Consider the following 121,979-nt stretch of genomic DNA (forward strand, 5'->3'; position numbering starts at 1 on the left):
TGTTTTAGCATGCCATATGCTACTTTTTTGTTTGTTTTTTGAGATAGGGTTTCCCTGTTGTAGCCTTGGCTGTCCTGGAACTCTTTCTAGGACTAGCCTCAGACTCAGAGATCCATCTGCCTCTGCCTTCCCAGTGCTGGGAGTAAAGGTATGCACTACTGCCTGGCCATATGCTACCTTTCTGACTTGGCCCTTATTAACTAGCTTCCAGTTTACTTTTCTACTGTCTAATTTACTCTGGGGATTACTGCTATCTCAGAACTCATGCTAAAACTCATGTTTTTCTTGTCTGTTTTAGGAATACTTCTATTCACTGATTGATAACTGTGTTTTGAGATTCAACTCAAGGTTAGCAATGATAATTCAAAAGTTAATACTTCCTTTAAGAAATCTTTCCTAGCGGGCGGTGGTGGCTCACGCCTGTAATCCCAGCACTCTGGGAGGCAGAGGCAGGCGGATTTCTTAGGATTTCTTAGTTCGAGGCCAGCCTGGTCTACAGAGTGAGTTCCAGGACAGTCAGGGCTATACAGAGAAACCCTGTCTCCAAAAAACCAAATCCAAAAAAAAACTAAAAAAAAAAAAAAAAAAAAAAAAAAAAAAAGAAATCTTTCCTAGTTGCGTTATGGTGGCCCATATCTCTAATCTCAACATTGGAAACACTGAGACAGAAGGATCATAAATTTTGGTACAGTGTAGGCTACAGAGGGAGACCCTGTTCCAAAAAGCAAGACCAAACAGAACAACAAATAGAAATTTTTCCTTACTCAAAATCTTTGCTTGGCTGTTTGTGGTGGTGCATGCCATTAATCCCAGCAGTTCGAAGGCAGAGTCCTCCTATGAGTTCAAGGCCACTATGTAGGGCTACATAGTGAGACCCTGTCTTAGAAAAATAGAAGATTGTTACTGTCTAAGCCTTTAGTTTTTATGATAAACATTGTAACTACCATGTCCTCTCTCTTTATTATTCTATATTACTCACTAAAGATGGATAACTTGGTTGATATTAAATCACTATTTATTGTATATGAATGGATATTTACATACAGAATGTGTTTGGTGATCAGAGGAATTGGTTTCCTTTTTTTACCATGTGGCTTATGTAGATTCACTAAATCAGTCTTTAATACACTCAGTGAACTGTTGATAGCATTGAGATGTGGAATCCAGGTTAAGAATTAAAATTTTGATTCTAGTAGTTAGAACTTTGTTTTGAAATTCCCACTTTTTAGAAAGACACAGTTTTCAATGTATGTTCTTGTTTTATTATTTATATATTTCAAAAGTTAGCTATTGGGTGAAGTTTTTTTTTTTTTTTGTTTGTTTTTTTGGATTTGTTTTTTTTGTTTTTTTTTTTTCCCGAGATAGGGTTTCTCTGTGTAGCCCTGGCTATCCTGGAACTCACTCTGTAGACCAGGCTGTCCTGGAACTCCGAAATCCGCCTGCCTCTGCCTCCCAAGTCCTCGGATTAAAGGCGTGCGCCACCACCGCCCACCTCTCTCATGCCTTCTTATAGTTTAGAATTGTAATACTTTTTCAAAAAATGGTGTGGTGCACGGATGTGTGTGGAGGTCAGAAGACAACTTTCGGGGGGGGGGGGGTGGTTCTGTCTTTCCACTATGAGATCTGGGGATTGAATTCTGGTGATCAGGCTTGTGAGCTTATCTATTGAACCATCTCATATGCCCAAGAATTGTTACAATCTCAATCTCTCTCTCTCTCTCTCTCTCTCTCTCTCTCTCTCTCTCTCTCTCTTTAAATTGAGAGAAGGTCTCAAGTATATCTTGTTGGCCTGCAACTCTGGAAAGGCTGGCAATGAACTCACAGGGATTCATCTCCCTCTGCCTCCTGACTCCTGAGTGCTAGGGTTATATGTGTGTATCCATATATCCAACATGAATTATTTAATTCCTTACCCTGTTCTCAATGCTCTTTTATTTCTTCATAAATTCTCTTGTGTTCCAACAGTATGTATTGCTTTAAACCAATGGTTTTTAACCTGTGGTCTTGACCCTTTACTAGGGGCTACCTAAGACCTTCGAAAACACAGTAGCAAAATTACAGTTATAAGGTAGCAATGGAAATAATTTAATGATTGGGAGTCACCACAACATGAGGAATATATTAAAGTTCCTAATGCTGGAATTAGAAAGCATTAGGAAGGTTGAGAACCACTGCTTTAAGGCTAACCACATCACGAAGGCCAGGTGGGAAATAATTCTGTGTGTTTACCTTAGTTTACAGAGATTGTTGGAGGATGATGTAGAATTCTTGAATATTTATTAACTAAGTTTATGACATTAGTTGGTTGGTCACTTCTCAAGTCAGTCTCCACTGCTCTTCCTTCCTCTTCCCTTCCTTTTCCTTTTGTCCTGCCTTCCCTCCCCTCTTATCCTGCAGCACTGGGAATTAGGCAGATGCTGTACCACTGAGCTGTACTTTGAACACACTTGTATTTAGATAATGGGAACTGAGTTAGTTCTAGTAAAGTTTGTTTTGGAACCATTGCATGTATATTACTCATTGGCAATGAAATAACAAAGGACATATTTTGACTTTGGTGGGTAGGGGCAAAATTGAGACAGGGTCTCTCTGTGTTGTCTTGGCTGGCTTAGAACTCACAAAAGGAGTCGGGTAGTGGTGGTGCACACCTTTAATCCCAGCACTTGGGAGGCAGAGGCAGGCAGATTGCTGAGTTCTTCCAGCCTGGAAGGCCAGCCTGGTCTACAGAGTGACTTCCAGGACAGCCAGGACTATACAGAGAAACCCTGTGTGTGTGTGTGGGGGGGGGGGCATGAGAGAAGTAAAAGGTTGTTTCCCAAGCAAGAGGTACTCAAGTATACAAAACCTGTCTTGAAAAAAAACCACATCCCCCCCCCCCCCCAAAAAAAAAAAAAAAAAACTCACAGAAGTAGCTTACCTCTGCCTCCCAGGTGGTAGGACCTGGCATATTTTTCACCTTACAAAGGTGTGTCCTAATGAATTTCTAAATTTGAGGTCTATAAATTTGAAAAGTATGTAAGTGAAAAATAATTATGTTTTTGTTTATAGTTACAGTAAAATGGGGAAAGGAGAAATTTGAAGGTGTAGAATTGAATACTGATGAACCTCCAATGGTGTTCAAGGCCCAGCTTTTTGCATTGACTGGAGTGCAGCCAGCCAGACAAAAAGTTATGGTGAAAGGAGGAACCCTGAAGGTAAAACTGATGTAAAATGTCATAAATGTTGCTTAACAGAATGAATGTTAGAGACTGTGGTTATTGGAGGGATGGTCTCATGATGTAGCCCTGACTGGTCTGAATCTTCTTGGTAGATCAGGCTGGCTCTCAAATCTGCCTGCTTCTGCCTCCCATTTAAACTGTTATAGTGATGCTGTGTAGGTGAGGAGCATCATGTCTGTTTCAAAATACAGCATTACAAAGTGTCATTAAAATTTTATTCAGTAGATGCCTCCAGTGGTCATGACTATAGCATGTTATAGTCTGTAACATCATCTGTAATGCTTGAATTTTTTGATATGAAGATGTTAATTTTATTTTTGTTTGGGCTAGTATAAAGTGGATTGGTATATCTTTAGTAATTTTATATACAGGGATAGAAAAGTTTATCTGTTATAAGTATACAACCAGGGGTTAGAGAGATGGTTCAGTAGTTAGCACTTGTTTCACTTAACAGAGGATTCAGGTTGGAGTCCCAGCACCTGCCTGAAGACCCACTACTGTCTATAATTTAAGCCCCTTCCGGTTTCCCAGGGCATGCAAAACACCCACACACATGAACTATAGGATAATAAAAATTCAACAGTAGGAATAATTTTTTTTTTAACGCCATAGAATGTACTTTTGTGGATAAGTATTTGAATGTTGAAATTTAGGTTAACATCTTCATCAAAAGCTCTGGTTCTAGTTATCCAAGTCCCTGAAGGCCAAAGGTTCATAATGGGACCTATTTTATACATTATTTTTACCTTTTCTCACAGTCTATATTTTAAAGAAGAGTTTTTTTCTTATAATAGTAATTGCTGTTAGGGGCTGGAGAGATGCTCAGTGGTTAAGAACACTGACTGTTTTTCCAGATGTCCTGGGTTCAATTTTCAGCACCCACCTGGCAGCTTACCTAACCCTGATCTGTAATTCCAGGGAATCCTCACATAGGCATATATCTGAAGGCAAAACCACTACTGCACATAAAATTTTTAAAAATAGAAAGAAAAAATAGAGAGTAATTGCTTATCTAATTCTTATCTACAGCTGGAAGGAAAAATGTTTATTTAAAAGGAGAAAACCCATTTTCTCCTTTGGAATGATCATACAAACTCTATAGTAAGAGTTCAAGCTTAGTAGTCCTTGATGGAGGGCCATAAGAACTAAGAGGGTTTTTTTTTTGCTTTTGTTTTTGTATTGTTCATAATACCATATAAGGATAGCTGAAAAATATTTTTTGTCCTGCTTGATGTGACATTCTGAAGAACAGTAGTTAACTTTAAGGATAAAGACTGCCTGCCCTAATGGTTGGGTATAGATACAGATGTTAATGAAAACTTGTTTCCTTTTCAAATTCTATGAACCTTTGGCCTTCAGGGACTTGGATAACTAGTTTGTGCTGGGCTGTGTTCTAATGGGATACTTTGGAATAATGTAGAAAATACTAACCAAACAAAACTGACTAATAATAATTAACATTTACTGCATATATCTTCTATACCAGATTTTATGATTTTTCATTAAATTTGAATTGTATATTTATATTTTAAAACTAAGGGAACAGCGCATCAAAGAGGTATAAGTTAAAGGGCATAAAAATGAGATGTTCAAGTCAAGCAGGTTTGGACTGAATTTCTAGTTTTGGGGCAGGCATGTAAATTTTATTTTGAGATAGCTTCAAATTTAAAATTGTGTAGAGATGGTTAAACATTTTTGTTTGTCTTTGAAATAGGATGATGACTGGGGAAACATCAAAATGAAAAATGTAAGTATTAAGAACACTCATTACAGTGAAGTGAGCCAGTTATCTTACCAAAATAAATCTCAAGGTCCCTTATAAAATGTGTATTTCCAGTTCAGCAACAGTTATTTATAATTTTTCTTCTTCCTCCTCCTCTTCTTCCTCCTCCTCCTCTTCTTCCTCTTCCTCCTTCCTCCTCCTCCTCCTCTTCTTCCCCGCTTCTCCCTCCTCCTCTCCTTCCTTCTCCTTCTCTTATTCCCCCTCCTCCTCCTTCTTCCTCCTTCTCCCTCCTTCTCCTCCTTCTCCTCCTTCTCCTCCTTCTCCTTCCTCCTCCTCTTCCTTTTTCCTCCTTCTCTTCCTCCTTCCTCCTCTTCCTCCTCTTCTAACTGATTATTTTAGTCTTTCTTGAAAATAAATTGCAGGTCTATGAGCTCTTGTCTCATTGATCTAGCTGATTAGTTATATTGGTATGTGGTCTTGATAACAAAGACAAATATGTATGAAACAATGTACTGTGAGTTATCTATATTTTCTCTTTTCAAAAATATTTTTGTATTCAATTATGATTTTAGAAGAAGTCAGTTTCCACATGTTAAATTTGTTTGAAAATACATAGGTGTTTAGACCAATTTGGAGAGGATGAACCTACTTTGAGTACTATATCTTCTACATCTTAGAGTATGGTATGCTTCCTGTTTTGTTTAGATCTTTAATTTGGTACAACAGAGTTGTGTTTCAGTATAGAGACCTTGCCTGGCTTTTATTAGAGTCTCAGAATTTAGTGTTCTGTTGCAGCAGGAGCAATATTTTTAAAAATTATTTCTCAATGTTTATGGCTAGGATATAAAAATATAATTGATTTTTTTTCTATTTTTATTCTTATTTTGTGATTGTAATTCACTTATTCCAGTAACGTTTTTGGAGATTGTCTTTGCATATACAGGAGGAATAGTATCTTCAAATAATAAGTTTGTTCCTCCCCTTTTAGTTACTGTGACTTTTATTGAGATATAATTGCTAAAACACATAACTTCTGTTTTGTTTTTTTCCTTGAATTCTTGATAGAATTTCTAGTATACTACTGAATAGAAAATAGAAAGAATGGAGATTTTATCTCGTATCACTACAGTTAAAATTATCAACGACTATTAAGTGTTGTTAAGTCCTTTTTCTGTTTCTTGTTAAAATGATCATCTGATTTATTTTTTTCAGTTTCATTGTTACCTATCACCCATCCTCTGTCCTTGGTACTGGGGATGGAACTTCGGGTCTAGTGCATGCTAGGCAAGCTCTTTAACACTGAGGAGGTGCACGCCAAGTGTGCTCTCATTGATTCTCAACCCCTACCACCTGATATTTCTGTATGTTGCCTAGGCTAGTTTTGAACTCCTGGGATCAGGCAGTCTTGCTTCAGCTTCAAAAAATGAAAAGTGTGTATCTGGTGGGTATGGTATACATTGCTTTAATCCCAGCACTCTGGAGGCAGAAATAGGTTGATCTCTGGGAGGTCCAGGTCAGCCAGGGCTATATAATAAGATTCCATGTCAAAGAAAAAAAATGCAAGGGGATCTTGTATCTGGGCTTTATCCATTGATATTTATCATATTGAGATGTTAAAACTGAGTTATTTAAAAGTATTATTCATTCATGTAAAAGTAATTACAAAGTGAGTTGGCAATTGACTTTGTGGGTAAGGGTGCTTGCAGCTAAGCCTGGGGGACCTGAGTTCAGTCCCTGGAACCCATATGGTAGAAGGAGAAAACTGACCTCGGCAAATTGTCCTCTGGCCATTAGTGTTGTGTACACACACACACACACACACACTTAAAAATCATAAATAAATAAAAAATTTGGAAAAGTACCTAGCCCAATTTCTTACTCAACATTTTCAAGACTGATTACCTTGAGAACTAGCATCACTCAGTGGAATGTAACAGTTTATGGCCTTTTCATTATAATACAGAGTATCAGGTGTATTCAGAGATGAGATTTATTTGTGATAGTATTTGTGAGTTTATGATTCTGAAAGAATCTTAGGGTTCATAGAATCATAAGGTTCATAGACAGTATCAAGAGTACTGTGACTGTTTAAGAAACATTTCACTCCTTAATCACTGGGTTCTATTTTTTTTATTTTTTAAAAATTTTAAAAAAGATTTATTTACTTAATGTATATGAGTACACTGTCGCTGTTTTCAGACACACCAAAAGAGTGCATCGGATCTCATTACAGATGGTTGTAAACCACCATGTGGTTGCTGGGAATTGAACTTAGGACTTCTGGAAGAGCACTCAGTGCTCTTAACCATTGAGCTATCTCTCCAGCCCGGGTTCTAATTAGGATGTTTGCATGTATGATCGTGAGACTTATTAGCCTTCATTCCTATATTGATTTAGTTACTTATATTGCGACTCTGGTTGGCCTTGAACTCTGTAGTGGAGGATGGATGACCTTGAACTGATTTTGCCTTTGCCTTCTGGTGCTGGGATTAGAGGCCTGTGCCACCACACCTGGTTAGTCTATATTTTTATTACATTTTAAATTTTATTGTCAGAATTATGCTGACAATAGAATGCTCGTTAAGAGAATTGGAGAAGTATTTCTTCTTTCTTGATGAGTTAAAGATTAGATGTTCTTTATATATATGAAATAATTTATGTTAAAGAGTAGATGTTCTTTACATATATGAACTAATTTACCAGTGAGTTCTTTTGGACCGAGATTTTCCTTCTGTGTGATTATTTTTAATTTCCTTAAGAGATTTGTAACTTTTTTTCTTACATTAGTTTTCAGTGAGGATATTTTTAAGGGAGGGAGAGAGAACATTGAGCATCAGTCCTTGTCTTCCACTGTGTTTGAAATAGAGTTCTCTTTGCTGCTGTGTAAGCCAGGAGAGTTGGCCCCTGCTCTTCTGGGGATTTTCCTGTATGTGGTTCCTTTCTTGCCTAGGAGCACTGGCATTAGAGATGTATGCTAGCATGTCATGTTTTATGAGTTGTGTCTATTGGAACTCATATCCTTGCTTGCATGGCAAGTACTATTGAGTTAATGTTTCCCCAGTCCTATAGGATGACTTGTAAAGATGTCTTATGCCCATGGATTTGCAGATCCTTCTATCTCTCAAGTTCTAGGATAGGTGTGTGGAGGAGGGGGGAGTGGTTTTGTTGTTTAATCCTGACCACAGTTTCCCCTCTACTCCTTTCAGCTCTTTCCCCCGCCTCCCCTCTTCCCCAGATCCACTCCTTCTCTGTTTCCCTTCAGAAAAGAGCAGACCTTAGGAATATCAACCAAAACAGCATAACACTAACCACATACTAGGCTAGGTGAGGTAACCTAGTAAGAGGAAAAGGGTCCCAAGAGCAGGCAAAAGAATCTGAGACACCCCCACTCCCACTGTTGGGAGTCCCACAAGAACACCAAGCTACACAGCCATAATATATGTGCAAAGGACTTATCTCAGACCCATTCAAACTTCTTGATAGTCGCCTCAGTCTCTGTAGCCCCTGTAAGCCCAATAAGCCCTGCTTAGTTGATTCTGTGGGCTATATTCTTGTGGTGTCCCTGACTCCTCTGGCTCTTATAATCCTTTCTCCACCTTTTTTTACGGGGTATTCTGAGTTTTGCCTAATGTTTGACTGTGGGTCTTTGTATGTATCTGTGCAACTCTGCATCAGTTGCTGGAGGAAGCCTCTCTGATGACAGTTGGTCTAGGCACCATATATATAGCAGAATATATCATTAGTAATCATTTCACTGACCTTTACTTTTTCTTTTTTTTCTTTTTCTTTTTTCCTTTTTCTTTCTTTCTTTCTTTTTTTTTTTTTTTTTTTTTGGTCATTTGAGTTTGGTTCTATCCTAGGTTTCTGGGCAATTCAGCCTCTGGTTTTGGCCATCCAAGCATGTCAGGTGTGGGTTCCCTGTCATGGAGTTTGGGCCTTAAGTTGAATCAGTCATTGGTTTGTTGTTGTTTGAGGCAGGATCTCACTATATTACCATAGATGTCCTGGAACTTGCTATGGTCAGATTGGACTAGAACTCAGTGTTGTGACCTCTCAGGTGCTGGGATTAAGGTATGGTGCCCAGCTTAGAGATACTACTTACCTTTCTAAAGAAACACAGTCACTTCCTTCAACTACTATGAGGGCTAGGTTGCCAAGCATCTGTTTTGTGTAGATTTTCCCTTTTTTCAGCTAGTAGAGTCATGCTGTAGTATGAGTGCTTTTGAGATTTCCTTTATTGAGCATAACATTGTCAGCTTTTAAGTATTTTCATGAATTTATTTCTTTTGTAACAGGGAATGACTGTACTAATGATGGGGTCAGCAGATGCTCTTCCAGAAGAACCCTCTGCTAAAACTGTCTTCGTAGAAGACATGACAGAAGAACAGTTAGCAACTGCTGTAAGATGTACCAGATTTTATGTTGGGTCACTACTTTTTGAAGGACAGTTATTAAGATGTCTTCCAGAAAGTAGTATCTAAAGGTTCTAATTATTAACATTGATGTAGCAATGTTAGTAATATAAAAAGTAGAATTTTAATATTTTTGAAACTAGCTTAAATTTGTCCTATAGTCAGGTCATCAAAACTCAGGAGGATATTGTATACTTTTATTGTTGCTTTTCTTAATCTAGAAGTAATTTTAGTGATTTTAATTTACATTTAGCATTATGTAGGAAATTTCTAATTCAGGGCTTATGCTTTTATACTTCAAAGCTATGAGATATTAAAAAACTTTATTTGGGCTGGAGCGATGACTCAGTGGTTGAGAGCATTGACTGCTCTACCAGAGGTCCTGAGTTTAATTCCCAGCAACTACCTGGTGGCTCACAACCGTCTGTAATGGGATCCGATGACCTCTTCTGGTGTCTGAAGACAGCTACAGTGTACTCATATACATAAAATAAATAAATCTTAAAACACAACCCCCCCGAAACAAATTATTTTACAGATGAAAGTGTTATAAAATAGACACATAAATATACAGATATAAATTGATATATAGTAAGTATATATAGGGAATATTCAATTGAGATATTTACTACTTATAAGAAAAGATTAAAGGGAAGTTTAAATGATAGGATATTTAAATTCTTAAAAACTTCCATGTTAAATACAGTTTATTGTCATTTTTTTTTAAATGGTTCTGAGGATCAAAATAAGGGCATGCTAAAGCAAGTGCTTTCCCACCAAGTTTGCCTTGCCTCTATTCCAAAGTAAATGTAAAATCAATATACAAAATGGCCAAGACATGTCAAATTAAAGCAAATAAACATCTATTATATACATTTTTTTTGGAAGTGAGGGGGGGGGAATCTTTTGAGACTGAGACTCACTGTGTTACCTAGACAATATTGAATTGGTGATACTCCTTTCTTCTGACTATTGAGATTGCAGGCATGCACTACCAAGCCCAGCTCATTTGTATGTTTGTTTTTGTGTTCTTGTTTTTAAGTCTTTCTACCTGTTTTGTTATCTGTTTCTTTGCCAGGTGAATTGATAGGCTTATCCTCTTATTTTCTAGACAATAATTACGACAGAATTCTTGCCAACATGATGCAAGTAAAATTTTTCTGTTGGGGGAAATGAGACTGTGTTTTAGTGTGAAGCTAGAGTATTAGTTAATAGAGCTAAATGATTCCTGACTCAGAGGGTGAACTTAATTAAAGCTTGTGATATCATTTTATAAATGTGTTTATCTTACTCCATCCCCTTTTATCAGATGGAATTGCCATGTGGATTGACAAACCTTGGTAACACTTGTTACATGAATGCTACAGTTCAATGTATTCGCTCTGTGCCTGAACTCAAAGATGCCCTTAAAAGGTAAGACTGAAAAGATTTTGTTTAAAGCTAGGCAGTAGCGGCTGCACACCTTTAATTCCAGGCAGAGTCAGGTGAATCTCTGTGAGTTTGAGGCCAGCAACCAAACAACCCCCCACCCCCAAACAAAACAAAAAAACTGGGCAAAGGTGGTTCACTCTTGGATGAATGGTATGGCTGTCCTTCATGGAAACTTCTTTGAGACACTCATTTCTATACCAGGCCACTCTTAATGCACTCATAGTTTTTATTCACAGAATTGTACAACTGTTACCACACTAAGTTTTGAAACTCTCCTCTCTTCTAAGAAAGGAAATGTGACCAGGCATGGTAGTGCATAACTTAGTGTTTCTGATCTACCTGATCTACATGTGATGTCAAAAGAAAGGGTGTGCTCACTGTAATCACTTTTATTTTTTCCACCTATCTTCAGCAGTTCATTTACTTTCTGTTTTAAACATTTGCCCATTTGTGGTCTTCCAGTTGGTTTTATTCTTTCTCCATAATAGTTTCAAAGGTTTATTCATGAAGAACATGTATTACTCTGTTACTATTTCTAGGTATACACATTTAAAATTTTACTTAATCATTCTGTTGATAGGCATTTGGATTGTGTTCACTCTTTGTCATGAATAGTGCTGGTATGGACATTGTGTTAATTTCCTAATGCTGTGATAAAATACCATGACTAAGTTAGCAGCTTAAAAAAAGAAAGGATTTATGTAGGAGAAGAAAGCATTGGAAGAACCAGATTTGTTGAACACTAGGGCCTATTTTCTTCAAAGGAAGAAAATCACTGATGCCTGGTTACTAGGAAGACTGGAGTGGATGTTGTCTAATCTTGTGATCTTTTTGCTGTTCTATGGAGCCAGCCTTCTTGAATTGATCCCATATCCTGAGCATTGTTTAGTCCTTATCCTGAGCTTAGTTTCTCAGTGCTTTGTATCCTCCGTCAATAGTCTCTGTCCTTATGTTTATTACAAATCCTTCTTATGTCCTTCCCCTAAGTACTATTTATTAGTCAATACAACTCATTCTTTTTTTTTTATAAATCTTTTTTTTTTTAAGATTTATTTATTTATTATATGTGAGTACACTGTAACTGTCTTCAGACACCAGAAGAAAGCATCAGATGTCTTTTCTCTTTTTGGATGGTTGCGAGCCACCATGTGGGTGCTAGGATTTGAACTCATGACCTTTTGGAAGAACAGTCAGTGCTCTTACCCACTGAGCCATCTCTCCAGCCCCAATACAACTCATTCTTATTGTAAAGGTCACAGGTATTTTGCTACTTTGCTAGGGGAGTTTTGATAAAGCAATGCCTAAAGCTTTGTTGTGATAATTGCACGTGGAAAACTTTTTCCAAAGTTTTACTGTGCTTAAATATGGAAGAAAAATAAACCCTAAGGTCACACTCTAGAAGTTTTGGCCCAGCACTTGCTAAAGTGGTGCTGACCACGTCACCTTATTCTTCATCTTGCTTACCTGCTGGCTATGAGGCATGCAGGGTACCAACAGGTATATTTTGGCTTACATACAGTTCCAGACTCATAATGTTTTTAATCATGGGAAAGGTATGGCAGTAAAGAGGCATGGCTGCAGGAACAGGAAGCAGAGATAGAAAACAGGAAGTGGTACAACTCTTAAAGTCACTCCAAATGACATACTTACTCCAGCAAGTTCTATAATTTCCCCTAAATAGCCCCATGAACTGGGGACTGTTTCCAAATGCATGCCTGTGTTCAAACACATTTCTAAGTCAAACTACTGCATGCATTAACGTACAAAAGTTGAGACAGTTTGCTTTTATTTCTCTTGTTTATGTACAGAGGAGTGGATTGCTTAGTCATTGGATAACTAAGATTTTGAGAAACTCATAAAATTTCTTCTAAAGAGGCTGCAGTATTTTACATTTTACTGGTAGTGGAAGAGGGTTCTAATTTCTCCATCTTTGTTCAGTACTTGTTACAGTTTGACTTAGATTGCAGCCATCCTCTGCAGGTGTGAAGTGGTGTGACTGATTGATACTTGCTTATGTTTCTAATGTCTGATGATGATGAGCATCTTTTCAGTTGCCTATTGGACATTTGTACATGTTTAGAAAATGTCTTTAAATCCTTGGTCTGTTTTTGAATTATTTGCCCCTTTAAAGAAATTCAGTTATGGTTTTAAAAATATTCTAAATTGACGTATCGACTAATTTGCAAGTACTTTCCCTATATTCTGAGTTGTTTACTTTTGTGACTAGTATGTATACAGCACATTAAAAGTTATTTTTAATGTAGGAGCTGGGAGATGGCCCAGTGGGTGAATATGGTTGACCTGAGTATGGTCCCTGGAACCTATGTAATTTGCAAGATATAGTGGCATGCAGCACTTTCTGTGGCTAAATGGGAAGCAGAAAGACAGGCAAATCACTAACTTGGAAGCTTATAAGCTAGCTAGCTATATTATGCTCTAAGACCGGCCTCAACAAAGTGGAGAGGATGAACTCCTGAAAGTCCTTTAATCCTTACATGTGCACTGCAACACATAAGCACACATGGAGTAAATTTAAAAAAATTTTTTTAATGTAGTTTAATTTTCTTATTTTATTTCATACTTTTTGGTGTCATGTTAGAAATTAACTCTGTAATATAACATCACACACTATGCTTTTTGTTTGAGACAGGGTCTCTGGCTTTCCTGGAACTCACTATGTAGACCTGGCTGGTGTTGAATTTATAGAAATCTATCTACCCCAACCTCTACTGGGATTAAAGATGTGATCTACAATGCTTGGCCACATTTCCTTTATAGGGAAGAGGAATTTTTCTTGATGCATGTGACCCATTAGTTAGTTTGTAGGTATAGTAGGATGTCTATATCTTATTCCATCTTTTTTTCATATAGATAATGTAGTTCTTCCAGCAGTACTTGCCAGTGTTTGCAGTTAATTGTAGTTCTTCATTCAGTTGTCTTAGGAGCTTTGTTAACAGTAATTTATATCTGGACTTTTAATTTTCTTCTCTTAACCTGTACATTTAACTATGCTAGTTGAATGGTAGTTTTAAAGAATGGAAACTTTGTTTTTATATACCATCATACAAGTGAATAAAAGTCATATGCTTTGAGAACCTATGAATTAGTCTGTAAATCTCTTCTCAATGAGTGTTAAGTTAAAAATCAGGGCTTAGATGGCTAAATAATTAAGAGCACATAACTGCTCTTATAGAAGATCTGAATTTATTTCCAAGCACCCTCATGGCAACTCATAGCATGGCAACATGTCTCTCTGTAACTAGTTCCAGAGGATCTGACATTCTTCTGCTTTCTATAGGCACCAGACACATATGCATGTGGTGTACATACATATATGGAGACAAAATACTTAATGCACAACAAATTAATGAATCCTTAAAAAATGCCATAGGGGACCCACCGGTACCAGTTGATAAAGATGCTTGCTGCATGCCTTAAGTTCAGTATCAGGTTCCTATGGTGGGACGGGAGAGAACTGATTCGTGATAGTTGTCCTTAGTTGTGGCACTTGCACATGCTAATAATAATAATGATGATAATAATAATGATGATAATAATAATGATGATGATAATAATAATAATTTATAATTTATATAATGGCAATTGGGAGCCTTTATTGAAAGATTTTAAGGAGAATACATACATTAAAATTGCTCAGTTTTTTTTTTTTGTTTGTTTGTTTGTTTGTTTTGTTTTTCGAGACAGGGTTTCTCTGTGTAGTCCTGGCTGTCCTGGAACTCACTCTGTAGACCAGGCTGGCCTCAAACTCAGAAATATTTCTGTCTCTGCCTCCCAAGTGCTAGGATTAAAGGCTTGTGCCACCATTGCCTGGCAGAATTACTCAGTTCTTGATACATGTGGTTATTTTATTCTTTTTTTGTTTGTTTGTTTTGTTTTGTTTTTTTGTTTTTTTGGATTTGGTTTTTCCGAGACAGAGTTTCTCTGTGTAGCCCTGGCTGTCCTGGAACTCACTCTGTAGACCATGCTGCCCTCGAACTCAGAAATCCACCTGCCTCTACCTCCCAGAGTGCTGGGATTACAGGCATGCGCCACCACCGCCCGGCTGGTTATTTTATTCTTTAGTGCTTTTTCTTTTCTTTAGAAAGATTTATGTATGAATGTTCTATTTGCCTGTACACCTGCACACCAGAAGAGAGCATTAGATCTACCATAGATATTTGTGAGCCACCATGTAGTTGCTGGGGATTGAACTTAGGCCTTCTGGAAGTATAGACAATGCTCTTAACTATTCAGTCAGCTCTCTAGCCCTCTTTAGTACTTTTTTATTGTTATTCTTGTTTAATAACATGGCCTGATACAAAGAATAGTAAGCTTTCTGTAATTCTTTAAAACATGGGTTTATTGGTGCAAATATTCTAGGTCAAAATTAAGTTTCTTCAGTGGTTAATAGTTACTTCTCTAAGGTTTCTTATGATTTTCTGGCCTGAGAGTAGTTGGTATTCTTTTCTGTTAGTAGTTTTTATATTTTCCATTAGTTTTCTAAAAAAATTTTCTTAGAATCTAAGCTTATTTTTTGAATCTATGGTGATCAATTAGGCACTTTTAGTTTGACTAAATTAGAACTTTTCAGATACAGTTTTTAAAGTAGTGTTTTATGTGTATTGAGTGTTTTGCCTTGTGAGTATATTTGCATCACAGGTGTTCCTGATTTCCTAGGAGGCCAGTAAAAGGCATAGCATATCCCTGGGATTCCAGGGACTGGAACTGGAATTAGAGATGGTTTTGAGCTATCATGTGGGTGCTGGAAATTTAACCTGGGTCCTTTGCAAGAGGACCTCTAAACTGCTGAGCCAGCTCTCCAGCCCAAAATGTTTAGATCAGCTTTTCAAATTTTCTGTGTTTTTATCTGGATTTTACTTCAAAAAAAATTAGGTGTTATTGTTTGGGACAGACTTCATTGTACCACAATCTGGTTAGTCTGTCACTAACTGGTTCAGTACTTATTCATTATTACCTTTTCAAATAGTGCTTTACTCCGTTTTGTACATTGGTCTTTCACTGATTTCTTTTAAGAATCTGCAATATTCTTAAAGATGTTCCCTGTCCCCTGCCTCCATTTGGTCCTATTAGTTTAAAAAAAAAAGTTTTATCACTATAGTTTTGAAAGTTAGAAGCGATGATAGGAAAGCAGAGCCCTTGAGTTGGTGTCAGTTTAATACCCTTTTTCATCCAATTTATGTAAGCAAATTATTTTTATGTTTTTAAATTGAGACATATTTTATGTCTATAGCGATATATGCCAATCATGTTTGATTTGATTTTTTTTTTCCTTCTTGGATTTGATTGGTTTTTAGAGATGTGAATGCTCTGTAATCTGTAACTGCCCAAAGTTACATGGAACGGGTTACCTGGAAGGGAAGCTGGGGATGTATGAGAAGGTGGCAAAAAGTGATGGGAGACCAAGATAATAACACCTGCTATTCAAGGTCTCAAAGTTTAATGAAGAACCAAATATATAAGCAGGGGAAACCCTTCCCCCAAATGCTGGAAGCTTCTCAGAACCAGTTTAGTTGCTCTGCAGGTGGCTAGTGTTTCTCAGGAAACTGCAGGTCCTTGAAGAACAATGGGCTTCACCTTGATCTGAGCCCTCCACCTAGGAGTTCCCACTCAAATGCTGGGAGAGGAACTTTACATTGGTCGATGTCAAGTTCCTGCCAGGTGTCATGGCACCCCAATAAGGCTCTCCATAGTAATCTAGTTTCCTGTCAGACTAGAACATTTCATATCCAGAAGTTCTTGCTTTTTCTACGGTTAATAATCCTCATTCCCTCCAGATACCTCCAGTGTCTTATGTCTTAGGCTTTCATGTTACTTTGCAGTCCTGGAATGCAAATAGGTCATGTAGGCTTTCTTTTTTGGTTTAGCTTTTACTCAACCTAAAGTTGTTCATAAAGGTTGATCATACTTGTAGTTCTGGTTGTCTCCCCCCCCCCCCCCCCCAACAGGTTTTTCTCTGTATAGCCCTGGCTGTCCTGGAACTCACTCTGTAGACCAGGCTGGCCTTGAACTCAGAAATCCACCTGCTTCTGCCTCCCAAGTGCTGGGATTAAAGGCTTGCACCACTGCCCGGCTCTGGTTGGTCTCTTATATTAGTTACTCTTGTGGATATGTTAGGAAAATCATGTTTTACCATAGTGACTTTGTCATGAATGGAGATTGAGATTCTTTACAGTGAGGTCATGGGTGAGAAATGACCATGGTTGGGATCCCCCCCCCCCCCTTTGGATGCTTCATGTTCTGTGCTGTTGTAAATTAACTGAGTTTCATAAAGTTGGAAGTGTAAGTAGAAACTCTACTAGGATCTTAAGCTGGCAATGACTTAATTTATGTTAGACAAGTTAATGCTGAAAGTAGATATATGGCTTTTGCTCTAAGCAGTATTATAGAGGAAATTAGTGCAGAATCTAAGTGTGTGGCTTTTAAACTTGTAATTTATTTTTATTTTTTATATACATTGGAGCCATTTAAGGTCCATTTTGAGACCAAAAGGGAAAAAATACTTTGAGAAATTTGAATTCAAGGGTATCCTAATAAGTTCTTTTAACTAATTTCTTCTCATTTTAATTTCAGGATGAATTCAATTATGTTATATTTAATTTTCCTAGGTATGCAGGTGCCTTGAGAGCTTCAGGGGAAATGGCTTCAGCACAGTATATTACTGCAGGTCAGTATGTATACTGAGGGGCTGTAATATTTAGTAAAAGTTATTTTATATGTGTGTGCATGTAGAGGTCAGAGGGACTTTACTGAGTTGATTCTCTCCATGGATTGTGTGGGTTCTGGGGGAATTGAACTACCATTTTTTTTAGACTAGGCAACAGGCCCCTTTACCTCTTAAACCATCTTTTCAGGTAAAGCCATAGTACCTTTTTTATTTAATAGCTATATATAAATAAAGATGGTGGTGGTGGTAGTGGTGCTACAAGTCTTTAGGAGTCAGAGGCAGGTAGATCTCTGTGAGCCTGAGTATAGCTAGGGCTACATAAAGAGACCCTGTCTCAAAACAAATGGTCAAACAAATAGCAACAAATTTCTTTCTTTCTTTTTATTGTATGTCACTTTATTCATATTGGAGTATCTTTGCCTTTTCATTAAGTAGCTTGGACTGTATTCAGATTATAAACCAGTGGTATATTTTTTTTCTTGAAAAATAAACTAATGAAGTGGAGCCAGGCATGCTTATAATCCCAATACTTAGGAGACTGAGGCAGGAAGATTACAAGGCCAAGGCTAACCTGGAATATCAACAGACACTTCTTGCCCTTAAAAGAAGTAAAATAGCCAGGTTGTGGTGGTATACATGGTTAGTTCCAGGCTTTGAGAAGAACAGGCAGATGGATCTCTGAGTTCGAGGCCAGCCTGGTCTACACAGAGAGTTCCAGGACAGACAGGGCTACAAGAGAAACCCTGTCTTGAAAAAAAGAAAGTAAAATAATGCTTTGTATTTTTTTCTTTGTATAGTGTCCATTAATGTGTTGTTGCAGGTATATTTTTGTGTGTTGTGCATTTGTGTGTGTCGAGCCAGGACTCGAACTCAGGTGTTACTCTTCAGGAGCCATCTTTATTTTTGTTTGAGACAAGGCCTTTTATTAGCCTGGAACTTAGGCAAATGTGTGGTCCTCAAACCCAGGGATGCGCCTATTACCACCTCCCTAGTCTTGCAATAACAAGTGTGTACCACTGTCTCTAGCTTTTATGTGGTTCTGGGAGTTGAATTCAGGCTCCCATGCTTTCAGGGTATCTACTTTATTGACTGGGTCATCTCCCCAGTCCCCACCTTTGAATTTTTTGTGTTGTAATTTTGTTTGCAGGTTCTAATAAATCTCTGGGAATAACATTTAGAGGGCAATAGAAATAAGACTTAGTAATATTGATGTGATTGCTATAAAACAAAACTTGGTGTTAATAAGGAAGTAATAAGTATAAAAATAAATCTAAATTACTATTTTTGTGGTGCTAAGAATTGAACCTACGGGCTCATGCAAGTTAAGGGTGCTTCCTATTACTCAGCCATTTGGTATTCTTTAAAGGTTAGAAATCATGTGCTTCTTTACTATGTGAGAAAAATCTGACATTGTAATAATTTATTTAATTTTAATATGCATTGGTGTGAGGGTTTTAGATCCTCTGGAACTACAGTTATGGACAGTTGTGAGCTGCCATGTGGGTGCTAAGGATTAAATTTGGGTCCTCTGGAAGAGCAGTCAGTGCTCTTACCAATGAGCCATCTCTCCAGCCCCCTGATATTGTAATAAATTAATAGCCCCAGGTTGTTTTATTATTGAGACAGGATGTCACCATGTAGTTCAAGTTGGTCTTAAATTCAAGACCTTATTGCCACAGCCTCTTAAGAAAATGGAGGATTATGGGTGCATACCACCATGCCTGACTAAAAATGAGTCATCTCATAATTAATTGGATTAGATAAGGTTTTATATCTGTACTATTTTTCCTCAGAAGTTTTATTGAAATGTAAGTAACATACAAGTCACCCATTTCAAGTGTGTTCATCAGTATTCATAGTGTTGTATAGTCTTAGAACATTTTCTTTACTACAAAACAACCATGTATTCAATGCGTTACTGTCTTTCTTAACCCATGTATGTTTTCTTTTTAAGCTCTTAGAGATTTATTTGATTCCATGGATAAAACTTCTTCTAGTATCCCACCTATTATTCTGCTGCAGTTTCTGCACATGGCTTTTCCACAGTTTGCAGAGAAGGGCGAACAAGGGCAGTATCTTCAGCAGGTAAAAGGGACAGGTGTCTCATCTTGTAAAAATTCACATTATCTTTGAGTATTTATGTGTAAAATGTGAGTGCACACATGTTACAGTATGTATGTGATGGTCAGAGAACAACCTCTGGTGTTGGTCCTTGCTTTCCAACTTAATACATCCACTCTTGTTTTTCCACTGTGTACTCTAGGCTAGCTGGCATACAGGCTTTTGAGGATTCTCTCTACTGGTAGCACTGGGATTACAAATGCTCAAGCTATAGGTCTGACTTTGATATGGGTTCTGGGCACATAAACTCAGGTCCTTAGGCTTAGACAGCAAGGATTTTCCCTACTTAATTGTCTCTGTAATCCAAGATTTTCTGCACTACTGAGTATAATTGGAGTATATTTGGAGACGCGGGTATCAGTATGCTCTTGTTCATATTAGTATCTCTTGTCTAGAGTGTCTAATCTTAGCTGGTCATCATGATGTTGTTTTTATTCCCTGTATATTTTGTCACAGGCCCAAGTGTCTTTTTAAACATTCAAATAGGAGGGGCACAGCTAAATGATTAGGCACTTCTTTAGCATAAATGAAGCTCTGGGTTTTATTTCTACTCCTCCATCCCTAAATAGATAAATTAAAAATAAGTGAGATTTGGGGTTGGAGATGCCCGAGCCCCCCCCCCCTTTTTTAAATTTGTGAGCATTTGTTGCTCTTCCATAAGACCCACGCTCCGTTCCTAGCACTCATTGGGTAGCTCACAACTACTCTTGTTTTTTTGGGGGGGGGGGGGAGATTGGTTTTGGTTTTTTTTTCGAGACAGGGTTTCTCTGTGTAACCCTGGCTGTCCTGGAACTCTCACTCTGTAGACCAGGCTGGCCTCAACTCAGAAATCCACCTGCCTCTGCCTCCCAGAGTGCTGGGATTACAGGCGTGCACCACCACTGCCTAGCACACAACTACTCTTAACTACAGCTCCAGGAAAACATACTGTTGTGCTCTCCTCTGGCACTCACATATGTATCATACGCATGTGTACATACATGAAGCAAAAAGTTATAATTAGAAATTGGGTCTTGTTTGGTACCAATAAGATAACCACTATGAGTGATTTCCTGCCTCCTTCTAAATCCCTTTGATGCCTCTTTTTTTTAATCACTTATTTTCTGTCTTGCTTATCTTTCTTCAGCCTCTGGTTCCTCTCTCTTGCTTAAATTATGAAAACCCTCTCTTTGTAGCGTTTTGGTCTTGTCCCTGATTGTCATTTATGTGATGGTAGCTCCTTCCCCACATTTTCAGCTTCCATCCTTTCTCTGGCTCCAGCCCTTACATGTAAATTTGTGTTCCTAAGTGTGTGTATTCACTACCAGGACCTTTTCTATTCACTAATAGTTTAAAATATCTGCAATAGTGTAGTGCAATTAGGAACACAAAATCTGTAGACAGATCTTCTGAAATTTTTTACTTTTTGAAAAATCGTATACCAGTTTGATTAAAGTAGTTACGTTTTTGTGGATTACTGAATAACAGTTAAGGGACTGAAGGTATGGCCCAGTGGTGGAGAGTGCTGTCTGCTCTTCAGAGGATCCAGGTTTGGTTCTCAGTACTCAAATCAGGTGGCTCTCAACTCCAGTTCCAGGAATCTAAGGTTTTTGTGGCTCCATACACTCAGGAACACACAGATTAATGTTTAAAATTTTTGGAAAAATTGGAATTACATTTCTATTCATTTTGTGTGAAATGTGTATATATGTGTGGGCTTGGGATATGTGTAGCACTGTATATATATGGAGGTTAAAGGACAGTGTTCTGGGGTCAGGGATCAGTTTTCCCTTTCTATCATGTGGATTTCAAGGATCAAACTCAGGTTATTATGTTTGGCAGCAGGTGGTTTACTTTACCTGTTGAGATAGAGTCTTGCTGGTCTCCAACTTAGATGTATGTAACTTTGTTTGGTTTCAACTGATGGCCACCTTCCTGCCTTGTGCCTTCTGAGTGCTGAGAGTAAGATGTGCACTGCTGTGTCCAGGTAACAGTGGTGTTTGTTTTGAGCCAGGGTTTTGCTGTGTATCCCCAACTGGCCTGAGATTATATGTAGATCAGACAGTCTTGATTTTGTGGCAGTCCTACCTCTTCTTCCCAAGTGTAGGATTGTAGGTGTGCATCATCATACCCAGATCTGCTTGAATAATTTTAAAGAAGAAAATATCTTCCTTCCCTAAGGAAACAATAGTTTGAAATAGTTTTATAGATTTAAACCCTGTCTCATTTTACATTACAGGATGCTAATGAATGCTGGATACAAATGATGAGAGTCCTGCAACAGAAACTAGAAGCCATAGAGGATGATTCTGCTAGAGAGGTAAGTGAAGTGTATTTGTGATGAGGGATTTTCATTATGCCACTTTGTGTAGTACAGCCGATTTCAGCTGATCCCCGACTAGTTTACAAATAAACAAGACTCAGACTGTGGTTATTTTATTTGGTTTTTACAGTTATTGGGGGTCACCCCTAATCTACTTTTTTCTAAGCTGACTTGGCTGCCTCCCCAGCAGTGTACCCCAGATACTTGCTGTTTCTTCTGGCCATGTGCTCATGGTCCATCTTTCCCCCATGGTGGCTTCATCATCTCCTCTTGTTCTTTCGCCTTCTCCACCTGATCTCTCCTCACTCCCTTCTCTTTTCTATACCCACCTACCTCTAGTTCCTGCAGTATTGGCTGTAGCCAATTTTATGTAACCAGTTGTTTTAAATCAAGGAACAAGGTTTGCATAATAAAAGCTTGTAAACATGAGAATTCACTCATTGGACTAGACTAGAATTCAGCATTAAAATACATAGCAACAGACCAAACCAACAATCCCCCCCTTTTTTTGTCTACATAAAAAGGTTCGTTCTCTTATAATAATAATAATAATAATAATAATAATAATAATAATAATAATAATAATAATAAACACAGTCTAGGAACAATTATGAAATTATTATGAAAGTCATTATGTAAGAGATATATAAAGTCCAGTCTGTTCTTATTTGGCAATTCTTCTCCTCCCCCCCCTCCCCCCCCCCTCCCCCCCCCAGTGTTTCTCTGTGTAGCCCTGGCTGTCCTAGAACTCACTCTGTTCCAGGCTGGCCTCGAACTCAGAAATCCGCCTGCCTCTGCCTCCCAAGTGCTGGGATTACAGACGTGTGCCACCACACCTGGGTCATATTTGGCAATTCTTGAGAAAGTATTCTATTATTTATTCTATCTCAATGAATTTAAGATTCTGTATCTAAATCAGTTTTTATCCTGACTTGTCTTACCATCCTAAAAATAACTTCTTAGACCTAGAATATCTTAAATCCTAAATGACTATAAGATTATCAAAAGGCCTGAGAAGGAAATAAATACTTCCTGAGTATGCAGGAAGCACAAGGATGCAGCTTCCAAAAATCATAGAAATGACAGAGACAGCTGACTGCCGGGACAGTCCCCAATATTCATTACAACATTGGAGCATCTATCTTCAGCCTTCTGGCCCAGAATATCTGACAGAACTTTTGTGAAGCAGGAATTATGAAGAACTTGCTTTTATCCTGTGTTTGCAGAGTTTGGCAGTTGATCAACAGTCGCTGTATCTGTTTTTCCTTTGTGGGCAGCAGCATTCTGTCTATAGATAAAGTTAAGAGCATTTCCTTGCCCAGTGGCCAGCCTGCCACAGTTGAAGCAACTCCATATGGAGGCATTTCTATACTCATCTTCTAGGTCTTATGTGGTGCTGCCAGGAGCTGACATGTCTCATTGTCAAAAAAACTTAAATTAACAGAAAACACCTTTAAAGCCAAATTCTGTGAGTCTCTGAGGTTTTGAATACCATCTATTTATTCATCACATATCTGAACAAGCAGATATTGCCTGTCTCCAGCTACCTATTATGTGTACAACCCAGGGCATATATTTTTGTGGTAATCTAGACTAGTATCTGACAAGGCCGTGAGTTTGAGTGATTGTTAAATTGCATCACTTAAGTATCCTAAACAGTTTGTAATGGCAGCTATTAAAAGGAATGGTACTAAACCTTGTATAGTCCCATTAAATGAGGTGCATAGGTACAATGCCTATCTAAGAATTGAAACATACATATATTATATCGTAACAAAGTTAAGTGTAAATTTTTTATCAACATACAAAAATAATATACCAATGAAAAACCTGCATCAGTGAACAAAATTCTGTACCAATGTAACAAAATATAACTTGAATTCTACATCAAAATATACACATTTCTATCAAAAAGGAAGATTTCTTTTTTTAGGGGTCCAAGAAATTTAGAAAAATGGTTAGTTTTAAGAAAGCTAGTGTAGTTTTTGTTCTCTAATCTTTGTATGTTGAGAAAGTGTAGGCTTAAATAAAGTCCCAGTTGGAACAGTCTGAAAGGCTGGACCAAGACTATTTTGAAAATGTTCAGTTTTTAGAAGAAACAGCTTCCATTCAGTTGTTTGGATTAGGCAGGTAGTTGAAACAGCAGGTCTCAGTATCTCAGCATCCCTGAGGGTGAATCCTGTCAGGGCTGCCCTCTGTTTCATTTTGCAATATACAAACCTTATAAGCAATACAGAGTTCCATAAAGACATTTGTATGGATTGTGTAGGGTGTACAGATCAATTAAAGATGATTTCCTTCTTAGTCTGTTTGAGCTGGTAAAAGACAACTTTTATTTAAAAGTTACTTTGAATAATTGTAATATCAATTTTTATCTATAACATTTTAAGGAATGGTATGAAAAGTCTTGTGGTTTTGTAGTCAACTAGAGCTATTGGCTATGCAAAGATACTTTTTTTTTTTTTTTTTTTTTTTTTTTTTTGGTTTTACCCAGTCTCAGCTGTTTTCAAGTAGCAGGATCAGCATTACCTGTCTTGTTGATCTTGCCAGCATCCTTCTTTCTATCTGTAGCCAAGATCTTCAGGGGCCTTCCCCAGTCAAATCTTATTTTCAATAATTTGGATGGAAGATAGAGCTTTTCTTTCCTGTTGGAACAAATGTAAAATCTCTTCCCCAACATAATATATTTCATTTCTTCCATTTTGGAATTAGGATTTCTATAGGCTGATTTAATTCAGTAGTTCTTTCTAAAATCCAGTGTATCTTAGCAGTTGTGCTTTTGTTTCAGTGACTTTAAAAATATATAAAGTCAACAAAGCACATTTTAAACCATCTTTGGAAGATACCATCTCCCCATTCTGTTCTATGAGCATTTCTTTCAAAGTCCTATAATGGATTGGCCTGTGGGACTGTGTGCTATCTCCACAATAGGCTTCATGCCATGATGTCCATCAGGACCTTCGGAAGAGCAGTCAGTGCTCTTAACCGCTGAGCCATCTCTCCAGCCCAATAGCCATCCTTTCTAATAAATGTGCAATATCAGAATTATCCTCTTCAGAACTCCAGGCAGAAATCAATTGGAATTTTGAACATTTGTCAGTTGTAGTATATATCAACCTGTACACAATTCTCCAAATAACACATTATAAAATACACTGCATAGCATCACACCAAACCTCAACAACTTTGTGTTTTATTTTAATTTTCTTTTTGTTTTTTCCTCTGAAAGACTTTAAATCAATCTACCTTAATAGGTAGATATCAGACTGGGGAGATGGCTCAGCAGTTAAGAGCACTAAATACTAGTCCAGAGTTAATAAATTCAATTCCCAGAAATCACATGGTGGTTCACAACCGTCAGTAATGAAATCTGATGCCTTATGTCATGTAGGCATACATGCATATAGAGTACTCATACATATAAATAAACCTTAAAAAAAGAGGTTAGATGCTCAGCCTGTACTTAGATTTTGAGGACTTGCATTTTAGTCTATTTCTAAATTAAACCTATTAATGTTTGTGTACATGTTTAATGTTTTGGTAATGGTTTTGAATCAGAGTGAAGTACAAAATCTGACATCATTTTAAAATCATTCAAAAATCCTAAGTATGAATTAGCAAACTGGATTGTGTTGAAATCTACAAAAAGTAAAACTAGAATTTTCTTTTTAATTTTGCAGATGGATTCTTCATCTGCATCAGCAGTGACACCTTCTAAAAAGAAAAGCTTAATTGATCAGTTTTTTGGTGTTGAGTTTGAAACTACGTATCCTTTTTGAACCAAGACTTATATAAATGGTATTCATAATTTTTAAGAAGTAATTTTCACTAGGCATAGTTGGCTGATTGGCACTGAAGACCTCAGGTTTCTATGCCTGAAACCTTATAATTGTGAGAATTAGAAATTAATGATACAGATTTTTAGTGATTTTTGAGCTTTCAGTGATAAATGTATGTATATTGGCCATTTTCTCTCTGGTGACTGAGCAGGTGGGTACAGCCTGGAGTACAGAAACACAGGAGTGGCAGAGCAGCGGGGACAGAGTCTGTCTGGACTCCACCTGCACCCAGTAGCTGGGCTGAGCCACAGCACTCTGTGTACCAATCCTGCTTGGGAAGAACTGGTTTGCAGGGAATGCTTTGACTCCGGGCGTTGGAGGTAAGACCACCATGTTCTTTCCTGCGGCTGAGCATACAGCCTGAAGTGCAGGCAACACAGGAGTGGCAGAGTGGCTGGGACAAGGTCCTTCAGGGCTACATTTGCACCCAGGAGCTGGGCTGAGCCACAACACTCTGTGCCAAGGGAGAGCTGGTCACGCAGGGGTGCTGAGACAGGCTTGCAGGCCTACAGGAGGGACAAGTACCGGTTAGAGACTGCAGGACTAACTACTCCAGAGATAACCAGATAGCAAAAGGCAAACTTAGGAATATTACCAATAGAAGTCAAGGCATCCTCGCACCATCAGAACCCAATTCTCCCACAACAGCAAGTCCTGGATACCCCAATACACTGGAAAATCATTATTTGGAGTTAAGGCTCATGATGCTGATAGAGGGCTTCGAGAAGGATATAAATAACTCCCTTAAAGAAATACAGGAGAACACAGGTAAACAGGTAGAAGTCCTTAAAGAATTACAGGAAAGCACAACCAAACAGGTGAAGGAATTGAACAAAATCATCCATGATCTAAAAATGGGGGTAGAAACAATAAAGAAATCACAACGGGAAACAACTCTGGACATAGAAAACCTTGGAAAGAAGTTAGGAGTCATAGATGCAAGCATCAACAACAGAATACAAGAGATAGAAGAGAGAATCTCAGATGCAGAAGATACCATAGAAAGCATTGACATAACAGTCAAAGAAAATGCAAAATGCTTGTAACCCAAAACATCTAGGAAATCCAGGACAAAATGAGAATACCAAATCTAAGTATTATAGGTATAGAAGAGAGTGAAGAATTTCAACATAAAGGTCCAGTAAATGTCTTCAACAAAATTATAGAAGGAAACTTCCCTAACCTAAAGAAAGAGATGCCCATGAACATACAGGAAGCCTACAGAACTGCAAATAGATTGGACCAGAAAAGAAATTCCTCCCGCCACATAATAATTAAAACACCAAATGCACTAAACATAGAATATTAAAAGCAGTAAGGAAAAAAGGTCAAATAACAAATAAAGGCAGACCTATCAGAATTAAACCAGACTTCTTGCCAGAGACTATGAAATCTAGAAGATCCTGGGGAGATGTCATATAGACTCTTAAGGTAACACAAATGCCAACCCAGGCTACTATATCCAGCAAAACCCTAAATTACCGTAGATGGAGAAACCGAGGTATTCCATGACAAAACCAAATTTATATACTATCTTTCCACAAATCCAGCCCTTTGAAGGGATAATGAATGGAAAACACCAACAAAAGGAGGGAAATTACACACTAGGAAAAGCAAGAAATTAATCTTTTAACAAACCAAAAAGAAGAGAGCCACACAAACATAACTATACCTCAAACATAATTACAATAAAAATAACAGGAAGCAACAATCACTTAATATCTCAATATCAGTGGACTCAATTCTCCAATAAAAAGACATAGACTAACAGACTGCATACATAAGCAGGATCCAACATTTTACTGCATATAGGAAACTTACCTTAGGCACAAAGACAGACACTACCTTAAAGTAAAAGGCTGGAAAACAATTTTCCAAGGAAATGGTCCCAAGAAACAAGCTGGTGTAGCTATTCTAACACCGAATAAAATCGACTTTGAACCTAAAGTAATCAAAAAAGATAAGGAAGGACACTAAGTATACATCAAAGGAAGAATCTACCAAGATGAACTCTCAATTCTGAACATATATGCTCCAAATACAAGGGCATCCACATTCATAAAAGAAATTTTACTAAAGCTCAAAGTACACATTACATCCTATACAATAATAGTGGGAGACTTCAATACCCCACTCTTATCAATGGACAGATCAGAGAAACAGAAACTAAACAGAGAATCAGTGAAACTAACAGAATTGATGAACCAAATGGATTTAACAGATATCTATAGAACATTTTATCCTAAAACAAAAGAATATACCTTCTCAGCACCTCACGGTACCGTCTCTAAAACTGACCATATTCTTGGTCACAAAACAAACCTCAGCAGATAAGATTGAAATAATTCCATGTACCCTATCAGATCACCACGGACTAAGGCTGGTCTTCAATAACAACAAAAACAACAGAAAGCCCACATACTCACGGAAGCTGAACAATGCTCTGCTCAATGATAACTTGGTCAAGGAATAAAGAAATTAAAGACTTTAGAATTTAATGAAAACGAAGGCACAACATACCTAAACTTATGGGACACAATGAAAGCAGTGCTAAGAGGAAAATTCATAGCTCTGAGTGCCTCCAAAATGAAACTGGAAAGAGCACACACTAGCAGCTTGACAGCACAGGTGAAGGCTCTAGAACAAAAAAGGAGCAGATACACCCAAAAAGAGTAGACAGCAGGAAATAAACTCAGGGCTGAAATCAAACAATTAGAAATAAAAAGAACTGTACAGAGAATCAGCCAAACCAGGAGCAGGTTCTTTGAAAAAACTAACAAGATAGATAAACCCTTAGGCATACTAACCAGAGGGCACAGAGACAGTATCCAAATCAGCAAATCAGAAATGAAAAGGGAGATCTAACAACAGATACCGATGAAATCCAAAAAAATCATCAATAAAAGTGGAAAATCTAGATGAAAAGGACAATTTTCTAGACAAATACTGGATACCGTGGTTAAATCACGATCAGATAAATGATCTAAACAATCCCATAACCACTAAAGAAATAGAAGCAACCATTAACACTCTCCCAAACAAAAAAAGCCCAGGATCAGATGGATTTAGTGGAGAATTCTATCAGACCTTCAAAGAAGAGCTAATACCAGTACTTTTCAAACTATTCCACAAAATAGAGAAGGAACACTACCCAATTCATTCTATGAAGCCACAATTACTCAGATACCTAAACCACAGAAAGACCCAACAAAGAGAACTTTAGACCAATTTCCCTTATGAATATCGATGCAAAAATACTCAATACAATTCTTGCCAACTGAATCCAAGAACACATGAAAACAATCATCCACCATGATCAGGTAGGCCTCATCCCAGGGATGCAGGATGGTTCAATATATGGAAATCCCATCAATGTAATCCACTATATAAAACTGTAAGAAACAAACCACATGATGATTTCATTACATGCCGAGAAAGCATTTGACAAAATCCATCACCTCTTCATGATAAAAGTCTTGGAAGGATCAGGAATTCATCGCCCATACCTAAACATAATACAAGCAATATACACCAAACCAGTAGCCTATATCAAACTAAATGGAGAGAAACTTGAAGCAATTCCACTAAAATTAGGCACTAGACAAGGCTGTCCACTCTCTCCCTACCTGTTCAATATAGTACTCGAAGTCCTAGGTAAAGCAATTAGACAATGAAAGGTGGTCAAAGGGATACAAATTGAAAAGGAAGAAGTCAAAGTATCACTATTTGGAGATGATATAATAGTATACTTAAGTGGCCCCCAAATTTCACCAGAGAACTCTTAAACTTGATAAACAACTGCAGCAAAGTGGCTGTATATAAAATTAAATCAGTATCCTTCCTATCCTCAAAGGATAAAGATGCTGAGGAAGAAATTAGGGAAGGACACCTTTCACAATAGTCATAAATATAAAATACTTTCGTGTGACTCTAACCAAGCAAGTCAAAGATCTGTCTGCTAAGAACTACCAAGTCTCTGAAGAAAGAAATTGAAGATCTCAGAAGATGGACAGATCTCCCATGCTAATGGATTAGCCGGGTTAATATGGTAAAAATGGCCATGTTGCCAAAAGCAATCTACAGATTCAATGCAATCCCCATCAAAATTCCAACTCAATTCTTAATAGAGTTAGAGCAAATTTAATTGCTGAGTAGTACTCCATTGTGTAAATATACCACATTTTCTGTTATCCATTTTTCCATTGAGGGACATCTGGGTTCTTTCCAGCTTCTGGCTATTATAAATAAGGCTGCTATGAACATAATGGAGCATGTGTCTTTATTGCATGCCGGGGAATCCTTTGGATATATGCCCAGGAGATTAATTAGCCCAGAAGTTCTGAATACCCAAGGCACAATTAGCATAACATGACTCCCATGAAGAAGTAAGGAGAGGGTCCTTATCCTGGAAAGGCTTGATCTAGCATTGGAGGGGAGTATCAGGACAGAGAAAAAGGAGAGAGGTGATTGGAGAATGAGAGGAGACAAGGTTTATGGGACATATGGGGAGGGGGGAACTGGGAAAGGGGAAATCATTTGGAATGTAAACAAAATATGGAAAATAAAAATATATAATTAAAAAAAGGAAAGTACTATTATTTATAAAATACTATTTTCCAAATAAAACACACTTATTTTATAAAATAAAAAAGAGCAAATTTCAAACTTAGCTGGAATAACAAAAACAAAACAAAACAAAAACAAAAAACCCAGGATAGCAAAAACTTTTCAACAATAAAAGGACCTGGCTGAATCCCTGACCTCAATCTTTACTACAGAGCAATAGTGATAAAAATTGCATAGTATTGGTACAGTGATAGGCAGGTAGATCAGTGGCACATAATAGAAGACCCAGAAATGAACCCACACCTATGGTTGTTTGATCTTTGACAAATGAGCTAAAACCATCCAGTGGAAAAAAGATAGAATTTTCAGCAAATGGTGCTGGATCAACTGGCATTCTGCATGTAGAAGGATGCAAATTGATCCATTCTTAACTCCCTTTACAAAGCTCAAGTCCAAGTGGATCAAGGACCTCTACATAAAACCAGATACACTGAGTCGAATAGAAGAGAAAATGGGAGAAAAACCTGGAATACATGGACACGGGAACATTTCCTGAATAGAACACCAATAGCTTATACTCTAAGATCAAGAATTAACAAATGGGACCTTGTAAAATTGCAAAGATTCTGTAAGGCAAAGGAAACTCAATAGGACAAAGGCAATCAGCAGATTGGGAAAAGATCTTTACCAATCCTACATTTGGTAGAGGGACAATTTCCAATGTATACAAAGACCTCCAGAAGTTAGAATCCAGAGAACCAAATAACCCTATTAAAAATGGGGTACAGAACGATACAGAATTCTCAACTGAGGAATACGGGATGGCTGAGAAAGACCGAAGACCGTTCAACATCCTTAATTATCAGGGAAATGCAAATCAAAACAGCTCTGAGATTCCATCTCACACCAGTCAGAATGTCCAAGAACAAAAACTCAGGTGACAGCAAATACTGGAGAGGATGTGGAGAAAGAGGGACACTCCTCCATTGCTGGTGGGATTGCAAGCTGGTAAAACCACTCTGGAAACCAGTTTGGCGTTTCCTTAGAAAATTGGACATAGCACTACCAGCTATACTACTGGGCATATACCCAGAAGATGCTCCAACATGTAATAAGGACACATGCTTCACTATGTTTATAGCAGCCTTATTTATAATAGCCAGAAACTGGAAAGAACCTAGATAACCCTCCACAGAGTAATGGATAAAGAAAATGTGGTACATTTACACAATTGAGTACTACTCTTGTTCTAGAGAAATACTAGTAACTGTGTAACATTCACCAAGGACTTTTACACTGTAATAGAAAAGAGTTAAAGGCAATGTGAATGTTTCATCAACATTTCCAGTTTATGTTATAATATACAATAGACTACTGTGTAGTTAAAATTAATATCCAGAGCTAAACTTATCAACAGGAATAAATCTCAAATCATTATGTTAAGAGGTAAAAACAATCGACCAAAGAATGGATGGTGCACTTCTCAGGTTTTACCGGTTGAAAGTATAGAGACCAGTATGCACTTATATATGTAGATGTGGTACTGCAAGTCCATAAATGTAACCTCTAATTTAGAAAGGTGATTTCCTCTAGGTAATGGTGTAAAATAAAACTGAGGAAGACTGGTCAGGGAGTGTATCTTCCATGATTTGTAGATTATGATGGTGATAACCAGTTGAAGAAGCTGTGGTGGTATGATTTAATTGAATAAACATTACAAATACCTTATTTACAAAAAATGTAAATATCTTAAGGATATTCATTATTTTTTCTTAAGAACATGTTTATCTGTGTGTCTCATTTATCTCAGAGAAGTTTCAGTTATGTTAAATTGGTATATTAATGTACATAAATTCAAGGAACTTGCTTCTTGGGTTAAGGGTAGAAACTTGGAGAATATCTCTGTTCATCTTTGGATTATTAAGATACATAAGAATCATAATTACAACTTATATTTTGTAAGAGTCTTGTTTCTCTTAAACACATACTCATTCTTGGTAAAGTTGTTAGGCAAATGAACATTCTTAAGCATGTTACAGTGAATATTGGGAGACTAATATTTAGAATAAATCAATGAATGACTATTAATAACCCTAGAATAATTTATTCTTTTCAAGATTAATTAACAAATTGGATACCTGTTGCCATTCCTTAATTTACAAAGCATGAAATGTACAGAATCAGAAGAAGAAGAGGTCACCAAAGGAAAGGAAAATCAACTTCAACTAAGTTGTTTCATTAACCAGGAAGTGAAGTATCTTTTCACAGGGCTTAAGTTGGTAAGGAAATCATGGTTGAGCCTCAGTGTTCCATATTTGTGGATATGCCTCTTGGCTAAAATTTATTTGTGTCAAAGGTGGTCCTTAATTTTTATTGGTAATTTTTGTGTTTAGAATTTATCACTAAGCATGCAGCATTCCTAAGTATGAGGATATTGTAATGTACCTTATGAAGAAGAAAATGCATATGGACTGAGTGATTTAGGTACTATGATGTAGGTTCAACACTGTAGGTAAAGATATCTTTAAATGGAAACACCCCATGGGTTATCTGTTCATTGATTGAAGTAAAGGTGGCCAGAAGTTTGCAGGAATTTACCATGTGTTTCTCCTAGAAGCATGGCTCAGTGTTTACTAATTTATTTCTCATGGAGTCATCAATAAAGACAGCTGTTCTGTATACCAAGAATTACCTGTGTAATTCTTCATACTTCAGTTGGGCTTTTATCTCATGAAACATTAACATGGTTTCATTCATTACTGAATTCAGAGGGCATGCAAAATAAAATATGAATGTTATTGAGTTAGAATTAAATTTTGTGGCAAGGATTCTGTAGGCAGTTTTCTTAATTTTGTAAAAATATAGCAAAGGTATACATGGGAGTCCCAGATGACAACTTGATAGCATGCACTAATTTGTGTCATTTTTGCATCACTCTGAAAATGGAGACAAATGCAACCAGAAGTAAGATTTTTTTTCACATCCCTTAGATCAGTGGTTCTCAACTTTCCTAATCTGTGACCCTTAAATAAAATTCCTCATGTTGTGCTCACCCCCAACCATAACATTTGTTTCTTCATAACTGTAATTTTGCTACTGTTATGAATCATATGTAAATATTTGATATGCACGATATATGATGTCCAATCCCTGTGAAAGGGTCTTTCATCCCCGAAAGGCATTATGATGTATAAGTTGAGAACTTCTGACTTAGATTAACAAGTTTTCTTTTTTAATTCTTCTCAGATTTAAAATTTTAACCTAATTGATGCTGGCAGGCTTTTATATGTAATGCATGAAGTACAAGGGTTTCCTACATTCTCTTAATTTCTAGTTTGAGTATTCTGATAAATCATAGATACAGGGTCACAGAAGGCTTTATTATTTAATAAGATAACAGTATACTTAGAGCAACATTGTATTCAGAGCCTTTATAAAATTAATTTATTTTTCTCTTCTATAGTACATCCTAACTGCAGCCCCACCCCCCAGTCTCATTCCCTACTTTGACTCTCACTCCCCTACCCTTGTTCTCCTCTATTTACTTCTCTATTTTCCTTCTGAAAAGGGGCAGACCTCCCAGGAATATCAACAAAACATGGCATATCAAGTTGCCGTGGTACTTCCCCTGGTTTAAGGCTAGATAAGGCAACCCAGTAAGAAGAAAAAGGTCCCAATGTAGGCAAAAGAGTCAGAGACGCCCCCACTCCCACTATTTTGCATCTTACAAGAACACCAAGCTACACAACCAAAACATATGCAGAGGACATAGCTCAGACCCATGTTAAGCTTTTTGATTGTTGCTTTAGTCTCTGTGAGCCTCTATGAGCCTTGCTTAGTTAATTCTGTGGGCTGTTGTCCTGTGGTATCCTTGACCCTCTCAGAGGGGTTCTTAATAGTATAATATGATTCCTTTTAATTGTTGACTAAAGTATTTTTTAAAACCTCCTATATCATGTGTATTCTAATTGTTATTCATTGGAATAAATCCACTGATGAATAGTAATAGTACTGTTTTAAAAAATTAGATATGTGATTTTGTGTTGTAGGGAATAGTTTTTAAATCTGATGTTTGGTTGTTTGAAATGTCCTTTTTTTAGCGACTTCAGGAAGAAATTACTAAACAGTCTCCAACATTGCAGAGAAATGCTTTGTACATCAAATCTGTAAGTTACATATTTCCTTTTGAGATTGAGTTCCATTTCATTGAAAGGGTTCAATGGGAAGGAGGTGGATCAGTAGGAAAACTGCTTGCTGTGCAAGCCTGAGAACTGGAGTTTGGAGCCTCAGAACTCATGAAAAAGCTGGGTAGGCATGGCTTCTGGTTTCTAATCCTAGGGTGCTGGAGGTGGAGCTGGCTGGCTGTACTAGTCGGAACAGTGACCCCACATGCACATTCACACGTGCTCTTGCACATATACAAGTGCCTAAATACTTGTAAACATGCATGTAAATATACATGGAGATGCTTACCCTCACTACACACATATGCAGTTAATTTTATCTAATCTTTGTTTTATATGTGCTCCCCTCAAAAAAAAAAACAAAAAACCCCAGAACAAAAAACCCCTTACATGGCCTTGTATATAAAAGAATTTTTCTCATTTCTCTCCTTAGTCTAAGATCAGCCGGCTACCTGCTTACTTAACTATTCAAATGGTTCGATTTTTTTATAAAGAGAAAGAGTCTGTGAACGCCAAAGTTCTTAAGGTTAGTAATGAATTTCAGTCTATATATTGAATATAATCCTCTGAAGGTGATTCCTAACCTGTAATAGATTTATCCTATTAAGGATAGCTTTGAGATGGTTAGAGGTGACTAACATTAGACAGGTGATCCTTAGCCCACAATTTATTGGAATTATGTATTATCCATCTTGTTTCATACATGCCTGGCTTCTTCCTGTAGTCTTAAACATCTAAGCTTTAGAGCCACCTTTTTATATTTTTCAAAAGATTCACGGATAATTATTAGTTCTTGCACTCCCCAGAAATCTTGCCCTAGATTAGGTTGCAAATGAGGACAGATGGAGTAAGAACATTGCATTTGCATTTAAGCACCACAGAGCTTAAGTGTTGATACCTTGAACTGGGTTGAACTGTGTATCATAGCTGTGTGTATACAGTCTACCTTTCGAAGAGGTGTATGAATCTAGCTTCTGGAGCTGAAATTCATAATATTTTCTGATAGTTATAAGTGAAGGATAAAGAAAGTTTGGTCTTTAGTTTTTATTTACTCTAACTATGTTATTATGCTCTTTAATTGTTTCAGTGTTTGTATATAAAATTGTTTCATAGCAAAGCAGTGGCTGGTTTAAACACCACATTGGGACCCATTACTTGCATAGCATCTCAACCAGTCACTGTTCTGTCATACAAGTATAGTTTCTGTGGTCATGTGTATGGGCTTGATTATTTAATGGGAAAAGATCATGAAAAATAGTTACTGTATAAAAGTTAGAATCAGATCACTCTTTAAGTTTTTTTTTTTTAGTGTTGAGAATTTTGAATATGCATATAATGTTTTGGTGAAACCTATTCCTTATTCTTTCCTCCTATTTTCCCTCAGCATTACAGCACTATTGCTTCCTAATTTAATGGGTCACTGTGACATCTCAGGTTAATTTTCAACTTTATTTGAATTATGAAAATATTAATTTGAAAGTGTTATATGGCCGGGCAGTGGTGGCACATGCCTTTAATCCTAGAACTCGGGAGGCAGAGGCAGGCGGATCTCTGAGTTCCAGGACAGTTAGGTACACAGAAAAACCCTGTATTAAAAATGAAGAGAGTTGTATGTATTTTGAATAATTGTCCTTTTTCATTTGTTTTTTTGTCTTTTTTTTTTTTTTTTGATTTTGTATAGGATGTTAAATTTCCTCTTATGTTGGATGTGTATGAACTCTGTACCCCAGAACTTCAAGAGAAAATGGTCTCTTTTCGGTCAAAATTCAAGGATCTAGAAGATAAGAAAGTGAATCAGCAACCAAATGCAGTAGGTTCCTTTTGTTGTATTTTTACCACTGCCATTTAAATCTTCATTTATTGCTCAGGAGTTACTATTATGAAATGATCAGCCTGAATTTCCTTTAGGAGGTGCATGTATCTTGATGCAGGCCTCTTACAGCTATAGATGCATTAACGTAGTATAAGAAGCAGGGCTCTGTCGATGTAAAAGCAGGCTCTTTGTTCTGCAGTCTGCATTTCTCATATGTGGTGATATTTCTTGTGAGGCATTTTGATTCAAAGTACAGAATATACCTTCTCATTATCCTTCATCCTGTTTTATGTTTCTATGCTTTTATAATTTCTTCTTTTATTTATTTATTTATTTATTTTTTATTTTCCTGAGACAGGGTTTCTCTGTGTAGCCCTGGCTGTTCTGGAATTCACTCTGTAGACCAGGCTGGCCTTGAACTCAGAAATTTGCCTGCCTCTGTCTCCCAAGTGTACATCTCCACTGTCTGGCGCTTTTGTAATTTCAAGAAAGTTACTATATGAAATTAAGATCCCAATTTTTTTAGACATAAACTTTTGAATTGACTCATTCATAATTCATAATTTCCTAGAAGTCATACAGATTTTGTATGACAGTAGTTATGTTTTGCCCCTGAATAGTATTTCCTTGTCTTGGCATTTTGTAGTTAAACCATTCCATTATTTTCAGTTGCTGTCTTTTATGAATAAATTTGGTAAAATGTTTATTTGCAGAAATTAGTGTAAGCAGGAGTTTAATTTTTCTAAAACAAATGTCCAGAAGTGTAACTGCTGTATTGAATAGTGGTAAATGCCAGTTTGTCAAGAAAGTGCCAAATGATACCTGCTTTATATTCCTATCAACAGTGCCTGACTGACTCACAGCCCTTTGACTAGCCTTGGCTGTTGTTATTAGTTTTCATTTGAGGTGATAAGTGTGTGGTACTACCTTAACGATGCTGACTGTTTTTCATGTTTTGGCTGTCATGTGTGTCCTGCTCAACTTTCTTTTCTGCTGTAGATTGCAAGTATTCTTCTCAAAGTCTGTAATTTTATTTCTTCATCCTTCTTAATAGCAGAGAAAAACATTTGATAGTTTATTTAGGTATTTGATTAACTTAATTTGTATGATAAAATGTTCAGATCCATTCTTTTGTATATGATTATCAGGATCTCCAGGATATTAAACAAATAAACAAAAAAATGAAACCTAGTATTTGCCAGTTAAATTATCCTGTCATCTTTTTAGATAATTGGTTGACAATAGATGTGAATGTGTTTATGAAGTTTTCCTTTGTATATCTATCTGTTCCTTGGCCATACTACAGTGTTTTTGTTTTATAAGATGGGATTCATGGGGTCCAGACTGGCCATGAATTTGCTAGATAGTTGAGGGTAGCTTGAACTCCTGAGCCTCCTGACTCCAGACCTCCAACTGTGTGGATTTCAGGCATGTGCCACAATATTATACATAAGTAAAGCAGTTTCCTTCTAAGGACTGGACTTGTGATCTCCAGTTTGCTCTTTTTAATGCTTCTGCAAGTGGCATTATTTGCTTTGGTGTTTATCTTACATCCTGAGCTGTTGTCTTTTTTTTTTTTTTCCTATTGTTCAAACAGACTTGGTAGAATTGTTTTCTGTTTGTGGAAATAATCAGTGTTTGGAAACTTCTTAGTTTTCAAAGGTTTGTTTCATTTTCCTGAAACTATAGGACAGGTACAGGATTATTCAAGTGATCTATTTCACAATGTATCTGTTGTTCTTACATAATTGACTGATTTCATTTAGTAGGTTCCATTTGTCTATGGAATTGTTCCAGGTGATTTTTATTAGCTGTTTCATGTCTTTAGGGCAAATTTAGCCCATTTCTTTTTTTTTTTTTTTATGTTAGTATTTTTTTAATTTAATATAATCTTCATTTACATTTCAAATGCTACTTTCCAGATTTCTCCTCTCTCCGAAAACCCTTAACCCCTCCTCCCATTCCCTGCCTCCATGTATATGCCCCGCCCCTCCATCCTACACACTCCCCTTCCCCCCCTCAATTTCCCTATGCTGGGGCATCTGTTGAGCCTTCACAGGACCAAGGACCTCTCCTCCCACTGATGCCCGACAAGGGATACTTCTGTCACATTTTTGTCTGGAACCATGTGTACCCCTTGATTGATGTTTAGAATCCTGGGGCATCTTGGTGGCCGACCTTGTTGTTCTACCCATGGGGCTATAAACCCCTTCAGCTCCTCCAGTCCGCCCTCCCAGCTCCTCCTTTGGGGACCCCAGGCCCAGTCCAATGTTTGGCTCCTAGCATCTGCCTCTGTATGTGTAAGACTCTGGCAGGGCCCCTCCTCTATACTTTGTCTCCATTATTGGTCCTGTGACTATTTTGTTCCCTTTCTCAGAGGAACCAAAGCACCCCCGCTTCAGTCCTCCTTCTTGAATCTAGCCCATTTCTTTACTGAAATTTGTCTCTTTTCTTGAGGATTCCCAATTTTATTGATCATTTTAAGGTCTGGCCCTGTTTTGTTGCATTTCCTGTTTTCTGTTATTTTTTATTTGAGGCCTGTTTAATTTTTCCCTATTAATGAGTAGAGGTAGTGAATTCTTACTGTATTTTAGTTAATTATACTACTTTTAGTGTAGGCCTTTGTTCATTTTAGGTGAAATGGAAGTTGACATGGCTTCAAGTGCTGAAACTTTCTTGTTTTGGTTATTTTTTTGTTTTGTTTTGAGGTAGTCTTTGCTCCTGCTGGTTCACAGACAAGTTTGGTTAATAGCATGTGGATAAAGTTATGGAGTTGTTTTACTTAGCTATACCTCTGGTATGTTGAAATTTTAGTTAGTGGCTTAACATTAGCCATATAGCCAGGAAACATGTTGTTGTACTGTGATAATATTGCATATTATTGAAATCTTTGGCTTTACAGTTATTTTAAGTGTAGTTTATTGTTTAATTATTTCACAAGGCAGACTATTATGTTGTCTGTGATTCAGGATCTGCATAGTGTAAATATTCATATAAGTAAGTACTCAACAAGAATGTGTTCATTTCCAATATTACAATTTAAGATTTTTCTCCTTAGAATGACAAGACTAGTCCTCCAAAGGAGATCAAGTATGAACCCTTTTCATTTGCTGATGGTAAGTGGATGTCTCAGTTTGATTGCATACTCAGTAGATTGCATGTTCTACCATTTATCTTTTTAATCATATACCATTCTCTCTCTCTCTCCTCTCTCTCTCTCTCTCTCTCTCTCTCTCTCTCTCTCTCTTCCCCCCCCCCCCCTTTGGCTCACACAGTAGTCCAGAATGGTCTGGAACTCAACCATGTAGCTACAGGCGGTCTCAAGGTTATTTCTACTCTACCTTAGCTTCTCAAGTATTGGTGTGACAGACATAAGCTACCATTCCTGGTCTAAATTCAGGCTTCTTGAAAAATAATCTCCTTACCTTTTTTTTTTTTTTTTCTGAGACAGGGTTTCTCTGTGTAGCCCTCACTGTCCTGGAACTCACTCTGTAGACCAGGCTAGCCTCAAACTCAGAAATCCACCTGCCTCTGCCTCCTTAATTTAGGTGCTGGGATTATAGGCATGTGCCACCACTGCCCAGCTCCTTAATATAACTTAAATAAAGTGGTACTTTAAACTTAATTGTAGCTCTGCACAGTAATATTTAATGGAGTCTAGTAGTGTTTTTCCAATCTTGATAATTGTTACTTTGAGAAGAGCACATGTCTATTTGTTGCCTGTTTTAATTGATCCTTTCTCTTTAAGATATTGGCTCCAATAATTGTGGCTACTATGACTTACAAGCAGTGTTAACTCACCAGGGAAGATCTAGTTCTTCAGGTCATTATGTATCATGGGTGAAAAGAAAACAAGGTAAAGAGTATTATTACAGTTGATAATACTGCTACTTTATTATTACAAGCTTTGTAGCATTGTGGTTGTTTTGTTTACTTTATGCCTTTTAAAGATGAAAAAAAAACTGCCTAGTCTGTATGCAGGTGTATGTATGTGTATTGGTGCATGTATATATAGGCCAGAGGTCCATGTTGGATATCTTCCATTAGCATTTTCTTGACAGTTTCTCACTGAGCCTAGAGCTAACCTGGCTAGTCAGGGAGCCCAGGTAACTGCTGCTTTCTTTCCCTAGCCCCTCAGCACTAGGGATATAGACAGGAGCAATCACACACAGCTTTTGCCTGGAGATCAAAACTCAGGTTCTCCCTAATCCGTTCTCAATGTTAAGGTCCTCAAAGTTTGCTTATCTTTTATATCCAAATTTATAATATCAACAGTTATGGTTGAGAAAGTTAGCTTAAAACAATTTCCAAAGGGGGAAAAAATTCACAAAGTGGTATGGATTTACATTTTACCTTCCTATTGTCCAGCTTAACATGGCTGGATTCTTATATGTATATTTCTTTTTATTATTGGGATCAAGCCAAAGATCTCTTGCATACGCTAAGCAAGTACTTGGCAACCAAGGTAAATGCCTAGTTTCTTTTGTATTTGTCTGCGTTCATATTTGTATTGGCACACATCATGAAGCTGTGGAGAACTGCAGCCTGTACTGGAGACAGTGAAGGTAGAATGGCATGCATTAGAAGTAGTATTGAGATAGCTGTGATGTCATGGAACTCTTGAAATCATAGAACCTGCATGGCCCCTAGGCCACATCTGGAGAGCTGTTCATCACGTGCAGTATTGTTGCACATCAAATCAGTTCCTTTTGTACCAGAACTCTGAAAATAATGGTGTGTGTCTTCTTAATTTAGATGAATGGATCAAATTTGATGATGATAAGGTCAGCATTGTAACACCAGAAGATATTCTGCGGCTGTCTGGTGGTGGAGACTGGCACATTGCTTATGTTCTGCTTTATGGGCCTCGAAGAGTTGAAATAATGGAAGAAGAAAGTGAACAGTAATCTTCAATTTAGCTATTTATGCCTAGGTGTGAAATAAATGTTTTTTTTCCTTTGTTGTTGTTGTTGTTGTTGAACAATTCTATAATCTTGAGCTCTGAAGAGAACAAGAACAGAACCAAGCCACTTGTGCATCTATGGAAAATTACGTTTGGGTGCTACCTTGTATAAAGGTAGCTTCAAGACATTCTTTAAAATCTCATTTTTTGCATTAATATTTAGAACTTCTTGGCTGAAATCCAATTTTATCCCTTCCCTTCTCTTCCCTTTTCAGCCCAAGATTTAGCAGTGATGTTTATTGCACACCTATTTGTTGTTCTTGCATGGTTAATATCACCGTTCAGTAGCTGCCTGTCCTTTGCCTTATCTAGCCAATATTTTTCTAGGAAGGTGGAAAAGGAAGTGTTGCTCTCATTGTGTAACTCAGTGCTGCTGTCCATATCCCATCAACTGGGTGCAATCAAGTATTGTCCAGACTGACTGTTGCTGGCCTTTAATGACTTTACAATAAATTGTGATCAATAAGAACACACTTGATTATACACTTATTATTGTGTCTCTAATGTACTGTGGTTTATTATGTTAAACTTTGCATTGGTTTTTGAGTAATCATAGTGTGTAAACAAGCTCTGGTGATTTATTTTTAGAGACCGAGGATATTTAATAATGAAAAAGAGGGAATAACAACTTTTGACATCGTCTCTTTTTAGTATTAGAGCTTGGCTGAAGGGTCAGATGCATTCAATACTATACAATTTCCGCAAATGGCTACCAATCCTAAGTAGTCAAGCAGCCATTTAAAACATACTTTAGCTTGGCCAGTGTTATTTCAAAAGAAATACAAAATTGTAAAAGTGATGAATTCCTTTGAACACTGAATTCTGTGATCAGTTTCATTTTCTGTTTCTGTTTTCTTTCCCAAAGTGTCTATGAAAGTATTAGTGATTTTTAAAATAAAGGTATACATTATCAAGAGTATTGTTTATTAATAGATTAGCCAGTGTTTCAGGAACCTTAGCAAGGATGAAGTGTTGAATATTAGTGAATTGGTCTGATTTGAGTTGGTTATTAATAAAATTTTGGGAATATCATGACATCTTGGACCTTATGTTTTAATGCTCTGTAAAGTACCCAAGATTCCTATAGAATAATTAATGTGTAACACTGTAGTAGGTAAGTCAGCATTTGTAAATAATTTGCTAATTTAAACATTCCTAGCAATTGAGACTCCTCACAATGGGGAGTGAAACATGGAATGAGTAATGTACTGTGTACTATAATAGTTTATGTCATGACCCCTGGGATTTCATTGGCACCTGTGCTTACCTACTAAACCAGTGAGGTAGGTTTAGAATACGCCAAAGCCATGTTTACATGCATGCATTAAGAATTTTAAAAACTATTATGCAAAAAGCTTGGCAATAGTTTATTTGACCTAAAAAAGCATTCCATAAATAATTCTTTAAAGTAGAAATTGGATTTCCATCAGTGTTGTTTTAAATAAGGTGTTAAGTGTTTTAGAATGCATCCTTGAATGTAAGAGATGAGGCAAAAAACATTCTCCTCCCTTTCAATTCCTGAACATGCCTTAATTTGCTTAATGAAGAAGACATCTTGAGGCTAGGGTTGTGCTTATCACAGCTAGGAGATCATGGTCCAAGCAAGAACACTTAATAGTTGCCCACTAATGATCTAAACACCCACAAGAAATGCTGTATGGGAACAGAACATGAACATCTTGCCTTCAAGCCCATACTGCACATGCTGTGCTACACACAGGGTATTTTTACATCTCAAGTGAACTGACAGGAATCTCTGGGTGTTAAAGACTAGAGGAGGTCAAGTAATCTTTGTAAAGCTAAAGTAGTTGGATCTTGAGTCCACATCACATAAAGTTAGAGGCCAGCAAACATTTTCTGTTTTGGCTAGTCAGCAAATGATTTAGGTTTTGCAGACCCCGGGCTATCAGTTTGAACTCTTGTTGTTGTAAACATGTCAGAGTGCCACTTAAACCATCTGCTTTCCACCTTGAGATTAAGAGAACAATCCTAAGGTTTCATTAATGTCACCTTGTGATTTCAGAATAAATTTTATACCTGATAGCATGCAGGAAACTAATTTGGGACATGATTGTAACATACTAATTAGTACTCATTTAACTTCACTATAAAAATACTTCAAGAAAATTTAGTCTGTGATCTTGAGGTCCTTTTACTTTGGCCATTTTCCCACCCTGTTCTCCAATCCTGTTCTGTATGTGGTTTTTTGGAGCACCAGCCAACTGTACAATAGCTGTTATAAAAGTGTTTATTGTTTACCAAAACCAGTGAACCTTTTATCAAATGCTGCTTGGTAACAAAATCTTATCATTGTTCAATAAAAAAAGAAAGAAAGAAAGAAAGCTAACTGTTTGTTTCAGTGTCATTAGTTAGACATTCTGCAAGGTCACTTAATCCAGACTTGTTTAGTGCACTAATCAGGTTATCAGTTGTTGCATGAACTCCTTCTTGATCTTGCCAGGCAACAAGGAGCTGCTTGGCTCTCATCTTCATGTCTTCACTGTCACATTCAATCTGTCTAATATCAGAGTCTTTAATTTCCAGATAAGGAGCCAAAATCTTCCACTGTTCACCGAGTTTGTTGGCGAATGACTCTATCTGTTCCCCTGTTATAGGCTTATCTCGCCGAACGTCTGGACCTACAAAACAGGTTATAAATTATGTGCAAAATATAGAGATGTGCAATTAGGTTACTAGTCCCCTAACTTGAAAATTTCCATTGTCTATATACCTCTTAAGAAAACAAAAATTAAAAAATACCACAATTCCAGCAACACTCAAAGCTATTTTAATTAGAAACACTTTCCTGTAAAGGAGATACTCCCTCCAATTCCCACTAGTTAAAGGCTCTGTTGTAGAACACCTTATCTTCTTTACCTTTTAAAATTATCATTTCCAAATTCATTCTATAAAATGTATTTTAAGTGACTAATGTTTAGTTTCTCCTTTTAAGTCAAAAGATAGAGATAAAATGGTAGAACTGAGAAGCAGATCAAATTAAATAACAAAGATTCCCCAGTCTTTTCCAATTTTATAAAATAGCCAAGAAAAATTCAATTCTTACTTTCATTTTCCTTTAGTAAAGCATCATTATCTTCCTCATCTTCATCCTCACCTGTTTTTATTTCTTCAGAAGGGGGCTATAGTAAATGAAGAACAATGATGTTTAAAAGAACACTGGTTTCTGAAGATAACTGGAAATGCTTTTGTTTAGCTATGTAATTATAAGGTTGTATGATTTTGGGTAGAAGGAAGACTGAGAAGCATGAGCAGGTAGGCTTGCAAATACCTCCTAAGCTTTAGGCAGTTTTGTCTAAGGGGTAATAGAGACTGACCATGTCCATCATTAGCATACTGTTAAGAAAACAATGGAAAAGAACAGAGTAGAAAAGGCTCTGCCAGGTGATCTACTGCCACTCTAAAACCCTGCTTTTGACAAAAGACAGTAAAACACATTGGCAAAGAGGAAAATCTGATCTAGTTTACTAAAGATAGTACTTCTAACACTTTGGGTAAATTGCATGCTGCACAGAAAATTACCAGTATCTCTTGATTTCACCTTTTCTCTGTGAATGTATATTCAACATCTTCACCCTCATTCTAAAACATGGTGATCTGCAGATTACTATTTTTGTGGGAAAAAGCTAAATTGAATTCTGCTCAAATAATGATAACAGTTTTAAAGCAGATAATGTCTACTAGGGTAAGGGGAAAAATGAAGCACATCACTTACTGGAAGTTCCTTGGCTAGCTTTATCACCATGTTTTCAAGATACTCTGGCAGACTCTTAAACTGCTGGTTGGTTGGCTGGAAGAAGTGAGGGCTTCTCCGGGCTAAGAGTCTAAGAGCTCTCCATCCATAATTTGAATTATTTACAGCTCTATAAGAAGAGATGTCAGCCTTGTAATTTATAGTTACTTAGTTCCATAGTTGTTTTCATGTAATGAGTGTCACAAAATTTTATGCTCTTTTGCAAATAACAGCTCAAAGTATACTATCTTATAATTTTAAAGTCTATATATTTTGCTTTATTTTAGCAAGTCAATGGTCTTAGGTCCCTAGTCTTGGCTACTATACACTATGCATAGAAACCATTCATCCAGTTATACAGAAGAAAAGAAAGAAAAAGATAGGAAAAAAAGATAATTGTATCTATTATCTGTAATAGTACCTATAGATTATTTCATATTTCTGTTTATCATGTTAATGTCTAATCTTAAAACCTAAAATGTTTCAAAGTCTAATTTGTCTTACCTGTTGAGGTCTAAAATATTCAAATCTGGAAAAAGAATGAAATCTGCCATAAATCACTTATGGCTTCAAGTATTTTGAATAAGGGACCTATTGTATTATATAATGGCTAATCTTTAATTCACATAATATCAACCTCATTGAATTAAAAAACGGCTCAGAATGCCAAAGGAGCAAATATCCTGTAGCCACAGTAATGACATACTGGTGTCAAGAATAGAATGGGAAACCAAGAAAAAAGTACCCATGAGCTATCTTAAGCACCCGACTCCCACCACCACCAATGACAAAACTGCAGCGAGTACAAATGGATGCCACTTAGGACTTTTTTAGGATTCTTGCCCACTCTGCAAACCCCAAATGTACAGACTTGCAATCTGATTTATTAATGGTCTCTTATTAACTGTGGGATATACACAGTTAATTTTAAGTATGAGAAAAATTTTAAGCATGAGATGAGATTTTGTGCATATTTTACTTTGTTACTATATTGATAGACTTTGTAAGTCACACTAACCTCAAACTTAATCTTGCTTCAGCTTCCTGAGTGCTGGGATTATGTTTGTGCTACCGTGTGTGTGTGTGTGTGTGTGTGTGTGTCTGTGTGTGTGTATGTTTATTTTTAGGCAGGTTCTTACTGTATAGACCAGGTGCTACTGTGTGTGTGTGTGTGTGTTTATTTTTAGGCAGGTTCTTACTGTATAGACCAGGCAAAGAAATCACCTGCCTTCTGTTTTATAGGTGTTGGGATTAAAAGTGTATATATTTTTGCCTAAGCTGTATCTATTTTAGATATCTATTGTGTATATGTTTTGCCTGCATGACTGTATCATATGCATGCAGTGCCAAAGAAGGCCAGAAGAACATGTCAGATCCTCTGGAACTGGAGCTAATGATGGTTAGCCATCATGCTGATGCTGGGAATGAAACATGGATCTTCTGGAAGAGCAGGTAGTGTTCTTAACCTGAGTCATTTACCCAGCCTATATGTTTATTTTAACGATCACTCTGGTGCACAGAAAATAGAACACAAGAGGTTGGAGTATGTAAAAATTTATCACAGGGTCAAAGCTAGTTATATATTAACTGCATGCTATGCATGGATCAAAATCAATTATTTAATCTTCAGAATAGCAATGTGAAATGAGTGGTTACTATGTAGCAAATGAGAAAAGGGGCAAAGGGATTATTTGTTAGAACCAGACACCCAGCCAGTGACACTGTGAACGGTTCCACCAATATTGAGACAGATCTACTGACAGATGCTGTTGGGAGCTTAAAAAAAAAAAAGAAAAAAAAAGAGTACTGTGGGAGCTACTGCAGTGAACACAGCCTCAAGTGGATGGGCTAACAAAAATGGGAGGTGGGGGAAGACAAAAACTAAATTGGCTAGCAGGAGAGACTGTTGTGGAGAATAATAGTAGAGGTGAAGGTCAGAAGGAGGTGTGGGATGAGGGTTCTTCAATTTCAAACAGGTTATTCCATCATGTTTGAGAGCCAAAAGAAATAGACACTGAAATAAGGATGTTATAGCAATGTGAACTGCATGCATAAACTCACCTAAAAGCACTACTCTGCTGACTTAACTGTAGCATACAGAGGATTCCTAAGAAAATGTGCTGAAAATTAGCATCATTTCATTATACCATTACTTACTTATATTCACTTTCAACCATGTTTTCAGGATCTGCTTGTTCAATAGCTTCTTCAAAGAACTCCTCCAAAGTTGGCATGTATTCTCTGGTCATTGTAAAGGAAACAGTGAGGTTTATGTGTAATACTCTAAAATGGCGGCAATATGAGTTTTAACAGTATCCATATGTGGTAATTACACCTGGGACCTAAATGCAGGAACTCTAGATCTCTTTAAGAAGATAAAGACTAGCTGGGCAGTGGTGGTGCACACTTTCAATCCCAGCACTTGGGAGGCAGAGGCAGATCGATTTCTGAGTTTGAGGCCAGCCTAGTCTACAGAGTTGAGTTCCAGGACAGCCAGGGCTATACAGGGAAACCCTGTCTCAACAACAACAACAAAAAGATAAAGACTGAAAGCTCAGTTCTAAAAATGGGACAATAAAAAAGGTATAGGTATAAAAACTATTCACTCATCAGACCACGCACTATGATAGATACTCATTTTTACAAATATGTCGATAAATGAAGGTGAGCAAAGGTTGAATAGCATCTGAGATTCACCAGCAACTAAGAAAATTGCAGTTTATGCCCATATCTACTAGTAATATTTTTATTTATACTAGTAATTAAGTGAACCTAAACTAATAAGTCACACTGAGACTTTAAGGTATGTCAGAATTCATCTGTAGACATGTACTGATTAATTTCTCATTCTAGAGTCTGTCAAAATTTTTGCGATTATTACTTAAGAAATAAAGCTTAGGTAAATATGTATTTCTGATGAGTATTTTTCTTTTATTTTTAGCAATGACTGAATTTTTAAGTAATGTTTTCTGTTTTGAAGACTTTTGTCTGATACCTATTTAAGATCTGCCTATCATACCTTTATTCTTTCATATCTTTGTTTTTATGGTATGTGTTTTATAATCAACATGTAGCTAAAATATTTAAAATACCTATCAATCTGTCTTCACATCAGGATGCCTGATTTTTTGTTCATTTGAATATTATTTTTTCTTTGTGTGCCTTTGGGTTCGTTCTCTCTCTCCCTCTTACCTTTACACTCCTCATTTACTTTAGAAATTACATACTCAGCCAGGCAGTGGAGGCACATACCTTTCTCCCAGCACTTGGGAGGCAGAGAAAGGTGGATTTCTGAGTTTGAGGTCAGCATGGTCTACAGAGTGAGTTCTAGGATAGCCAGGGCTTAAAAAAAAAAAAAAAAAAAAAAAAAAAAGAAAGAAAAAAAATTACATACTCTGTTATTAAAACTCTATGAGGCTTTTATTCTGATTTTTGTTTCTGAAGCCTGCTGTTAGTTTAATTTTACTTCTCTAGGCTGTTTTCTCTTTGCAGTCATCCTTCATTTTTCACACACACAGATTTATCTATTTAAACTTATCTATTTAATATTTAAGCCCAGACATCTTAAGCCAAAGAATGTATGAATTATGCCTATCTAGTCCTGATCTTAAGCAGTGCTTCTTTCACACTACTGTGTTCTCTGCTGGGTTTTAGCTCAACTTTGTGTTGTATTGTTTCTTAACAAGTCTCCCAACTGATGGGATTACAGTAATGAGTCACCATACCTAATTATCTGGTCCTTTTTGATAGTGCCAAGTTTTTCTTGTTTTTTACTGATACTTCTTTATTTTACAGTTTTTATATGATTCTAGCTTTATTTACTTACTTATGAGTATGTATGAGTATTTTGTCTTCATGTACATCTGTGCACCACTTGGTGCCCAAGGAAGCCACTAGATCCAATTCTCTCACTCATTTTCTCCAACACACTAGAGAGAATGAGTGCTATGAATAGAACCTGGGTCCTCTGGAAGAACAGCCAGCATTATTAACCACTGAGTCATCTCTCTCTTGATTTTTTTCCCCCTAAGACAGGGTTTCTCTATATAGCTCTGGCTGTCCTGGAACTCACTCTGTAGACCAACCAGGCTGGCCTCAAACTCAGAAATCCACCTGCCTCTGCTTCCCAAGTGCTAGGATTAAAGGCATGTGCCACCACTGCCCAGCTCTCTCTTGATTCTTTATGAAACTCAGGATAGATTGTTTCCTTGACTGTAAATTTGGATGGTAATTTTTTTTTTAGGTTTTTCCCTGTGTTAATGGCTGCATCTGAAGGTTTGACCTTCAGACAGATTTTACCACCAGCCCAGGATTTCCTAGTTGACAATTTTAGCCTTGGATTCCAATTGCTGCTGGTACTAGAAATGTCAGCTGCATGACATGCTCTTGTTTTTCATGAACCCCTAGCAGAACAGACAAGCTTTCTGGTTTCCACTGCCATAGAGTTATGTCCTATTCTTATCTCCCGCTGCTTTGTGAAACTTTTATTTTCTCTAAACATTTACCAGCATTTCTAGGTGTTTTATGGTAAATCACATTCTGTCACGCCCAAAAGTTAACCACAATAAACTTTTAAGCTTTGATCATTTGATCAACCAAGAAAAGGTTTCATTATACTTTACTGAACATTGAGAAAATTAACAAAAGTTTTATACTTGCCTTGTCTCTGATTTACAGGCTTCCATATTATCAGGACACAGATTCCAGAGCCTTGTTAGCTCCTCACTACAAAATAAGGCAGACATGATTTTGTATTGATAGCATCCTCACAGTTTATCATAAAACTGCATATTTAACATAAGTAGTGGGTCTGGGGGGTCCATTTCTTAGAAACTATTCAATAACAATAAAAAATGGAGAATTAACTGAAAGGTGACAGAACTAAATGATCAGTGCCCTTTCAGTAAATATAATGAGCTGCACTGGCCCAAACAGTTATATTGTCCATGGCATAGAAAAGATGACAGCCTAGAGTCAAGGGCTTTCAAAGTAGGAGACAACAGGAAGGCTAAGTAATTACATGAATTCATATATGATAGTTTTGAGCAATGGGGTATGGTTAGTTTTAGTCACCCATATATGTGTTCAAATTCATGAAGATGTGAAAAATTGGTAAGTTCTGTCCTTTTGGTTATGGGCCTAGCCTTAACAGCTGAGCCATCTCCATAGTCCAACTTAAAGAGTTCTTATAGTAATACTTTCAAAATATAAAAATAGCAATCAAGAACATAGGAAAATGAGTGAACACACTTTCCAATCAGGATTTTCTTGTTGGATCCTTTGCCAAGAAGTCTTCTGGGGCTGCTCTCTTCCGCACCATTCTTGTGGGCTTGGTATCTGATGATCTGTGAATAAAACACACATATTCTGGGGACTGTATATGGATATATGGTAAGCATTTGCCTAATGTGCATAAGCTCATGGATTTATTTAATCCTACTTACAGCAAAACTACCAGGAGAGAGAAAGAGACAGAGACAGAGACAGACAGACTGAGAGGGAGTGAGCTACATATTGCTTTTACCCTAAAATACAGCTTCATGGTATGCTAGAATACTCATCAGACAGGAGACAAAATTACCACATTACAGGGCAAATAGACACAGTATTTTCAATAACACCAACTCATTCTGTGAATGCATGAATGTTCAATGTTCTATGAAATGTCCTGTTCATATTTCTTGTGATTATCTATTTACCTTTCTTTCACAAAACTTGGGCAACCTTCATTTTTCCATGAGTTCCAATTTTCCTCAGTGTTTAATATATGCTAGGATAAACAAAAGACATACATATCTGCATAACAATATTTTGGAATCATATTCGGTAGTAAGAAAACTAATTAGTGATTGGGATACATACCTCTACCATCTTTGAGAATCTTTCTCCATCAGGGGGATTTTCAGATAGCAGCTGTGATTAGAAAGAATATACTAAGGTTTCAATAACTTTCTGCATCATAGGAGTGGTTTGTAGGCAGAGAACCAAGAAGTGTTTGTGTTCTTGTACCTGAGCTTAACTTTATCCTTATTTTCCTATTTGGGGCTGAAACAAAGAAAATTCTAAATTTCCATTTTTTCAATCATGGGTTTGTTGCATGTTGGACTTACTTGGTAGACTGATTTTGTAGTATCTTCAATCCAGAGTGATTGCTCATCAGTTAAAACATAATTTGAACTAGGGAAAGAACAAATATGTCTGAGTTATAGCATGTGTTTTTAAGTTGAGGCTATTCACGCCACCTTAAATTAACCATACTGTGTGAAAAATTACTAAGAACAGTGACAAATATGAGAATTATTGAGAAACTTCTTACACTTCATTGTCAAGTGTTAAAATTCAAGTCATGAAAGTATAAAGGCAAATAAGACATTCAATTAACTGGTCTGACTACAGAATAATAATAAATATTTCATAAATTCAACAGATAAAAATCTGAGAAAGAATATAATACTCTATATGATACATATTCATATAGGCATGGCTACATTTTTCTTTAAAACTGACTTGAAATACAATGGAAAAGGATATTGACAAAACTCAAATTATTAACAGCTCCCATTAACTATTGCTGTGGGAACTGTCATCTTAATGTGCAGAATCATTTCATGCACGTATTAAAGAGAATACATTGATACAGTGACTTCCCCAGAGCACAAAGCTTTAATTCAATCTATGTCTGATTTTAAGCCCTTGATCTTTCTACATCACACTAAACTTTGAAATAGAAGAATAAAAAAATTACATTTTGGGTGGTGTCAGGTGCCACTTGAAGGTACTGCAGTAAGTGTTGTCACATGACTATGGATCCAGCAGGCAACAATGCCACGCTCTTTATGCAACTTATATTACACCGATTTGTGTACAAGCAACAGGGTTCTGGCTTCAGTTATGGACAAGAATAAATGGTATGCTTTTTGTTGGAGGGGCTTAGACACAATACAGATCCTGACAAGACTGTATGAAAACCTTAAACAACAGAACAGTGTGTATGGGGTATGGGGGCAGAGGTCAACCCTGAGTGTTATTCCTCAAGTGCCTTTCACTTTGTTTGTGGGAAAAGGGTGTCTTATTGAGACCTGGTACTCAGTGGCTACACTAGGCTAGGTGGCCAGCAGTTTCAGAGATTCTCCTGTCTCCACATCTGCATTATTGAGATTACAAGGTGTGTCCTGTACCTGACTATTAATATAGGTGCTGGAGAATGAATTTAGATTCTCATGTTTGTATCAATCACTTCACCAACTCAGCTGTCTTCCTAGTGCCTAGAATTCACCTTTGTTTCAAGATTTTCTTTCAGTTCTAATATCCTTGAAAGTTTATGCTATTAGAAGGTGTTATTCCCTTAGTTTACAATTTAGAATGATGCCTAGGTGAGGTAACAGAGACTGCCATGCACTAGAAATAAAAACTAGGAAAGTCTGGGATTCTGCAGGAGACTTATATTATCAAATGTATATTGACACTTTACCTAAAACAAATTATCATACATCTGAAGTTCCCAACTAGCTGTCTGGTTACTGCAGCACTACTTTTAGGCATGTAGTAGCTAGTGAGATAGCTCAGTGAGTAAAAGCTCTTGCTGTGCAAATTTGACAACCTGAATTCCATACCCAGATCCTATGATAGAAAGAGAACTGACTTTTGAAAGGTGTCCTCAGATCTCCACAGGTACACCATGGTACCCCTCCCTGTAATAGTAATTTTTAATTAAAAAATTAAATTATGCTAGGCAGTGGTGGTGCACACCTTTAATACTAGCATTGGGAAGGCAGTGGTAGACCGATCTCTGAGTTAGAGGCCAGCCTGGTCTACAGATTGAGTTATAGGATAGCCAGGGCTACAGACCCAAGCCATGTCTCCAAAACACGCCCCCCCCCCCTCAAGCAAAACAAACCAAAACACTCCCCCAAACTAAAGCCCTGTGGCCTATGGGCCTAAAACATATGAAAAATTCTTTGCAAGGTCTTCTCATTGTCACTGTTTATATACTACACATATTAACTCACCTTTTGAATTTGACCTGTCCCTTCAGATACTGAAATAAAATGAGATACTGCAACAGGATGTGTCGACGAAAGTTACTGTCACTCAGTTGTAAATCCATCAACTATTCAAAATATAAGCACACACACAAAACAACACATTAAAACCAAGTATGACTAAAAGTACAAATTATATAGTTGTAGAAATAGAAGATTCTGTTTCGTTAAAAAAAAAAATGTTGAGTGCTTACTCCTTGCTCAGCCCAAAACTAGAGCAGCAAGGGCACCACTCATTTTATAGCTCTGCAAAGAGATGGGGTTAAATAAGCAAGCAGAAACAAGAAGAAAATTATCTGTAAATTAAAAATGGGCTTTTTCTCTTTAGATTTTGGAGAACTAAATTGCATTATAACTGTATTACAGAACATGGAGCAGAGTGGACCTGAGGATCATTAATGAGGATGTTATCTAGCAATCCTACCACCTAGCTGCTTCTACTTTGAGAGTGAGTGATGGTGAAAAGGAAAGATATTCTGATAACACCATATAGAGCTCAAGGATTGTTAAAGACTTTCCACACACTTGTAGTTCTGCCTTTCTTTCTTTCTTCCTTCCCTCCTTTCTTTCTTTCTTTGACCTAGAGGAACAGTGAGAAGTTGCCTAATTCTAAATTAATGATCGGTATTTTATCAGAAAGCCCTAGTGACTGGTTTTGAGTTCAAAGTCCCAAGTTCTACTGGATCATTCTGGATTCCACCCCAATTGACATGCAAAACCCTTCTACTTTGATGTTTGTTGCATAGTCACAAGTTAGACTCAGTCATTTCAGCTCTGGAGTCTTCCTCTCACAGTCCTGTCCAGGAGGAACAATTCCAATCTTATATCCTTTCAGGGTTCACTCTGAACTGCTTCCAGGGTAGCTAATACTTCAGTCTTCCTAAGACAAACCCTTGAGCTCTCCATTCTCTGCTTATCTGAATCCTACACTGTTTATATTACAATTGAATTTTGGTTTAGTTGCTTCCTTAAGGTGTTGTGGGCCAAGAAGTATATTAACAGTATTGTGTAAATACTTACATAAGCACTTACAATATACTACCAAAAAAAAAGTAATTAGTGAGTCAGATTTGGCTAATCCATTTTCAACCACTTATTGAACACTCTTTTGTACCACAGTCAGTCCAATCTACCAAGCCTACAACTTGATTATAACAACTGCAGTCACCTTTATACCAACCCTATGGTTCTACCCAGATAGAAAGCTAAGTTGTTTGGACAGACAAATCACGTGGTTGGGCAAACACTATTTCTACTGATGCCCTAAGGGGAATATCTTTGTTTTTACTCAGCAATCTTTATTTAAAGCCACCTCTCCTATTTAAAACCGTTCCATTTTCAAAAAACACTACTTCCCCTCAGTTTCTATTTGCTTTCCAAGAGAAAAAAAGTTCATTTAATTAGAAGCCATTTAATTTCTTGCTTCCTCCCCAAAGGGAAACTTAGCTGCACTTAGGCCTGTACCAGCTTTCTCATCTGCTTCTGTTGCATCTTCCTACTCATAGAAAATCCTTTCATCTGTTTGCCTCAGTCTAACCAAGCCCCATTTGTTACCCCCTGCTTCCAGACCCTTCTACCCTCTCTTTCTTCTTCCCAGGCTACATTCTGATATTATATAGTCTCCCTGAAAGATACCTCACTATACTTTCTTCACCCTCTCCAAATGGCAAAGACGCAAAATGTGTCCTTTACCTGTTCCAATTTGGCTTTCTTACCATTTTGTATTTAAGATCACCAATGAGTATATGCTGATAGAAGTATATGTTGAGTATAAGAGTGTAAGTCTGAGCACTAGTTGCATTCTACTGGGCATGCTTGGCTTCCACGACCTCAAGCTTTCCTTCAAGTTTCCATGAACTTCAAGTCATCCCTGTTTTCTCAATCTTCTACATCCCCCACTCCTGCCCCTTTTAGTCTTCTGTTTTCCTAGTCTCCCTCTTTCCTCCTGATTAAGTCTTGGTTTTCTTCAGACTGGTTTCACACTTCTCTTTCTAATCTACACTCTCTTCTCCAGCTGATCTCATATACTGTATATACTATCTGCCACTTAAAAACTAATTTAATCCCAAATCAATACTCTTCACCCAGATCTTGTTCCAAATCTCCAGAATCATATACTTAGCTGCTCAACAACTCTATTTCATGTTCATGCTATCTGGTTCATGAATAAAACAAAACACATCTGATTTTCTCATAAGGCCAATTCTTCAGAACTGGCTAATTCACCATTCACTTGCCTAAAGCAATAGCCATTTGTCTAAGAAGCTCTAAGAAGGCATCTGGAGGAAGTAGTATATCTCAACTGCAACCCCCAGCAGCAAATCTAAAGGAATAAAGGAATAGGGGCAGAACACAAAAACAGACACCAAGCCATCTAAGAGGACTAAAAAGCTATATCAAGTCTATAGAATACTAAGAGAGGCCACCAAGTGGCAAGGGACTGATTACTAATTCTTTCTCTGTCTTTATTTCTAAGTGCCCTTTATTACATTTATCTTCTTCATTTATATCATGCTGGAAGCCAACTTTTATTGCTAGGAACATGGATTAAAAGTAGCACTCAACTAGACAGAGCAGGCTGAGATGATACTGTGTGACCATGCACACTAACTGCTTACCATATTCGGAGGGAGATGAAGCTCAGAAGACAGAACTACTTATTTAAATCTACAAGCCAGCCACTGACAGCAGAGACTAAATATCTTCAACCTTACTGTTTCTTTACAATATTTATACATTTTGTAGTTCCATGTTTCCTTTTCTATTAGATGCCAGCATTTTCATTGTGTCATGGATCAAATATTTCTTTGTAAACATTTTTGTTTCTAGAACAAAAGGCCTTTTATACTTCTTGACTTTTGCTAACTGCTTAGCTTAGGCCTCCAGCCTGCCTCATATTATTCTAAACAAGGCTCATCTTGGGCTGGAGTGATGGCTCAGTGGTTAAGAGCATTGACTGCTCTTCCAGACGTCCTGAGTTCAATTCCTAGCAACGACATGATGGCTCACAGCCATCTGTAATGAGATCTGATGCACTATTCTGGTGTGTGACTGAAGAAAGCAACAGTATACTCACATAAATAAAAATAAATCTTTTTAAAAAAATGGCTCATCTTTGGTCACTTATGCTTCCTGTCATCAATTTTCCATGAACAATGTCCATGAAATATTCTTGGTAAAGAAAATTATTTACATAATTTTCATTATGTAAACTTTCATTAATAGCATGAAACAAAAATATTTTATCTAAAATTAAATATTTCAAAAGTTTAAAAGGCACAAACAGTTCAATATTCACATATTACAACCTAGTTAATTGTTTCACATTTGTGTAAAAAATAAAAAACATATTCTGAAACTGCTGAGCCCTAACATCTTCCATATTCCTATTCCCCTCTCCTGCTATGATAACCATTCCCACATATTTGGTAATTATGAGTCTTATGCATATTCTATAGTATTAATATGTATGCAGCATCTATAAACACTATACAGATATACTCAAACTATATTGCATTTGCTGTTCTGTAATTTGTTATTTTCACAAAATACTAGGTTTGAAATTTACCCACATTAATATATGTAGCTTTAGATTCAGGGACTAAAAAAAAAAAATGTGTGTGTGTGTGTATGTATGCGTGCATGTGCACATGCATATACTATGGGAATTATATAGTGTCCTGTCATAACTTGGATTCATTCAAAAACAGTCAGACAATGTGCATATGAAAGATCATAGCCACATAAAGTAAAGCTTATTTATAAATAAGTCAGATTTGGAGACAGTTATTCCAGGTCATCCACTATGAGCTAGCTCTTTATTGAATAAATTACTGCCCTGTGTATAAAGAAGGTTTAGAAGAAAATTTTCCAATTTTTCACTTATACATCATTTTTAAATCAGTATAGCAAATCTTATGATTTCCTTGAGTGGGTATATGATTCTCTAGGATAGTGGTTCTCAACTTTCCTAATGCTGTAACCTTTTAATACAGTCCCTTACATTCTGGTGATGCCCAACCATAAAATTATTTTTGTTGCTACTTTATACTATAATTTTGTTACTGTTATGAATTTCAATGTAAATACCTGTGTTTTCCAATGGTCTTAGGCAACCCATATATACTGGCCAGTTTTGTGTGTCAACCTGACACAAGCTCAACTCATCAGAGAGAAAGGAGCCTCAGTTGAAGAAATGCCTCCATGAGATCCAGCTATCAGGCATCTTTCAAAGGAAAAGGACTCAGCCCATGCTGGGTGGTACCATCCCTGGGCTAGTGGCCCTAAGTTCTGTAAGAAAACAGGCTGAGCAAGTGGTAGAGAGCAAGCCAATAAGCAATACCCCTCTATGGCTTCTGCTTCAGCTCGTGTCTCCAGGTTCCAGCCCTGCTTGAGTTCTTGGCCTGACTTTCTCCAGTGATAGACTATGATCTGGAAATGTGAGCCAAATAAACCCTTTCCTCCCCAGCTTGTTTTTTGGTCATTGTGTTTTGTCTCAATAACAGAAACTAAGACACCTTGTGAAAGAGTCATTCGACTCCTGAAGGGGTTGTGACCGACTAAGAACTGCTGTTCTAGGAGGTACAATTAGTAATAAATGTTTTTAACTTTAACACTTAAAAGTGTTATTTAAAGTGATTGTATCAGTATTTTCTCATATATTTGTCAAAATAATTTATCTTGGACTTTTTTTTTTTTTTTAAAGCAAGGTCTTGCTATATAGCTCTGGCTCTCCTGGTTATATAGACCAGGCTGGCCTCAAACTCAGAGATTGGCCTGCCTCTGTCTTCTGAGCACACTAGACATCTAGGGCTACACAGGAAGATCTATCTATCTATCTATCTATCTATCTATCTATCTATCTATCTATCTATCTATCTGTCTGTCTGTCTGTCTGTCTATCTATATCTACATATTTAGAGAGAGAGAGAGAGATAGACAGAGGGAAAGAGAGAGAAAGTGAGAGAGAGAACTAAAACTAATAAAACCCTAAATTACATATAACCAAGCCTGAGCTCTGCAATGATTTCTTAACTTCCAGGAATGCAGAGTTGTGCTACCAAATATACCTCTTTTTAAATTATCCTCCTTGGAATTTTAATTTAATTAATTATACGGTAGCCATTCACTGTGTTTGGTACAGTATGTAATCTCTGAAATTTGCTAAGACTTCCCTTGAGATCTTATACATAAATTTGTGAATCTCTCTCTCTCTCTCTCTCTCTCTCTCTCTCTCTCTCTCTCTCTCTCTCTCTCTCACACACACACACACACACACACACACACACACACACACACACACAGAGCACTACCTCTGTTTTGTGCAGGTATTCAGATGTATTCTATCAAGTTTAGTGCTTCTGTTGTTCAATCTTCCACATGCTTTCCAATCTTTTATCCCTAATCCAGCCTTTACACATAGCTCCATCATAATTATGAAAGTACCAAGTTCATATAATTTTACACTTTTACTGTTTTAAGAAAATAGTTAGTGTATGGTGGTTCGCTCCTTTGTTATGTAGGTTTTTAAACTTTATACTTTTTCCTGCCAATTCTTTGATGTTCAAGTAGCTTTGTCTTTTAAAAAAAAGTTCTACTGTGTTTATACCTATTTCTGTTTTCCAATTTCTTGTTTCTTAAAATTTATTTATTATATGTATATGAATAATACCAGAGGAGGGCATCAGATCCCATTACAGATGGTTGTGGTTGCTAGAAACTGAACATAGGACCTCTGGAAGAGCAATTAGTTTTCTTAACTGCTGAGCCAGCTCTCCAGCCCCATAACTGTTTTTTTTTTTTTTTTTTGTTTTGTTTTGTTTTGTTTTTTTGATGATCTTTAATTAGAGTTCCCTAAACTTTGGAGTTTAAATTAAGAAGTGTTTGAATGGGAAGCTTTTCACTTGAGGTACTTATTTACTTCACTTTCTTTTTTCTAACTATGTACACCCATCTTTATCAAGTAGTTTTTGTATTTATATCAATCACGGCCCAAGAGCTCAAGTGTGAAGAAGTATTCTGACTTCTGGGGTTACCTGCTTTAGGAGATTATAGGTGGCATTATGTATGCAGTCATTGAGTAAGCAGACAGAGACAAATTTATAACTTTGTTATTCCTGAGCTGGTAACTTGCTATAAAATCATTGCTCTTGGCAGACATTGGTAATATAGGTTAAAATTCTACAACAGTCCCGGTTTCCAGTAGTATGAGGCTCTACTCTGGTCCAACAGGGAGCACACACTTGGCCTCTGTTACTTGCAGTCAACTAGTGTGGCCACCATCTGCTTTGGATATAGTCCAATGGGCCAGGGCTTCAGCTTCACTCTTATAACTTGCTATTTCCTTATTATTTATTTATTTATTTATTTATTTATTATTTTTTATTTTGTTTCTGAGACACAATTTTTCTGTGTATCCCTGGCTGTGCTGGAACTAATTCTATAGAGCAGGCTGGCCTTGAACTCAGAGACCGCCTGTTTCTGTCTCCCAAATCCTGGGATTAAAGGCATGCATCACTACCACTGGGCATAATGTGCTCTTTCTGATCAATGAAGATATTTATTTCTGGAAGCATAGCTTTATTTTTGGTGTTCTCTTTATACTTGTCATTCCTATGTTTTCAGCAAAAGGAGCAAGTCAAAACATAAATTCAATGTTCCACTTCGAACAAAACTCACTGAAATGCATAGAAAATCAACAGGAAATTTTAAAGCCCCTTATTTTTCACTATATAATAAATGAATTGCAAAATATTTTTATAAACACAAATTAAATCCTAACTTAAAATTTAAAATATATACACTTCAAAGTAATTAGGTACATTAGTTCTAAAGTAAGTCTTCTAAAGTAACATAATGAAGAAAAACTTTGTTACTTAGTCTTGTCCAAGTAAGAAACGGGAATCTCAAACTAAAACCAATCTTGGTTATAACCAAAAGTAAAAAGCAATTTTACTGAACATGAACAGATTCTGCACGTTTAGGACAAAATGCCTCATACTTAGTGAAAAGAAGCCTCATACCTTCTCACTTGTTAAAAACTTTGCAAAGTATACATGTTCTCCTCCGGTTTTCAATTCTTCCATCTTTTTCCTGGAGGCTTGAGTATCATCTAATTTATAACTTTTAAAAACAGCTAAAACTTCTTCAGAATACTGCAAAGAAGAAAAAGGAATTTCCTTTGACATTGTTATGAAAAATTCATTCAGTGATTTTCTGTACCAAATACTTTAGAATTTACTCCCCATTAATATGTATAATGTAAGGCATATTTTCAAAAAGGCATAAAAAATTCTAACAGCAACACGGGGGAGGGAAGCACTTCTGAATGAGATTTTATAATATTTAAAAGCAGGAATAAACACTATTCCTCAAGAACTATAAGACTTTTGCAGCAAACAGAAAAAGATATGTTTTGATAGCAAAATCATCTCCCTTGGGTATCTGCTCAATTCTTGTCACTGGGATAAAAAAAACTTAAGCTACAGAAATGTCTCATTTATGGCATAGTATCTATCATACCCTCCTATATAATTCACTATATCATCTCATACAAGTAGTATCTAATACAATGTAAATGCTATGAAGATACTTTTTATAAGAAATCAGTTTGCATGTAGTCAGTATAAGCACAAATTTTCCAAATATTTTCAATCTATGGATGACTGATGTCCTAGAAACTACTGATATGAAGAGCTGATTGTTTATAAAAATTTACCAGTGAATTGTTTTGCTAGGTGGTTATGATGTCATTGCACTCTAAAGACCCTGTTTATATGAACAAACTAATGCTGGTCTTGGATTTCATCAGAGAATCCTCCTACTGCAACAGCAGATGGAAGTGGCCGAAATGTTTGAGTGACAGTGGAGAGCTCAAGTCCTAAGGAGAACATATATGTCATCAGTACTGAGTGCAGAGAACGTGAAAGAAGAAGGAGCTGAAAGATGTGAAGGTTAGAGGACTAGGTGAGAAATGCAGCAAAAAGCTGCCTTCTGGATAGGATACAGCTATTGTACTCAAAGCCTCATTGCAGCTGTGGTTACCTGCACAGGAACTGTACAAGATTGGGCCTTCAGTACTTGATCATGGATTGGGGAAGAACCCTTAAGCCCCCTTCTCCCTGCAGTCTGCTGGCAGCTAATGGTTGTTGGGGAGAGCAGATCACTTTCTTCAGGGTATTGCCAATAATTCACTGCTACACTCCAGTAAGTAACTCTTCCCACATGCATGCAAGCTGCAAGCAAATCTAATTAAACTTAGTTGGATGAGATGCAGAAAGAAGACATGAAAGAAGGAAGAGAACTTGCTGGGAAGGAAGGTTTTGGAGTGGTGGTGATAAAAAGGAATGGGGTTAAAATGCTAAAATTCATGTTAAAGAACTTTAAAAAACTTAGCAGTAAAATCAATTGTTTAACCAGCTATGGAAACCTCAAAGCTATTTTAGGTTTGTTTTTTTCAAGACAGGTTTTCTCTGTCTAGCCCTGGCTATCTTGGAACTCACTCTGTAGACCAGACTGGCCTTGAACTCAGAAATCTACCTGCCTCTGCCTCCCAGAGTGCTGGGATTACAGGCGTGCGCCACCACTGCCCGGCTCAAAGCTATTTTATGTGCTAAGATGAACAAATCAGTAAGATGGCAATTCAACTAAGAAACTCCCTTATCTCACTATTTTAATCTCAATTTGGCAGGTGCAATTCCTCTAAGATAAATTAACACATAACACTTACGTTGCTTTAAAAACTATCTATGTTTTTTATGTAAATCACAGTCTTCCATGTCTACAAGACATATATGGGGTTCTAAGTCAGGGTTGGCAAATGTTTTGTAAAGGTGCAGAGTTTCTGGGCTTTGTGGCATTGTATGATGTCAGTTCCAAATGTTCAACCTGTCACCACACTGTAGAAAACCACAGATAAACAAACCTTCATGGCTGTAGTCCAACAAACCTCTTTACAAAGCAGACTGAATAGGTTTGGGGCTATAGTTTTATGAACTCTGTTTTAATAGGACAACTAGACTAAAACAACAGTTGGGCATGGCAACTTCTATCAAGCTCTCTCCCTTCTGTGAGCTCTGCTCCATACCTCTCAATAAATCTTGGTGTGTGCTCTTCAAAAATACTTTAAATAGAGAAGACATCCTGAAAAACAATCATCACTTTATGTTGACAGCAATTACTATGAAAAATAAACCCTCGAGGCTTTAACTACTAACTTTTAAACCTAAAGCCACTTAAAAACTTTACTACAAAAATCAGTGGCTAAGAATTAATTCACAATTTAGTTTCTGTATATTATATAATAGGTATAAAACCATCAGAGGGAGAGTTCTATAATGAAAAGTATTTGAACAAGATAAAGTCTACCTATGCCATTGTCTGAGAAGTATCAGCTTCAGAGATCTGTGACTCACCTTGAGAAAAGTTTTCCAAGAAATCTTCTCATAGCACTGTACTGGGTTCCTGAAGTAATCCTGAAGTGACCAGAATTTTCTATACAGGTTGTAATCAATTGGAATAGAACTATAAAATAAATATTGTATTAAATCACTTAAATTATTTGACAGACATATAAATGTTTTCCCCCGGGCCACAATACTTTTTCAGAAGCTCTTAAAAGGTTTCTATCCCCTAAAAAGTATATATTTCTTTAAAACAAATAATGACATAAACTTTTAGAAACAGTCTGAAGGGTTGTGAAATTAGTTGGAAGAAGTCATATGTACACTGTGTGGGCCATGTTTTATTGCACTACAGGGAAAAGGACAAACATATGCTGAAAAACAAAGTCAGAAAAAATGAGTTCCTAGGCTACCCATGAGTAAATACTATCCTGGAATGCCTCTTTCTAAACTTAAACCAATGTAAAATATATAATGCTGATCTACCCACTACTCTAGGAAATGCTAGTACAAGACAAATATGTAAGGAACAAATCAAGCTAGCATCACAAAAGCAGGCCTTTTCTCCATTATGATTATTGATTCAACTTCTGATTGGGCTATGATACTATGTAAGACAAGGGGATTCTTCCTAAAGAAAAGAAAAATAAAACAAAGCAAAGCAAAGCAAAGCAAGCAAGCAAGCAAGCAAGCAAGCAAGATAGATCGATCTCTGGCAGAGAAAATCATTCACCCATTTATATGCTCATCTTTGTCTCAGTAACTAGAAGATCTAAATATAATTTAATGTTTGACACCAATAATAATATTTTGTTTATTTAAAGGGTGGAGAGATGGTTCAGCGGTTAACAGCCCTTAGTGTCTTGTAGAGGACTGGAGCTCAGCTAGGCAGCTACATTAGGCACACAAGGCAGCTAAAAACTGCATGCAACTTCAGTTGTAGGGGACTGGATGCCTCTCTAGCCTCCAGAGGCACCTGCACTCATATCTACAGAGAGACACACATACATATAAATAAAAACAAATCCTTTTTTAAAAAGGATCTTTTGTTTTTAGCTATTTTTGTGTGTGCATGTGTATATGTGTTTATGATGTATGTTGTCCTTGTGTGAGTGCAGCTACATGTGTGGACACTGGAAGACAACATGTTGGGTGTAGGTCTTTGCTTTCCACTTTCTTCAAAGCAGAGTCTCTGTTATTTGCTGCAGTGTACACAAGGTTAGCTGGTCTGTGAACTTCCAGTTATTCTCTTGTAGGAGCTCTGGAAGTACAGATGCATGCTACAATGCCTGGTTCTACTTGGGTTCTGAGGGTTCAAACTTAGGTCGCCACAATTTTTTCTCCTTATTTCCAACCTTCTTTAACTGGCTTGGTGGTGAGGTGCTTTACAGAATCAGTTTCATCTATTTCCTGTGGTGATGTGGGGATCAAACTCAGCAAATACTTTGCCACTGAAATATGCCCCCTTTCTAGAGTAAATTTTCACGCAGTATCAACATACTTTTATAGCTGAGACACTAAAATCTCTCCCACTTGATGGTTATTCCCCTTTGCTGGATATATCCTTTCATGGCTAAATGAATTGGTTTTTTTTTTGGTGTTGAGGATTGAATTTAGGGTTTGTGTTTGCCAGGTAAGAGCTTCACTGAGCTATACCTCCAGCTCTTCAAAACCTTGAAAGAGTCTACACGCTGAATACCAATTTACTGTCTCATGTACTATTTCTTTAAAAACTTAAAGATTTCCTATTCACCCACACAAGGTATGTAACGCATGCATGCACCCATGCATGCACTCATGCACACAACGTTATGGAACAGAGGACTGAGGCCAGGATTTCATGCATGATAGGCAAGTACTCAACTACTGAGCTGCATCCTTTGCCTCATTTGTTTTTTTGTTCTGTTTTGTTTTGTTTTTTGAGACAGAGTTTCTCTTTATAATCCTGGGGTCTTGAACTCATAGAGATCCACCTGCCTTGCCTTCCTTTGCTGGGATGAAAGGCATGCTCCACACCCCCCCCCCCCCCCGCTTTTTTTTTTAAAGACAGGTTTTTGCTATCTTTCCACTCACATAATGGAAAAAGAGAACTGACTTCCACAAATCAGTTCTTTGCTTTTGTGTTCTGGCACATGCATGTACATACACACTAAACAAATAAATTTACAAATGTAAAAGTACATAAACTCATCTAAAGGGTAGTTGTTTAAATAGGATCTGGCATACTCTGAATCTTGGCTCTTCCTATCTCAGCCTCTCCAGGAGCTAGAATTATGGGCCTTTACCAGTAGGCCCAACTTATTACATTTGTAAGCAATAACTAGTTAAGAGGTAAGAATTACTATCTAAAATAGAATGTCTGAAGTAAAATGCAGTCAAATTCAGACATTTGGGTATGAGGCAGGAAAGTCTCTTGAGCTTAGAATTTTAAGAACAGTATGGTCAACAAAGGAATATCCATCATAACATGAAAAACAAAACAATAGAATCTTAAACTGAAATGTTTCAAAAACGGTTTTTCAAAAAAAATGTTCAACATTTTTGGTGTCATTATTTTGAGATATTGTTTTACTGCATTACCCAAGGTGCCCTTAAATTCAAGGGAGTCCTCTAGCCTAATCCTCTCAGGTTCTGTGATCACAGGTTTACATTAACATTCCTGGTCCAACGAAAAATTTTATAGAATCTTATACATGAATTTTAAGACAAAAATGTTTACTTAGGGGCTGTAGAGGTAGCTCAGATGTTAAAAGCATGGGCTGCTTTTCCAGAGGACCTGGGTTCAATTCCCAGCAACCACATGGTGGCTCACACATGTTTGTAGCTAAGAGTTCCAGGGAAAAAAACACAAAAAGAAAAGCAAACAAAATGTTTATTATTTGATTCAAATCTAAACTAGACTCCATATTATATATTTATAACATATTATGCTTTGTAATCCAGTTTATGTTGTGGTGGTGGTCATTATGTTTATTTTTGAGGCAGGATCTGTTTAGCGGCTGACCTGATACTTGCAATGTAGACCAAGCTGGCCTTAAACTCATAAAGATCAACTTGCTTTAGCTCCCAAAGGCTGGGATTAAAGGTATGTGCACCAAGTCCAGCCATAAATTCAGTTCTTTTATTTTAGGTTTATTAATTTTAATAGTATGACAGTTTTGCATGTATATATGTATATGTACTATGAGGTCAGAAAAGGGCATCGGCTTCCCTTAGAACCGGAGTATTATAAAGTTGTAAGCCACCATGTGGGTGCTGGGAACCAAACCTGGGTTCTCTTTAAGAACAAGTACTCTGAACTATCCAACAGCTAAATTCACTTAAGACTAACTGGTAACTCAGTTACTTGTGAAGAATTATAATTCTCCTTACACTTTCTTCCTCTATTCATAAAATTATTTACAACAGACAAAGATAGCCAAGTGCTTGATCCTATTTAAACAGTATTCCTGTAGTTGAGTTTATTTAGTTTTCTATTTATATATTTATTTGTTTAGTGTGTATGTACAGGTGTACATAGATATTATGGTACATGTGTGTGCCATATGATGAACAGAGGGGTCCTTGGACAACTTGTAGAAGTTAGTTCTCTCCACCATGTGTGTCCTGAGGATCAAAGTCAGGTTGTCAGAGTTGGTAGTAGGCACCTTTACTCATGGGCCATCTTTGCCAGCCCTTTGGATTAGTTTATGGTCTCATAACAATAGACCTAAGCAGTAACTAGCTAGCAGAGTATTCTGAGATTCTATTAACACTTCAGATAACTCATTGTCTTAGTGCCTAATACTTTTGCCCAGTGTTGCACAGACAGACTCTAATGGTTCATTTTATCCATGATATAAACAAATCGGTCTCTATAAAGAGAGTAACCACAACTAGAATAATGAATAATGGTTAGAAAATGACTAGAAAATGAAGAGATAGTTTTCTGTGTGCTTTATGTTTTCCACTGTATGTTTCACCAGCAACTACAATGAAAAGTACCAAGTGCCTTAGTAGACAACTTTTTAATCATCTTTCTGAATCCTTTTAACAACCAGAGTGAGAAGGTGATACTGATACATTTTAAAGGAACCACAACTCAGTTGTAGGAAACCACTTGTTTAAGGTCATATGACTAGCAAGAAAGCACTAGAGTTAAATCGGGGAATACATCACTTACAAATGTTTCTTTTTCTTTTTTTTTAAAGATTTATTTGTTTATTTTATGTAAGTACACTGTCTTCAGACATCAGAAGAGGGTGTCAGATCTCTTTTTTTGTAAGCCACCATGTGCGTGCTGGGATTTGAACTCATGACCTTTGGAAGAACATTTGGTGCTCTTACCTGCTGAGTCATCTCTCCAGTTCCCTAAATGTTTCTTATGTGAATATATGATCAAATTTGAAATCTGGGATATTAGAAATACCTCCCCCTTTTTGATTTCTGGGCAGCAATTACAAAAATTCTTTCATTTACAATGACAGTATTGCCTATTGTTTCAGACACGGAAGAGTACTATTCTGACATCCCAGGAAGACTTTGGTTTCCTGGTCCCCCTTCTCATCACTGCTTCTAAACCAGCACTATGAAGAGATTACCTGCAACAAAGGCTCAGAATTCAGAGTAAGAAAAGAGTGATAAGAAAAGAGAAAGGAGCCGGGCAGTGGTGGCGTAACCCTGTAATACCAGCATTCTGGGAGGCAGAGGCAGGGGGATTTCTGAGTTTGAGGCCAGCCTGGTCTACAGAGTGAGTTCCAGGACAGCCAGGGTTATACAGAGAAACCCTGTCTCGAAAAAGAGAAAGGGAGGTTTCTAATTCTTTGCATGTCATTAAGTCAGTACACTTATCACGAGTACCAGGACCATAGTCTAATGGAAGGGAGAAGAGAGGGGCTAAGGTTGCCATGGTTAGGGTATGTGTAAGATGGGCTGCTCAAACAGTTAAGTATTTGTACATAATTTAGAAGACAACTGTTACAGCCTACTAGTGATTCAGGATTTATTATTTTATTTAACACACATGAAGGGTATATATAAGAAAATCCTATAAGCACAACTTTTCCCTTCCTTGTCTGTATCTTCATTCCAGTATTTGATATCTCATTAAAGGGTTACCTTTGTAAATCAGGAAATCTTAAGCTCTAAAAACTTACCAAGTTGTTGGGGCTTCATCATCTCCCATTTCACCTTCTTCTACATCCATCCCTTCCTCTCTATCCTCAGTATGCTGAATAAAACAAAACAAAACCCATTCTGTTATGAAGTGGTCATTAAGCAAAAGATCACAATGTTATATAGATTAAATAATTTCTATATTGCTACCCAGTTGTTGTTGTTATTATTTATTATTATTATTGAAGCCTAGTTGTTGTTATTATTATTATTATTATTATTATTATTATTATTATTGAAGCCTAGTTACAGTAATTGTTCAGACCTATAGTCTTTAAGGCAACGGGTATTTTGGTTTGGGGGTGACAGGAAACCAAGAGTAGTATGATAATAATATAACATGGAGTACTGGCTGGTTTTGCATGTCAACTTGATACAGGCTGGAGTTATCACAGAGAAAGAAGCTTCAGTTGAGGAAATGCCTCCATGAGATGCAGCTGTAAGGCATTTTCTCAATTAGTGATCAAGGGGGGAGGGCCCATTGTGGGTGGTGCTATCCCTGGGCTGGTAGTCTTGGATTCTATGAGAAAGCAAGCTGAGCAAGCCAGTAAGTAACATCCCTCCATGGCCTCTGCATCAGCTCCTGCTTCCTGACCTGCTTGAGTTCCAGTTCTGACTTCCTTTGGTGATCAACAACAATGTAGAAAGTGTAAGCTGAATAAACCCTTTCCTCCCCAACTTGCTTCTTGGTCATGATGTTTGTGCAGGAATAGAAACCCTGACTAAGACACATGGCCAGGTATATAAAGGCACAAGATGTACCTTATTTTCCAAATATTTTTTTCATCACTGAAATAAATAGTATACTACTACTATTACTACCACTACCTACTTCTAAAGGATAGAAGCTAATGTGGGTGTTAATGCCACAGAAAAATGCACAGGTAGTCTTCCCTTGTCACTGGCAGTAATACATATGGATGTACTTTTTCTGAGAAGTAATAACAAAATCTGAAATGCATGTATACTTTGACTAAGCAATTTCATTTATCTTAAGGAGATACATGTATGGGTTAGTAATCATACACACAATTCACTGTAATGTTAACAATTTCTTACTACTACGTACTATTTGAGCTGGGCAGGGTAACACAAGCCAGCATTGGGAGATGAAGGCAGGAGGATCAAGAGCACAAGGTCATCTCCAACTATACAGTGAGTTCGAGAGCAGCTTGGGTTATGTGAGACTCTGGCTTAAAATTAAAAAACAAAACAAAACAGATGATTTAAATGTCTGCTGATGAGAAATTATGGTACATCCATTCTGGAATCTAATCTGTAATTAAACTGAAACATATCAGTTTAAAAAAGAAAATGAACTTAAGAACTTTATATAGTATATCATCTTATTTGGGAAAAATAACATTACCTTGTACAAGTACTCAAAAAAAGTCTTATAAGATTAGATGGAGAATATTAGGAGCTGTTATAGAAATAATACGCACTTACAGAAAACATGTAAAAACCATAAATAACGTTCAAAGTAGAAACCACTTTCCTTCTGTAATTACCTTATGGTTATGACCATGAAAGAACTGAGCACTTCTCCCTCCCTCCCTCTCTCTCTCTCTCTCTCTCTCTCTCTCTCTCTCTCTCTCTTATTTATTTATTTATTTATTCATTCATTCATTCATTCATTCATTCATTCATTCATTTATTTTGGTTTTTCGAGACAGGGTTTGCTCTGTGTAGCCCTGGCTGTCCTGGATCTCAGTCTGTAGACAGGCTGGCCTCGAACTCAGAAATCCACCTGCCTCTGCCTCCCAAATGCTGGGATTAAAGGCGTGCACCACCACTGCCTGGCTCTGAGCATGTCTCTAACATCCACTTTAACAGAGGACAAGCTACTCAATAACAACATAATCTAATTTTAATTACAGTAATATCCTTTGTACTCTAAATACTGTTTGAAATTTTTACACATAATGCATATTACTTTAATATATTAAAAATGAAGGGCCAAACAAGATCTCTCAGCAGGTAAATTCATCTGTTGTGCAAGCCTAGTTACCCAAATCTAATCCTTGAGAGTCATATAGAGGAAGAAGGGTAGGACCAATTTCACAGAGTTGTCTTCTGATATCCATGTGTCCCCTACCCACGTACATATGTACACACAAACTAATAATTTTGTTTTTGTTTTTATTTTTATTTATTTATTTATTTATTTTTTTGAGACAGGGTTTCTCTGACAGCCCTGGCTGTCCTGGAACTCACTCTGTAGACCAGGCTGACCTCGAACTCAGAAATCTGCCTGCCTCTGCCTCCCAAGTGCTGGGACTAAAGGTGTGTGCCACCACTGCCCAGCATAAAATTTTTTAAATGAAGTTAAAGGTCTTTAAATCTTTGGTGATTTAAAGACCTTTTTTATATCAATTAACTAAAACTTCTAAGTAAGCTCTGTAAGAAGGTTTATTAGCCTTACCTTCTGACCCAGGGTGCTCTCCTGCTCATTTGTATTAAAAACAGTGACGTTTTCCAGGTTAAACTGACTCTGCAAATTAAGACCTATGGAAAAGAGATTTTCATGCAAATGTACTGTCAGTTTTCTGCCTCTGAGTTTCTTGAGCGCTAGAAATAGGCATGTGCTACTTATACCAGGCTGAGTTAGTCCTTTTTATTCACAAAACTCAAAACAAAATCTATAGAATATATAGTATTTAGAATTTTGCTAAAGCATTTATTTCAGTTTGAGAGAATATAATGAACTAAAATATTATAAAGATGACCAAATTATTTAGCTTTCCTTGTTCTGCCTGCTGAGAGTGTCTAGAAACAATAAGTGTATCTTAGGTTCAGATCCTGGCTTTTATTTAGGGTCCAGATCTTGGCTTTAACTACCATTCTGAAATAAAAGGTTCTTTGGAAAAATGGGTGACTCCAAGGCTGGGAAAGGAAGAAAGAGATGAGCCTGGATAATCTATACTAAGAAAATCTGAAAGAGCTCTGAGTGGCAGAAACACAAACACTGTGATTTGCTGAAGAATGACATCCTGGACTCAAATAGTATGTAAACTCAAACAGTGTTTTATTCTGCTGAAGTCTAGCATGTTGATGTCTTCCATTAACAAGATAGAGAGACAACCAAATGAGCTAGCAGGCCTGATTTAAAATACATTAGGGGATTCCAGGGTAGGTGACCTTTATCTCATTCCATTTCTAGGGACATTTCATTACTAGGGTATGGGGGCTGAAAACTGTTGCTGGGGAGGTCTGGCCAATATGACATTATAATCCATGGAATAAAATACCCACAGTTCATTTGGAAAGAGGTAACTAAACTAACATGCCAGCGAGAAGACAGCTTTCCCTTATGGAAGGATCTCTGTTAATAACCATAGAAAAAGTGAGAAAATTGCCATGATGCCCTAGTAATATTCACATCAGGCAAGATCCATTGATGGGCTGGGTAGTGGTGGTGCATGCCATTAATCCCAGCACTTGGGAGGCAGAGGCAGGCAGATTTCTGAGTTCGAGTCCAGCCTGGTCTATAGAGTGAGTTCCAGGACAGCCAGGACTATACAAAGAAACCCTGTCTCAAAAAACCAAAAAACCAAAATAACTAACTAACTAAATAAATAAAATTTAAAAAATCCAATGATAGATATTAGCAAACAAAGCTTAAAAAGAAGTATCTGTGTATTATCTCAAAATATCATCTCTCCTCATAAGCATTCCAGATCACAAAGGGAAAAATACCATCTTAACTAAGCAATGAGTGATAACAGCACTGCCAGAACAAGACATGCCAACATCAGCTTCAAAGTGATGCTTTGAGAAGGTACATCAGTTCCCTCTGAGTTCTTCAAAGCCTAACTTTAATTCCTATGTGTCAAGTCACAAAAGAAAGACTAAGGGACTGTGACTGGAGAGACTAGGTAATACGAAGATGAAATGTAACGTGGATCCTGGAATAGAAAAGGGAAAGTGATCAAGCTGATGAAATTCTAATGGCTCCAGTTGGCAACAAGTACTGTAGCAAGGGATTTCTTAGTGTTAATAACTGTATTAGAGTTAGTCACTAGTGATATTACATAGTGGTGTTCAGATATCTATACTACCTTTATAATTCCTGTCACAGAGATTAGTTGTGAAATTCAGTTGTTCTATTAGTAGCTTTTGGGGCCAAAAAAGGAGAAAAATCTAATAAATGGAGAAATCTCTTATCAAGCCATCTTCAAATCTACATATTTAAACAACAGCGAAAAATTGTAGCCTGGTGCCAAATTTTCTGGATGATGAAAGCCCTGAGCTTAGAGGCACCATAAACAAGCAATGAAAACCCTCTCTCAAGAAAAGTATCCATCCTGGGACTCAAAACTATTTTTCTCAAAAAATATCAGTTATCAGAAAAACAAGACATTCTAAGTTAAAACCAAAAACCAAAAAAGATATCACAAAAATATAACACACTGAAATGATCAGCTGTAGACAAGAAATGCTCACCATATTTTAAATCTAGAAAGCAAAGTTCAAAATATAAACAGGGAGTAAAAAGCTAAAAAGTGAAAAGACCTTCCAGAAATGAGATCCACATCAAATTATTCAGAGTGTAATAAAAAGAGACAGATTGATATTCAGCAGGTAATAATAAAAGGCAAGTAGGTAGAATAAAAGTCAAGATACTTGTTGAGGTTTGGTCTGTTGCTATGTATTGTAATGGTAAATTCTGTATCCAAGGACTAGGACTGCAAGTGAATTCTCTTGTTTACAAGCTTTTGCAAATCTTGTTCCTTGATTTAAAACAACTGGCTACATAAAACTGGCTACAGTCAATTACTAGAGGGATTAGAGGTAGGTGGGTTTTGAGTTACCTGGTTGGGGGTGGAGAAGACTGGGGAGTGAGGAGAGGCCAGGAAGAAAAGGAGGAAGAACAAAAGGAGAGGAGGATGCCTCTATTAGGGGAGATGGACCATAAGCATGTAGCCAAAAGAAACAGCAAGTATGGGATATACCACTGGGGAGATTGCAAGGTCAGCAGTTAGAAGAGAAGATTGGGGATTATTTCCCCCACACCCCCTCAGTAATTGTCAAACCCAAATAAAATAACCATAGTATGAATCTCATTTATTTTGTAAGCTAGTCAGGGATAAGCATAAAGTTGGTTGTATTACGGATACAGTCAAAGAATAAATGATATATAATTGGAGATGCAAAAATAGAAAAAGAAAGGCATTTATAAAATGTAAAGATATAATCACAATTTTTAGAAAGTGGTAAAAGACATGAATCCAAATTTAAAATGTCAACAAATCCAAAGAATATTAGGTAAAAAGCAATTCACACATACACACATCATAGTAAAATCAAGAACATCTTAAAAGAAGTGAAAAAATTATCTTCAAAAGTTAGACATCTAATTCGTCTCCAGAACACAAAATGAGGGCCATAAAATGGCTAAGCTTTTTAACACGAGTTCAATTCCCAGAACCCACATGGTAGGAGGGCACTGACCCCCATAGATTGTCCTTTGATCTGTGTATATATACATGTACACACACACACACACACACACACAGTTATAAAAAGTTTAAAAATAACAAAGAATGAGAGACTAAAATATTAAGATTATTATAAATGAGATGAAATGTAGTACCAACCAAGCATTTTAAAGCCACTGAATTCAAACAAGGATTAAAGAGAAATTAAGATTTCATGAAAAAGATGTCATGTATGACAACAATTCTGTCTGTTGTGTTTGGTGTGTTAGTTTGATATAAAGCCATCTGAGAAGAGGGAACCACAATTGAGAAAATGCCTCTATAAGATTGGCCTGGCTGGGCGGTGGTGGCACACGCCTGTAATCCCAGCACTCTGGGAGGCAGAGGCAGGTAGATTTCTGAGTTCGAGGCCAGCCTGGAACTCTATAGATTAAGTTCCAGGACAGCCAGGGCTACACAGAGAAACCCTGTCTCGGAAAAAAAAAAAAAAAATCCAAAAACCCAAAACAAAACAAAAAACAAAAAACAAAAAAACAAAACCAAAACAGAAAAAAGACTGGCCTGTAGTGCTGGGCAGTGATGGCACATGTCTGTAATCCCAGCACTCTAGGAGGCAGAGGCAGGCAAATTTCTGATTTCAAGGCCAGCCTAGTCTACAGAGTGAGTTCCAGGACAGCCAGGGCTATACAGAGAAACCCTGTCTCAAAAAAACAACAATCCAAAACAAACAAAACAAAGCAAAACAAAAAGATTGGCCTGTAGTATATGACATCTTTTTAATTAGTGGTTAATGGGGGACAGGGAGTGGCACTGTGGGCTGTGCTGGCTGTGCTGCTCTAGTATCAGAGTATATAAGAAAGTAAACTGATGAGCTAGGTATAGTAGTGGTGCATGCTTTTAATACTAGCACTCAGGAGGCAGAAGCAGTGAGTTCAAGGCCAGCCTGGTCTACATAGTGAGTTCCAGGACAGACAGAACTATACAGTGAGATCTTGTCTCAAGGGGAAAAAAGGGCAAAATGAGCAAGTCATAAGGAGCAGCAAGCCAGTAAACAGCACTCCTCTATAGTTTGTGTCATTTCCTGCCTTTATGTTTCTGCCTTGAGTTCTTGCCCTAAATTCTTTTAGTGATGGAGTGTGATGGAGTTTTAAGCTGAAATAAATCCTTCCCTCCCAAAGTTACTGTTGATGATGGTGTTTATTGCAACATTAGAAATCCTAACTAAGACCTAGCATGACAAAAAGAACACAAATCGACCATTAACATATTCTATAAGATTACTATAGGCATGCACCATTGTATGCACATCATGTTTTAATACAATCATCACAATAATATATTAAAGGCAGGGAAAAACAAAATCAAAGAGATACTAAAATCTAATACATCTGAATAGATAAAAGACAGGGAAAGCTCCAGTTTTGGAGCCAAGCAATAGCTCTACAAGTATTTGCTTCATCATTACATTTATGTTACATACTTTGCAATGAATTACATTTCATAATAAAACATTATGAACTAGGGGCTAGAGAGAGAAATCAGGCAGCTGCTCTTACAAAGGACAAAGCCACTACATAGGTGGCTTACAACTATCTGTAATGCCAGCTCCACAGGCAACATATGCATTGCATGCATACACACATGCAGTATATACTCATATGTATAAAAAACCAATTTTTTTGTTTAAAAATTCTAAAATTAAAGGAATATGACTAAACAGCAATTACTATAACAGAAAATGGAGACAGAATAGGCTTATATTATAAAATTAAATATGGACAGAATAGTTCATACCTACATATATTACTATGATTTAGTAGCACATTGTTAATAAACTTTGAATTTAAGATTATATCAGATGCCCCAGAGTAGGGGAATCGAGGGAGGAAAGGCGGGAGTGGGTGGATGGGTGGGTGGAGGAACACCCTCATAGAAGTAGGGGGAGGGAGGATGGGATGGGGGTTTCCAAGAGGGGGGTGACCAGGTTAAGGGGATAACATTTGAAATGTAAATAAATTAAAATAAATAAATGAATAAAAAATTTAAAAAAGGAAAAATAAAACTTTATAAAAGGAAAAAACAGATTCTATCATAGGTAGAACAGGTGAATTTACATGAAAAATAAAGCAATTTTTTTATGCTTTCAATATTTTAAGCTTTCTTATTATGACAGATTTTACTCCAATAAAAACTGGGAGAGATTTCCTTAAAAAGAATATAATGTATAGAAACTTACCTGATTTCTCAGATAGAGGAAAAAGCCTGGCCAAAAAGAGCTGAATTCTTCCACAGAAAACTGTATTCTGAGATTTAGACAATCTTCTGAGGAGATCTAACAATGTTCAGAAATGATAACACAGATGAGATTATTTTATGTTTTTTATAATTGTATAAATTTTTATAATTTTAATTTATAACTAAAAATAATGAATTTTTAACCATTTGTCGAGGATTTTTCTAAAGCAAGGATTCTCAAAATGGAACTAGCAGTCATTGTCAAAGAAAGTACTATAAGTTAGAAAGTTCTGTGGACAAAAATCAATGGAAGTGAATGATGAGTTTTAATAACTAGGACTATTAACTTAAAAAACAAAGATCCTAATCCACTTTTAAGACATCTTCATTGTTAAATAATAAGCCACCTATTCTTCTGGTCACATTTACAGTTTTAAAAGCAATAATTTAATACTGAATTACTTACCATTGCACATACGCAGTAGGTAATTTTTGCCAGCAGAATAGAATGTATTCTGAAATTAAGACCAAAATTATTACTATACTTTGGAAGTTGCCCACTCCCTTCAATAAATAAATAGGAATTAAATTACTAAAGAGCACTAATGTATAAGAGTCTATTTCACTACTTTTACTTACTTCAAAGCATTTTCATTTGACTATGTATAACAGTACAGCATTGTAAACATCGAGAAGTGTGTGTGTGTGTATGTGTTTGCTTTATCTTTAAAAATTTGTTTTACATTTGTTTATGAGTGTTTTTCCTGCATATATGTGTATGTACTACATGTATGTATGGTGTCTGCAAAAAGGCTACAAGAGAGCATCAGATCACCCTGAACCATTATGGATGACAGTAAGTCACCATGTGTGAGTGCTGGGAATTAAACCTAGGTTCTCTAACGGAGTAACAAGTACTCTAAATTGCTAAGCCATCCCCAGCCTTCTTTGTGAGACAGGTTCTCCCTGTGTAGACTAGGCTAGCTTGGACACAGCTTTCCTACCTATACCTCATAACTTTATAATACTATGCCTGCTTCAAAGTATGGACTTTCAAATTATTTATTAAGTTTTGTACCTCAAAATTTTCTCTACATCTGATTCGTATTATTATATAGTATATAATTCTTTCACAGGGACAAATGTTTTGGCAATCACCAATATTAGAATCATTTGCAAATAAACTACAAATAAAACTATCTTCTGAATTCTATCTCTATAGAGCTAGTATTATCAGGAAAGGAAACCAAGGCACTTACTGACTTCCAAGTAGCAACATTTTTTTCAACAAAAGTGAATATTGTGTCACATTGATCCAAAGGCAGGCAGTCCAAGACATCTCCCAATAGCACAAATGGTGTGGACGCAGTACAAACACCTGCAAATGGGGTATAAATCAATGAAGAGCTAGTGACACTGCCTTCCAGCCCAAGAAAGAGAATCCATGTACAGGCTATATCACAAAGTGACGATAAAGTGAAAGTTACTATATGCCTCTAAAATCAATGTTAGTAAAGAATGTTTCAGCCATTGAATAGAAGTTCAATAAGTATGTGTCAAGCTGAATTAAACAAATTTATGGACAAACTGGAAACACAAAATATAACGTAGCAATAATAATCTCTTTCAAAAATAAGACTTTCCCCTGCAGAAAATTGTATTTAAGCGTTTATTTGCAGCTTAAGTAGACAAGTCCCTGTTTTTCTAAAGTTCTAGGCATAGTTTCCAGTAAAGCCATCACCAATCTTAAGTAAATAATATAGCAAATTAATGAACTAAGCACACACTATAAACTGAGGAACAGGTCAAGGAAAACTTTTGGGGCATTCATTTAAGTATACTGGATAAATGAATGAACTGAACTAATAAACAGCTTACACAAAGTTTAATAAGTAAAAGTTTAATAAGTAGCTGGGTGGTGGCGGCGCACACCTTTAATCCCAGCACTTGGGAGGCAGAGGCAGGAGGATTTCTGAGTTCGAGGCCAGTCTGGTCTACAGAGTGAGTTCCAGGATAGCCAGGGCTACATAGAGAAACCCTGTCTCGAAAAAAAAACAAAAAACAAAAAAAGTTTAATAAGTAAATTTAGAAAGTTAGATTTACAAACAGCCCACTTTGACACTGGGAAACCATTTTATCTTGTGTGTTCTAGTAAATAAAGTATCAAAAGAATATGTGGCCAGGCGGTGGTGGCGCACGCCTGTACTCCCAGTACTCTGGAAGGCAGAGGCAGGCGGATTTCTGAGTTCGAGGACAGCCTGGTTTACAGAGTGAGCTCCAGGACAGCCAGGGCTATACAGAGAAACCCTGTCTCGAAAAACCCAAATCCAAAAACAAACAAACAAACAAAAAATGTGATACAAATGATACTTAACAGGTTCAAAGGTCATTTTCACATATATTACTTAAATTAATCACAGGGTTAAGAAATATTGATGAATTGCTTTTCATTTTCACTTTCTGAAAATAGGCTCTATGTGCCTATGTTCTGTGTTTAAAGTCTTTTAAACCAATCTTATATTGGCACTGATAAATTTTTACAAAAGATTTATTATATATGTATGTGTATGTGCCTGAGTATATGTATGTGCAACCCATGTGTGCAGGTGCCTGCAGAGGCCAAAAGAGGAACTTCACATCCTATGGAGCTGAAGTTAAAAGGTTATGAGCTACCTGTCACAGATGCTGGAACTGAACATAGGTCCTCTAACAAGAGCAGCAACTAATCTTAGCCAGTGAGTCATCTTCTAGTATCCCACTGCTGTTTTTTTAATCTCTGCTAACAGTCTACCGCAATGTACCTACTCTTCTAAGGGTGTCTGTCAGTATGAGATGCACTGGCCTTTAAACTAATCCCACATCTTGTTTCCTTGTTGCCATTCTCATATCATACAATTTTCTAGCTATGCTGAACTTGACCTTTGTATAATATTTCCTACTCTATTTCTGGCAATCTTAATCCCTCATGTTCCTATTTATAGGCCAGATCTTCTTTTTGTTATTTTGTCTTATTTTGTCTCAAATTTCTGATTGTCCTGATTCAGCCTTACAAGTGCTGGGTATGTGTCATGGATTCCAACTCATTTTCCTTTTTAAAATTCTTCCTGATTCCTTTAGATTTTTAATTTAGACAGCCACTTTCACTTCATTATATTCAACACACTTTAACCATAGCACTTACAGCACAGTAAGACAGTCACACATTTCTGTCCTCCATTACCGACTAGATTCTTACACTGAATATCCATATCCTAACTTAGACTATGCATACAATAAATGCTCACTAAGTATTTGTATATGATTAAAACACTTGAAAAACATATAAATTGCAGATGTATATGACATAACAGAGATGAGAAATAAGTATGAACAAATTCTTGGCAAAGGTAGGAGTCAATGAACAGGGGCTGTGAATGTAGGTCAGTGGTAGAATAGCACGCATGAGGCCCTATGTTTGGCCTTTAATATCACACATAAAGAATGAACAAAACCAGACAGAGGTAGGGCTAAGGCAAGAGTCTTAAATGAAACAGGTAAGATATAAAACAACTTTTAAAAGAAACAGAAAAATACTTACTTTCAGTTACTCCCCCAATAGCAAGAGAAATAATAGCTAAAACGTTCTCACATGCTGAATGATTTATCTACCAATAGAGAAACAATTTTATTTAGAAGCAAGAATTTGTACAAATTTGTTAACAATAAAGATAAGTTCAATGAAATTAAGCAGTCATACATACAGGAATAAAAACATCTTATACAAAGTTATTTTGTAAGATGAAAAACCATGAATAGTAATATATACACTACAGAAGTAAATCAAGCAGTAAAGAGTGAGTCAATCAAAATGCAACTTGGGAAACGTTAACTTCTGCATTACTAAGGTAATAAGTTTATTGGGGACAGAAGTTCTAAGGCTGTGGGTAAAAGTCAACAGCAGGACAAAAACAGGGCCTGGACTGAATCCATATTAACACTGCAGACTTAGCCAAGGGCCTTCTGCACAAAGGTAACCCTAAGAAAAGTGACTTTCTCAGCACCTCAAAACAGAGAAGTGATTAAATCTGAAAAAAAGATCAATTGGTCTGACTCAGAATTATCTGAAAAACAAAACAAAAAACAAAACACAGGGGGTGGGGATACTATTATTATGGCCATCAGAAGAGAATCTACCACCACAGGACCCAATTTCTGCTTAATCAAAAATAAATGTTAAAAATTGTTCTTTCATTCAGGATCCCTGCTAAAAGCAATAGTTAGATTCTTCATAATTAAATTTTTTCAGCAGGGTTAAACAAGACTTAGTTATTTATGTATGCTTATAGCTGAGGAAAATCCCACAAGAAAATGAGGACATGGAATCCTTGCTCTATGCTTAACATCCTTGGACTAGACCACTTACACAGTGTGTCATCATTTCTATATCAAAGACTCTACTTTTAAAACTACATTTTTAGAAATGTATTTTGTATGCCTGTGTGTGTTCTGTATGTGCATGGAGGTCAGAGGACAACTTGTAGGAGTCCTCTCCTTCTAACATCTAGGTTCTAGAGATCAAAGTCAGGACATGGAGCTCTGTAGCAAGTGCCTTGACTCGCTGAGGTATTTTCCTGAGTCAGTCTTTACTTCTTGCTCTTTAAGACTGAATGTCAAAACTTTTCTTATTATCAAAGCGTTAAACTGTACCTGAGCTATCAAGAGCCTAAATTAGGACTATCCTGACTCAGTGCAGCTTCTAAAAGGCAGAATGCTCATGCTCAGAAAACGTCATGTTTAAATATACATTCTAATAATAAAGAAAATTTTAATAACAGAACTTATAAACTGGCCAGCAAATTTTAACAAATAAAGGGGGGAAATACTTACAATTTCTTCTTCCAGAACACCTCTGAAAGCTTGGTCAAGGGTACATTTTTTTTCATTTTCACTATTAAAAACATAAAATACCTTCATTTCACAAATAGTTCACAAACATTCATGAAGTCCCTTTTTCATGGACAGTGCGCTTTACCTGCCAGGTAACTGACTGAAGGCATTCAACAATGGCTTGATATTTTTGTTATTCAAGGCTTCTCTGGTAGATTTCTACAAAAATAAAAATGACATTTAAGTAGAAAGCTTTTGCTGTTTATGAAAACTTACCATTCATCAATTATAAGTCTAACTAAAATATAAAAATGTTTTTAACTGGGAAATATTTTCTGCCAGTCAATTTTATTAACTTTTATTTCTAATGCCACTTAATGATCCTAATCCTTGTCACATGAAACCTGGCAAGAGCTAATTAGACATCTGCATCACAGGTTTTCCTTTCTTCATATCCACCCAAGTTTCCTGCTTTTTTTTTAAAATCTTACTAAGTTTGATGGGGCATCCTGCGACCAGCACTAGGGAAACATCAATTTAAGGTCAACCTAAATTCTCTGAGTTCCAGCGTAGCCTGGGCTACATAACAAAACCCTCAACTAAATAACAATCCAATCCCCAAACCTTTATTTGGTTCTTGAATTACATGTTTGGTTTTGAAATGTTGTAGCTCCCTTAAGACCCACTCCCCACATTACTCTACGGTTACTAGCCTTACAATTAGAGCTAATTAGACATCTGCATCACAGATTTCCCTTTCTTATATATCTACTGATTATGAAGAATCTCTCTATATAATGTCCTCTCACATAATTTTCCTTCTGGAATCATTACAACTACCTAAACACACTTAAATACCTAAGTGGAAACATGCATGTAATCTTAATACAAATGATAGTGATTATGGGCCCAATAGCTTGTAACAGTGTGTTCTTCACACATATATTGCTGTAATAGGCAACAGAAAAAGGACCATGGATTTAAAGTCATAAAAACGAGAAAAGTCAGTCAATTCAATTTTGTTTTTTGAGGGGTTAGAGGTGTCTTAGTTTCTAGCTCATGCACGAGAGACAAAAAAAATTAACTTTTAATGTTATTCTGACACATAACACCATCCTGAATGCTCAACAACCCTTTTCCAAACAGACAAGAATGAAACAGCAGCTAGTAATTCTTTCCAGTTGGTAACCCTTCCCAAGGTGATCAGTTTGCCTCTTCCCGATTAGGAGTTCCTTATCCACCTCTGGATGAAATGAGCAAGGCGAAAGGGGGGGTAAACTGGCTGCTAGATTAGCTATTGGAAGCAGGGTGGGGGAAACAGACTTCAGGGCTCCTGCTAGACAAACCTGCTCCGCCCAGCTAACAGAAGAGCTGAAGCTGACTGAGCTAGTCTGTGGGTGAGCTTTCCATGCTCGCCTGCAAGAAGACCGTAAGGGCCGGGAGGTGGTGGCGCACGCCTGTAATCCCAGCACTCTGGGAGGCAGAGGCAGGCGGATTTCTGAGTTCGAGGCCGGCTTGGTCTACAAAGTGAGTGCCAGGACAGCCAGGACGTACAGAGAAACCCTGTCTCGAAAAAAACCGAAATCCAAAAAAAAAAAAAAAAAGAGAGAAGACGAAGAAGAAGACAGTAAGGACCAGGGGTTTCGGGGCTGGCCAGTGGAGGGTCAGAGGACCCACAGACGCGTACCCAGTGCGCCTTTCCTTTAATGTCAGTCCCGGAAGAGGCCAGAAAACCCTTCAATCCCTGGGAAAATTTCAGCGAGAGAAAGGGAAAGAATAGCGCCAGGTTAGAACCACGGACTTCAGCTCCCCCAGCTCACCGTAAACCGCGTCCGCGCCTCGGGCAAACTGAAAAGCGCCGGCGTCGGAGACATCTTCTTGGTTGCGCGTGCCCACCACCGTGCTGCAGCGCCCAGTGATGACGTCAAGCTGGGAGCAACAAGAAGACTAGGCTAGAGTGGTCAGCGGTGAGGATCTCAGATGCGCTCGGGCTCAGTCACGTGACTCATAGGCTGTGCCCTGGAACAACGCTTGGAGTGGAGCGGCTTAGTGTGTAAGCTCCGCCCAGACAAGGCTGTTTTTCCTGGCGGGCGACTGACTGCAAGCCGCTTCAGGGGCGGTGCCGGAAGGTAGCGCTGGCGAGAAGGCACAGTATTGGCTTGCTTTGAAGAAGCAGCAGCAGCACTGCAGCAGCACTTAATCCCCCCTCCCCCGCCCCGCCCCGCGGTCCTCCCGGAAGTCTGAGTGCAAGAGAGGTGGCTGATGTCAGGTTTGTCTTGACACCCCGGTGGCCCATGGACCCTGAAGTTCTGGGAAGTAACACTCGTTTCACAGAGCTGTTGTAAAGAATGAAGTGGACGGATAGACTCATAAGTAGTTATTTTATTGTTACTATTATTTTGAAGCAGGGTTTCCCTATGTATCTCTGGCCAGCGTGGACCTCTCTAGGTAGGCCAGGCTGGCCTTGAACTCAGAAATTCGCCTTACTGGCTTCCCAATTGCTGGGATTACAGGGTTGGGCCACCATGTCCAGCGTACTTACTACTAATATCTTTACCTGGAACTGTACTGTACTGAAGCCCCATGAGTAATACTGGAACCATTGCTGCTTGGAAAATGAGTGGCACTGCATCCAGGTTGTAGGCATACCATGCAAAACCGATGATCATTATTACCTTCTGTGCCTCTCTTTTCACTGGAAAAGTTTGACTAATGAGAAGCTGAATGACAGTAATCTAATTATAGTTAACATACAAAATAATAAGTACTAACATAATGGCAAGATAATTTTCACAGCCAGTAAGAATACAGGGAATTAAGGAAAAAATTAACTGCAGGATCTTGACAATGGAAATTGTGAATAATGATAACTACCAAGATGGTTTCAATCTTTTTGTTTTAGCCAACAGATAATTGAAATTTGGTTATAGAAAGGCAAATTTGGAAAATTAATTTGGAAATATACTTTATTGATAACCATCTACAAGACCTATGTTCTAAATACAAAAGTCTGAACAGAAGAGATGGAGTTTATTGACTTATCCATAAGAACCCAGTTAGAGTTACATTTTTTTATTCAATAAGCATTTCTTAGACCCTTTGTATAAAGCATTGGTTGAATAAATTAGTTCCCAGCACTTATATTGGGCAACTCAAAATTGTCTATGACTCCTGCTCTTCTGGCCTCTGGGCACCCACAAACACACATACACATAAGTTAAAATAGATCTTTAAAAAGACTGGTGCTTTTTCATTATGTATTCATGTCTATAAGTGAAGGCCAAGATAGATCAGCCCTCATAGCTATTGCAGGGACTGTATAGCACCATTCTTCCCTTGTAAGCCTTGCCCACCCTCTCCAGGCTTTTTTTTTTTTTTTTTTTTTTTTTTTTTTAGGCAAATAAGTGGAGGCATATTCCCAGAGCTAATCTCTGAAAATTTTATTTAGTGATAAGATCATTTACCTAGTATATTCAAGGCCAGGGTTCCATCTCTAATACCCACCTCAAGAAGAAAAAAAAGAAACTATTAGAGTTTTAAATGATAGGTTACATTGGTTGGAAGACTGAGAAGTTAATAGAAAGTTGTCAGAGGCTTGGCAGCTAAATGAAAGTCTCTGTTGAACCTTTAGAGTGGCCGCCTTGTTAGAAGCAAGACAGCTTCAGTCTTTTTTTTTTTTTTCCTTTTTTTTTCAGTCTTTCATATATATCTGCTAACACCATCTCTGCTGGTTTCCATGCCTTGATTCTGCAGCCTCTGAGCACTTGCACCAGTGTTGAAGCTTATCTTGGATAATCTTCAGATCTCCATGTTTTGCATCTCTATAGATTCAGGGTTATATAGGTGGGAGTTTTTTGACTTTTGACTGGTCACTTCCAAATCTTGGCCTTTGTGTTTTGGAAGCTTTTATACCCATTTCTTGCCTTTTTCAGCTTATGTAAAATCATATAGCTCAATTTCAGGATTTCTCTCCTTAGGGAGTTTTTATTTCAAACAGCTAGCAGGATAATAATCTACTGGTCACTTGTATTTTGCTACTTCAAGAACCACGATGAATATTGAACTAATGCATCTTTCTTACTGCTTGGAGGATGCTTAGCCTCAGAGAAAAATAGGATCAACACATGAAACAGTTGAAAGATGAGCTGAGAAAATTAAAAAAGGGTGGGAGAGTAGGATCTTAAATGTGATGGAGATATAGATTGTAGCAGTTTGAGCTCTGAATTATTTCATGTTCAATTATAGCTCTACCCATTCATCTAAGTTACATGAACCCAGTAAATCCTTCCATAATAGCCTAATGCTATTAAGAGTTAGACTCATTAATTTGTTATCATTCTCTTTGCAGTTATGTGGTTTATTACTTAAATTGCCTTTTCATTTTTCAAACTCAAAATGAATTTGAGCCACAGAAGTCCTGAATGATATCAACTGATGATACAAGGTCCCCATGAGCCTAATGAAGCTAGTAGCTGGATTTTGCCTCTAAGCAGCAGTACTTTGTGAATCTATACACAGAAAAGTAACAAATATGTCTTCTCTTGGGTGAAGTTTTCATTCAGTGGATGTGGATGAGAATATGAATTTTATACTTACATTGACTGGAGAGTGATACAGTTGAGAGTCCTTTCTAGTGTTTCATTACTAGTGGCTCTAAATGATGCCAGCAGAGCAGTTGTAGAGAGAGAGAGAAAAGACTATTATTTTAGTCTGGGTTATCACTGAACTATGAATTCTTTAGTCCAGGTAATTTGTTTTGAAGGTTTTCCAAGGAAGCAGGGCAGTGGAACTGGGAAGAATGAAACAGAAAAGCCAATGTATAAGGTATATTTTAGGGTTGGTCAATTGTGTTATATTTATCCTATAGCTGTGACAAAAATACCTGTCAGGAATAACATACAGGGAGAGAAATTTATTTTGTCTCATGGTCCAGAGGATATCAGTTTGCTATGTGGTTGGAATGGGGTGGTTCATGGGAGTATGAACTACAGCACAACTTATTGACATTGTTGCAGCTTAGGAAGCATAGAGCACAAAGGAAGTAGGGCTGGGCAATAACCCTTAGTTCTGCACTTAGTGGCCTAAATTCAAAAGCTAGGCCCTATATCCCAAGGTTCCACAGTCCACCAACATAGTGCTACCATGTGAGGAACTGGTATGCAAACACATGAGCCTGTGGGGGACATTGAATTCAAGCCATAGCAGTCACTGTTATGTATGTATACAATTTTTTGTAAAAGTAACTTTTATTTGCTTGATGTAATTGTCATCTGAGAGGCTTGCTGCTGAAGAAGCTCACCCTTTCTTGTTCTTTCTGAACTCTGACTAGTTAGTTCACCTTAGCTGTTCTGGCTCAAACACCTCTCCAAGCTGACTAATTCAATCTGGCTTCCCTCAGCTTCTTATTGAATTGTTCTGCTTGGCCTCAAACTAATGCTGGCAATTTGTCCTAATCTTCTGGCTCCTTACTCTCTGGCTTCTCATGAAAGTTGGGCAAATCCTGTCTCTGACTCATTCTGTCAAATCTTTCTATGATTTGTCACTTTGTCCCTCAATTAGATGTAAATATTTGGGACTAAAGAACATGCCTATAATCTAGCCAGATCACACAGACCTAAAACGCCTTTGGATGTGATCAGAGAAGTCATTTTGCTGGATTAAAATCCTGTACAAATTTTACCGAGACCTTTTGAGACACTGTATTTAGTATACTATAATACAACTTGTTTAATGGGAAGGGGGCAGCCCCTATAAATATAAATTATGATGGTAGATGGGCTTGAGGATGCAGCTCGTGTTGATAAAGTGTTTGCTTAGCACTGGTGAAGCCCTGGGTTTGATTGTCTATATAGTGAGTTCTAGGCCATCCTGGGCCATCAGAGTCCCTATTTCAGAAAACAAATTAGATAAAAATAAATTATGCTGATAGAAATAAAACAGGTATCAGTGTAACAGCCTGAAGTTACATAGAATGGGTTACCTGGAAGGGAAGCTGGGGATGTATGAGAATGCGGTGAGAGAGGAACGAAACCAAGACAACAGTTGCTGATCAAGTTCCCAAGGTTTGTTGTTGTTGTTGGTGTTTTGTTTTTTTGTTTTGTTTTTTTGTTTTGTTTTGTTTTGTTTTTCGAGACAGGGTTTCTCTGTGTAGCCCTGGCTGTCCTGGAACTCACTCTGTAGACCAGGCTGGCCTCGAACTCAGAAATCCACCTGCCTCTGCCTCCCAAGTGCTGGGATTAAAGGTGTGCGCCACCACCACCCGGCTCAGGTCCCAAGGTTTAAGTGAGGATTCAGAATTTAAAGTTTCAGGTGAGACCCCTCCCCCAAATTCCAAGGTCTGTTCAGGAGAACTGATATGACTGCTCTGGTGCCTGGGCGGGTCACCTGCTTAATTCAGGAATTTTTAGATCTGGAAGAACAATAAACTTCTCCTTGGTTTGAGCACTCTACCTTATGTGGAGGGGATTATGGCTAACCCAGGAATTCCCGCTCAAAGGCTGGGGGAGGAAAGCATGTCAAAACATGGATAGATCTAGCTTAATATTTATATGACAAGGAAAGTTCAGTATTTAAGAACAGTAATTCGGGCCGGAGAGATGGCTCAGCGGTTAAGAGCACTGACTGCTCTTCCGAAGGTCCTGAGTTCTAATCCCAGCAACCACCTGGTGGCTCACAACCATCCGTAATGAGATCTGGTGTCTTCTTCTGGGGTGATTGAAAACAGCACAGTGTTCTAACATATAATAAATAAATCTTTTAAAAAAAAACAGTAATTCAAGAATATGTAGGATTTGATGCTGTGAGCCTATAATTCCAGGTACTTAGATAAGTAAAGAGGAAAGTTATAAGCTTGAGACCAGCCTGGGATATATAGAAAGACTCCTTGTTTTCAAAATGGTAAAATGAATACATGTAATTTTTTGGGAAGTAGGTGACAGTATTACAGCTATAATAAACATAAAATCCTGACTGTTTGTAGTTTTTTCCACATTTTAGCTGTGCATTCCTTTATCACTCCATGTGAAAATGGTTATGTACTATTTAACAAGGCTGGGAAGATTTGTAGTTCATCTGCGACTTCATCTACAGCTTCTGGTTTTGGTAGTGTTTCTTGATCCAAGAACTGCAGCCATTTGATATCTCCTATTATTATTAGCACCTGACATCTATAGCCAAAGCTGGCCCAGCTAGACATGTGCTTTGTGCCATAAGTTCCCCATCTTCTAACATATCAGTTCTTGTTGGGAGAAACTGGGTGAAGCTTGAGCGTTAAGCCCACAGTAAGGAACAGAATTACATTTAAAAAGTTTCTTTAGCTGTGGGGTCCTGGGTACTTAACAGGGAATGCTAGTGAAGGACCCCCGAACGAGAGACCCCACTCGAGTCTTGGGTCAGCGCACACCCAAGGAAACGCGAGAGACCAGCTTGATGCAAGAACACGAGCCAGTTTAATGGCAGAGCTCCGGGTCGACACGTGTCTTGTGCAAAAGACAGAGGAGCCGACCCTGAAGCTCAGAAGCTAGGGGTTTTTATAGGAAAGGCAAAGGGGTTTCTCGCGCTTTTACATGATTGGTCAACTCATACACAATTACATCAGTGGGTAGTATGTGCAGATCAGGCGCATCAGCGATGGGGGAGAGGGGGAAGCTTATCTATTGTCAACAGAAGGGCTGGGGGGGGGGAGGGAATCCAGATGGCCCCTGACTCAGCCGAGGTGGCTTAGGCAACTTCCTTATCTTTTTGACCAGCCAGTTCCTGGAATGTCTTAACGACCCTGGGTGGAGGCCCAGCCCGCCTGCCCAGGTTTGTCCAGACTTGCCCAGGCCTATCCTTGGCTGCCTCCAACCCAGGCCGTGGATTCTGTAAAAATCTTGGCTCCATTTTGATTTTAACTTCTATCATTTCCCTCTTCTCTTATTTCATAATTCTAATCTTAGAATTTTAGAACCCAATATCTCTTTCAGAAAAATGGTAATCATACTCTTCTATCATTCTGGGCATAGGTTGATATTGTCGTTGCAGAACCATAAGCTGTACAGCATTTATTCTACTTTTAACAAAAGCGATGCCCTTATTTATTAGACACGGGCCAAAGACTAAGACCAGGCAGATGATAAGTACAGGTCCTGAAAGGGCAGAGAACAGGGTGGTCATCCATGGGGATTTGGAGTACCAGGATTCGAACCATCCCTGTTACTCTACTTGTTCTCGCTTTCTCTTCTCAAGCCTTTCTTTTAATTTCTGCATGGAATCTCGGACTACTCCTGTGTGGTCTGCGTAAAAACAACACTCTTCTTTTAAAGCTGCACACAATCCCCCTTCCTTTAAGAATAATAAGTCTAATCCTCTTCTATTCTGTAATACTACCTCAGATAAGGAGGTTAAGGATTTCTCTAATGCATCAACGGACTTTTGAAGCATTTCTAGATCCTCAGTTACAGCTTCTTTAAGACACTGAAAGGAATGAGCCCCTTGTCTTCCTTCTACTAGGGCCGCCACACCCGTCCCTACTCCTGCTGCAATACCAGCCCCAATCATCATTGCTAGAGTTACAGAAATGGACTCTCTCTTCATTCTTCTGCTGACATATTCATCTAAAAAGGAAGCAGGGTGATAGTACATTCAAGGTAAAAGTTGAACCATAACACAAAAATCATGAGAGGGGTCAAAAACACTAGTTGACACACAAGGGGTGAGTCCTGTATTACAGGCCCACCAGCCGGCCGGGGAGGGTACAAGGTAGGACCCAGTTTTTGCCTTACTCATAGAGTGAGTTCTGCCACATAGATGTCGGTGGGGGGAGGGGGATTCCCGAGGCAATGTCCTGTACTCCCTCCTGATGTTGTTACCTCAGTCAGGGTCAACTTCTTTCCTGTCCCCCATGAGCAGGAAGTATGATCAGAAGTTTCATTGACATCCCCATTAAAGGCAATACCTTCATAGTAGGGGGGTCCTGACAACAGGCATAACTAGCAGTCGGCAGTTGCATATGGGTCAGTCCTGTTCAGGGCATAAAAAGCCCCTCTGACTAGGTTAAACAGTCTCTGCCCTGTTGATGGATATGTGGGGATCATGGTTGAGGGCCCGCGGGGGGCAATGGTGCTAAGAGGTCTCACTGTCTTTTGAATAGATGGGGCAGTCACAGGGGCTGGGGGTTTGGGTCTGGCTGGGGGGCCTTGTTCTGGAAGAATCTTGTTGGTCCCACAGGTACTGGGGCTGGACTCTCTATTTTGAGTCTGATCGATATCAGGGATCCAGGTTTACTCCCCTGGTTATAGTAAACCAGTCCCCAGGACAACCCACTTAACCACATAGGTAAGAGGGTGCGTTTCCCTGTGTCAGTGAACCAGATTTTTATATAGTCTAGGTCCTTAGGAGAACAGGGCTTGTCTGCAAATCAGGGAAAAGTGACTTGTCATCCCGGTCCTGAATTCACAAAGGAAAAGGTTATACGATTGGCTAAGTTGGTAGACCATTTCCAATCTCTATCATTTGAAGTTACACAACTCCAACGCCTACAAAAGAATTCATCTGGCCCTCCACAGCCCCCAGAATCAGTGGTCCCAGGGCGTAAAACCCCTTGCTCCGAACAATGTTAGGGGGCATACTCTTGGTGACAGGATTCGTGGAGCGAAAACAGAATCCGAGATCCAGCCACCAAGTGCCTGGAGGTGCAACAGTTTGAGTCCTACCTATAGTTCGCCCCGTGCTAGTGTCTGATATCTGCCAAACCAAAGATAGGGGAGTGTGGGGATTATCAATCTTCAGTGGGGTGCAAGCGGCGTAGACGTAGCTTAAGAGGATTATTAGTCTTTTCCAGAGCTCACTCATCTCGATCAGGTCCGGGGGGAGCCTTCTTAACATGTGAGGCGTGGACCCAGGTGGGGATTCCTTCTACCTTTACGGCAGTCGGTGTGGTCAGCAGTACTAGGTAGGGTCCTTTCCACTGAGGTTCGAGGTTCCTTGCCCGATGCCTCCTCACCAGGACCGTATCTCCTACTTCGAAGTGGTGTGGCACCTGCAAGTCACCCGCCGTGTAGGTCTCTTTCAGCTGTTCCCAGATCTCTTTTCGTACGATCCCGAGAGCCTTCAAACGGGCTAGAAGGCGAGACGAAGGGACGGGGGAGGGGAATACATCAGGACATGTTCTACTTTTTGTGATTATGTGAATGGGTGGGGGCGCCCCAAACATTAATTCAAAAGGTGTTAAGCCTGAAGCTCTGGGAGTATTCCGAACCCGGAACAGGGCATAGGGGAGAAGGGCTGCCCAATCATTCCCGCTGGTCTCCAAGGTCAATTTAGTTAGCGTCTCTTTTAGAGTTCTATTCATTCTTTCTACCTGTCCTGAACTCTGGGGTCTATAGGCACAATGTAACCTCCAATTTATCCCCAGTTGTCTGGCCAATCCCTGACTTACCTGGGCGATGAAGGCAGGTCCGTTGTCTGACCCAATTACCTTAGGTATTCCAAAACGAGGAAAAATTTCTTCAAGTATCTTCTTGGCTACCACGTTAGCCATCTCTCTTTTGGTGGGAAAGGCCTCCGCCCATCCTGAGAAAGTGTCTATAAAACCTAGAAGGTATTTATTTCCATACTTTGCTGGCTTTACCTCAGTAAAATCAACTTCCCAATAGGTCCCTGGTCTATCCCCTCTTAAACGTTTTCTGCCACGGGTTCTGTTCTGTTCGACACTGCATTAGTGAGTGCGCACGCTTGGCAATTCTTTACTAAGTCTTCTACTATCCTGTGTAGCTGTGGGATACGATAAGGGGACTTACCGACCAGCTTTATCATCTTTTTTAATCCCAGGTGGGTGAGGCGATGTATATTAGTCAGGTATTCTAGCCCCTCTTCTCTTGTGAGAGTCCGCTTTCTAAAATCTCCTCGGCTGGCTGTGATGGGGCTTTAATGGTTAAAATTTGTGGCCCTTGTGCTGCATCTTTTGCTACCCGGTCTGCAATTTGATTTCCATTTTCTATTGGCCCATTTCCCTTCTGATGTCCTGGACAGTGAATGATTGCCACCTTGCAGGGCACATGAACAGCTTCTAGCAGGCTAAGAATTTCTTCTTTGTTTTTAATCTCTTTTCCTGTGGAAGTTAATAATCCGCGCTGCCTGTATATTGCTCCATGAACGTGAGTGGTTGCAAAGGCGTACCGGCTGTCAGTGTAGATTGACAACTTTTCCCTCTGCAAGCCTCAAGGCCTGGATCAGTGCAATGAGCTCCGCCTTCTGAGCTGATGTCCCTTCAGGTAAACTGCTGGCCCATATGACAGATTTTCCATCCACTACCGCTGCCCCAGCCCTATGCTTACCTTCTACCATGAAGCTGCTGCCGTTGGTGAACCAAGTCATGGCCCCAGGCCAGGGACGATCAGTTAAGTCTGACCGGGTCTCGCCTCCTCAGCCAGTATATCCCCGCAGTGGTGTATGGGGGCTTTGTCGGTCTCAGGTAGTAAGGTGGCAGGGTTGAGAATAACAGGTGGAGCAAAGGTCACCCGCTCAGTCAGCAATAATCTCTGGTAGTGGGTCATCCTGGCATTAGTCATCCAACGGTCTGGGGGCTGCCTGATGATGCTCTCGAGGGCATGCGGGGCCACTATGGTCACATTTTGGCCCATAGTCAGTTTATCAGCATCTTTTATTAGCACTGCAGTAGCTGCAATTGCCGGTAAACATGAGAGCCATCCGCTGGCTACCGGGTACAATTTCTTTGGCAGGTAAGCTACAGGGCGCTTCCAAGGTCCCAATGTCTGGGTAAGAACCCCCCTTGCTACTCCATTTCTCTCATCGATGTACAGGGTAAAAGGTTTCTTCAGATCAGGTAGTGCTAGAGCGGGGGCCTGTAGCAACGCCATTTTAAGGGTATCAAAGGCCAATTGGTGTTCTTTAGTCCACACAAATTCCCCTTTTTCTCTGGTCAAAGGGTATAAGGGGGCTGCCAGGGTGGCAAACACTGGGATCCAGAGTCTGCAGAACCCCGCCGTTACCAGGAATTCTCTTACCTGGCGAGGGGTGGTTGGGGTCGGGATCTGCATCACTGTCCGTTTTCTGGCTTCTGTGAGCCATCGCTGTCCATTCTTCAGGGTGTATCCCAAATAGGTCACCTCCGTCTGGCACAGCTGTGCCTTTTTAGCCAAAGCCTGGTACCCGAACTCACCTAGCTCAGCCAGGAGATTCTGTGTCCCATGCTCGCATTCCTCGCGTGTCTCGGTCGCAAGGAGAAGGTCATCTACGTATTGCAGAAGGGTCGCCTGTGGATTGTGGGCTCGAAAAGGAGCCAAGCCCCGATGTAAAGCCTCATCAAACAGGGTTGGAGAATTTTTGAACCCTTCAGGCAGCCTGGTCCAGGTGAGCTGCCTCGTCCGGCCGCTCTCAGGATCTCGCCATTGGAAGGCGAACAGGGGTTGACTGTTAGGGTGCAATCTCAGACAAAAGAAAGCATCTTTAAGGTCTAACACTGTATACCAGGCTCGTTCAGGCGGCAGTGTGCTGAGCAGGTTATAAGGGTTGGGAACAGTGGGGTGTATATCCTGTATTCTTTTGTTAACTTCTCTAAGGTCCTGTACAGGATGATAATCACCCGTCCCTGGCTTCTTTACTGGAAGGAGGGGCGTATTCCAAGCAGATTTACAGGGGACCAGGATCCCTTCATGGATTAGCCGGTCAATGTGAGGACGTATCCCTTCCCGAGCTTCCTTCCAAATAGGGTACTGCCGGATCCTAATGGAGGTGGCTCCAGACTTGAGCTCTACCACTACTGGAGGGGCCTGCTTTGCCATTCCCATCCCTTCCATTTCAGCCCAAGCCAGGGGAAACTAGATCAAGCCTATCCTTCAGCCCCTCAGGGGTGGCAGCCTTTGCCTTCTTCTGATAAATCGGTATTCTTCTCCTAATTGCAAAGATAGTCCCAGAGCCTGGGGAGGTGCAGTTCCCCAGGACAATTCCGGTCCAGAGGGGGTGAAGGTTATTTGTGCCTTTAATTTTGTCAGCAAATCTCTTCCCAGTAGGGGTATAGGGCACTCAGGAATGACTAGAAATGAGTGGGTTACTACATTCTTCCTTAAGTCTACTGTTCGAGAGGTGGTCCATGGGTAAGATTTCTGTCCCGTAGCCCCGGTTACCAGTGTTTTTTCATTTTTGACCTTACCCAGAGGAGTTTTCAGTACCGAGTATTCTGCACCTGTATCAATCAAGAAACTTATAGGAGTCCCCTCCACATGTAGGGTTACCCTAGGCTCGGGGAGGGGGGCCGAGCCCCGTCTCCCCTAGTCTCCATCATTCTTGAGGGACAATATCTTTGTCCCCTGCTTCTTCTTGGGGCACTCACGGGCCCAGTGACCTTTTTCTCTGCAATGAGCACATTGATCTTTCCCCAAAGGGGGGTGGTTTCTTCTGGGTCTCCTTGGCTCCTGCCACCTTCAGCCTCCCAGGTTCCCTAGCTGTCTGTTTCTGTCTCTCCTGTCTCTGTCTACCTCTGTGGCCAGTATCCTAGTCAGAGTCTTTTCTTGCCTTTTTTTCTCTCCTATCCTCATCCTCTCTCCTCTCTCTCTTTTCTCATTCTTCTCTTCCTCTGTCTCCCTTTTGTGATACACCTTCTCAGCCTCTCTAACCAATCCCTTATTATATAATCCTGCAGTCCCTCAATCCGTTGCAATTTCTTTCTAATGTCAGGGGCCGACTGCCCAATAAAAGCCATGATTACAGAGGCTCGTTGCCCCTCAGATGTAGGATCGAAGGGGTTATATCTTCTGTATGCCTCCATGAGCCTTTCCAGGAAAACTGAAGGTGGTTCAGTCGGTCACTGCATGACCTCTCTTACCTTAGCCAAATTTGTGGGCCTTTGTGCGGCACCTCTGAGACCCACCACTAGAGCCCGACGGTAATTGGACAGCTGTTCCCTACCTTGTGCAGTGTTATAATCCCATTGAGGACGCGACAAGGGGAATCCTTCCTCTATCCCTTCTGGGGTCTGGACAAGGTGCCCAGCATTGTCTCGAACATTCTTTTGGGTCTCAAGAACAATTCTCTCTCTCTCTTCAGTAGTGAACAGGGTCTGCAGAAGCTGCTGACAATCATCCCAGGTGGGCTGGTGTGAATATACCAGAGATTCTATTAACCCTGTGAGTCCTGCTGGATTGTCTGAAAAAGGGGGGTGGTTAGTTTTCCAGCTATAGAGGTCAGAGGAAGAGAAAGGTCAATATTGTAAAAGCTGTAAGGCATTCTGGTCATCTGGAGCCGGGGGTGCCCCGACAGCTCTAAGGGGAAGTGCCACTGTGGAGTCAGCTGGTCCTTCAGGGGTGGCTCCTCACCGGCTCCTTGTTCCTGTGGAGGGGCCCTCCCTCTCCCCGACTTCAGGAGCTGGAGTGGGAGGAGGGGCTGTCAGAGCCGAGGGTTGGGATGTGGGCTGCGGGGCATGGGGATAGGGTGGGGGAGTGGGCCACTTGAGGATTTCTTCTATCTCAGGGTAGATCTTTGGAACGGACTCCAGTGGAATGCCCTGTCCTCCATCTTCTTTCAGCGGTGGTTTCGGTTTCTTGTCCGCAGCAGCTCCTTCCAGAACAGCCAGAATTTTGGGGAGAGAAGGGGGGTGTGGAGGAGGGCTGAACGGCCGAATTACCAAGGAATGATGAGAGGTGAGAAACGGTTGTACCCACTCGGGCAGGGACCTCACTAGATCCTCCCACACTGTAATATACAGCTGCTGGTCTGGATGTGCTCCGGGTCCTTCCTGAAAGACAACAGCTTTCACGGCCCCAATAATGGGCAAATCAAAAGTCCCTATGAGTGGCCAGCCTACTCTAAGGGTGGGCCATTCTGAGGTGCAGAAGGTCCGCCAAAGCTTTTTCTTAACTTCTACCAACAAATTCCATCCTCTTGCCCTAACGTCCGTCCAGTGGTCCAGAGTCAAGGACAAAGGGGTCATCACTGTCTGTCCCATCTCGAGTAACAAAAAACACAAAAACAAGACACAGGCAACAGTCACCAGTATGTCCACACACACTTGCCCACGTCTGGTCTTGAACAACCAACCAAATGCAATCTCCAAAGGTGCAGGATTCCGCACTCTCTCTCTCCGGGAGAAGGAGTACTCCATCTCCTTCGTTCCGGAAAAACACGCCTGACTGCCTCCCACCCTTGGAGCGTCCTCCAGGCTCGCAGCCTGCGGTTCCAGGGTGTCCCCCTCCGCAGCCGCTGGATCCTTACAGCTCACAGTGGCAGCTGCAAGAGGAGGGTTCCACTTCTGCTCTGTTCAGGCACAAATCGAAACCAAAAACACAGACACAATGGCACCGCACTCAGACATTCAAACTCACACAAACGTACCTCCAAGGGGTCTTCGGGGTTCCTGAGTGTTACGGAAATCCCGGACGAGTCCCCACAAATGAAGGACCCCGGAACGGGAGACCCCACTTGAGTCTCGGGTCGGCGCACACCCAAGGAAATGCGAGAGACCAGCTTGATGCAAGAACACGAGGCAGTTTAATGGCGGAGCTCTGGGTCGACACGTGTCTTGTGCAAAAGACAGAGGAGCCGACCCTGAAGCTCAGAAGCTAGGGGTTTTTATAGGAAAGGTAAAGGGGTTTCTCGTGCTTTTACATGATTGGTCAACTCATACACAATTACATCAGTGGGTAGTATGTGCAGATCGGGCGCATCAGCAATGGGGGGGGGGGAGAGTGAGAAGCTTATCTATTGTGGGGGGGGAGGGGGGAGGGAATTCAGATGGCCCCTGACTCAGCTGAGGTGGCTTAGGCAACTTCCTTATCTTTATGACCAGCCAGTTCCTGGAATGTCTTAACGACCCTGGGTGGAGGCCCAGCCCGCCTGCCTGCCCGGGTTTGTCCAGACTTGCCCAGGCCTGTCCTTGGCTGCCTCCATCCCAGGCCGTGGATTCTGTAAAAATCTTGACTCCATTTTGATCTTAACTTCTATCACTAGTAGAAGATTGTCCTCATGGTTTAAGAATATGTATAAAATACTGCAATCAAATCTCCAAAAAATAGAAATATTAAAAAAACAAAAATATCAGAAATGAAGAAACAAAAGTAACATGAGAAACAGTAACTGAATCTGCTGATAGACTTAAACTCATCTACATCAGAAATTACATTAAACCAGGTTTAATAAATTGAGCAGAATAAAAGTAAATACAATATGTGGCTCTTGAGGTTGCTCAACAAATAAAATGACTTGCCATGAAAACCTGACAACCTGAGTTCAATCTCCAGAACTCATGGTGGAAGGGACAACCAATGGAAGTTTCCTTTGGCCTTAGATACTTCCGGCATGCCTGCAACCAAATATAACCATACTAGTAAAAATAATAAGTACAAAGTAAATGCAGTGTAGAATTGTAGGCTGGATTCTTGGACAGAATAAGGATATGGAAAAACTGATGACATCCAAAAAAAGTCTAGAATTCAGTTAATATTAATGTCCAAATGGTTACTCTTTTGGTTAAAAAAATTTAGTTATATAAAGATGTTAATCAAAATTAAGTGAAGGGCATTAAGGGTTGCTCTGTGTTTTTTTACATTTTCTATAAACAATATTATTCCAAAGTAAAATGTTTCTTAAAAATATAAATGGAAAAAAATATAAATGGATTTCATGTCTTAAAGATCATCTAGTATCAGTCTTGACTGGCAATATTCTATTTTTAAACATATATTTGGGTGTGGCACACACCTTTAATACCAGCATTCAGGAGGCAAAAGCAGGTACATCTCTGGGAGTTCAAGGTCAGCTTGGTTTACTTAATGAGTTCCAGGCCAACCAGACTTACATAATAAAGAAACCCTACCTAAAAAGAAGGTTAAAAAAATAATAGTATAAAAAGACAGAAAAATACTCAAGCTTAAGTTTCATTCATGAGAAACACTGTACTACCAGATAAACATTCATTATATTATTCTTGATTTATTGCACTTTAGAAGGTGACCAGGTTTTTGTTTTTTTGTTTTATAAATGGGATATTTATGGTGGCCCTAACTTGAACAGTTCTTGGAATGATTTTTCCAGGCAATTTGTTTTTACTTTATATGTCTGCTACTGTTTACTGTCTTTCTGGGAAGGAACACACATGTGAGAGTTAGAGAGTGCCTCTGGCCTAATTTCTCCGTTCATTTTGTGTCCTGGGGATTGAACTCACATGGTAGGTTTGAGTCATGTCGGCTTTACCTACTAAGGCTTTGCACTAGCCTATCTCTATCATATTTTTATTTTCATAAATTTTTAAATTATTTTCTGCCATAGTAACTCAAAATTACTATTTTTAACGATTTTTATAAATGTTTAATATTAATCCATAAATGTGTGTTATTGCTCCACAAATCATATATTCTTTAACACAATATTGAAATTAGATAAGCAATGAATCCTTAAATGTTCAAGTCAGTAGAAAATAGCATATATCTCACTTTAAGGCTTACATGAAAATCTAGGAATGACTAAGTGTAATAAGGAAAGCTTACTAAAAAACAGAGATTGGCCCAAAGTGGGGTTATTGTCCAGCTAGGCAAGTTGTAAATGCAAATGCAAATTTATTAAAGGAAATTGTTATTCCAGTGAACACACTAATAGTGAGAATTGTGACAAGCTTATTTATTATGGATAGAGATAAAGTGGAAGGGTCTATAAAGAATTTTGCATCAGTCTCAATACTTCTTTAAGTCAGAGAGTAATCACAGCATGGTTCTAACTCTTCAATTCTTGAGGTCTGAGAGAGGTGAAGAAGCAGAGAAGGAAAAAGATTGAAGTTCACAGAGATTGGTTATGGAGGTTTAAGGAAAGACACTAGCTAGCCATCTAACTTAATAGTGAAAGGCAAAATAGCAAGCACTTATATAGAAGCTGCAGCAAGTTGTCCAGGCAATTTGACTAAGATAATAAAATGGCTGTACTTCATAGTAAATTATCAGTGTGGATGAAACTGCCTTATATTGGCAGAAGGTTGTGTCTAGGGCTTTCCTCACTAGAGACTCGGCAATCCTTGACTAAAAAGGAGAGGGAGACTTTTCTGTTAAGGGCTAACATAACTGATGCCTTCTGATTGCTCATCTGCCATTCTCAGTAAATAAAAAGTCAGGATAACAGCACACCTGTCTATAATGATTCTCAGTCTCTCTCTCTCTCTCTCTCTCTCTCTCTCTCCCCTTCTCTCTCTCCCTCCCTCCCTCTTCCCCCCACTCTCTCTCTCTCTCTCTCTCTCTCTCTCTCTCTCTCTCTCTCTCTCTCTCACACACACACACACACACACACACACACACACACACACACTTGCTGGGATTGAACTCAAGGCCAATGTGTACTAAGCTTACATCCTACCACTGAGCTCCACCCCCAGTTTTTCTTCTCAGCAAAAAAATTTCTGGTCTTGCTCTCAGTTAAGAGCTTTGATGGTACTGTACAATGAAGTTGATATTTTCATATCTGTTGACAGTAGCCATTTTGTAGCCTACATTTTTTTTTTTTTGTTTTTAGTTTTTGGTTTTTGGAGACAGGGTTTCTCTGTGTAGCCCTGGCTGTCTTGGAACTCATTCTGTAGACAGGCTGGCCTCGAACTCAGAAATCCACCTACCACTGCCTCCCAAGTGCTGGGATTAAAAGTGCGTGCCACCACTGCCCAGCAACTTTTAAGTAACATTATTGAAGATGAGTATGGGTCCACATTTTGCCTCAGGACATAGCTGCTTGGGAGGCAAAGCGCAGAGAGCTTGACTGTGCTTATTCCATGTTGTAGCCGTTAGGTGCTAGGTTTCAGGGAAGTGCCAAGACACAGCTTATGGGGTGGGAAAACAGTCTGAGATGTGGGAAAGCTGAAGCTGGGTTACCAGCTACCTGGGACACCCAGATGTCCATAGGGTATCATACAGAGGAGTTGGGAACAAAGTATTTGGGGTCTCCATGCCTGTGATGAGACCAGGGCTGTGGTGGCTCTCAGACCCTCGGACATCTAGGTGCCTCTTGGAGTCACAGATGAGCCAAGAAGAAAGAGGGCCGCAAGCCAAGGATGAGCATGGGCAGGGGGACAGGCTCTGGCTTAGCTCGGCAGTGATTGCTCTTAGCTTGTCAGATGTTATGTCAGGGAGCACAGAGAGGTCTATGGGAGAATTAAGCTGTGGCTCTGTAAGCAAAGACCTTCTCCATGTTCCTCATGGTGGTGGTAGATGAAAGAGACAGTCTTTGGTTCCAAACTGTTTATTGGTTGTTCACTGTGGAAAATGGATGTGAACCAACTTCTCAGGGTGGACCAGAGATTAAATACCCTTTGCAGGGAGGAATGTACTGGAAGGGGAGCTTATTGGCTAAACCCTTAGGGCTTATAGGTACCACATTTGAATGGAGAACTCTGGTCCGGGCCTACATGACTACGGGTCATATTTTTCTTATGTGGGAAGTGTGGCACATGTTCCAGCCCAGGAATTTGGCAGGGAGTAGGGAGTTGCCTACTGTCTCAGGTGTGTACCCACCATGTTTCTGGGGTCTCAGACCAACTCTACCCACCAAGCTTCCTGGCATGGTTTACCATCCCACAGCTCCTCCTTTTGCTTTTATAAAAGAGAGGTGTCATTGGCATTACTGTCTCTAATATCATTTGTAATGAAAAATTTGGATGGGGTGGAAGCAAACCAAAGCAACATAGGCCAGAGATGTAGCACAACATAGCCAGAGGGGTAATGAGGGGTGAGGGCTAGGTAGACAAGGGATTATTAAACTAATTAATTGTTCAATAGATTGTACAGTTCGTGAGGGCATCAATGTGAGTTTTGAACAACACTTGATTAATCTACATAGATATATCATGTTTACCTTACTATCATGTAAAATTCTCCAAGTTCTGTAGCCATTTGGCTTTGGCAAGAGAATTTAACTGTTGCTGGAAGTTCCCAAGTCTGTGGGTCTAAGCTGTTATCATTCAGATGATGTGTCTGGATGAAGGCAGCATCTGGCCTGTGGCAGCAGTGCTGTTCTTTTATTTTGTAGAGATAAACCTGTAGAGTAATCATAACAGAAGAACAGAACTATAGCAGGGGGATGTCTGCACAGTGTGGTTAGTGTGTATTACACCTGTAATAGTTTGCTTGGGAGTACATTATGGTTTATTGTTATGATCCCAGATAAAACAAGGGTATTTGAGGAATTTAATCCTGGAAGTCACCCTTTAAGTAAGGAGTTACCTTTGTTGTATTAAGGAAAGCAGAGGGAAGAGTAAAGAATTTATCTGCTTTGGATGGCTGAGGAAGAAAATACCATGTTAATTATATATCTGGGATGGCAGTAACAGCTTGTCTGTAAAAGGAAACTGGTTAATTAGACTTAAATAATGGTTATCAGTATAGTTTGTTTGACCCCAACACCACTGGGAGTAACTGGGATCAGTGAGACCCAGGGACACAGGAACTCTATCAACCAGTGGCATGGGTTCCTTCCAGTGTGAGCTGGTTTACCTTAAGCATGAACAGTCCCACAACACCAGCCCCACAACACCCAGACAAATCTCCACTGCCAGGCACTCTAACACGCCCAGGATAGCAGGATCCCAGAATCCCAGGATCCCAGGAGCTTGGTCACACCAAGATCCCAAGGCCCCATAGGCAGCTTGACTCCCAAGAGCTCTGAAACATGCAGGATATCAGGATCACAGGATCACAGGATCACAGAATCACAGGATCACAGAGACAGCTGGACTCTGAGGAGGTCTGACACTACCAGGATCACAGGAAGGACAGGCTACAGTCACAAATAGCAAGGGCAGGTGGCACTGAAGATAATCAAATGGCAGGAGGCAAGCATAAGAACAGAAGCAGCAGAAACCAAAGTAACATGGCATCATCAGAACCCAATTCTCCCAAAATAGCAAGTCCTGGATATACCATCATACTGGAAAAGCAGAATTCAGATCTAAAATCATTTCTCATGATGATAAGGACTTTAAGAAGGACATTAATGACTCCCTTAAAGAAATACAGGAAAGGGGAGCCCTGTGGTCTGAGGTTGCCACCATCTTGGCTCCTGTGACCAAGCAGCCACCTCAGCCAGGTACACAGGGAACAACAGAGTGAAAGATAGCTCAGGACACAGTCCACCTGGGTTTCTTCTGCACGTGGGAGCTGGGCAGTTCTACAGCTGTCCAGGCATGTATCCTGCAAGGGAACATTTGACCTGCAGGGAGTCCTGTGCTTAGAGGGAGTCCTGTTCTCAGAGACCTGTGCCACATCTGACTCGGGGAAGATAACCACTTCTGATACTCTCTAGAGAACTGGCAGGAGCAGGTTAATTGCCACTGCCCCGATCCATCGGATGTGGTAGACCTGTGTCACATCTGACATGGGGAAGATCCTACTTCCTGATACTCTCTGGAGAACTGGCAGGAGCAGGTTATTCGGTAAGAATCATCCCACACCCCTAGAGGCACAGAGCCGCTCACTACCCAGCAACCTCCAGATCACCACTCCTCTTCTTTCCCTTCTAACCCTCCCTCCTCTGCTGCTACCGCCCTGTTCTATCAGATATGGAAGACCCATGCCCCTTCTGACATGGTTAAGAGCCTCCATCCTGATACTCTCTAGAGAACGGGCAGGAGCAAGGCATTCGAGAACTGGCAAGAGCAGGTCATTCGAGAACTGGCACCAGTAGGTGCATTTGAACTGGTAGAAGCAGGGCATTCAAGAACTAGCATCAGCAGAGCATTTGAAATCTGGCAGCAGTAGAACATTTGAGAAATAGCAGCCTGCAGGGCATTTGAGCCTTGCCATGTCTACCACAGGAGAGACCCCATCACCTGATACTTTCTGGAGAACCAGCTGTTTGCAGGGCATTGGAGAGAAAGGGAATCCCAGCAGTATAGAAACACAGGCCTGCAGGACAGAGAAGATAGAGACAGCAAGACTAGCTAACACTAGAGATAATGAGATGGCCAAAGGCAAATGCAAGATCATAACCAACAGTAACCAAGGCAACATGGCACCATCAGAACCCAGTTCTCCCACAACAGCAAATCCTGCATACTTCATCACATCAGAAAAGCAAGAGCTAGATTTAAAATCACATCTCATATTGTTGATGGAGAACTTCAAGAAGGACTGAACCATCAACCAAGGGGCACACATGGTTCCAGCCAAAAATGTGGCAGAGGAAGGCCTTGTTGGGTATCAGTGGGAAGAATGGTCCTTGGTCAGGTAAAGGCTCAACAGAGGCCTGAACAAAGGGAAACCAAGGGGGGAGGAGGGAGTGTGTTGGGTGGAGAGGCATATATGTGGAGGCAGGGGAAAGGGTTGGGGTCTTAGGGGTGGGGGGATATTGGGAAAGGTTTTACCATTGGCAATGTAAATGAAGGCGATATTCAATCAAAAAAAGAAAGAAAGAAAGAAAGAAAGAAAGAAAGAAAGAAAGAAAGAAAGAAAGAAAGAAAGAAAGAAAGAAATACAGGAGAACACAGGTAGACAGGTAGAAACCCTTAAAGAGGAAACACAAAATCCCTTGAAGAATTACAGGAAAGCACAACTTTTAAACAGGCAAAGAAAATGAACAAAACCACCCAAGATTTAAAAATGGAAATACAAACAATAAAGAAATCACAAAGGGAGACAACCCTGGAGTTAGAAAACTAGGAAAAGGATCAGGAACCATAGATGCAAGCATCACCAACAGAATATAAGAGATTGAAGAGAGAATCTCAGGTACAGAAGATACCACAGAAAACATTGACATAACAGGGATATAAAATGCAAAATGCAAAACGCCCATAACCCAAAACATCTAGGAAATCCAGGGCACAATGAGAAGACCAAACTTAAGGATTATAGGTATAGAAGAGAGCAAAAATTTACACCTTAAAGGGCCAGTAAATAAATATCTTCAACAAAATTATAGAAGAAAACTTCCCTACCCTAAAAAAAAAAAAAAGATGCCCATAAACATACAAGAGGCCTACAGAATTCCAAATAGACTGAACTGGAGCAGAAATTCCTCCTGCCACATAATAATCAAAACACCAAATGCATTAAACAAAGAAAGAATATTAAAAACAGTAAGGGAAAAAGGTTGAGTAACATATAAAGGCAGACCTAACAGAATTACATCAGACTTCTCACCAGAAACTATGAAAACAAGATCCTAGGCAGATGTCATACAGACCCTAAGAGAACATAAATGCTAGCACAGGCTATTATACTCAGCAAGATTCTCAATTACCGCAGATGGAGAAAACAAGATATTCCAAGACAAAACCAAATTAACACAATATCTTTCTACAAACCCAGATTTTTTTCTTTCCCCGAGATACGGTTTCTTTGTGTAGCCCTGACTGTCCTGGAACTCATTCTGTAGACTGGACTGGCCTCGAACTCAGAAATCTGCCTGCCTCTGCCTCCCAAGTGCTGGGATTGAAGGCATGCGCCGCCACCGCTCGGCTCAAACCCAGCTTTACAAAGAATAATAGATGGTAAATATCAACACAAGGAGGGAAACTATACCCTAGAAAAAGCAAGAAAGTAATCTTTCAACAAATCTAAAAGAAGATAACCACACAAACATAATTCTACCTCTAACAACAAAAGTAACAGGAAGTAACCATCACTTTTCTTTAATATCTCTTAACATCAATGTTCTCAATTCCCCAATAAAAAGACATAGACTAACAGACTGGATACAGAAACAGGACCCAACATTTTGGTGCATACAGGAAACCCATCTCAGTGACAAAGACAGACACTACCTCAGAGTAAACGGTTGGAAAACAATTTTCCAGGCAAATGGTCCCAAGAAACAAGCTGGAGTAGCCATTCTATTTTGTGTGTGTGTGTGTGTGTGTGTGTTTTATTTTCTATATTCTTTGTTTATATTCCAAATGCTTTCCCCTTTCCCAGTTCCCCCCCTCCCTATATGTCCCATAAGTCCTCTTCTCTCCATCCATTCTCCAATCATTCCCCCTTCCTTTTCTCTGTCCTGGTACTCCCCTACAATGCTGGATCAAGCCTTTCCAGGATCAGGGCCCTCTTCTTCCTTCTTCATGGGAATCATTTGATATGCTAATTGTGTCTTCAGTATTCAGAGCTTCTGGGCTAATTAATATCCACTTATCAATGATTGCATTCCATGTGTATTCTTTTGTGATTGGGTTACCTCACTTAGGACGATATTTTCCAGTTTCAAACATTTGCCTAAAAACTTCATGAATTCATTGTTTTTAATTGCTGAGTAGTATTCCATTGTGTAAATATATCACATTTTCTGTATCCATTCCTCCACTGAGGGACATCTGGGTTCTTTCCAGCTTCTGGCTATTATAAATAAAGCTGCTATGAACATAGTGGGGCATGTGTCCTTATTGCATGCCGGGGAATCCTTTGGGTATATGCCCAGGAGAGGTATAGCAGGGTCCTCTGGAAGTGTCATGTCCAGTTTTCTGAGGAACCCCCAGACTGATTTCCATAGTGGTTGTACCATTTTACAATCCCACCAGCAGTGGAGGAGTGTTCCTCTTTCGCCACATCCTCACCAACACCTGCTGTCTCCTGAGTTTTTAACCTTAGCCATTCTGACTGGTGTGAAGTGAAATCTCAGGGTTGTTTTGATTTTCATTTCCCTAATGACTAATGATGTCAAGCATTTCTTAAGGTGCTTCTCGGACATCCGAATTTCTTCAGGTGAAAATTCTTTCTTTAGATCTGTACCCTATTTTTTTTATAGAGTTATTTAGTTCCCTGGGGTCTAAGTTCTGATATTAGCCCTCTATCGGATATAGGGTTAGTGAAGATCTTTTCCCAATTTGTTGGTTGCCATTTTGTCCTTTTGACAGTGTCCTTTGCCTTACAGAAACTTTGTAATTTTATGAGATTCCATTTGTCAATTCCTGATCTTAATAAGCTATTGGTGTTCTGTTCAGGAACCTTTCCCCTGTGCCCATGTCCTCAAGGGTCTTCCCTAGTTTCTTTTCTATTAGTATCAGTGTGTCTGGTTTTACACACAGTCCTTGATCCACTTGGAGTTGAACTTAGTACAAGGAGATAAAAATGGATCAATTTGCGTTCTTCTGTATGCTGACCTCCAGTTGAACCAGCACCATTTGTTGAAAAGGCTATCTTTTTTCCACTGGATGTTTTCGGCTCCTTTGTTGAAGATCAAGTGGCCATAGGTGTGTGGATTCTTTTCTGGGTCTTCAATTCTATTCCATTGGTCCACTTGCCTGTCACTGTGCCAATACCACGCAGTTTTTTAACACTATTGCTCTGTAGTATTGCTTGAGGTCCGGGATACTGATTCCCCCAGAATTTCTTTTACTGTTGAGAATAGTTTTAGCTATCCTGGGTTTTTTGTTATTCCAGATGAATTTGAGAATTGCTTTTTCTAACTCTGTGAAGAACTGAGTTGGCATTTTGATGGGTATTGCATTGAATCTGTATATTGCTTTTGGCAAGATGGCCATTTTAACTATATTAATCTTCCCTATCCATGAGCATGGAAGATTTTTCCATTTTCTGAGGTCTTCTTCCATTTCCTTCTTCAGAGACCTGAAGTTCTTGTCGTATAGATCCTTCACTTGTTTGGTTAGAGTCACACCAAGATACTTTATATTGTTTGTGGATATTGTGAAGGGTGTCATTTCCCTAACTTCTTTCTCAGCCTGCTTATCCTTTGAGTATAGGAAGGCAACTGATTTACTTGAGTTGATTTTATAACCTGCCACTTTGCTGAAGCTGTTTATCAGCTGTGGGAGTTCTCTGGTGAAGTTTTTTTGGGTCACTTAAGTATACTATCATATCATCTGCAAATAGTGATAGTTTGACTTCTTCCTTTTCAATTTGTATCCCTTTGACCTCCTTATGTTGTCTAATTGCTCTAGCTAGAACTTCAAGTACTATATTGAAAAGATATGGAGAGAGGGGGCAGCCTTGTCTAGTCCCTGATTTTAGTGGGATTTCTTCAAGTTTCTCTCCATTTAGTTTGATGTTGGCTACCGGTTTGCTGTATATTGCTTTGATGATGTTTATGTATGGGCCTTGAATTCCTGTTCTTTCCAAGACCTTTAGCATGAAAGGATGCTGAATTTTGTCAAATGATTTTTCCGTATCTAATGAAATGATCATATGGTTTTTCTCTTTGAGTTTGTTTATGTAGTGGATTGCATTGATGGATTTCCTTATATTGAACCATCCCTGCATCCCTGGGATGAAGCCCACTTAATCGTGGTGGATGATTGTTTTGATGTGTTCTTGGATTCGGCTGGCAAGAATTTTATTTAGTATTTTTGCATCGATATTCATAAGGAAAATTGGCCTGAAGTTCTCTTTCTTTGTTGGATCTTTGTGTGGTTTTGGTATCAGTGTAATTGTGGCTTCGTAGAACGAGTTGGGTAGTATTCCTTCTGTTTCTATTTTGTGGAACCGTTTGAAGAGTATTCGTGTTAGGTCTTCTTTGAAGGTGTGATAGAATTCTGCACTGAAACCATCTGGTCCTGTGCTTTTTTTTTTTTTGGTTGGGAGACTTTCTTTGACCCCTTTTATTTTCTTAGGGGTTATGGGACTGTTTAGATGATCTCTTTGATCCTGATTTAATTTTGGTGTTTGATATCTGTCTAGGAAACTGTCCATTTCCTCCAGATTCTCCAGTTGTGTTGAGTATAGGCCTTTGTAGTAGGAACTGATGATTTTTTGAATTTCCTCAGTTTCTGTTGTTATATCTCCCTTTTCATTTCTAGTTTGGTTAATCTGGATACTGTCTCTGTGCCCTTTGGTTAGTCTGGCTAAGGGTTTATCTATCTTGTTGATTTTCTCAAAGAACCAGCTCCTGGTTTTGTTGATTCTTTGTATGGTTCTCTTTGTTTCTACTTGGTTGATTTCGGCCCTGAGTTAGATGATTTCCTGTCTTCTACTCCTCCTGGGTGAATTAGCTTCTTTTCGTTCCAGGGCTTTCAGTTGTGTTGTTAAGCTGCTAGTGTATGCTCTCTCCATTTTCTTTTTGGAGGCACTCAGGGCTATGAGTTTTCCTCTTAGCACTGCTTTCATTGTGTCCCATAGATTTGGGTATGTTGTGTCTTCATTTTCATTAAATTCTAAAAAGTCTTTTATTTCTTTCTTTATTTCTTCCTTGACCAAGGCATCATTGAGTAGAGTATTGTTCAGTTTCCATGTGTATGTGGGCTTTCTGTTGTTTTTGTTGCTATTGAAGACCACTTTTACTCCATAGTGATCTGATAGGAGGCATGGGATTATTTCAATCTTCTTATATTTGTTGTGGTCTGTCTTGTGACCATTTATATGGTCGATTTTGGAGAAGGTACCATGAGGTGCTGAGAAAAAGGTATATTCTTTTGCTTTAGGATAGAATGTTCTATATATATCTGTTAAATCTAATTGGTCCAAAGTGTCAATTAGTTTCACTCTGTCCCTGTTTAGTTTCTGGTTTCCTGATCAGTCCATTGAGGAAAGTGCAGTGTTGAAGTCACCCACAATTATTGTGTTAGGTGCAATGTGTGCTTTGAGCTTTAGTAAAGTTTCTTTTATGAATGAGGGTGCCTTTGCATTTGGAGAATAGATGTTCAGGATTGAGAGTTCTTCTTGGTGTGTTTTTCCTTTGACCAGCAAGAAGTGTCCCTCAGTGTCTCTTTTGATGACTTTAGGTTCAATGTCAATTTTATCTGATATTAGAATGGTTACTCCAGCTTGTTTCCTGAGACCATTTGCTTGTAAAATTGTCTTCCAGCCTTTTATTCTAAGGTAGTGTTTGTCTTTGACACTGAGGTGTGTTTCCTGTATGCAGCAAAATGTAGTGTCCTGTTTATGTATCCAGTCCATTAGTCTATGTCTTTTTATTGGGGAATTGAGTCCATTGATGTTAAGAGATATTAAAGAATAGTGATTATTACTTCCTGTCATTTTTGATGTTATTTTTAAAATTTGATTGGTTATCTTCTTTTGGGTTTGATGAAAGAAGGTTACTATCTTGCTTTTTCCAGGGTGAAGTTTCCCTCTTATTGGTGTTTTCCTCCTATTATCCTTTGTATGGCTGGGTTTGTGCTAAGATATTGGGTAAACTTGTTTTTGTCATGGAATATCTTGGTTTCTCCATCTATGGTGATTGAGAGTTTTGCTGGGTAGAGTAGTTTTGGCTGGCATTTGTGTTCTCTTAGAGTCTGCATGAGATCTGCCCAGGATCTTCTAGCTTTCATAGTCTCTGGTGAGAAGTCTGGTGTGATTCTGATAGGTCTTCCTTTATATGTTACTTGGCCTTTTTCTCTAAGTTTTATTGAAGATATTTGCTGGCCCTTTAAGTTGTAAATCTTCACTCTCATCTATGCCTATAATCCTTAGGTTTGGCCTTCTCATTGTGTCCTGGATTTCCTGGATGTTTTGGGTCACAAGCTTTTTGCATTTTGCATTTTCTTTGACCATTGATTCCATGGTTTCTATGGTATCTTCGGCATCTGAGTTTCTTTCTTCTATCTCTTGTATTCTGTTGTTGATATTTGCATCTTTGGCCCCTGATTTCTTCCCAAGGTTTTCTATATCCAAAGTTGTCTCCTTTTGTGATTTCTTAGTTGTTTCTACTTCCGTTTTTAGAACTTGGATGGTTTTGCTAAGTTCCTTTACTTGTTTGTTTGTGTTTTCCTGTAATTCTTTAAGAGATTTTTGTGTTTCCTCTTTTATGACTTCTGCCTGTTGACTCAATTTCTCCTGCATTTCTTTAAGTGATTTTTGCATTTCCTCTTTATTGGCTTCTATCTGTTGACCTATATTCTCCTGAATTTCTTTAAGTGATTTTTGTGTTTCCATTGTAAGGGCTTCTAACTTATTCATGTTCCCCTGTATTTCTTTAAGAGATTTATTTATGTCCTTCATGTGTTCCTGTAACAGCTTCATGACCAGTGACTTTAAATCCAAATCTTGTTTTTCTGGTGTGTTGGGGTATCCAGGACTTGCTGTTAATGGAGAATTGGGTTCAGATGCTGCCATATTGCCTTGATTTTTGTTAGTAACGTTCCCATGTTTGCCTTTTGCCATCTAGTTCTCACTGGTGTTAGTTGGTCTTGTTGTCAATGCAGGACTCACCCATGCAAGCTGCTTCCTTGTAGCCGGCCTCCGGGTGCACAGCTGGCCTTCTGCACTGCCTGGAGATGGGGTGCCATGGCCCAGGCTGTTCCCGATCCAGAGGTGGAGACTGGAAGGCTCCCACCAGAGGCCTCCAGACTGGATCTTCCACTCTGCTGGGCCGGACGGGCTCACCAGAAATGGAGAGAAACTTGAAGCAATCCCACTAAAATCAGGGACTAGACAAGGCTTCCCACTATCTCCTTCTCCATTCAATATAATACTTGAAGGTCTAGTTAGGGCAATTAGATAACAAAAGGAGGCCAAAGGGATCCAAATTAGAAAGGAAGAAATCAAAATATCACTGTTTGCAGACAATATGATTGTATCCATAAGTGATCCCAAAAATTCCACCAGAGAACTCCTACCACTGATAAACAACTTCAGCAAAGAGGCTGGATATAAAATTAACTCAAACAAATCAGTAGCCTTCCTCTACTTAAAGGATAAATGGGCTGAGAAAGAAATTAAGGAAACAATACCCTTCAAAATAGTCGCAAATAATATTACATACCTTGATGTGACTCTAACCAAGCAAGTGAAAGTTCTGTGTGACAAGAACTTCAATTCTCTGAAGAAAGAAATTGAAGAAGATCTCAAGAAGATGGACAGATCTCTCATACTCATGGATTGGCAGGATTAATATAGTAAAAATGGCCATCTTGCCAAAAGCAATCTACAGATTCAATGCAATCTCAATCAAAATTCCAAATCAATTCTTCATAGAGTTAGAAAGAGCAATTCTCAAATTCATTTGGAATAACAAAAAACCCAGGATAGGAAAAACTATTCTCAACAATAAAATAACTTCTGGGGAAATCACCATCCAAGACCTCAAGCTGTATTACAGAGCACTAGTGATTAAAAACTGTATGGTATTGCTACAGAGATAGGCAGGAAGATCAATGGAATAGAATTGAATACCCAGAAATGAATCCACACACCTGTGGTCACTTGATCTTTGACAAAGGAGCTAAAAACATCCAGTGGAAAAAAGACAGCAGTTTTAACCAATGGTGCTGGTTCAACTAGAGGTCAGCATATAGAAAATGCAAATTGACCCATTCTTATCTCCTTGTACAAAGCTCAAGTCCAAGTGGATCAAGGACCTCCACATACAACCAGATACACTGAAACTTATAGAGGAGAAAGTGGGGAAGAGCCTGGAGCACATGGACACCGGGGAAAATTTTCTGAACAGAATACCAATGGCCTATGCTCTAAGATCAAGAATTGACAAATAGGACCTCATAAAATTGCAAAGTTTCTGTAAGGCAAAGGACACTGTCAATAGGATAAAACAGCAACCAATAGGTTGGGAAAAGATCTTTACCAATCTTACACCTGATAGAGGGCTAATATCCAATATATACAAAGAACTCAAGAAGTTAGACTCCAGACAATCAAATAACCCTATTAAAAATGGGGTACAGAGCTAAACAAAGAATTTTCAACTGAGGATTATCAAATGTCCAAGCACTTAAAGACATGTTCAACATCCTTAGTTATCATGGAAATGCAAATCAAAACAACCCTGAGATCTCACCTCACACCAGTCAGAATGGTTAAAATAAAAAACTCAGGTGACAGCAGGTGCTGGCAAGGATGTGCAGAACGAGGAAAAATCCTCCATTGCTGGTGGGATTCCAAGCTGGTACAACCACTCTGGAAATCAGTTTGATGGCTTCTCATAAAACTGGACATAGTACTACCTGAGGACCCAGCTATACCACTTCTGGGCATATATCCAGAAGATGCGCCAACACGTAATAAGGACACATGTTCCATTTTGCTCATAGCAGCCTTATTTATAATAGCCAGAAGCTGGAAAGAACCCAGATGTCCCTGGGTGTCAACAGAGTGAATTCCAGGACAGCCAGGGCTACACAAAGAAACCCTGTCTGCAAGTCTACAGAGTTAGTTCCAGGACAGCCAGACACACAGAAGAACCCTCTCTCAAAAAAAAAGTTTCTTATTGTCCATTCAAATACTGTCATGTCGTTGCAGAAATTCTGCTACATCCTAGGGTACTACTTTTCTTGGCCTTGACCTCAATACCTCTGCCTCTGTCTGCTGAAATGAAAGGCATGTGTTACTAGTACAGAGCATGCCTTTTTCTGTTGTTGTTGCTTTTGTTTGTTTGTTTGTTTGTTTGTTTATTGAGACAGGGTTTTTCTGCTTAGCCTTGGCTGTCCAATCACTCGTTCTGTAGACTATGCCTGCCTCTACCTTCCAAGTGCTGGAATTAAAGGTATGCACTAACATGCCCAGTAAAAATCATATTTTAATGAGAAAGCCACAGAAGAGAAGTAGGAAGTTCTGAGAAAAACATTTTGTTTGTTTGTTTGTTTAATATCATTTAGCTTGCCTCTTCCCACTGGAATAGTGTTTTCTTTAAAGTAACTTGTATTTACTACTAGAGGGCATCATTGGTGTGGAATTACCTCCTTAGAAGTATGTTCAGTGGGCTGGAGAGATGGCTTAGCTGTTAAAGGCTAGGCTCACAACCATAAAATATAAGAAGTATGTTCAGTAATGTTGAGAAAAATAAGCAACACAAAGCACACACACAAAAGTTTGTATTTCAATATATTCCTATTAGTGTGGATTCTGTCCTAAAATCAATCTCTCTCGCTCTCTCTCTCTCTCTCTCTCTCTCTCTCTCTCTCTCTCTCTCCTTCTTCTCTCCCTCCCTCTCTCCCTTCCTTCCTTCCTATCTTTTTGGCTTTTTTTTTGAGACAGGATTTCTTTGTAGCTCTGGAACTTGTTCTGCAGACCAGGGCTTGCCTCAAACTCAGAGATCCACCTGCCTCTTCCTCTTTCTGCTGGGATTAAAGGTGTGTACCACTACCACCTAGCTTGCAAATCTTAATTACCTCAGTAAATATAATTTTATTTTATATTTTAAAAATTTAAATGTTTATTTAATTGAATGTATGTGCCTGAGTGTATATATGTATAAGTATGTGCCTGAATGAGTTTAAGGAAGTCAAAAGAGGCCTGGGATCCCCTGGGACTAGAGTTAAAGTGTATTGTGAGCTACCATGTAGGCACTGGAAACTGAACCATAGTCCTCTCTACAAGAGCAATATCTACTCTCAACTCCTGAGTTATCTCTTCAGCTGCCATAAACACAATTTTAAATAAGTTTAAATAAGTTTAAATACGTTCCAAGAAAATAGTATCTTGAAACTGTGAGGTGGCTCAACAGGTAAAGACATTTGCTTGACAGATCTGATGACCTCAGTTCAATCTTTCCTTAGCCTCTTCTTTGCTCTGAGGTGAGGGATTTGATGGGGACATTTCTTTTGAGGTTGAATACTTCAAGGTCTCTCACTCTCAGCTGTAGTTCTCTGTATATGTTCCCATCTCCTGCAGAGAAGCTTCTCTGATGATGCCTGTGCAAGTCAGTGATCTCTGCGGACAGCAAAGTGTTATTAGGAGTGACTTTATTGCTATGTTCTTTTAGCAGAATAATACTATTTTATTTTTCTTTAGGTCCCTGACTTATCTATCTAGTCTTAGGCTCATGGGTGCCCAAGCAGTGTCAGGAATGGGTTCCCTCATAGATTGGGCCTTAAATCCAATCAGATATTTGGTGGTTCCCAATATCTGAATGTTGGTTACTACTATTGGACTTGCACAGTCACCACTGTAGATCAAAGGATTTCTAGTGGGTTGGTGTTTACCTTTCTCCTCTGGTAGTATGCAGTGTTCTAGTACAATGAACACTAGTTAGAAGGGGTTAAGGTTCTAGGTAGGTACCAGCTCAACTTCTCTGTGTTCATTGTGTTGTGTAGTTGTTGTCTTCAGCAATAAGGCCTTGGCATCAGTTTGTGCAGAGATACTAATAGCTTAGATTGTTTGGGGATTGTGCATGGGGACCTTATGCTAGCAACTTGATTGAATGTAACCTATTCCCAGAACTGGAATTTTCATTTGGTAATAAGAGCTGTCTAGCTGAGACTTTGTCTCTCCCATTATTTTGTGATTCCACTTACATTTTCATATATATATGATTTTACTGAATTGAATTTTTCTATAACCCCTGAAATAACCCTTAATTTTAGCTGTCCCTCCACATATGCCCTTCTTTCCCTCCCTTCCTTTCTCTCCCCATTTGATTCTTCTATTCTATACATCATCTGCATCCATCCATAATTATCTATTCTGTTTCCCTTCCTAGGGAGATATATCCCTGCCTTTGCCACTTGCCCCTTATTTTATGCCTACCTTCTGTGATTATCTGGAAATTTATGGGCAGATTGAACAGCAAAGAGATAGCAAAACAATTTGGGGCAGGGTCTAGAAGAAAAGTTACTAAAGCTAGTAAATCAAAATAAGGTACATGCTACAATATCAGAATTACAACATGAAGAGAAATTAAAATGATGGAAGTAGGGCCTACAACAGAAGATACAGGAATTTATAGAGCACCAAGAACAACAGAAAGAGAAATCTAAGACTTGACAACGTGACCTAGAGGAAACATTAGAACTGAAGGCACAGGAATTTCTAGATGGTAATAAGTGACAGAGAGAAGAAAATGAAGGTTGGAGACAGGAGCTGGAAAAGATTCTAGAACAAAGGATGCAACAGCTCACAGAGCAGACTGAGAGGCAGAGAGAAAATAATGATTGGAAGCAAGGATTTGAAGAAAGCCCTTTAAAATCAATCAATCAATCAATTAATCAGAATAAAATAGACAGAAGAATATTAGAATTACAATGTAAAGAAAAAGTTAAAATGTGGAAGCAGAACCTTGAACAGAGAATACAGGAACTTATGGAACAAGAGGAATAACAAAAGAAGAGATAGGAAACATGGGCACAGATCTTAAGGGAAGAACTTAAAATTTCAATTATGGAAAAAACTCAAGTAGAGACTGAAGATAAAATTAGGGAAGGCCAACCAAAAGTTGTCAAACTCTAGTTTATCCAGTTAGTATACAACAAAGACCTCCACATAATGATCATCCACAAGGTTATCAGGAATTCGAATTGAATTTTTCTATAACCCCTGAAATAACCCTTAGTTTTAGCTTTCCCTCCACATATGGCTTTCTTTCCCTCCTTTTCTTTCTCTCCCCATTTGATTCTTCTGTTCTATACTTCATCTGCATCCATCCATAATTATCTATTCTATTTCCCTTCCTAGGGAGATATATCCCTGCCCTTGCCACTTGCCCCTTATTTTATGCCTACCCTCTGTGATTATCTGGAAATTTATGAGCAACCCGTGGATCTGTTAGAACTGAGAAAATTTAAGGAAAATGTCACTAATTTTGGAATGCACTCATCATTTGTAAAACAAATCCTGACTTCCTGGGCTATTAAAAATAGAATAATCACCCCAAGACTGGAAGGATATAACAGGAGAAATATTGGAACTGATGTCACATTTACAGTGGTTCTTGTGGTGGAGAGAAGAGGCTAATGAGATAGCATGACAAAATAGAGCCAGGGGTAGATATATTTCTAAAGATCAGCTGCTTGGAGAACGTCATTTTGCTGAGATAGAGGTGCAGGCTGTGTATGGCAAAGAAACCTTATTATGTCATTTGGCAAATATAAAGGCTTGGGAAACTGTTGCAGAAACAGGAAAAATACTTTTCCATTTTCTCAATTCATACAAGGCCCAAAGGAAACATTCCCTGACTTTTTGAAAAGGTCGACTTCCGCTGTGGAAAGGAGTATATCAGAGCTATCAGCAAGAAAGTCACTACCAGAGTCCTTAGCCTTTGAATACTGAATGCAAGGTCTGAATAATCAGACCATTGAGGGCAAGGTCAGCATCAATAAATAGATGGATGGATTAGATATACAATTGATATTGGGCCTTGTTTGCCTGAAATGACCTTCATAGGAGAAGCTGCCACTAAAAGTCTTGAAACACAAAGTTTCAAATGTCCTAATTATGGAGAGCAGGGTCATTTTAGAATAAACTGCAATGAAAACCAAATTAATCCCCTAAGTGAGCCTATGCCTTCTGGAATATATAAAAGATGTGACAAAAGCCTGTTGCATATAGTTTTAAAAACATGCTTACTCTTTCTTGGGAACTATCCCCGAGTTCCTGCCTATGCTCCGAGAACAGCCACCACCATGTTGCCAGCTGGCATTTTCCTGAGAGTGCTGCCTGTTCCTCCAGCTGGCTTTGCTAGCTGCCAACAACCACACCTTGGATATGCACTTTCTTCTGTCCATCTGAGTCATCATGGATGGAAAATACCAGACAACCTTATTATTTTAAAACCAGCCAGATAACACAACCTTTAAGCACAGAATCTATTGTCCTAAACACATCAGCTATCATATATCTTATATAAGAATTCTCCACCATTGGCTCTAATAGCCCCCATGCCTACATTGTGTCTGTGCTCCTCTCCTTAAAGCCTGGCTGAAAAAAACTCTCCCTCTATCTCATCTCCTCTTCCTCCCAGGACCCAGAAATCCTGCCTCTATTATCTTTGCCCAGTGATTGGCTTCTGCCATCTCTATTGACAATCAGCTCTTCCCCCTACATCTTACTTTTTCTGTCCAATAAAAAAAAAACCTCTTCTCTCAGATATAAATTGAAAAAAATCATGACAAGTAAATTACACAGTATGAGGTACAAATAGCATCCAGCTCATCAATTTGTCAATTTGAATTGAAGTACTCTACTATCTATCCTAAATTAAAAGGCTTATAATCCTACACCTGAGTTATATCCTGGTTTTAGCTTGTATACCCTCTGAAAAGTATCCTCTCAAATCTATATTATCTCTCTCAATTCTAAACAGCTTGGGTTGGTTATGAGACTACAACCAGTCTTCAACCCTGTCAGAAATCTGAGAATGACTTAAATATTACCTGAAAAATAGAGGAAGCACTAAACATAGCTTCCAAAACTAAAACAAATTATAGATAGAGTTGAACTATACTGTAGTCTATTTTCACAGTCCCCTATTCCTCAAAACATTGAAGTAATGTCCTCAGCCTTCTGGCTCAGAACCATCTGATAGACCATAAGTGAAACAGGAATTATTATGTGCCACGGTGGCCCAGTGAAGTCTGTAAATATGATATTTTACAGACAGAGGCGAAAGAAAAAATGTTTCCTGGGAATAACGGACCTCTCTGTATATTTAGAAGCTAAAAATCTCACTTGGCAGTTTCCTAAACTATCCTCTTTCCTTATAGCTGAGACATGGTATAACCAAGCAAATGTAGATATATAAGAATTCATCTTATAGTCAAAAATTTCTGCTTTGCTTTGCTCCAACCATTTATGTTATTATGGTAGAAAAGGCATTCCAAAAACTCTAGTCACAGGTTCTTTTCTGCTTTTTAGTCATTTCCTTTCAGGGCAGGTGGATTCCAAACAATAGGCTAGACTAAGGAGATTTACATCTAAAGAATTTACATTTGTGTTGGTACCTAGTCCCATAGCTACTACCTTCCCCCACAAGTTAATCCAGTTCCGCCTTAAACTCTTTTTTTTTAATATTTTTATTTTCTATATTCTTTGTTTACATTCCAAATGATTTCCCCTTTCCCGGATTCCCCCTCCCCATATGTCCCATAAACCTTCTTCTCTTCATCCCTTCTCCAATCACCTCCCTCCTTTTTCTCTGTCCTTATAATCCCTTCCCATGCTAGATCAATCCTTTCCAGGATCAGGACCCTCTCCATACTTCTTCATGGGAGTCATTTGTTATGCAATTTGTGCCTTGGGTATTCAGGGCTTCTGGGCTAATTAATATCCACTTACCAGAGATTGCATTCCATGTGTATTCTTTTGTGATTGGGTTACCTCACTTTGATATTTTCCAGATCAAACCATTTGCCTAAAAATTTTGTGAATTCATTGTTTCTAATTGCTGAGTAGTATTCCATTGTGTAAATATACCACATTTTCTGTATCCATTCCTCCTTTGAGGGGCATCTGGGTTCTTTCCAGCTTCTGGCTATTATAAATAAGGCTGCTATGAACATAATGGAGCATGTGTCTTTATTGCATGCCGGGGAATCCTTTGGATATATGCCCAGGAGAGGTATAGCAGGGTCCTCTGGAAGTCTCATGTCCAGTTTTCTGAGGAACCTCCAGACTGATTTCCACAGTGGTTGTACCATCTTACAGCCCCACCAGCAGTGGAGGAGTCTTCCTCTTTCTCCACATCCTCGCCAACACCTGCTGTCTCCTGAGTTTTTGACCTTAGCCATTCTGACTGGTGTATGGTGAAATCTCAGGGTTGTTTTGATCTGCATTTCCCTAATGACTAATGATGTTGAGCACTTCTTAAGGTGCCTCTTGGCCATCCGAATTTCTTCAGGAGAAAATTCTTGTTAAGATATGTACCCCATTTTTTAATAGGGTTATTTGGTTCCTTGGGGTCTAACTTCTTGAGTTCTTTGTATATATTGGATATTAGCCCTCTCTCAGATGTGGGGTTGGTGAATATCCTTTCCCAATTTGATGGTTGCCCCAGACTTCTAGAGTTAGGGTTTGACTGGGGGCTTTTAAACTTTCTAGTGCCTTGCCCTTCTTTACCAAGCCCCTGAGCAGGCAAAGATTCTTGCTCTATCTTTTGCCTAGAGGCAATTTCGTTAGGACTACACATAATCAGATTCTTTTGTGACAAAAGGTCTCTTCCCCAAAGGGTAGTAGGCAAGTTTTGCATAACATAAGGCTGGATTTGCCCTGAATTTCCCTCTTTATCTTTCCAAGTTAGAAGTCTTGCGCTCTGTTTTGGATTATTATCATATCCGATGCCTTGGAGATGCGTAAGTGTCTCCGTCAAGAGCCAGCTACATGGCCAGTCTTGTCCTTTAATAATTGTTACATCAGCTCCCGTATCTGTTAATCCTTCAAAACCCTTTCCTTCAATAGTCAATTTAAGGTTAGGTCTCTTATTGGTAATAGATTGAACCCAATACACTCCAGAGGAGCCAAAGCCTTCTTGTCCTCTTTTATCTTTAATGAATTTGGAAGGCAGAGGATGTAAAGGAACCAAGACAAGTTGAGCAATTCTTTGGTTAGGAGGTATAGTTATGACACCATGAGGGGAAGCAGCCATAATTTTTATTTCTCCCTCATAGTCACTGTCTATGACACCTGGATAAATCTGCAGCTCCTTTACAGTAGAACTGCTTCGTCCTAGCAGTAATCCCCAAGTTCCTTCAGGTAATGGTCCAAAAACTCCTGTAGGCAGGATCTGGACACCCATTTCTGGGGTTAATACGACATAGAAGGTACTGCTGAGGTCCAGTCCAGCACTCCCTGGTGTTGCTCTGGCAAGCTCGAAGATAGATTTTCTTGGCTTGGCAGCAGCTGTGTTACCCCATAAACTGTCTGTCCTGGATGAATCGGGGCCTGGGGCGGGCCCCTCCTCTCGTTTCCCGACACGGGTCTGCCTTGAATATTAGTTTTGGACTTGCATCCCTTAACCCAATGGTTTCCTTTCGTACACTTAGGACAGGTTCCTGGGGAGCAAACTGGTTGCCCGCTTATAGCACCCCTGTTATCAGGGCAATCACTTTTAAAATGACCCAGACTGTCACATTTAAAACACCTTTTATTTCCTCGTCTCTGCGAAAGTATTCCCTGGATGGTGGTTCCCTGCAACGCTGCAGCCATTGCTAGACCCTGATTATACGAGGGGCCAATTTCAGAACAGAGACGAATATAACCAGCCAAGTCTGTCTTCCCCCTATGAGGTCTGATCGCCTCCCGGCAGGCCGCATTAGCATTTTCATAGGCTAGCTGAGTAACCAACGGATTTTTTGCCTGAGAATTTCCAAAAATTCTATTAGCTGTTTTTAACAATCTATCCACAAAATCCTGAAAAAGCTCATCAGGAGCCTGTTTGACACCTGCTAAGTTTCCACTAAGATCTCCCTTTGATGGTAAAAGATTCCAAGCACGGCGGGCAGCCATCACAATCTGCGCATACACTGTGATGGGAAACCCAATCTGATTAGCATTTCCTTCATATACACCTTCTCCCAGTAACATATCAGCATTCCATTCTCGATGGCCTGCCTGAGTATTTGTGGTGGCAGTTCTTTTGCTAGCCTCACGCCATTCAGAACTCCAAAGCAAGAAATCTCCTCCTGACAAGGTAGCCTTACACAAGGTTCTCCAATCCTGTGGAGTTAAATTTGACTCTATCACAGTATCCAATAAAGCTTGTGTAAAAGGGGCTGTAGGGCCATACTGGGCTACAGCTACCTTTAATTCTTTTATCACTTTAAATTCCAAAGTCTGATATTGTCTAATCACATTTTCCTGGTCTGCAATTTCAAGGACAGGAAAAACTAAGAGTTCTGACGTATCCTGCCCTTCTCCACGAGCCTGGCTTATCGCTCTTTCTAGTGGAGATTGGCGAGTCTCAGGATCATTGTTCTCTCTAGTATTTGATACCCTTTTTAGTTCCTGTAATTCATTAGTCAATTTCTGCAATTTAATTTCAAACTCCAACTTTTGTAACTGCATATCTCTTTGGATCTCGTCTCCTGCCATCAAAGTCATAGGCGGAGCAGATGGCACGATAGGGGCCCATTCTTCCCCATGAGATTCAGCTGCTCTCTTTTTGGGATGAGCTGCCTTTTTTACAATTAGCTCATCAGCACTCTCTGTGTTTTTGTAACTTAGAGTGGGGAGGGTCCTCCTTTGCAGAGGTCCTCTCCGGCAGGCTTTCTTCTTGAGATTCCTCAAGTTCTTGAATAATATCTAATTCCTCCAAGCTTCCTTCATCTATAATATCCTTTATAAGTGTCCAGAGGCAGAGGGTAATATTATCTGCCTTGGCTGCCTTTAGCGAATTATCAATTCTTTCCCAAGTTCTCTCGTTTAACGTTCATTTTTTTTGGAACCAAGGACAGCAAGAATATATTTGGTCCAAGAAATCCTCCAACCTTCCTTCTTCAAACCCTATCCCTTTCGCCTGAAGCAACTCTTGAATGTTGCGGGCGCAAATTTCATGCGAACTTTCCTGTCCCATTTTTCCCTATCAATCTATCCCAAGCAGCCACTGTGCTGGGTCAGCACAATTTTGCTTGCTAAACCGTATCCCTCTGCACTCACAACAATACTTTCAAAGGATAAAATTTTACACTAGCGCTAGCATTTGACTCCTAAAGTTGTTTACCGTGCGGATACCATCTTCTTTCCACTTTTTCTGCGAAGCTTCGCCAGATAGGGTCACCTCAGGAAATTCTCCTGTATCAGGTCTGTCCCTGTTCAGGCGCCATTATGTAGCCGCCCGCAGCCACATGCGAACCGGAATACCTGGAAGAGAATTCTGGGGGTAACGGGAAGGGGGCGAAAGAGAAATGAGTCAAGAGGACAGTTGCCCATAGAGACTGACTTTACTATTATTTAGCCAATATATATAGTCTTTGGAAAACCACCCTGCCCCCCAAATGGCCGCGAATTCCTTGGATCTTCTTCTCAGCAGGTTGCCTGCTTCCAGTCATGCAGGTTTCTGCTGGTCTCCAGGTGAGACTGCCCTGAGGCAGCCTTGGTAGTTAAGGTGAAAGTGGCTGTATTGTTCCCAATGGAACAAGGGCCGGAGATAACACCAGGAGATGGGTGGAGGCTGTAGGCCAGGAATGTCGCAGCCGAAGAGTGGGCACCTCACTTCCGAAAGATCCTGCTATACCACTCCTGGGCATATACCCAGAGGATTTCCCACCATGTAATAAGGATACATGCTCTTCTATGTTCATAGCAGCCCTATTTATAATTGCCAGATGCTGGAAAGAACCCAGGTATCCCTCAACAGAAGAGTGGATGCAAAAAATGTGGTGTATCTACACAATGGAGTACTATTCAGCCATTAGAAACAATGAATTCATGAAATTCTTAGGCAAATGGATGGAGCTAGAGAACATCATACTAAGTGAGGTAACCCAGACTCAAAAGGTGAATCATGGTATGCACTCACTAATAAGTGGATATTAACCTAGAAAACTGGAATACCCAAAACATAATCCACACATCAAATGAGGTACAAGAAGAAAGGAGGAGTGGCCCCTGGTTCTGGAAAGACTCAGTGAAGCAGTATTCGGCAAAACCAGAACAGGGAAGTGGGAAGGAGTGGGTGGGAGGACAGGGGGAGAGAAGGGGGATTATGGGACTTTCTGGGAGTGGGGGGCTAGAAAAGGGGAAATCATTTGAAATGTAAATAAAAAATATATCGAATAAAAAAAAAAGAAAGAAAAAAAAAAGAGAGAGCAGGCTGAGCAAGCCAGAGGAAGCAAGCCAGTAAGTAACATCCCCCCATGGCCTCTGCATCAGTTCATGCTTCTTGACCTCCTTGAGTTCCACTCCTGATCTCCTTTGGTGATGAACGGCCGTGTGGAAGTGTAAGTGGAATAAACCCTTTCCTCCCCAACTTGCTTCTTGGTCATGATGTTTGCGCAGGAATAGAAACCCTGACTAAGACAAATTGGTACCAATGTAGTAGGGTATTCCTGTGACAACCTGACCATGTTTTGGGGAGTACTGTGGAAGGACTTTGGAACTTTGAACTAGAAGAACCATTTGGATGTTAAGAGCTCTGTAGAAAGTTCTGTAGGAGCTTGGAAGATAATGTTAAGAACAGTGCAGAAGATGGAAGCCTGGCTTCTGAAATTTCAGAGGTAAGATTAAAGACGCTTATCAGGGCCATGTTTTGATTGTGAAGATTCTGTGGTTTTGGTTAGCTGGGGCTGAAGAGTCAGCTGTGATTAACAAGATACCAGAACCACTA

At 38.9% G+C, this 121,979-nt stretch overlaps 2 protein-coding genes and 1 pseudogene across 3 annotated transcripts; 1 reads left to right on the plus strand and 2 right to left on the minus strand.

Annotated features, from left to right (window-relative positions):
* The first annotated feature begins 3,032 nt into the window (after positions 1–3,032).
* Usp14 (ubiquitin specific peptidase 14) lies at positions 3,033–41,730 on the plus strand. Of its 2 annotated transcripts, XM_052156096.1 has the most exons (15): positions 3,033–3,194; positions 4,933–4,965; positions 9,237–9,341; positions 10,663–10,766; positions 17,411–17,469; positions 19,424–19,554; positions 21,809–21,889; positions 25,573–25,658; positions 32,462–32,576; positions 34,398–34,463; positions 34,915–35,007; positions 36,163–36,291; positions 39,353–39,410; positions 40,043–40,150; positions 41,050–41,730. In XM_052156096.1, exons 1-15 carry the CDS (start codon positions 3,033–3,035, stop codon positions 41,199–41,201), a joined length of 1,482 nt encoding a protein of 493 aa, XP_052012056.1. In that variant the 3' UTR covers positions 41,202–41,730. The 2 variants fall into 2 exon arrangements, with proteins under 2 accessions (XP_052012056.1, XP_052012057.1); XM_052156097.1 differs by lacking the exon at positions 9,237–9,341.
* Positions 41,731–43,491: 1,761 nt separating this feature from the next.
* On the minus strand, positions 43,492–82,193 carry Thoc1 (THO complex subunit 1). Its single transcript, XM_052156095.1, is given in 22 exon segments — positions 43,492–43,896; positions 44,322–44,397; positions 44,991–45,138; positions 47,166–47,249; positions 49,668–49,733; positions 50,259–50,295; positions 50,298–50,353; positions 50,708–50,778; positions 50,871–50,921; positions 51,119–51,185; positions 53,018–53,118; positions 60,073–60,204; positions 62,464–62,572; positions 67,587–67,660; positions 70,031–70,113; positions 75,283–75,378; positions 75,748–75,796; positions 76,541–76,659; positions 78,859–78,925; positions 80,148–80,208; positions 80,293–80,366; positions 81,968–82,193. Coding segments are annotated over 22 exon segments (1,971 nt in total). The 5' UTR covers positions 82,022–82,193; the 3' UTR covers positions 43,492–43,600.
* An 8,411-nt stretch (positions 82,194–90,604) lies between these two features.
* Positions 90,605–95,088, minus strand: LOC127663988 (uncharacterized; annotated as a pseudogene).
* Positions 95,089–121,979: the final 26,891 nt, after the last annotated feature.

The sequence above is a fragment of the Apodemus sylvaticus genome, chromosome 13 (assembly GCF_947179515.1).
Source record: "Apodemus sylvaticus chromosome 13, mApoSyl1.1, whole genome shotgun sequence".
In the NCBI taxonomy this organism is placed as follows: Eukaryota; Metazoa; Chordata; class Mammalia; order Rodentia; family Muridae; genus Apodemus; species Apodemus sylvaticus.

Coding starts and splice junctions, on each gene's coding strand:
- Usp14 (XM_052156096.1), top strand. CDS start 3,033: ATGTTTTTGTTTATAGTTACAGTAAAATGGGGAAAGGAGAAATTTGAA. Junction 25,659..32,461: donor GGTGTTGAGTTTGAAACTAC/GTATCCTTTTTG, acceptor TAATTTACAAAG/CATGAAATGTACAGAATCAG. Junction 36,292..39,352: donor TGAATCAGCAACCAAATGCA/GTAGGTTCCTTT, acceptor TTTTCTCCTTAG/AATGACAAGACTAGTCCTCC.